The sequence below is a fragment of the Typopeltis vanoorti genome, chromosome 8, assembly GCF_054136105.1.
Source record: "Typopeltis vanoorti isolate ZY-2024b chromosome 8, IOZ_Tvanoo_1.0, whole genome shotgun sequence".
Lineage (NCBI taxonomy): Eukaryota > Metazoa > Arthropoda > Arachnida > Uropygi > Thelyphonidae > Typopeltis > Typopeltis vanoorti.
In genome coordinates this window covers 72,880,970-73,002,865 of record NC_143556.1, presented here as the reverse complement: position 1 = coordinate 73,002,865, position 121,896 = coordinate 72,880,970, and the positions used below count along the sequence as shown (strand labels likewise).

General features: G+C 35.4%; 1 protein-coding gene across 1 annotated transcript; it reads left to right on the top strand.

Annotated features, from left to right (window-relative positions):
• The first annotated feature begins 495 nt into the window (after positions 1-495).
• On the top strand, positions 496-57,747 carry LOC150104098 (PHD finger protein 19-like). The gene is made up of 4 exons (XM_090396399.1): positions 496-578; positions 14,804-14,977; positions 30,093-30,213; positions 57,202-57,747. The coding sequence occupies exons 1-4, from the start codon at positions 496-498 to the stop codon at positions 57,745-57,747; spliced, it is 924 nt and encodes a 307-aa protein (XP_090252525.1).
• The last annotated feature ends 64,149 nt before the right edge of the window (positions 57,748-121,896 follow it).

Below are 121,896 nucleotides of genomic sequence, written 5' to 3'. Positions count from 1 at the left end.
TGCCTTAGATAAGAGGGAAAAATTTGACACTGAATACTAAATAATGCAGCTGATATTTTTGTTTTTCAGATGTGATTTTATCAATAATTATTAACGTATAATTTTGCAAAATAGCATTAAAATGTTATTTACATTAATGAACCTAAGTGTGGTAACTTAGCATTATCTTTAACTTTCCAATACATAATATAATAGTAAAATAATGTTACATCTAATTCAATTTAAGTTAATAAATGGAATTAAATTAGGGAAACCGAATCTTTAAGTCAGAAAAATTAGTGAGTTATACATCACTTCTTTTTTACTAACCTTGCAAAAGAAGGCCCATGAAGATTCACAGGCCTTGTTTTGTGGATTAGTATTTTGTCTCTTCAGTGATGGATCACAGGTGCATTAAAAAATGTGTTATCATTATCCTTATAGCATCATTCCATTTAAGATCATGTCCAGAGCTGAGGATTAAAAGCTTTAATTGGGCCTTTGTCTGTAAGGTTGATGGATCTTTGTACAGATGAAGTTATGAATAGAGCAACATTATGTAGAAATATACTTATTTCTGATAGCTGGGACATCATAAAGTAAAATATGGAAGATGAACTCCTTTCCAAGCAGATGCCTTTCATTCTTGGCAATATTCATGGCAATCAGGTGTAGGTTTTATTTTAATTACGGTTGTAATTTTATTTGTTAAGTGAAATCAATAAATAGGGTTATATGTTATTTGGTTATATTACAAAATCTTCTGAAGAGTACATGTAATGTCCAGAATACAGTTCATTAAAAGAAAGAGTACACTGCTTTTAGAACAAAAGAAAAGAAAATTAAATTTTGTCATGGAAAGTGTCGATGTTTCTGGCATATGTGGATGGTAGAAATTGTGCTTAGAGAGTGGATTTACAAGGGAAAACTCAAGTAGTGTACTATGTATGCTATTCTGCTAAAATTGTGTATGATAAAATGTGATATCACTTAGTTTTTTCTTCCTTTTTTTAAATAAAATATGTCGCCATAATTTTTTAAAAATGAATGTTGTCGCCATGTGACTATGAAAGAAAGGACGTAGTTTTTCTGTCTTCAATATGTAGACACATATCATAGATTCATTATAGTTTGTTTCTTAAAAAAAAGAAAAACAATCTTGATTGTTAAAATCCAAATAATGAATATAAATAGATATATTGTATGAAATAAAAAAAAAACTTTATTGCAAATTTTTGGCCATGCATGGGCAACTTTAGTGCTAGCAGAATACAGAGACATAATAACATACAAAATAGAATATTTTAAGTTAAATATAGACAAAACAGTTGATGTGACATATGGTAATACACATAAAGAACTTTGTTTGAAATACCATTCGAGTCCAATATAAATTAGAGAAAAGGTAATTATATACAAATATACATACATATTTATATGCAGTGAGTTACACGATATCCAACTCTATTTCCAGAATTGGATTGTTAGGATGGGGCAAGAAGTTGGTGATATATAGATAATCAGTGAGATGCGAATAACAAACAGTGAAAAAAAAAATCTGTTTCACACATTTTCAGTGTTAGGTAAGGATCCAGTATTTAGATAATTAGTAAAATTGTAAAATATCACACTTGTCTGATATTTGTTAGGGAGTATGATATTTGAGTAACTACTATAACTGCATAAAGGACATACAATGATTGTTTTTTTTGTATGATAAGTCAGGGTTTGAAAGATTGGATGTCATTAACTCATAAAATAGGGGGGGGTCCCAGTAATTTTGGGTGTATATTAAAATTATTTCCACAATAACTGAAAAGTTTGCATCTGTCTTTTCTGTTTAAATTTGGTTGGCAAGAGTAACCTCATTGCAAAGAAAGTATTTTATGGAGGACTTTTATTTTGCTTCTCTGAAATCTATAATTGGAAGAAATTCATTTTTTCCCCCTATGTTAAGTCATGCCATTCATTCTCCCATCAAAACATTGTATACCTCTACTGCATTAGTGTTGTGGTTGGGCAAAGGTCCAGATAATCTGGAAAGCCTGATATTATTGGTCTCTATCAAGCATATTATTTTTTTGCCAATTTTAAGCCACTTTAGGCTTTCACTAAGTAAGTCAGTGGTCTCACACTGAGTGGTGAAAATCATCTACCACAAAATGACAATCATGCTAAAGTGGAATTTAAACACCACGAAACATTATTATTATTAACTGGTAATTAGTTTACGGAATTAACAATGCATATAAAGTATATTAATTAAAGGTAACTTTAATGAATAACTTCTATATTTCGGCGATGTCATGTTGCCGTCTTCAGGAACATAAAGATATGGTATGTGCACGCAGGCACTAACAAAAGCAAACGAGGAAGAAAGCAAGCAACTAATATTGTTCCTAAAGTCCTAATGGTGCCCTCTGGCGGGCTAAATTGGTTGTCTTGGCAGTTGGGCTGAAGTTCTCATAATGTAAGTCTCCCAAATTTGGGATAGTTTCATGCACCCAAATTTGTTGAAGTTAGGAACGTTTTTTTAGAGCTGCAGATGATTCCTTGAATAATCTTTCGTATTTAAACTTGCTGCGGTGTATTATTTTTGTTTTCTTCCAACGAATTCTATGGTGGGTATCTAAGGCATGGTCTGCCAGCCCAGAGCGGCTGTACGGGTGAAACTGGATGTAGTCTTGGTGTTCTGAAATCCTGATATTTCTTGTTCTGCCTGTTTGGCCAAAGTAGGACAATTTGCAGCTGCAAGGGACCTGGTATACACCAGGTAGGTCTAGGGAAAGTGGTTGGTCTTTGGTAGAGCGGATAAGGGATGCCAACTTTTTATATGGGTCTGTAACAGGAAGTAAGGTCATATTTTTTGAGGATATTGGTTATTTTCTCAGAGGTGCCCTGGATGTAGGGGATGGTGATTGATTTGGTGTGATCTTTCTTGTGGAGGGGAGGGGGGTTGTGGTTTACTGGTTTTAGTATTTTTTGGGGTTATAGCCATTGGCTAAGAAAGTGTTGAGAATGTGGTTTAGTTCAGTAGTTAGGGCGGGCCTTTTCATCTGAGCAGATTAATTTTGCCCTGTTATATAACCCCATATTGTTGTGAGGGGAGGGGGATTGCTGGTGAATGTATCTGCCAGTATGGGTGGGTTTTCTGTAAACAGAGAAAACCAAAAATCCATCAAGCTGGTGGGTGATTAAAGTGTCTAGGAACGGGAGGGTGTTGTTTTCCTCTTTTTCTAAGGTGAACTGGACTCTGGGGTGTTGGTTGTTTAAGTGTGTTAGGAAGGATTGGAGTGAGTCTGAGCCATGTGGCCAAATAGCATCCACATGGCTCAGACTCAAAAAAAACACATCATCCACGTAACGAAGCCAAATAGTGGGTTTTTGTGGGGCGGAGTTTAAGGCTTTCTCTTCAAAGGTCTCCATAAAGAAATTGGCCAAGGAAAGTTTGGTTTTCGTTTCGTTTGGCAAGGAAAGTTCTACAAACAGATAGAGGGGACAGCCATGGGTTCACCACTTTCCCCACTCTTGGCCAATTTCTTTATGGAGACCTTTGAAGAGAAAGCCTTAAACTCCGCCCCACAAAAACCCACTATTTGGCTTCGTTACGTGGATGATGTGTTTGCTATTTGGCCACATGGCTCAGACTCACTCCAATCCTTTCTAACACACTTAAACAACCAACACCCCAGAGTCCAGTTCACCTTAGAAAAAGAGGAAAACAACACCCTCCCCTTCCTAGACACTTTAATCACCAGCCAGCTTGATGGATCTTTGGTTTTCTCTGTTTACAGAAAACCCACCCATACTGGCAGATACATTCACCAGCAATCCCCCCCCCTCACAACAATATGGGGTTATAAAAACACTATATAACAGGGCAAAATTAATCTGCTCAGATGAAAAGGCCCTAACTACTGAACTAAACCACATCCTCAACACTTTCTTAGCCAATGGCTATAACCCCAAAAAAATCCAAAAAATACTAAAACCAGTAAACCACAACCCCCCCCCCCTCCACAAGAGAGATTACACCAAATCTATCACCATCCCCTACATCCAGGGCACCTCTGAGAAAATAACCAATATCCTCAAAAAATATGACCTTACTTCCTGTTACAGACCCATATAAAAAGTTGGCATCCCTTATCCGCTCTACCAAAGACAACCACTTCCCCTAGACCTATCTGGTGTATACCAGGTCCCTTGCAGCTGCAAATTGTCCTACTTTGGCCATACAGGCAGAACAACAAATATCAGGATTTCAGAACACCAAGACTACATCCAGTTTCACCAGTACAGCCGCTCTGGGCTGGCAGACCATGCCTTAGATACCCACCATAGAATTTGTTGGAAGAAAACAAAAATAATATACTGCAGCAAGTTTAAATACGAAAGATTATTCAAGGAATCATCAGCAGCTCTAAAAAACGTTCCTAACCTCAACAAATTTGGGTGCATGAAACTATCCCAAATTTGGGAGACTTACATTATGAGAACTTCAGCCCAACTGCCAAGACAACCAAATTAGCCCACCAGAGGGCACCATTAGGACTTTAGGAACAATATTAGTTGCTTGCTTTCTTCCTCATTTGCTTTTGTTAGTGCCTGCGTGCACATACCATATCTTTATGTTCCTGAAGATGGCAACGTGACGTTGCCGAAATATAGAAGTTATTCATTAAAGTTACCTTTAATTAATATACTTTATATGCATTGTTAATTCCGTAAACTAATTACCAGTTATGTATGACCAACGTATAAGCCTTGCTACTAGAATTATTATTATTATTCAGGCCTCCATGGAGTCAAAAGACTGATCGTGGGAGGTCCTTCCTAAGAAACACAAAGTCTATCAAGACCCATCAAGGGGGGTCCCCCCCCTGAGAAACACAAAGTCTATCATACCACTCATTGACCGTTCTCGCTCTCACCACTCCATCAGGCAATGCATTCCATAGTTAAGAAAGTAAAGACATTGTCTATAGGTAACAAGGCATACTGATACTTGACTTGCTAGATTTATAGTATAGTAAGTATCTACCTACCTTTTATTATTAATTTATATTCATTCCACTTGAAAGATTGTAAACCTTTTATGACTGGGACTCACAATGAGGAAACCATGTAGGGTGGGTGATCTTCCATCAGATGAAGAAATTCATCTATCATCTAAAGACATTCATAGACATTCATGCCCATAGCAGTATTTAAACTTATGGTTTGATTAAAGAAACTCAAGAAATTCATGGCTTGCTATTTGGAAAGTGAATTCTAACATTGGCTGGGTGGCTTGTTTGTTATGCAAGCCCCCCCCCCCCTTGTTTTTTTTTTTTTATTAGGGAACCAGAATGAAAAGGAAAAAAAAAAAAAAAAGTAGTTACTGGAAGGAACAACTTTATACTCATCAGAATTGAAGATACTGATACCGATTACACTGATAGTGTAAGAAGTTGTAGAACTATTAAAGAAGTTATTTACAGAAACATACTGTTATTTTTATAAAGAAATTACAACACAGAAAATATTAATTAGAATAATTTAATTAATATTTCAAATATTTAGACAAAGCCAAATTGCCATCGTTGGTAAACAATGAACAAACTGATATGTGCATGCAAGCACTATGGGAAGGCAGCAACAAAGGGTGGGCTTAAAGTCCTAACTAGTGTCCTCCAGTGAGCTGGATTGGATATTCTTTACCATTGGTCTCATGTTCTAAGAATGAGTACTTCCCGAATTTGAGGTTTGGATGGTTTCTTAATACTGTGGAGATTCCATGAGAAGTTTCTCATATTTATATTTGCTATGGTGGAATAAAGTGACTTTTTTTCTAGCATATCCAGTAGTGGGTGTTGTCGAAAGTTTGGTCTACAAGTCCTGAGTGGACATAGTGGTGGAACTGGATGTAATCCTTGTGCTTAGCAATTCTGATGTTGGCTGTCATCCCTGTTTGGCCATAGTAGGGATGACAGCCAAACAGCAGGGTACCTGATAAAAACTTGGCAGCTCCAGGAACTCTGGTTGATCTTTGATGAGCAAATAATGGATGTTAATTACTTATATAGTCTGTAAATGTTACAAGGTTTTTTTTATTTTTTTTATTTACATCTTCATCAGCTGTTGCTCTTCCCAGTTTTTCTGTTGTTAGCAAACAAACGGATATTTCTCCTTAAACTATTGTCTAGGTTATTGATATACAAATTAAATAACAGCTCATGTACAGAGCCCAGCAGTACTCCATAGTTACCTGCCTTCTCCTTGATTCAGTTCCTTCATATTCTACTCCTTGATGTCTATCCGTCTCTATTTGCTCCAACTTATATAACAGACTTCCATGTATCCTGTTGAATGCCTTTGCAAAAGTCGAGCATTATCATTGTATGGCTATTTCATTTTTTCAACTCAGTTGTCACTATGTTATAGAAAAAGTGAGTAAATTACTGAGGCAAGACTTGTCCCCTCACAAAACTATGCTGCCCCAGTGTAGTGTTATAACTCTGTTCACCCATTTCTGAATTCTGTCTTTTACTAACTTTCTAATAAATATTCTTGTTCTTGAAGTTTCCTTTATACAGTGAAACATTTTGCTCTCTTTCCATTTGTCCTACTCTGCTCCTATTCCTTTTTGCAAATCTTCTGATATCATTAACAAACCCTTCCATCTCCATCCTGTTCATTCCTTCTGTCCTCTCCAAAATTGTTAAATCACTTGCATCTTCCATCAACCAAGCCTCACTAATTTTATTATCTTTTTTGACCAAGTGAACTAATCAGTGCCAAAAAACACCTGTCCCTTATTCCAGATGCTTCTGGCATTAATACGAGTATATAAACTGCGGAATTCCCTTTGATCCTCAAACTTGCAGAGCTACATTCAGCATCCTTTCATTATTTTCCCACCTTACTCGCCTTGAAAATGCTTGCAGACACATTTGCCTTCATCCTGCCCCTAGTTTCAAATAGACTATATGTACTTCTGAACTATCATTGAACAACACTTTCTGCAGGCAGCTAACTCCATATTCATTCAAATGCAAACCATCAGCACAAATATATGCCTTAGGTCCATTGAGCTCACTCTCTACAACCACAAACTGCACATTATTCCTTCTCAATTCACCTCTATTATTCCATGGTAGCAGATTCACAGTGTTGATTCTCTCACTCTTCTTATTCTCTTGTACCAGGAACTGTCTCACATCTTCTTAAATCTACACTTGTCACCTGCCAAAATAATAATAATCTGTTTCACCTTCTCTGCATTCTAACAGACTTGCTAACACCCTAAAAATTTGCTCCAGGGAAACACAGTTTTGAACTGTCTTCAAGCACTCTTCTTATCTTGGCATTTCCATATAGAACTGTAGGAAAATTTTTCTTGTAGGGGAGACCTACACAACATCAGATATGGAAATGAATTCCAAATCTGTAGAAATATTCTGAGAAAATTTGGAGAAAAATGCAGTGCTAATAATAATAATGATAATTGCCTATTTAATCCAATAATAAAGAGACCAAAGATGAAAGATTTTTCAGGCCTTCAATAAAATAAATGGAACAGTGGTATCCAGATGATGAAATTTATTGCTCACATAAGGACAATCACAGACATTCATGCCCATGGTGGGATTTGAACCCACAGCCTGTTTGGGTGGAGAGTACATTCGCTAACCACTTGGCTAACCAGGCTGTATAGAAACAGTTTGGAATGGTAGGCTGTTCCAAAAAAACACAATTATCAGACAAAATTACACTGGCCCAAGGCCAGTGTATTTTGTCTAATAATTGCATGTGTTCTTCTGGCCAGTATGACTATTTTTCAGGATGAAAAACCCAAGTTTTCTGGAAGACCATAAGAACACAACTGTTTGTGTTCTTATGGTCTTTGAAGAAAATTGCACATTAAAATACCTATAGAAGAGACCCAGGCAAAACAGAATACAGGAAAACCTCGCTTAATGCGATTAATCAATCCTTGAGTTAGTGTGTGCTAAGTGAAATCGCATTAAGCGAATACAATAAACAATGGTGGTAATTATAATTCATCCATCAGTTAACGTAATTTTGGGAAAAAAATTACCGTATAAGTTATACTAGAGGATAAAATCATTAAAGTTAATAAAAATCAATTGTTTAAAATTTTATTTAACGTCTAAACATTTGATTGAGTTGAATCGTACTCAATTTTTGTGTCTTGTCATGCAATTTGCGATAGCTTTATCAAGATTTCAGCGGATTTCGAAGCTTCGTTCCATATGAAGATCAGCATTAAACAAAATTTCCTTAGTAGGCTATGTGATTGAAAATTAGCTCAAGTGTTTTGCAGTTATCTTCTTAGTCGTAACATTCTTTTCTTGTTAGCACTCCTTATCATCTTCTTCTTCATGTGCACGCTGTCCTTCTAGTTGAAGGACAAAAGTTGAAGGACAAAACAGTTGAAGTTGAAGGACAAAACAGTTAAGCGATACTCGCTTAACTGTTTTGAATGGGAATCGAGCAAGTTTTTTACATCTTAATTATCCAGTTCATTAAATCCAAGTTCGTTTCCAATTATGATGATTTCTTCAATAATGTTAGATTTAGATTTTGCGCACGATAAACTAACATAGGCTTGAGTTTAAAGCCTATGCATTGCCCCCTAATAAAAGCTTAAAAATAAAAATAAAAGGCGTTCTTTAGATACTTTGTATCCTGGTTGAGATGCTTCAGTTTTAGCTAGGAAAGTTTTTGTTGGCATATGCTTCCAAAAGAGACCAATGTCATCCACGTTGAATATTTGCCAATCGCCATAATCACCCTCCTGAATTATCCTTTGCAATTCTTCAGGAAACTTGGCAGCAGAATCTTTATCAGCACTAGCAGATTTCCCAGTTATTCTTATGTTATGCAGTCCTGCTCGATTTTTAAAACGGTCAAACCATCCTAAACTCCCAGTAAAGCTTTCATATTCCTCTTGAAATTTGGTCTCTTTCAGTGAGGTAAAAATATTGAGAGCTTTTGCCTGAATATTCCCTATACTAAGAGGTATTCTTTTTTGGTTATAATCCTCAATCCAGAGTGATAGAAGATGCTCCATCTCGATCATTAAATGACTTCTATTTCAGGTGATCTGCATGCTTAAAGAACAAGTAGCAACTTTCCTTGTTCTTTGTATTCTTTGCTCTTATTTAATATAGTTCAAACTGTAGACATGCTGTATCCCAGGTCTCACACAGTCATTGTATTACTAGCTCACTTTCATGTCTCTTAATGACTTCCAGCTTTTTCGCTCACTGCAGATGGACGAGAAAAAATTTCACGTAACATAAAAAAATTGCGTTAGCTGATTAATCATTCACTTAAAGCGGGAAACAGTATCATTTCACTCAATCGTGCTAACTGATTATTGCATATCGAACTTGCGTTAAGCGAGATTTTCCTGTATATATGAACAAGAGAGAGTGTGGTTGGAGGAACTGTAAAATGTGATCTGTAAAATGTGAACACTATATCAAAATGCAAAATGTGAGAAGAGAGAGAGAATCATCAGTTAATCAAGATTGCTCTCTTCTGGATAGTGTCAGTTTTTGTCCCCCCCCCCCCCCCCCAAAAAAAAAAAAAAAAAATCTGTGTCAATATTCCAAGGTTGAATGGATTTGAAATTTATGCATTTTTAGCAGTTGTACAGGTGAGAAGTAGTATCTTGAACAGAAAAGTACACTTAAAGAAATTATAACTAAGATGTTTATACCAGGAAAGAAGAGAAATCTGATCATGTTTGGAGAAGGAATGAGTGAAGCGAGATTTTTCATATAAGAAATAAACAGGACACTGTTTTGGTATCATAGAAGTTCTTCCCCACTAAAAAATAGCAAGATCACAATTTAAGGTATTTTGTATGGAAGATCTTAAGGCTTTTAATGCTTGTGCACTGCAATGGTTGTCATGTGAAGAAATGAGACAAGTTCATTTATGAACTTGTCTCATTTCTCCAGGGCTTTGCACTCTTCAGAGAAGAGTGCAGAGCCCTGGGATAGACCAGCACTCATGGGGAAATCTGAGAAAAGAGAGCCATCAACCATGACATGTAGTGAATAACCAGAAAAGTCACTAACTACATGTCGTAGTTGATGGTCTGTGTTTTACTCTTTAGGTCACTAAATGGTGGAAGATAGACCAATAAAATGTTAGTTCTTGTTGAGTAGGCTTCTTGCTGGACTTGATCAGTTGCCCTAGAAATGTCAAGAGCAGCCACATGAGTTTCTCCAAGCCCTTCCTTGGCATTTTGTCTAAAGGTGATGGCTATGAGATGTGTGATTTTCTATGTTATTTTTGAGATAATGCAAGATCAACTGGACTACAGTTTGTGGGCTGACAAACTCTTTTGGAATGGGCTGAATATAGGCTAATTTCCATACTTTAGGGTAGATGTTAGTTGAATGTGAAAGATTGAAAGGTGTGTGTGTGGGGGGGGGGGTGGTAGAATGAGTGTGATTTCTGGATACAGATGTATTCTATTTTATTTATTTATTTATGGCTAAGCTAAGCTCTTCAGGATTTTTCCGATGTAAGACTATAAAGGCATGCAGTGAACAGTTCTTCTTTGTGTTGGTCATCATTCCAAGAATTGGAAGAGAGAGAGAGAGAGATGTCTTGTGTTACTTACCAAAGCACCATCTAGATATGAGAGAAGTGGAAACATTGATAGGCAAAGCTGTGCTAAGTTGCTTTTTTGAAAGACCAGAAGGCTTAGCTGCCATTTGAACAGAAATCTTTCTGTTCACATGGCAACTAAGTTTAATTTAGTCCTTTCAACATCAGATTTTAAAACTGTTGTAAGCTGCAGCATAGGCTGAGTGTGAAGCTGGAGTTTTGTTCACAAATCATTTGTGATATGTTGAATTTTTTCTTGGATAGTCATTGCACACATCTTAGAGAACCAAGGCATGGATAATGGATGGGAATAGGGAATAAAGGCCCTTATTCCAGTAAGAATTATTTCTGTTATGCAGTGCGAACAAGTGTTTAGATGAGGGGAACAGTAATCGGATCATGGAAAGGATGAGTGGAAGTTTGCAGAAGTCATCCCATTTATTACCTTTGTAATGCTGAAGAAATATGACTGGGTAAGGGTTGCATAATATTATGAACTGAGGTACCAAGAGGAGAATTGACAACTACCACTCAACTACCAAACCCAAACGAACTAAATTATAAATAGATGTTATATAAAATATAACTAACTTATATTTTGCTGGTTATGAAGTTAGGAATAATGTCCAGCACCTAAGCCCGTCGATTTGACTGATATCCATCACTTATTTAGAAAGCAAGCTTGTCAAGAAAGGATCAAGGGTTGTTAGCAGGGTGGTGAGGATTATTTAGTATTTTGGTGGGTGGATGGACTCTCTTGTGTTAGTTTTTTGCAAATAGCTCAACATCCCTATCAGCTCGATCAGTGGACTTGTAGAGGGGAAGCCGTTTTGATTTGTGAAACCAGTATGAATTGGCCCTAAAGGAGATGACCTAGCTGTTTGGGAAATTCTACTGTCGAAAATGAAGATTTAGATCAGGTAATCAGAGTGATTAGAGTTCCTATCAAATTTGGAGAGTGATAGAGAGAGAGAGCAGGTCTTTATGTAGAATATACTTTCCATTGATATCTTCTGATATTGATTATATCAGAAGATTGATTATATCAGAAATAATATGAACTATATAATTATAGTTCATATTATTTTATTTATTAGACTGTGAAAAACTATCAGAAAAAAATATTAATTTGTTTTAGCTTTAATTCTTTTTGTAATAATTTATCTTTGGAACAAAGAGTGTGAGCGTAGTTGATTAATGTTTCATAATACTTAGTGGGGGGGGGGGGTGGGGGGGGGGGGGGGTGGGGGGGGGGGGGGGTGGGGGGGGGGGGGGGTGGGGGGGGGGGGGGGTGGGGGGGGGGGGGGGTGGGGGGGGGGGGGGGTGGGGGGGGGGGGGGGTGGGGGGGGGGGGGGGTGGGGGGGGGGGGGGGTGGGGGGGGGGGGGGGTGGGGGGGGGGGGGGGTGGGGGGGGGGGGGGGTGGGGGGGGGGGGGGGTGGGGGGGGGGGGGGGTGGGGGGGGGGGGGGGTGGGGGGGGGGGGGGGTGGGGGGGGGGGGGGGTGGGGGGGGGGGGGGGTGGGGGGGGGGGGGGGTGGGGGGGGGGGGGGGTGGGGGGGGGGGGGGGTGGGGGGGGGGGGGGGTGGGGGGGGGGGGGGGTGGGGGGGGGGGGGGGTGGGGGGGGGGGGGGGTGGGGGGGGGGGGGGGTGGGGGGGGGGGGGGGTGGGGGGGGGGGGGGGTGGGGGGGGGGGGGGGTGGGGGGGGGGGGGGGTGGGGGGGATCAGAAACTACCTTAGTCAGTTGCCTCTGGACCCTTTCCAACGTTTCTTTGTCTTTTTGAAAACCAGGTGATCAAATCTGTGCACAATAGTTCATATGTGGCCTAATCAAGGCCTTATACAATGGAACAAGAATTTCCTTACTTCTGCAAGTCAGTGTCCTCAACATCATTCCCAGAATTGTGTTGTCCTTACAATTTTGACAATGTATCCTTAAATTTTAGATCCTCATCCACCAACACCTGCAAGATCTCTTATTTCGTCTACCTTCAACAACATATTCCCACCAAGTGTAAATTCTACATCCCATCTAAGTTTCCCAAATTTTAAAACCTCACATTTTGCAACATTGAACTGGCATCCCCACTCTCGTGCCCACTCACTCAATCCATTCAAGTTCTTGTAAGGCCAGAACATCTGCTCTACTCCTCATAGTTCATCCCAACTTTTCATCATCTGCAAACAACTGAATATCCCCATCTAAATCTTCTCTAATATCATTAACATACAGGTTAAACAGCAATGGCCCTAAAACAGATCCCTGAGACACACCATTAGTGACATTCCTATTCTGGGATATTGATCCCCCCCCCCATATACAACTTGCTGATACCTATCAGATAGCCAATCTCCAATCAAATGCACTAGTCTATATTAAACAAATATGTCAAGTCAGATGCCAACTCCCTGGCACATTCCTTCCAAATATGTGGTGATATATTATCAAGTCCCACAGCCTTAGTAACATCAAGTTTGCTCACTTCTCCATATACATCTTACTTACAGTCAGTCTCTCCTCCTTATCATCAACTGCTTTCAGACTTTCCATGATGTCACATTCATAAGAATGAAAGACCTTTATGAACTGCTCATTCAATCATTCAATATCTCAACTATATCCACTGCAGCAATTGTTCTTATACCATTTTCTCCAATCAATGTCATCCTTCATTAATTTTTTTTTTTTTTTTGCTGGCTACATTTCAAAAGAACTCCCTAGGATTCTTTGTGGCTTCATTTGCTAACTGCCACTCATACTGTACTTTTGCTACCCTTACCAACCAAGTCACCCTCCTTGCCTGTTCTTTGTAATCCTCATGGAATTGATTATTACCACTCCTCTTATGTTGCCTCCATAATGCCTTTTCTCTCTCTGTATCATTTGCTTCATCTCTTCATTCATCCATTTCACGCCCACCTTATTTAACCTTCTGATCCTTGGAGTACATATAGACATTGCTTCCTTCTACTAGATAGTTCTTGAATATCACCCAAGCAGCATTGATATCCTTTCCAGCCAACTCCTCATTCCATACTATGCCTGCGAGCTGTCTCCTGAGCTTCTCATAATCACCAGCTTTGTAGTTCCACATATACATTCTCCTCACAGAGATCCTCATACTGCTGTCAACCACCAAGGTAATCACTTCATGGTCACTCTCACCAGCTGGAAGGTGATTTGACACATGATTTATGGTAACATCCTCTGATGAGATGATCAAATCCAAGACCCTCAATCTGCATGTGCTCTCGGTTACATACTGCCTGTAGTTGTCCCTCGAAAACTTGAGAAACTCATTTTCTTTACTTCCAATTGCTATCTCATCATCCCAGTCTATATTGCCATAATTAAAATCACCCATAACGATCACCCCTTTTCTTATTTGCTTGGCTAACTTTCATTGGCTAATTTGATTTTTTATTTCATGGTCATTACCATCCACATTACCAGGTCTTATAACAACAACAAGCAAAGTTTTGTTCTATTCACATCTATCTCATGCCATACTGCCTGAAAATCACTTTCCTCTTGCATCTCTACCCTTTCTCATTTGCCTTGTTTCTTATACTTCTAGCATTTGTATTATGGACATAACCCTTTCTCTGTCATCAGTAGTACCCCCCCCCCTCTCTTTTTATCCTTTCTATCTTCACAAAACACATCAAGCCCTTCCATCTCTATTCCTGTCAGGATGTCATCCTCATCCAACCATTGTCTCACTTATTCCAACAATTTTTAGGTGAGACTCAATTAATGCAACCATTTCATTTGCTTTCTTTCTTACACTTCTAGCATTTATATACGAACATAACAGCTCATTCCTGGATCTATAACAGCTGATACCGCTTATTAGATGTGACTTCTCTATACTTAACTCAAGCCATTTCTTTTTCTTCTTATTCATCTTAGAACCTTCTTGAAATCCAACTGTTTTCTCTTGATCCCAGGTTATCCCATTCTACACATGCATTCACATCCTCTTGGAGCATCAACCTTCCTCGTGCTGTGTTCCCCCTGTCCACCCTGAGCCTCCCCATTTGCATATTTTGTTTTGAAAAGCTAGAAAAAAAAGTGTTCTGAGCTTTAGAAGATAAAAGTTTGTTTATTAGGATTATACAATTACAAGCAGATATCATTATGATAACACTTAAAATGGTGGTGTTTAGTAAAAAATAGTTTTCCTCCTATCTAGATTTAAATCTGGTAAAGAAGTTAAGAAGAAGACTACTATTTGGGGATTACGCTCCAGAGTTCCCCCACCTGTTCCAGCAGTTGTCCTTCCTGAAACTGGTCGTGTAACATCTGATGTATTAAGTAAGATCAAAGCAAAAAGAAGGAAATCGAAATCTGGTATCAAGGCTGATAGGTAAAGTTAAGTTGACTAAATTTTTTCCCTACCATATATGATGATTTAAGAGTAAATATGTCAATTAATAATACTAGAGTCTATGTGTGGCTGATTCAAAAAAAAAAGTTAGCAAACCTTTGCATTTAAATTAAACTAGTATTTCAGAAACAGTAATTCTCAATATAAGCCATAATCTTGATTTAAAGATCAAATAACCTGTTTTTGTCAACTTGAGGCCTCTAAAACAATCACCACACTTAATGATGTTCTCTTTCACATACATCTTGCTCCAGCAGAATTTGCACTTAAATGTTTATTAAACAATTTAGCTCATAATTCCCTATTTAAAGGTGCACCTTTAAACAAAATCACTAATTGAATTAGCAAAACAGCATTGTTGTTACCATCAGCTCAGCTAACACCATTTATTCCCTTATAGGGAGTAGGCAAGGTCATTTTAGCTGTATCTAACTTTTGGAGACTGAGCAGGCAGTTCAATCTGCCAGTAGCCAGTCAGAGATAGCTGGAAGACTATCACTAATTATAAGCACCATCCAGTGAAGAGATGACCGACAAGCATCACTATCTTGTGGTCCCTAACTTTAACATAATATGTTATTGTCTGATGGCATGAATTCTACAGTCAATTTTCTTGAGTTTCCAGGAACAAAAAAACCGAGTTTCCAGGAGAAAAAACTTGCCTGTGTCAGAGGTTGACTAACTCAGGAACCAGTCAAAGAAAGGCTTAGAAAAAAATTCCTCCAGGCAGCAACTAGAATTGAACCTAGTCCTATCATTGGCTGGCCAAAACTGAGGAAGAAAATGTCATTTCCACTGAGCTACCCAGGCCTTTGTTGTTGCTATGCTATAATTACTCACTGAGATTTCTGTTCAATTTCTGTTTATTTTAAATATCATGCAGTAATACCATTATCTTGATTAATATGACTATAAATCAAGTGCAGTAAAACACCCACCTGTAATAGATATTTTTATTATATGTAGCTGCTCTGAGTCAGTTCATTCACAGAATTTTCCCTCTATCAAGCTTCGTTAGATAAACTAAAACAAAACCTCATTACCAGTGCCAAAGAATGAACAAAGATGGACTGGCAGTTTGGGATTTAGTCAACAAAATTATATTCTTATTGGCTTGGACCACAATGTAAAGTAATGGTACAATATGACAGAATTTCATGCTGGCTGTGGTGTTGCCTGGTTAAACAAGGTGCCTATTATTCTTGTCAGGGAATCAGGGCAAACAGTGCAAAGTCAGCTACTGGAACAAATTCAGCAACACATCCCAACTCAACATTAGCAGAATTCAAGATTGGTATTGTCAATTAAGAAGCATCAATGGAAAAGAAATGGAACTTGCAGGACTTATTTGTGCCTATGGTCCCGCAGAAGGTTCTACTAAGGAAGAAGTGGAGGAATTTTGAGGCATTAGAGAAGGCATCTGATACAATTAAAAAGGAAAAGTCAGTCATTGTTGGAGACCTAAACAGCAAGTGTAGGAAATGATTCCGATTCATGTAGAAATGTTTGAGGAAAATTTGGAGAAAAGAGCAACGCTAATAATAATGGTAGGTGCCTGCTAGATTTCTGTTCAGGACATGGACTAGTTATTACTAATATCATGTTCCAGCATGAAAATGTGCACAAATTCACATGGAGAGAAGATGAAAGAAATAAGAAAATTCTCATTGACTGTGAACCAGTGGGAAAATACCCATCAATGTGAGTATTTTCTCCCTATTTAGTTTTGAGCATAATATTGAATTTCATATTCAAAAGAAGAGTGTGTAAGAAAGTTTTATAATGAATGAAAGTTGAGCAGCTTTCAGACGTGAACTGTAGACTCAAATACACAAACATCATTCAAGCATGATGTTTGTGTATTTGAAAAAAAAAAAAAAAAATGAAAGTTTGAGAGCGAGAACCAAACCTTGGAGATTCAGTGGCAAACCCTGAAGAAAATATTGATTAATTCAAACCAGAGGCCTATGTGATGAGGTTTTCTGTAATGATAGAAAAATCAGAACTCCATGGCGGACTCGGGAAGTTAGAGGCCTGTCATGGAAAAGAAGAAAGCATATCAAAAGTTCCTGGCAAGTAAGTCAGCTTGTGCTCTTAGGGAATATAGAGAAAAATGTAAGAGAGCTATGTGAAAGTAGCTAAACAAAAGTCATGGAAGACAGGTAAGAATATAGAAAATGTATATCAGGAAGGGGACAAAATATTCTGGGAGTGATTGAAAAAGCTCAGAAATGCAGGAAAGAATACCATAAAAGGAATCAGAGATGATAAAGGTGACATGAAAACTGATTATAAAGACATTCTAGATGTCTGGAGTACTTTGAAAGATTGCTAAATGAAACATGCAATGTCAGCATGGCAGTAGTAGAAAACTATCAACTGGAATGCAGTCTGGAATATATATCCATATTTGAAGTAGAAAAGCCATGAAAAATCTGAATGTGGAAAGTCAGCTGGAATATATGAAATCCAACCAGAAATGTCCAAATATGGAAGTATAAAAGTTTTACAGTTGCTGTAAAACTTTTATACAATTCAATATAATTCAGATGGCCTGGTCAGAGAGTGGAATTCCAGTTGATGGGAATAGAGCTCTTATAGTATCCACTGTAAAAAAGGGAAATAAAACAATTTGAGAATTACAGAGGTATTTCCCTACCGAGTGTTCCTAGTAAGATTTATGCAAGTATTCTTGAGAAATGGCTAAGAGAAAGTTTGTGAAAAACAAGCTGGATTCAGGTCAAATAAAGGTTGTCAGGGTCAGATTTTCACTTTAAGACAAATAGTTGAGAAATCTTGGGAATATAACAAAGATTCGTGTTTAATTTTTTTTTTTTTTTTTTTTTTTTTTTTTTTTGTCTTTTTAGATTTGGAAAAAGCATATGACAAGGTGCCAAGAGTAAAGCTCTTCAGAACATTACAGTTATATGGTGTAAATGTGACATTGTTTGATATAAATCAAGCAATAATATCGATAACAACAGTTAGAATTAAAGGTGGTACAGAAAGATGGTTCGAAATTAAATCAGGTGTGTGACAAGAGTTCATATTATCTCCACTGTCATTCATTATTTATATGGATCACATTATGAAAAAAAAGTTGTATTATATCTGATATCAAAACTGGAGATGTTAATCTTACTCTTTACTTTACTGCAGATGATATTATACTTCTGAATAAATCAGGTACAAATCTTCAAGATTCCATGACTAAATTGAATAACTGTTGTAATAAATTTGGTTGAAAATCAGCACTAAAAAGACAAACATAATGAAAATAGACAGAAGGATTGAAAATGTCAACTGTATCCTGAATGGTGAATCTATAGAATAAATAAAACATTTCAGCTGTTTAGTGCAATTTTTGGTGAAGATGGCAAATTTAATATGCAAATAGAAAACAGAATTAGTGAAGCTGGTATAGTAGGAAGTCAATTGAATAAATTTATATGGAATAAGAGAGAAATTTGTCGAAATACTAAATTAACTGTATACAAGACAGTGTTCAAACCAATTGTAACTTATGATTCTGACAGCTGGATTAGAAATACATGATCAAAGACTGGAGACCACAGATATGAGAGTTCTGAGAAATATTAGTTGACTGAACAGATGGCATCAATGGCAGTATTATATTAAAAATGGGGATATTAGGAAAGAACTTGTCATTGTTAGCATTCAGGAATGTGTTAGCAGAGCTAGTCTCAAATGTTATGGTCACTTAAACAAATGGGAGAGGAACAAGTGTCCTTTGCCAGATTGGTAGGAAAAAGATCCAGAAGAAAACCAAGATGTAGGTGATTGATACAATAAAAATGCCTTAGAAGACAGAAATATAAGATCTGATAATGTTAGTCTTGACAGATAACAGATTAATTTGGAGGAAAATTGTTGATGAGAGGGTGGTAATGGTGTTACATTTTCATATGATACTATCATATTATCCTGTAAACCCCCCCCCCCAGTGCATATCAAGAGTTTGGTGGTGATAATATTAAAAAAAATTCTAAAAGTGATTATGAAAACATTTTTGATAATTTATTTTAAAAAAGTTTAGTATCAAATTTATGGGATGATATGAAAAGGTTGCAGGTACATGCAAATAAGAAGTGTGAGAAAATGGGGGTTGAGTCTGTTGCTATTGTATGACAGAGGCAAGGTGAGACAGAGCTGTGATTGCGAACGAGTCAGTGCACAGATTGTGCACAAGGAATGTGAGGAGTTAGTGGGTATGTGGAATGAGTTTGATGAAAGAGTTGCATTTGAATGGATATGGTGGTCAGGAGTCTTGAGAAAGTGTTGTTCAGAAGTACTGAGTCAGGGAAACTAGAATGTTTGGGGGCAGGGACACAGGTGTGCATGAGTTCAAGCAACCTAGAGGTTAGTAAGTGGGAGAATGATTGTATGATGCTGAATGTAGCTCCCTAGGTTCTTAACTTTGGTGAACTAAGCAACACAAGGTGTAAGGGTGGTTGTAGGATCAAGGGAGTATTGCAGTTTATGTATACTAATGCCAGAAGTATTTGGAGTAAGGGCGAGGAGTTTTTAACAATGGTTAGCTCCTCTTAGCCAAAAGTTATAGGTATTAATGAGACTTGGTTGACCAAGGATGATATAGTCATGGGAACAGGATGGGGAAACGAGTTTGAGTCAGCTTTCAGCAGTGCCATGGCATAAGAATTTTGAGGTGAGAGGTGGTGGTGCAGGGATGTTTGAAGAAAGCAGTATCAGACTGTAGACTGTATATGATTAAGCAGGAGTTTCAGGCAGAGAAAACGTTGTGGGGAAATATAAAGAAAAAGGGGATCAGCATGCCCATGTTCAATATAAGGGATAGGCAAGAAGGTTAACTGTATGGTAAGGAAGGCCAAAGCTAATTATGAGGGAAAGCTAGCTGACGAGGTCAAAAGAAATCCTCGAGTTCTTTTGCTATGTGGCAAGTAAAAGAAGGAATGACTATGGAAAGATCACTTTAAAAAGTACTGAATGAGCAAGTAACAGAAGCAAACAAATAGTTCAATTATGGAGTGATAATTTTGCAAAGGTGTACCATCTAGGTGGTGTTGCAATGCATGATCTGATGTGGCATTGACTGATGGAATAATAGAGGCTGAAGAAATGGAGGTGATTAGAATATACAGTCCTCAATGCAAACATGGCCATGGGATTAGATGGCATATTGGCCCATATATTATGAGAATGTGCAAGGGAATTATCAGCTTCTCTGACCAAGCTGTTTAATTTAAGCAGCTTGGTACTAGAAAGGTGCTGATAGAATGGAAATAGTGCAAAAATAGTCTCAATGCATAAAGGAGGCTCTAAGAAAGAAGTAGCGAATTCCACAGAATTCCACCTCTGTTGCATAAATTGAGGCAAATAGGGGTGGATGTGAATCTGGTGATTTGGATTAGAGGGCAGCTGATGGACAGATATCAAAGAGTGGTTTATGGAGGAGTTGAGTCCAGGAGAAGGCAGGCGACTAGTGGTAAACCACAGAGCTTAGTACTCGGTTGTCTGTTGTTTAATTTGCTATTTGCTGATGATACAAAAATGCAAAAACTGGGAGTGATAGTAAATGACAGTGATGTAGAGATCCTGCAGATGAATTAAATAGACTAGCAGTATGGGCAAAGGTAAATGGCTGCCCGTTTAATGTAGCCAGTTGTAAAGTGATACACTTTGATGGAACTGAACTGCAGGAAGCTGATGAGGCCAGGGACTTGGAGGTGATTGGGCACCAGAGTTGATGTTGAGAGGGATATTTCAAAGGTAGCTTAAACAGCACATCAGATTACATGGTTGTTGAAGAAAACACTAAGAAACAGGGATAGAGAAATTATTGTTCCCCTTTATAAGGGCTTTAATAAGGCCGTATCTGGACTACTGTATGCAGATCTGATGACATGGATTTCATGGTGATGAAGAAGTGGTGTAGAGGACCCAGAGGTGAGTGATAAAGATTGTAGCAGTTCTATGGAATGCTCCATATGATAATAGATTGAAGGTCTGTGGTCTTCAAAAACTAGCTAATAGGAAAAAAAAAAAAGAGGAGACATGATAGAAGTATATAAGCTATTAAAGGGGTTTTTATAGGATTTTCACCAAAGATTTTTTTTTTTTTTTCAGTATGTGGTAGGAACAGAAAGAATGAAGGATCATCCATGGAAATTGTGTACAGGTATGGTTAGCAAGGGTGTTAGGACTAGATTATTTGCTTGGATGGTGGTGAATGGATGGAATGGGTTGTCAGAGGTGGTGGTTAGTCCATCAGTGAATGAGTTTAAGGAGAGGTATGATAGGTATTGTGTGAATAATAGATCTCTCGCAATGATCCTTCTGACTCCATGGAGATACCTGCATCATCATAATAAGAATAACAATAAAATCATGATTTTTAGATGTGTTTAAACAGGTAATTCCTAGACCAAATAATTTTGTAGAAATTTGGTATCCTTACAAAAATTTATTGAGCCTAATTAGCTCAGTTGTTGCTTCAAAAGCAAAGCAACAAAATGTGACATTATTATATATTTCAAAAAGTAATTCTGCTGCATGGCATTTAGTACAATTTGAGATTTTGGATGTGTACTAGAACATTTCCACATAATTCAGTTTTGCTTTTTATTGACGAAATGATTGAGACTGATAAGAATTCAGTGGTTAGATGAAATTAAAATCTAGCATTTAGGCTTGCCATTAAAAATTGAAATTGAAATGATTGCAAGTCATTTCAGTTTTAGTTTTAGTCAGACCATTTATAGTTGCAAAATTAGGCAAAACAAAAATGGGATGAACTTTGTGACACTCTCAGGATTTTCATTAAAATTTATTCAGTCATTTCAATTTTTTATATGAGTATGATCATTTTACTGCAAAATTAGGCAAAACGAAATTATGTCTATCAAGTAGATGTTGTGATAATGAATGGTATCACTTAGAAGAATGCTATTACAAAGTGCATCATTTTATGGTTGCCTAGTCATTTCTTAACTTTTTTTTTTATGAAAGTTTAAGGTGGCCAAATAGTGACTCCTGTATTTCTAAGCTTCTTTTCCTTGGTCTGATTACTGTTTCTGCTCTTCCTATCCAAATATCTTCTCCAACCATGTAACTTTACTGGAATGAGGGTCTTCGTTTTCCACTCCACTTCCAGCTACTGACTTTCTTCAAGCCATGGTTCTCTAAAAAAAATGTGCCTTTGTTGTCCAAGATAAAAATTCAACATGTATTCAGTGGCTCTAGTCCAAAACTCCAGCTTCTCCCTCAGCCTACAATATGACCTGAAACAAATAGAACAAAATCATCAAAGCCAGTGCAGCTTTGTAAGGGGTGAGGGAGTCAGAGTGTAATAAGCTTGCCTCCTACTCAAATGGCAGTCATGCCTTCTGTTCCCTCACTGTGGTTTCGGCATAACTTCTGTTCCTCTTTGTTTATATTTGTCTCACATCCTAATAATACTTTTCTTAATTTTGGGCCCATACATGAGAGGTTATTTGGTCAACCAATCTCTTGTGTATGGTACTAATAGCACATTAGTACTGTGTATAGGAAGAGGTTTGGAAAAGGTGGAACTTGTTCATGTTAGATTTGAAGGCCTGTGCATTATATTCCTTGGGAAACACATGGGAGGAGGAGGCTGTTCCAGAGTAACAGCAGCAGGAATGAAGGAGGAAGAGAAACTTGTTCTCTGAGTATGAAGTTGGACTGTGAAGGGATGCACTTGTTTCAATGACTTTGGTAGAGAGAAAGAGAATTATTGATGCTAGTTTTGATGAATATTTATCATGGAAATATTTATAGAAGATGCATGCAGTAAATGCCTGTGTGAGAGTAGTTGGAGTGAGTTGGTAAGAGATGAATCATTTATCAGTCCGATTGCTCTCTTCTGTATTGCGTCAAGTATTTTTAGGGAGCTCATGGGGAGGGCCAGCACCCTAGATGTCTGAGCAGTACTCAATGGATGGGCAAATTTGTAATTTGTATAGGTTTAATAAAAGTAATGCTTTAAGTGAAAGAAGAATCCTAAATTTTTTGGATGCCAAGGAGGCAGTGGTTGTAATGTGTTTATGCCAGGAGAGGCTTGATGTCGAGGTAATTCCAAGATGAGAAACCTCATCTTGCCTAGGGATTTGGGTGTTGTCAAAGGTTAGGCTTGGAGAATATTGATTTTTTTTGTGGGAAATAAGGCAGAACTGTGTTTTCACACATTGAAATTGACAAGGTTATCTGAGCCCCATCGAAGAGTGGTTTGAATATCAGAATTTAGGTTTTCAGTAGTTATTGCTTTGAAGGTTGTGGTTGTTTGTTTAGTGCAAGGTTTTGTCACGTGAGAAGGAGGAATGTAGTGTACTGTCATCTGCAAAACCGTGTATCAGATTGATGTCAACTGGAGCAGGTCATTGATATATAGAAGAAAGAGTGCCCCAACATTAGTTACATAGTCAGAAGATAAGGAACCATCCATTATCACACATAATGTGTGTCCAGTGAGAAAACTAGCAACCCAGTTGCAAAAGTCACAGGAAAGACCAAATGATGGGAGCTTACTTAATAGACCTTTATGATAGACCTTTGTCAGAAGCCTGGAGATCTTGAGTGCAACCATTTGGGATTCACCAAATCTTTCCATTGCACTTATCCAAAGATCGGTGACATAGGTGAGCAGATCCCCTGTTGAACAGCACTGGCAGAATCCATACTGACTATCGTTTATTAGTTAAGTATTTTCAAGTAGAGTAAGAGGTTGGGTATTCATTGTTTTCTCTCCATTACTTTGAAGAGAACTGAAGTGGGAGAGATTGGGTGGTATGGTAAAGATTTGTCACCCTTTTTGGGAATAGATGGTACATGGGCTAATTTCCACAGTGTAGGGTAGATGCCATTGGAGTAAGAAAGCATATAGAGGCAACATAGAATAGCTCTGGAGTGCATATCTTCAGGACAACTGGAGGAATGCTCTCTGGGCCACTTTGGCAACATCACCTAAAGATAAGGCAAACTCTTGTATAGATGATGGACTGATCGCAGCATGCATCCTCTGATCTTCCAGGAAAGATTAGAAAACATCGGAAAAATCCTCAGTGAAAATAATAATAATTTTCCTCTTCTTGGTATTATCTCTCCAGTTGTGCTAAAACTTGTGCTCCAAAATTTACACCCATTCTCTATTGCCTATATACACTGCCATACTCATCTGACAATTGCCTAACAGCACATAAGTAAGCCATGAGCTTTCCTTAAGGTCAACTATCAAACTTATGTCCCATTGCCCTCATCTCAGTACTCTCAAAAATTATGGGGAGGGTCATGGGTCATCAACAAGCAGCTTCTTCACTACCTTGAAGATTTATCAGTTAATTAGTATTCACTAACACGGATTCTGCCATTTTCATTCTACAGCAGATCTCTTACCAACCTTATCCTCCTTTAGACATATTCTATAGCAATATTTGGAGAAACTCTTATGGGTCACCCTTGATATTTCCATGGCATTTGATCTTGTGTAGCATCAAAGTCTTCTTACCAAGCTACCACTTGTGGCCTTCCTCTTGCTCTTTGTGATTGGATTTATTAGTTTCCTTGCTGGTTGTTCATTGCACATCATGATAACTGGCTTCCTCTCATCAGATTCCTTTATCAATGTTGGAGTACTAAGGATTCCATCCTCTTGTCCATGCTCTTCCTCCTATACCTCGGTGATCTTCTCTCTCACTCTAACCTCAAATCCCATTCATATTTTACCGATGACATCACTCTGCATTCCTGCTCTTCATTCAAGATGTCTTATAGTGCTTTAATGATTCAAGCTTCAACATCTTCCATAACAAATGTCTTAATCACTGATCCCCTTACCATTCTCAAGTGACGTGAAGATAATCTAGTGAATTTTGATGATATCATTATTATTAATTAAATATCAGTTAACATGTGAAAAATAAGTCTTATTTGCTTACCATTCATTCTTTTGACACTGAATACAGAGTTCTTTAAAGTAAAATTAGGATTCTGCACTCATAGATTCCAGTTTCATTATCTGCTTCTTGAAACTGATGAAACTCTATCACACTCTCGGAATCTCAGTTGTTCCGATTGCATATATGTCTCAAAAGTTTGGGGAGTAATCACAATTAATTATTCATAGTTTTTTTGCAATGATTTATGTAACCATGCATTTGAATTTCAAAATACTAGCCATTGTTTTTGAAGTTTTGTAAACACATGCTATGTGACTCATGTCAGTTTTGAATGTTGTCAACTGCTATCTTTTCTTCTTTCCTTAATGATGTCCATATAATAAGGAAGAATTCTACAGGAGTTAATAAATTCTGTAATTTTTTTACAAGTTCTGACTGCTATTTAATTTATAAATGTCTGCTATACACTTCCTTAAAACTTCTGATTACTAATTTCATTGTTTTAAATGCAGTCTTCTTATTATTATCATCTGACCTCCATGGAGTCAGAGACTCATTGTAGGGGGTACACACTATCCTACACAAGGCTCATCCAACCGTGTCTTAAACTGATTATATGTGTCTACATTCACAGTACACTCAGGCAATGCATTCCTCTCACCAACCACTTCATGTAAAAGAACCTTCTGCTCACACCCTCCTTATACAATTTCCAGGGATGGCCTCTTGTTCTACACCCCACCTCCCATTCTATGAAAAATCTCTTCCATGTCGATCTGATAACAACCCCTGACTAACTTATGTGTCTCAATCATACCTCCTCTCCTCCTGCTATTCATGAGGCTTTTCAATTTACATTCTCTCAACCTTTCCTCATGCACATTCCAAATTTGTGAATTTTCTCTGGACCCTTTCTAACATATCCTCATCACCATGAAAAGCCAGTGACCAAATCTGTGCACAATAATCCACATGAGGCCTGATCAAGGCCCTTATGCAGTAGCATCATAACCTTTTTATTTATTTCTGCATGTCACGGTCCTTTGCATCATTGCCATTATCTGATGTGGCATCTTCACAGCTTGTGCAATGTGGCCCCAGAATTTCAGGTCCTTGTCCATCACCACTCCCAGATCTCTCATCTTCTCTGCATACTTTGTATCCCATCGTTACTTACCAAATTTCAACACCTTACACTTTGCAATATTGAACTGATAGTTGCACTTACCTGTCCATTCATGCAATCTATTCAAGTCCTCCTGGAAGACCATAACATCTCCTTGACTCTGCACGGCTTTCCCCAGTTTGCATCATCTACAAACAGCTGCATATCACCAGTTAAACCCATCCTAATATCATATTAATGATATTAGGATGAAAGCATTTGACAAAGTAAAAAGATATACAGTCATACCCCGAAGTTATGTGGTAAGTGGGACCAACAAAAAGCACGCAAGTCGAATTCGCATAACTCTGGTATAATTTTGCATACAAACATGCAAAATATTAGTTAATTGGGACCAAAGGTTTACAAAAACACCTATATTTTTTAAGAAATATAATCATAATTGTAGTTTTTCGTACATAAAAAAAAAAGTTATTTCGATGTCAATGGTTTCATAACATCTAATAGATTCATCTGACGGCATAATGTCTTTTTCTTGTCACGCAAAATTTCTTCATAGCAAGCTAATGATTTTTTTATTCCTTACCTTGTGACTACAATTCGTTCCTCGTTAGAATCTATGTCCTCCAAAATCTGTAAACCTTTCTTTTATGATTGTTCTTACTGTGGATTCCTGTAGATCAAACTTCTTTGCTAGCTCACAAATTTTCATTCTGCTTTCAAAATCCTTAATAATGTTGAATTTTGTTTCCAAAGTCAATGTTTTTCTTTTCTTGCTAGCTGTAGAAGAATCGGACTTGCTTCCTTTGGACGATATTATTATTTTTTATGTGATGAAATAAAACTAAAACAATAGCATTTTGTGGACAAACTCCATTAGAAGCAAAATAGTTATTAATAAAAAAATAATAGAATAGATAAATACTTTCAGTTATCTTGGATGTGAAATATCATATGAAGGAGAAAAAAATTAATAAAATTAAAAACTTCAAAATTTTAACAGATTATAGGCCTGATAAATAGAACACTCAACCCAAATATAGTACAAAAAGAAACATGCTTGAAAATACTTTAGCAGTGCCCACATTATTATATGGCAGTGAAATTTGGGCAATAAACAAACAAGATAAACAAAGAATAAAAACAAGTGAAATGAGATTTATCAGAAGAACTGCAAAATACACATTATTAGATCAAAAAAGGAATGAAGACATTTTAAAAGAACTAAAAACAAAATCAATAAAAGAAAAACTAAACAATTATAAACAAAAATGGATTGAACATGTAAACCAAATGGCCAACACCTGACATCCTAAACAAATACTAAAATATAAGCCAATTGGAAAGAGAAGGCAGAGTAGATCTCAAAAATAGATCTCTCTCTTGGATCTTCTGATGTCTGAGGACTCGTGACCTTCCTGATAATGCTTCGCTATTTCTTTCTCTCCCGTGCCTCTCTTATTACTTGTTCTAGTTTAAGTTCAGTGATTCTTGATATTTGGTTAATCCACCTGTTGGGGGGTTTTCCTCTTTTTCTTTTCCCACCCAGTTTACCTTGGATGATTACTTTTTCTAGGCAGTTGCCTTCCCTTCTACATATGTGTCCAAAATATTGCAGTATTCTCTTTTCAATTATGTTTATCAGTCTTGTTTGGATATTCAGTTCTTCTAGAATACTTTTGTTTGTTCTCTTTTCTGTCTAAGACACTCTTAACAATCTTCTCCAGCACCAGAGCTCGAATGCCCCAGTTCTTCTTCTGTCATCTTTTGTCATAGTCCAAGACTCAGAAGCATAGAGAAAGATTGAAAAAAACTAAGGTTTCTACAAGCTTAATTTTTGTCTTTTTGGAGATGTGCCTGTCTTTCCATATCTTGGTTAAATCAGTCATTGCTTTTTTAGCTAGTGCAATTCTTCTTCTTATCTCTTTTTAACATCTCTTTTTTTTTTTATTATCATCACTCCAAAGTAGTTGAAATGGTTGATAATTTCAATTCCTTCTACATCTATCTCTTCCTCATTGTTTAAAATTATTATTTTCGTTTTATCTTGATTTATTCTTAAACCGTGGCTTAGTCTTTCCTATTCTAATTGATTCAGGATGGGTTTTAATTGATTGTTCGGCCATCTAATTTAATGCCTTCATTCCACTCTATTGACCAAAAAGGATATCCATCCAATATCCATTTTTGTATCCACAAAAAAGGATATTGGATGGATAATGAGACCGGAACAGACCAATATGGTCTATCCCTTAATTAGTGTTATGATAATGATGATTGAACAGCATTGGTCCCAAAACTGACCTCTGCAATATACCACTAATGGCCTTTCTCTTTCAGGATACTGCACCCCCATAAACAACTTTCTGATACCTGTCTGACAGCCAGTCACTGATCCGACTCAGAAGTCTGTTATCCAATCCCATCCTTTTCAAGTTAGGTTGTTGTGTGGCAATTTATCAACAGCTTTTGCAAAATCTAAGTACACTGCTGTACATGCATCTCCCTTGTACAAGCATTTGTTGCCTTGTTATAGTGCATAAGTAAGTTAGTAAAACATGATCTTCCTTTAACAAACCCATGCTGACAATCACAGAGGAATACTGCTGTTATCAACCATTTCTGTATCCTACTTCTCACCAATCTGTCTAGTACCTTCACCACAGCTCCAGATATTCAGATTAGCCTATAATTTGTAGCCACAGCCTTATGACTTCCTTTATGCTGTGGAACCTGTGTGGTTGTAAGACTTATTAAACAGGCATGCCGATGTTGCTGCCAGTTCCCTGGAACATTCCCTTAAGATGTATGGTGGTGATATGTCATCAAATTCTTTCACCTTATTGACATCAAGGTTATTTATTTCCTCAAATACCTCCTGCTTGCTCACAATTAAGCCATCCTCTGCTTTGGCTTCTACACTTAAGTTTCTTATGATTTCACCCTGATGAGGATGAAACACCATTATTTGATCACTGAATACCTCAACAATGTCATCTGCAGCAGTTCCCATTCTGTCTTTTTCATCCATTAACATCATCCTACCATTATTACTCAGAAGAAAGATCCTACTTCATTCCCTCTTATTTTTGATAATGTTCCAATTTCCAGTCAAGATTAGTTTTCTCTTCTGCATAAACATATTACATCCATAGCATCCTCAGTTGACCTCCAAAAAACTTGATATTCTTTTTTCTCAAAACATTACTCTTCTGCTCTACTTCTAATACTTTATAAATCCCAGATCCATCCAACTTTAGATATGTTTTCACATTTGGAGTCCAAAACCTCCTTAAGAAGTCTTGATTAATGTAGAAGAGAGTAATCTGCCTAGTAGACGATCTATCTCTCTCACTCACAATTCCCAGTAGTCATTTACTCATAGGTGCTCTGTATCTTCATTTTGCTTTTTTAAATGTAGGTACTTTCATAGGCTTTGCTCCACTGTCCATCACCATTCCTCCACTTCAAGCTTATTGAATCAACTTCTTATCTTCTTCCTTCATTCCATCTACCTCTGTTTTTTTAGAGCAGTTAATGAATACAACTCCCAGCTTTTCAAGAAACATATTATTAGATTCTTTCTTTCTCCTTAACATTTTGCCCACACATGGCACTTCTGTGTTATAGGTTTTCTTGGCCTCTCATGTGTGTCTGTGTGGGCTTAATATACATACATACATACATACATACATATATATATATACACACACACATACATGAGCCAAAACATTTTGATACCAACCCAATAGCATGTTGACTTCTTTTAGCTCAGGTAACCACATCACCCATCTTGGTCTGAGTTATAATTTCCTATTTTCTGCCTTTCAGTATCAAGTCATAAAGTCATGTAGTGTGTTAAATAAATGATTGTTTTCTAGTGATATTACTAAAAAAAAGTTAAGAACTCATTTCAGAATTATTATCTTAGGTATTCATTTTTTAATTTCAATAAATTTTGCATATGATATCATATATTGTAACAAAATAAAAAAATAAGTTGTAAGATAAATTAATTGTTTAGATTTCTAAATATTTTGTAATTTCTGTTTAGCATCCCAATTCCTTTAAAAAGGAAAAAACTCAAGAGTAAAGCACCATCAGATATAATCAAAAGAGAGAGGGAGAATCAGAGAGGAAAAATCATTAAAATATCTGAGGATTCCATTAAGAAAGTACGGTGCTTTTTCAGTTATTACAAAGTACTTATTTGAGTAGAATAGCTGCTAAAATGTATATAATAAACTTTGACAGATATTCTAATAATTCTTTAATGCTGATTTTATGTAAATGTGTGAATAAAGATTATTTTATTCTTTTACAGTGGTTGGTTTCCAAGAAATACATGTTGAATAGGTTAATAGTTAATTACCAGTTTGTATATTTTTTAATATAAATAGAACATAAGAATCACTCTTTTATCATCATCTTTTGGTAATATGCTTCAGGAATATATAAATTATAGTAATTCTGTAGATATCTCCATCCATCCATCTGTTCATTGGACATCAACAGATTCTATATGGTAATATCACTAGTGATGTTTGGTGATATGCCACACCAGTCTTTGCCATGTGGTCATGTTGTATGCTTTTCTGGAGGCTTCCAGAGTAATAGAAGGCAAAGTTCAACTTTTTTTGAACTTTGCCATCTGTTACTGTTCTGGGAAGTCCTCCTTCCATCCTTTCAATGTGTCCAAAGTATTTCAGCTTTCTTCTGTCAGTATTCTTGGAGCCTTATTCTTGCACCCATCCATTTGTCTGCTTTTCAATGTATGATATTCTCAACAACTTTCTGTAACATACTCATCTCAAAAGCAGCTATCCTTTTCCTGTCAGACATCTTTAGGTTCCAAGTCACATCTATAAGTCACTGTTAGAAAAACAGCTGCATCCAAAATCCTCAGCTTTAGACAAGTCTCTGACTTGTTTTAACCATTCCTAATCTTCTTCTGATGTCTTCTGAACAGCAATTCTTCACATTAATAACGGATCACAGATACTCAAACTTGCTGACTTCCCCAATTCTTTCTCCATTAAGGTACGCTTGTTTCTCAGGAGCTTTCCTGTCTGTATTTCCTTTGAGAACAATTATCTTTGTCTTGCTAGGATTGAGCTGAAGTCCTCTGTACTTACTGATCTCATTAACTTTGTCAAGAATTTTTCCTAGTTCTTCCTTGTCATTACAAAGGAGTACTGTATCATTAGCATACCTCAGATTACTGATCAATCTACCACCTATCCTAATTCCTGTCTTGAGCTCATCCAGTGCTACACATGTCCTCAGCATAGATGCTAAACAAGTGAGGATAAAATAAACATCCTTGCCTAACTCCCTTTCCAACCTGAAGCCAATCAGTTAATCCAACACCTGTTCTTACCATGACTTCTTACTCCCTGTACAAGTTAGCTATCAGCCTAGTAGTGAGTTGAGGAAAAGCCATTATTTTCATTACTTCCCATAGCTTCACATGCTAAACGCAGTTCAATGCTTTAGAGTAGTGTATGAAACATGTCACCATAGGAAGTCTAAATTCTTTATATTTTTCTATGGTCTGTCTATGGAAAGGATCTGATCTCTGGTACCCTTACCTTTCCTAAAACCTGCTTGTTTCTCAGGCATCTTTGCCTCAACTTCAGCCTCAATCCTATTTAAAATGATCTTTAATAAAATCTTGCTTGCATGAGATATTAAACTAATACAGTAGTTCTATAGTTCTTGCAATCCTTCATATCTCACTTCTTATGTAGTAGTATGAAACTGATTCTTTCACTCTCTAGACCATGATCCTGTATCCCATAACCTTGACATATGTGGATTTTGATTTTTTTTTTTTTTAATTTTCTAAAAAATAAGATTTCATTACTCGGCTCCTTTCCACCTTTATTTATTTATTTATTTTTAATGTGCCAGGTATTCAGTATGATCAGGTCTTATATTTTAGCTTTCTAAGGTACTCTTGACTTGATCTGTCTACCTGATTAATCTACGATCCGCTGTCTGCAGACTAGTGGAGCATGTGTGTGGCAGATTGAAAATAAATACAAGATTTGAATTCATGGCAGCTGTTCTGATATTTTCTTAACTAAGAATATACTTTAAATGCAAAAATGTTACATTACATGAAATTTAAAAAAAATTATATTAAAATATGTTAATTAAATACTTGCTTTTTATTTTACGAAATTCATGGATAGGTTAGTCTGCTCATTGAATATTAATATCAAGTTCTTTTCTGATATTTTTATTTGTGATATTCCCACAATGAGTCTTGACCCACAGTGAGACTCTATGGAAGTTAGGAATAATAATAATATGGGTATACTACTGTTTGCATCTATTCCCTTTCATTAACTTTCCTCATAATTCTCATACCTGTGGTCTCCTGTCTTTAATGTATCTCCATCTCCACAGTCAAAATTCATTCTTCAAAATGGGTTTGAAATGCTTGAACATTGTTGCCAATCAGGTGCATTCCTACTTGCGATAATTTATTCATTTGGTAAGTTTTTTAAATGGTAATCCCCCCCCCCACTTTCTCCCCCCACAAGGTTTTTCATCCTGTAGTATATTAGTAATATGGATGGGTTTGAAAGGTGAGGATAAAAAAAAACTTGGTTTCCTTTAAATAATGACACAGTATTTTGTAACATTAATTTTTAATTGTTTAAATTATCATGTATGCTAGTGTACAAAGTGACTGGGCATATAAGATGGCTCCAAAAGTTTCTTTTTAAAATGATTTATTTTATGCTATACTTGGTATATAAGACCACATATTTTTCACTCACTGCTGACAGCTTCTTACATATTACTTTTACTTTATTAAGTAAAAGTAATATATAAATATCACAGCAGATATTTTTTTTCTTTACTGTAATTTATGAACATCTTCCTGTATGTATATATGTATATATATATATATATATATATATATTCATTTTTCTAAATTAACTGACTTAAACCCGAGAATTATAACACAATGACATTTATTTGAAAAAACGCAACATGTTTCGTCAAGAATGACTTCTTCAGGCGATAAGAACATAGAAAGATAATAAAAGACACTTAAATTAACATTGACACACTCTAAAGCTATACAATTATAAAGCCATAATATTCGACTGTAAATTACAGTTATTATGAGCTTGAACTACAGTCCGAGTTAAAGTTCTCTTGTTGTACACCTGTGCGTGTGTAGAATCACGCGATCTCCAGTATCTAATAGTAGAGTTGAAAGAGTCTGCCAAATTATAGCTAAGATTATTATTCAAATGAAAAGGGTCTAAGGTGATTTCCCTTGACTCGACAATGCAGCGCTCTATTTCATCATGGCTGATGTGTAGGTTTGAAGTCAATGTCCAATTTATATATATATATATATATGTGTGTGTGTATATATATATATATATATATATATATATATGTGTGTGTGTATATATATATATATATATATATATATTTATGTATATATTCTGATATATATATATATATATTTATGTATATATTCTGATATATATATATATATATTCTGATATATATATATATATATCAAACAGTTTTACCAATTTCATATATTGTAATTCATATAATCATGCCAGAAAGATTTCATTAGAATTTTAATGAAAAACAAACAAAAAATTACATGCTTACCCTGCAGAATACATTTGTTAAATACAAGTATTTATATATAAAATATTTAGTATATTAACATGATAATTCACATAATGTAAAAGCAAAATACTGATTACTTTAAAAACAGTTTACAATATGCTTTATTAATATATTTTAATAAAATGTTTCTTATTTAAGACAACATGCATTAAAAACCTTCACTTTGAATCTGAAACCATGACTATGACTTCTTCATTCTCATCCTTCCACAATATTTCCTCTTCTGTACTATTGTTAGACAATGTTTTCCATTGCCACGTTCAAAGTTTCAGATTTTATACCTAGAGTATAAGATGATCCCTTGTTTCAGCAATTATTTTCTTTTTAACTTCATATATAGCGTGTTTCCCAATGTGGACAAAATATTCAAATTGCTCATTCAAATATTCAAATTCAGGGAGCAATTTGAATATTTTGAGTGGCAATTAGAAAATGATGTTGCAATCGTCACCTCAACACTGATATAGTCAAAAAAATCACCATTGTTAATGATAAATTATCGATGTTGCAACCCAGACTTTCTGAGAAAAAAAGCTGACAACACTAGTACAGCAGTCAGCATATGAGTGTGTTAAGGTTAGATCATAGCATCTGTCACTTCTGAAAAGTAAACAGTGCTAGTTTAACTTTGTGCAGTTTTGTTGTAGAAACAAGGCAAGTTTGTTTAATTTTTTTATATATTGTCAATGTTTTTTATGCTAGCAGACGTTTTTTTATGTAACATTTTTACATGTTAGTTTTCTGGTTACCCAAAAGTTGCACTACTATCAATTGAAATAAAATGAACACCTTTGCCACAATTGTATTAGGTTCGTTTGAGAGTTGAAAACATAAACATGAGATATTATCTCATATTTCGTTGTTTCTTTTTCTCTGCAGATGAAACTTTTGTAAGAATAAGCCTTGGTTTTTTTGTTACATTGTGTTGGGATCCTAAGCAAGGCTTTGTTGAACTTTCTTAAAACAATTATGATCAATGTATGACATTTTTGTTTGTTTCCAAACTACTTGATGGCTTGTGGTAGTTCTGTGGGATGCCAAGCCTGATTTATGCTGTCTTCTTTTTTTGATGTCTTTTATGTTTTCTGGCATGCGGATCTCCCCTGATCTTCCTGTCTGAACTACATAGCAGATGTCACAAGAGCAATGAATCTCATAAATGCCTGGTGTTTCCATGGGATGATGTGGAGGTTTTGGTGGATGTAAGAATCTGGAAATTTTATGCAAAGGTAAAAAAAAAACACCTTGATGCTGTGCTCATGGAACATTGTAGCCACTTCGTATGTAAGGTAGCATGATTGCATTCTTAAAATCTTGTTTAAGTAAAGGAACTGCAGGAGGTGTCTTTGGAATTTTGTTGTCTTGGGTTCATAACTATTGAGTGTGAGGTTATGTCTCAGGTAGTGTAGTCTTCATTCCTTTTAATTGATGTGCTGGATATATTGTATGCTCTGTCTTGTAATGTTTTAATCATGCCTATCTTTTGTAATGGATGATAGCGTGAAGTGGCATTTAAAATTTTTCCTGTTATCATAGGTTATCTGCATACCGAAAAGGATAATCTTTTTACTTCTTATTAATTTATTTCAACAAGGATATCAAGGAACTGTAATTTTTTGTGATTTTCCAGTTCAAGAGTGAATTTTATATTGGGATGCAAGCTATTCAGATAATCTTTGAAAATAATTAACTCATACCTTGTTCCTGACCAAATAACAAATATATTGTCAATGTAATGTAACCATATTGGTTTCTTCTGATAGTTTTTGATTGCATTTGTTTTGAAATTTTCCATAAACAGGTTGCCTTAAGCTGGAGAAGGGGTGGAACCCATGGCAAGACCTCATTTTTGTTCCCAATATTTATCCTGAAATAAGGACAAAAAGTGTCTTCCATGCAGTGTTTGAATAGTCTTACTGTCCTGGTGGGGAAAGGTTTACAAGTAACTATAAAATAACACATATGCCACTGTAGATAACTTTTAAATATGTAAATATTTCATCTTACATATCATAAGACAGGGGTGTTCAACCCGTCGATCGTGAATAACTGGTCGATCGGGAGCGATTTTTGGTCGATCTCTTGTGTATTCCTCTGTACTTACATATTTAATTAAAACTGAAAACATAATATTTTATTTATCATTATTTTGTATTATTTTTAATTTGCTGTAAGTGTATTGCTATTGTTTATTTATTTTTTGTTGAAATTGTGAAATCAGTAATTTTCTTATAAGTCCGGGTAAATGAATTAATTTGGATCAGTGGAAGTCGATCAGCGAGCCGAGTGAATACGATTATAAGCAAAGTGTAAAAACTCGATTGTAGCGTAAATATTAAATATTCCAAAGCACATTACATCGATTTTTTACTTAGGTCAAGTCCCATGTGAATATTGTAAAAAAATAAACTTTGTTTATCTCGGTATAATTTGTATTGGGTGTTTTTGTAAATAACTCTTTTGAAGCTAACTGTATATACTGCTTTAATAAGAATATGTTAGAGTGTTAAAAACAAAGGCAATGTTTTTGTCGCCGAAGCTGTACATGGTGGCATTAGAAAGATTTTTATTGAAACTTGTATGTATGAGAAAGGCTTGCAGGCTCTAAGTGTAAGCATCTCCGAAGTCAATCAGAAAGAGTTCAAACAACTTTACGATGGCCGGCAACTTACAATCAAAAGAAAGTGGAGGAAAACAAAAGGCGTACCTAACTTGAAACTTAAGATGAAAGACTCATAATGATTCTTTGGGGGTTGCCAAACTTCATGCGAGGGCTCAGAGGAGGCCTAATAAAAAGGGACTGAAGCAAGTAGAAGGGTCCCAGTTCCAGAATTACTTTCAAAGAGGAGGCCACCCAGTCCAGAGTCGCCGTCAGAGAGACTGCATGGATCCACGTTGCTTGAGAGAGGAGTTTCCCACTTCCAGAAAGGAGCGTCTTGGTTCGAGACGTCACTAGAGGGGAGACTACTTCTAGGCCTCAGACAAGGTTTCAAATTGCCAAAGGAAGAGTTCCAATTGCCGGAGAAAAGTTTCCAGACCTAGTTAATGTCAGACATTCACCAGTATGTTGCGTTTTCATTACAATTTGATGAATCAAACAACTTCACTGATATTGCTCAGTTAATGATATTTATTCGCATGGTATTTCAAGATTATTCAAATAAAGAAGAACTTTTGAAAATTATACCATTATTGGGAAGAACTAGGGGAGAAGACATTTTTTCGCATTTGATGAATTTGTGAAACAACACAAACTTCCACTTTTTAAGCTGTCTATTACTACTGATGGTGCTCCTGCAATGATAGGTAATGAATCAGGCTTCATTTCATTATGTAAAAACGATGAAAAAAATCCAGATTTTTTAATGTACCACTGTATTATTCACCAACAAGTACTGTGTAGTAAAAGATTAAACACAAAAGGTGTTTTCGATTGTAAATTCTGTTCGAGGAAAAGCCCTGCAATGGCGTTTATTTAAATTACAGGCAGATGATGATAAATTACAGATGATGAACATTATTGTACAACTTCTGTTGTGCAATAATGTTCGCTGACTCAGAAGAAGTCAATTTTTAGAAAGATTTCTTGTATTAATTAACGATATAAAAATTTTCTTGATGAAAAAGGAGATATTTATCCACAATTGAGTGATAAAAGATTGTTGTTACACTTATCATTTTTAGTAGATCTCTGTACGAAATTAAGCAATTTAAATTTAGAGTTACAAGGTACAGATAAAAATTTAATTGACATGTTAAGTTCAATAAAAACTTTCCAACAATACTTACTTTTATTAAAGAAAATATAAATGACCACGAATTTAGACATCTCCCATATTTATTAAAATTTTTTGAACAAAATCAAGAAATGCTTCACTATGATTTAAAAGAATTTATTCGTGAAATAGAATTAGTTGAGGAAGAAATAAATTCAAGATTTAAAGATTTTAATAAAACAGAAATGATTGTATCTTTTATCAATAATCCATTTCAAGAAAACTTGAAACATCACAGAAATTTCAAATGAAATTAGTGGGCTGTTTGATATAAACCAAGCTGAAGTAGAACTTGAGATAATAAACATTCAGAATAGTTTACATTTAAAATCAATAAGCAATGAAGTCATTTGGAAGTATGCACATGAAAAATTCCCAATATTAACTAATATTGCACAAAAAATTCTGTTGTGTTTCGGATCGACATACTTGTCAGAATCCACTTTTTCAAATATGACCGTCATAAAAAATCAATTAAGAAACCAAATTACAAATGATCATTTGGATGATTGTCTGCGATTGGCCACTTCTTCATATCAACTTGACTATGAAAATATTGTGAGGTCCAAACAATGCCAAATTTCACATTAACTTTTTTTTTTTTTTTTTAATCAACTAGCATTTTTTGTAACTTTTGAGTTTGTAATCAATCTGTTGTTTTTTCTAACTTTGGTTTTCCAAAATAGAGAAATAAATATTTTATTCCAATATTTTTTTTTTTTGTATTAAAATAATTAAAAGTGATAAATAAATTTTTTTTAGTTGTTTATTTGTGCGTAATCAGATATCAGGTTGGGGAACGTGATCTATATAAGAGAGTAAATTGCCGAATAACTTATATATAAGAGAGTAGATTGCCAAATAACTTTTTATAAAAAAGTAGCTCGCGTAGTAAAAAAGGTTGAATACCACTGTCATAAGACATCTTATGTGCAAATATCAAACAACAATAGGAACTAAATTTTAAAAAAAACTTAGCACCCATACTTAAATTGGAATTCCTCTATGTATACAGTCACATATTAATGGATTAAACCTAATTAGGCTGTAAATGAAATTAAATTGTTACAGATAAATTTATTGTATACACTTGAGGATAACAATTTTCCAGACTTTTGGAATAGTGAGAAAGTCGTTCTGATTAAGATTAGGTCTGTGATGTAAGGCTTGACGTAAGGATTAACAAAATGTTAATCACAGGATGCAATGGCAAAACACTAAACTATTACATAGATCCATATATATAAATGTTCATGTTTATATATATAGATCTATGTAATAGTTTAGTGTTTTGCAATTGCATCCTGTGATTAACATTTTCAATTCCATGTTGTGCAAGGCCAGATTTGTGAGGTTTGATGAGTCAGATATGGTCTTTGATGTTCAGCAATACATTTAATTATAGATCTTCCTGTTTGTCCATAGTACGTTAAGTTACAAGAACACGGTACTTCGTATACACCAGTTACCATCATTGGTGTAAGTTTGTCTTTTGGAGAAGGTAACAAGTTGTGAATTTGGTTGATGGGTTTATAGGCAACAAGTTGTATTTTTTTTCATCATTTTTGCCGAACTTTCAGAGATGCCTTTAATATATGGTATAGGAGTCCTGTGAGCTTCTTCTCTGGGTTGAGCTGCAGGAGAGTGGTTAATTATTTCTTATGTAATTTTTGAATTATATCCATTTAGTAGAGCTGCTTCTTTGATACCTTCCATTTCCTGGTCTAGAAATTCTTCAGAGGTATACGAACCTTGTGTGCTATGGATACTAGAGATTTTATGATGCCATATTTTTGAGATGGATGGTCAGCTGATGTGTTATGGATATAATGACCTGGTAGACCGAAGTGGAAATTGAACTATCTTGTTTGCATTCGATATATACATCAAGAAAGGAAATACTTTTTGATGATTCTTTTTCTAGTGTGAACTTGATGTAAGGATGTAGGTTGTTGATATATTTTAGAAATGAGTCAAATTCTTGTTCTGTGTGACTCCAAGGTTTGCTGCACTTATTTCACAATTATGAAATTAAATAGGAACAAGGAAATTACTATATCCAAGCAAGACAGACTGGTTAATGATTTTGTTGTTTCTGGATGATGTATATGAAGCATGGTGATAAAAAAAGCAACATATCTTTATGCAGTGAATATATTGCCTCTGAATTATACCCTATGCAGCATGCCCCAAAGGGATATTGTATTATTTATTCGCAATTTTAAAAATTGTGCATTTTTGAAAATTATGGAGACAACTACCTTGTTTGAATAAAAACTTTAGTTCAATATAACTGAAATCTACATTCGACGTTTTGACCTTTATGTCAAGGTCATCTTCTGGAGCATACAACTATACACAGAAAACAAGCTACACTACAATCAAACTGGTTTGTTAAAGACACTGACCAACCGCTACAACAATTGTTGGCCTGACCTCTGGTGGGAAAAAAAAAATTATACATCAACGCTAGAGTCCTATTATTAGTGTTATCTGTTGGTTGTAGAAATACATTGGGCACAACAACAAGTATCTATCTATATACATATATTAACATCATGTACATTCCAGCAGTTGTATGGAATGGTTTCTAATACTAGCTGAAGATTGGCTAGAGTCCTGACTTATGCTGGATCTTATATATTAGGTAGGCTGAATGTGTGCCATCCAGATCCTTGGAATTTTCATCCCATCTTTGTTGTTGATATTTGGGTGGTTTATCAGGATTTCGCAGGCTTCCTTAAATTTCCTTTCCTACCAGGTTTTTGTGCAGTGTAAAGAGCAGATGCTTTTCCAGTTGATTTGGTGTAAGGTGTTGAGTGCGTGGTCTGAGAGGCCTGCTTCACTATAATGGTTATATTTAATGTGCATAATGTGTTCTTTCTTGCGTATAGGGATTGTCCGTCCTGTTTCACCAATGTACGGTAAGTTACAGGTGCAGCGGATGCAATAGACTCCAGGATGTGCTAATGGGAGGAGAGGATCCTTAGAGGAGATGAAAATGGTTTTAAGTTTAGTTGGTGGTTTAAAGGTGGCATTGAGGTTTTATGTTGTAGGATTCTGTTGATTTTTTCCGATAACCCTTTAATGTATGGAATGGCTATGGTTTTACTGTAATCTAGATTCGTTTTTGTTGTTGTTTTATGGAGTATTTTATTAATAGTATTTTTGTTATAGCCATTATTTATGAATGTGTCGCTGATGATTTTTAGTTCTTGTTTCAGGGCTTGCTGGTTAGAGCAAATTGTTGTAGCTCTGTTTTTAAGGGTGTTAATGACTCCATATTTTTGTGATGGGTGGTGGTATGAATTAGCATGTATGTATTGGCCAGTGTGTGTCGGTTTTCGGTAGACCATGAAAGATAGACTGCCTGAAGGAAGACGTGTGTCTAGGAACAGGAGCGAATTTTGGCTTTCGATTTCGATGGTAAATTGTATGTGTTCGTGTTGTTTGTTCAGATGGCTAAAAGATGTGTTTAGCGTTTGTCTCCTGTGCGGCCAGATCATGAACACGTTGTCAACGTATCTAAGCCAGACTGTCGGTCTTAGCGTGGCAGAATCAAGAGCCCTTTGCTCAAAGGTTTCCATGTAGAAGTTAGCGATTGTGGGGGGGGGGGGATAGTAGTGAGCCCATGGCTATACTTTCTTTTTGTAGGTAAAATTTGTTTTGCCATACAAAGTAACCAGACTGTAGTACGTAGGCAAAGAGGGCTGTAATGTCGGGCGGAAATTTGTTCTGTAGTAGGAGAATTGTGTCATTGATGGGAACATTAGTGAAAAGGGCAGAAATGTCGAAACTGACTAATAAGTCGTCTTTGTTGAGTGTTATGTTTTTAATTTTGTTTATAAAGTGTTGTGTGTTTTTTATGTAGGAGGGGGAATGACCTACCAACTCCTTGAGTGTTGCCACTAATTTCTTGGCTAAGTGGTAATTGGGACTGTCTATTCCTTCCACGATTGGTCAAAGGGGCACATTTTGTTTGTGTATTTTCGGGACCCCATATATTCTGGGGGGGGCGTAGTGAGGTTTGAGTTTTTTAACTGTGTCTGGTGGCCAAGAAGTGACGGACTTGAGTAGTTTCTCTGTTTTATCCTTTATTCTTTTTGTTGGGTTATAATTTACCATTTTATATGTGTTGTTATCAGCTACTAGTTGATTCATTTGAAGTACGTATGTTGGCCTGTCAAGGACAACAGTGGCATTGCCTTTATCCGCTTTCATTATTATTATGTTTTGTTTGGCTTTTAATGACTTAATTGCTGCTAATTCTGTTTTTGTGTTTTTTACCACTTTCAAAAATGCATTCGGATTACCGTGTAAGCTTAAAAGAAAGGATTTAAAAATTGTGTTTCCTCATTTGTTTTATGTGTCCATTATCTTTCGTTGGGCAGCATTACATTGCTGGCTGGTGTGATTCCTAATTTTTTTTTTTTCCACAAGTATCCTACTCATCAGCTTCCTTTATTGGGATACCACATCCCCGTAACTTACTGGCTCCTATCATCAATCCAACCCCATCCTGTTTAAATGCTTTAACAAAATCCAGATAAATTACTAGATAAGTATCTTCTCTATCCAATACATCAGCCATACTATTATAAAATGTAATCAAGTTATCCAAGCAAGGCCTTAAAACAAACTCATGCTGCTTTCTTGAAAGATTTCCATTCTCATTAATCCAGGTCTGTAACCAGCCACTAACCTTTACCACTGTACTTGACACATGCACACGCACGCACACGCACGCACGCACACACACACACACACACACACACACACACACACACACACACACACACACACACACACACACACACACACACACACACACACACACACACAGAGGGAGAGAGAGAGTCTTATGGTTAGATATCATTGACTTGAATTCTCCCTTGTGCAGTTGTACTATTTTTCCCTCTTTTCACTCTTCTGTGACCATTACTTTTTGCCAGACTCTTGTAGAACAACCAGGTCACTTCCAGCTCTTTTGCATACCTATAAGCACATCAATGCCAAAATTAAAGATACCAAGAAATTATATACTTGGTTTAATCCTTTATCCAAGTGTGAACAAAGTTTGCGCCTGAAGTATTTTCACGACTGGGGTAACTCCTATTTAGAAGCTAATGACTTTACATCAATTGCTTTAGTATCCCATAATGCAAAACATTTATCCTCGAGAAAATGTATAATTCTATGCATTATGCGAAGGGTTACTACCTAGTCTGGTTTTGACCTTTATTGATGTCTCATCAGTGGGAGCCAGATCCAGAGGTGATACTAAGGTTGAAGTAATGCAGAAGTCATATTTTCATATACGGGTAGTCAAAAGGTGTCACAACTTATTATTAAAATACTATTAGAGATAGTTGTTGGAAGTTTTTCCACTTGGTTATGTTATAAATTAAAGATACCAAGAAATTATATACTTGATTTAATCCTTTATCCAGTGTAAGCAAACAAAGTTGGCACCTGAAGTATTTTCAGGACTGGGGCAACTCATATATAGAAACTAATGACTTCACATCAATTGCATCAATCACATCAATTATGCCTTTGCATATTGCATGACATTATGCGAAGGATCACTGAAATACTCCAGTGATCACTGTCCTGAAAATACTTCAGGCGCCAACTTTGTTTGCTCACAACTGAATAAATGATTAAACCAAGTATATAATTTCTTGGTATCTTTAATTTATAGTATAACCAAGTGGAAAAACTTCCAACAACATCATTGCCATGTCTGGAAGTGCAGGTGAGGACTCAGACAGAAGTTTATTGACATCTTTTTTGAAGAGTGCAAGTTGTAGTTGCTTGGAAATACTTCTTCTGGAATAGGTAGATGGAATAGAGAGGAAAAGCAGGTTCAGTGTTTGCAGTTGGACTGTAATAGGGTGCTGGGCAGCTGCTACCCTTGTATTAACAGGTGTGACAGAAAGTGGAGGAGTGATGATGACCAGTTCAGTGAAGTACTTGTAGAATAGACACAGAGCTGAAACATTGCATCTATGAGATAGAGGTTGAAGTGAGTCTGTAAGAGAAGGATTATCTATGAACTGAATTGCTCTCCTCTGAACTGCAAAAATTTTTACAGAAGTTTTAGGTGTTTCATCCCAAACATGTGAACAATATTCTGAGCATGGGCAGATTTAGGATTTGTATATAGTTAAGAGTTGGTTGGTTTCTCTCATTCAGAATGTAAAATAACATTTTGAATGAGAGAAAATGCCTAGTTTTGCAGATTCTGAGAAAAATTATTGATGTGATATGTTTGTGCTAGGAGAGACAGTGTTTTAAATGTTAGCCCAAACAGAAAGATCTAATCTTGTCTGGTGATTTGTATATTACTGAGGATAAGGGAATGTGAACTGAGATCTCTTTTGTGAGAGAAGGGGCAAAACTGTGTTTTGGTGACATTGAATGTGACCCGTTTGTCGTCCTCTCCCTTCATAACTGAAATCAGTTTGACAGCCAAATGGAATTTTTTTTCTAATACTTATGAAGACAGATGTCACAAAAGGTCTAGCAAAGGCAAATGTCAGAAACTCCCCCCCCCCCCAACCTGTTTGGTGCAGCAGTGAATACAGACAACATTTTTGTAAGAATGGCATCCATATGTTTTATAGTTGGATTTGAGCACTTGTACAAAATCAAATCAGAGTGTTTTAAAGTCTGTGAGATTCACTTTGATGTTTTCTGTTTCACCCAAAAATTGCTGGGCACAATGCACTAAATTGATTTAATGACCCACTAATGGAGACCCATAGTTTGAAAAATTGAAATGGAGGATAACATGAGGATTCAACCTTTTGGTATCAGAGTTATCTTGGCTTGCACTATTCAAAAACATGAGCTTTGTCCAGATTACATGAGCTTTTGATTACGGTTTCATTGGCCTAACAGCTATTTCAAATTGTTGGCACTTCAACAATTACAACTATGACTGACGAGGAGTTGTGAAAAATGCAACTCTCTGATGTAGGATTGCTGTGGTATTAACTCTTTAACTGCTACAGTCAAGTTAACTCGAGCATGGAAAAAAATGACGCCCTCAAGTGGACACCCTTTACAGATTATGTAAATTTTATAAAACACTATTATTGCCATTTTTGTGAGTGAACAAGTGTATATCAAGAATGTATCATGCTGTCCGGACCTCTTACTTGTAAGAATTTTATTTATAATTTTTTTTGCAAAATTAATTTAGCACATGGGACAATGTCAATACAATATAAAGTCAGCAGTTAAAGGGTTAAAGATGGTTTTATGCCTTTTTAAGATTTCAGCCTAGTCTCTGATAAGAACTGGCAGTGTGAAACAGCTGTCAGGCTAGTGAAACCTTAATCAAAAGCATTAATAAAAAGCAAATGTACAGTCCTGATATGAGCTCTTGTCTTTGCAGTGCAAGTCAAGGCTACTCTAATATTGAAGGTTGTATTCTCATAAGTTCTCTAATTAGTTCCAAAACATTTTAATTGTTGATTCAATTACTTGGTATACCAGTGCTTTTTTTCTGGTGGTACACAACGGTATGCAGTACCGGCACCTTTTTTCTTAAGTTTTTAAAAATTTGCAATTTATTGACAGCAAAATGTATTATAAATAAAACTGAAAATTCAATTCGTTAACACAGTACCATCTACGAATTGAATTTTCAGTTTTGATTACTCGTAAGTTGGTACCTGCTTTCCTCTATGCAACTGGAAACAGGAAGTTGTGTTCACTTCCGAATTCACCAACAAAATTCACTCTGCAACAGGCAGGTGTTCACGTGAATTTTGAATTAATCTAAGTTAAATCAGTGCAATCATTGTTCAAAATGTGTAAAATGAGTAGTTACTTTATGCCAATGAGTAAAAAAAGGAAGACTGAAGAAGCAGAAATTGTTTAATCTACTTGTGTCCCTATAAAACAGAAAACTTGCACCGAAAATACACTTCTTGAAGAGGATCACGAAACCAAGACCGAAGATCCACGTGGTCAAGAGGATGCAGATTCTGATAATGATTGGCCCGAATGTTGGACACTTTTGCAGAAAAATTACTTCTGCGAGAGAAAGAGTGACTGTATGTCAAGAATAAAATGTTGGGCTGTAAAGTGTGTCATGATGTTGGAAGTCTTGCCGTCTATAAGCACATGGGAACGAAAATTTCAGTGGAGTGGGCAAATGGTAAAATCAGTCATTTTGGAGAATCTCGCAAACAACAATTAATGTCATTAAGAAAAAAGATTTACGATTATAAGGAGGGTGTAGTGCACAAAGCGTGCCAACAAAGCGAGATGACGAGGGTATATCGGAGGATGTGTTAAAAGTGTGGAAGTTGCTGTAATAACATCTTCATGATGAGTACCGGCATCTTTTTTTTCCAGAAAAAAAGCACTGGGCTATACAATAATTCTGTTTCTGTGGCAGTAAGTTGGATAAGGGACTAGAAAGCATGACTACTCTGGATGGCATGCAAGCTTACTAAATAGTTTCAAAAGTTTTGGATGTACTAATAATTGCAGCTGTTTCAAGTTTTAATGTAGACTGAATAAAAAAAAAAAGTAGATTTTGATGAAAGCTGTGATATTTTTCATTCTTCCCTTGAATAGTTATGCCACACTTCTTATAATATTACCACTGTAGTGTATTAGCTGTAGTATGCAACAGTAAGCAAGAAAACAAACTGCTTAGATTGGCAGGCAGTATAAGTAGAGTGATATGGGCAAGTTTCAAAATGGGAAATTGGGCACTGACTTATTTGTGCCTATACTCTGAAAGAAAGTCACTAGAAGAGAGAGAAAGTGTGTGTGTGTTAACATTTATTTCAAAAAAGAAGGAAAAGCTGATCCTTATTGGATCTAAACCACAAAGCAAGAAATTAATACTAGACAGATTTCTAGTATTTTGATTCAATCAGTAGACCAAAAACAAAATTCTCAATTATTGTGGCATACTGTTGAAAATAATCAAAGCAGTAGCAGAATTGTGGAGAGATTACTGAGAGCTTAGCTTTATTTCCACTGGAGTTCTTCAGGGAAACTCTTTGACATCATATCTTTTTATTATTACTCTTGATTATGTACTCACAGGAAATGGGTACGGAATAACTCTTGAAGATTTTCAGTAGGATAAACCCACATAAGTAGTTTCTGTTTTGTGGATGATGCTGTACTGATTGACTCTAACATTCAGACTGTTCAAAACCACTTAGATAATTTATGTAAACATGCAGCACTGATTGGGTTAGTAGTCAACAGCAGTAAAACTAAAGAACAGAACTAGATATACATATTGAAAAATGTTTTGAAAAAATTTGGTCAGAAAAGAGCAGTTGACAATAATGGTAAGTACATGCTAGATTTCAGCTCAGGACATGGACTAATCATTACTAATACCACTTTGCCACATAAAGATGTGCACAAACTCACATGAAGAGAAGATAGATACAAGTGATGTCTTATTGATGGTGTTGTTGATAGTGATGTATTCACATTGATTCAGAGGCGAGGGACTATAGAATGAAATATACAAATATTATTCAAAAAATAATTTTGAAAACAGGATCCACATCTTGGAGTTTCTGTGGCAGACTCTGAATAAAATGTTGAGTCAACCTGGAAGGCTTGTGGTGAAGTTGTAAGGATAGAAAAATCCAAACTTCAAACTTGATGGTGGACTCAAGAAGTGAAAGAGGCAATCTTGGAAAAAGAAGAAATCCTGATAGGTCAGTCAGCAAGTGCACTGAGAGAATAAAGGATAACAATGCACAAAGCTATGGTGTTATGTTATCACCCTGCTGAAGTGGATTCAGCAGGGTGATAACTGATTGGACTGAGGGAAAGAACTCTTCCAAATTTCTACATTCCTGCCCCTCTTTTTCTCTCACTGACACACACACACACAAACATGGACCATCCTCATCCTGTTGTTCTTGTGATCTTGTCTTTCTGATTATTTTCTGTCTCTCTGGGAAATCAAACTGAGTAAGGACTATTCATCTGTTCTCCTGGTTACACGAACAGTCCAGTTCCACTTTAATTGTTTGGATTTTTAAATAATGTCCATAATTCTTGTGGATTTTTGTGTTTATTCCCGAAATACTTTTCTCCACTGCTTATTGGCATGCTCTTAGTTTTTTGTAAAGACCAAGTTTGGGTACCATAGGTCAATGTGAACATTATAATGGAATCTAATAGCTTCCTTTTAAGAGAAATGTGCAGATCACCCTTCTTCCATGAGCCCAATAATCTCCAGTAATTTTTCCATGCTTTGGTTACTCTAGTATGCATTTAGTGTTGATTCTATCTATGAAGATAGGAATGTTTGGCCTATTAGTCATGATTTGAATTATTTTTAAATTTAAGTCCAACTAGTTTGCTTGCAGTTATTCAGTTCATATATATCGGATCTTTTGAGAAGATGCAATATCATCAGCAATGTCAGGATTGCTTAGTTTCTTTCCAAAGATACTATAAAGAAAAAAATACTTTTTGGTCCAGTAATATTTTCTATGTTCAATTGTTCAAATGTAGCTGAAAAAGTCACCTTTTTCAAAATATTTTTATTAATTAGGAAGTAATCAGTAAAAATGTTTTAATGTGACTTGTAAATAGCTTGGATCAGTTTGATATATATATATATATATATATATATATATATATATATATATATATATAACATTTACACCTTGTTCCAGCAGAGCATCTATAAATAGCAAGGGCTATGGAGTTAAATACTTTATTATATCAATAAATATTTTTATTGATATATACATTTTTATATCAATAAAAATGATGCATAGAGGCTTCTGATATTCATTATCTTTTTCAATAATTTGATTTATTACATTCAAGTGATCTGTTTGCAGGAAAAACTTTTCCTAAATCTTGCTTTCTTAAAGGGATAATTTGCTTGCAGTTGGCCCAAGATTCCATTTTGAATAACTGATGAACAGTATATAGTTATGAGAAATGACTGATTGGTCTACAGCTGTTTATGTAAATCACATATCAACAGCAGTAGACCAGTCATTTCTTATGTAAAATGATTTTTTCTTATAAGTATTATCTTTGATTTTAGCCACTCGTCTGAGTTTATCTTTTTTTTTTTTTTATGTATCTTTCGCCCACAAAAGTTTTTCTTGTAAACTAATAGTACATTTGTACCATGGGTGAGATATTGGAAGTTTTTTCCTACTTGGTTAGACTATAATAAATTTAGTTTAATTCCTTTATCCAAGTGTAAGCAAACAAAGTTTGCACCTGAAATATCTTCAGGACTGAGGCAACTCATGGTAAAGGTGGGCCAAGCTCTCATCACTCCTTGTCTCAGTATATCCCATAATGCAAAGCACATCTCCTTGCAGACATGTATAATGCTATACATTAAGGGAAGCCACTACCCAGGTCTTGTCACCCCTCGTTTCGTCTCTTCAGTGGGCGCCAGACCCAGAAGTGGTGATACTAAGGCAGAAGCAATGGAGAAGTCATATTTATATACGAGTTGCCAAAAGGTGTACTACCTTATTATTAAATTACTCTGGATTTAGAGAAAGATGTTGGAAGTTTTTTCTCACTTGGTTAGACTATAATAAATTTAGTTTAATCCTCTATCCAAGTGTAAGCAAACAAAGTTTTGCACCTGAAATATCTTCAGGACTGAGGCAACTCATGGTAAAGGTGGACCAAGCTCTCATCACCAAGCTCTTACCATGAGTTGCCTCAATCCTGAAGATATTTCAGGTGCAAACTTTGTTTGCTTACACTTGGATAAAGGATTAAACTACATTTATTATAGTCTAACCAAGTGGGAAAAAACATCCAACATCTTTCTCTAAATCCAGAGTAATTTAATAATAAGATGGTACATCTTTTGGCAACTCGTATAAGTAAATATGACTTTTCCCATTGCTTCTGCCTTAGTATCACTACTTCTGGGTCTGGCTCTCACTGACGAGACCTCAATAAAGGTTGAAACCGGTCTGGGTAATGGACCTTCCCTTAACATAGCATTATACATGTCCGCAAGAAGATGTGCTTTGCATTATAGGAGATACTGAGACAAGGGGTGATGAGAGCTTGGTCCACCTTTACCTCAAGTTGCCTCAGTCCTGAAGATATTTCAGGCGCTAACGTTATTCGCTTACACTTGGATAAAGGATTAAACTAAATTTATCATGAGTGAGATAAGGATTTTTTTTTTTTTTTACTATTTATTAATTTTATATATATATATATATATATTTTTTAAGTTTTTTTTTTTTTTAAATTTATTTTACATAGTCTAGAAATCCTACTCTAGATTCCAAACATGGAACTTTTTTAAGCCACCCCAGGCCTCCAATGAGCTGGGTGATGGCCTAAAAACAGTCACAAATATTCATGCACACAATGGGATTTGACCTACAGCCTGTTAATTGGAAAGCAGATATGTTAACTATTCAGCCAACAAGGAGGCTGTACCGAGTCCGGTTTATTCATAATGGCATTACTGTAGCATTGGACCTGAATAGATAAGAGTTCTTCTAGTAGAAATTTTATCAGAAATCAGCAGTACAAAAATTGGGAAAGCCACATGAGATTAAATATGGAAAAACTCTTGATGAAATTGGGATAAATGTTGAACTGTTCAAAGCCAGGTAAATGTGACTAAACAAAAGTAATGGGAAAACTTGGGTTAGAATATAAACTATAAATATAATGAAGGCAAGGCATTCTGTAGGCTTAAGACATGTCGTTGTTACAGAAAGTAAATTAGATTTGACAAGAAATTGGTTTCATCCTTCTTTTATTTAAGTGGGAACAAACAAAGTTATAAAAAGTATTTCACATGCAAACTTTTTGAAACACTTTCTACAGTTCTCTTTAATCCATAGTATTGTAATAATATGCTGATACACAATTCTGTTACTTGATGACAGAAATATTTCAGTGTACTTTATAGTTGGATATAAAATCAGGTATAAAACAAGGTGCATGCTATCACACTGATTGCATTATGAAGGAAAGAACATTAAACTTGATATCAAAACAATTGATATTACATATATCTCCTATAGATATACTCTCCTATATATATATATATGTGTGTGTGTGCGTGTGTGTGTGTCTTTTTAAATAATCCATTACATGTCTTTAGCTTATAGGACTTTAACTAAATTAAATAACTGCCATTAAAGATAAACATATGAAATCAGGCAAGAACCTGAAAACATCATTTCCATCCTCAATGAAGAACTTATAGAACAAGAAAAAGTTTAATGAAGTGAAGATAGAAAATTAGATATGGACGTAGGTAATAGAATAATTGAACTGGTTTGATGGGGAAATGAATAAGAAATAGGAAATAAGAAAAAAATTAGTCAAAATGTTAAACTAGTCAGTGTATGAAACAATCTTCAAACAAGTTTTAATTGTGGTTCTGAAAAAAACTGAGTTAGAAATAAACCAATTGATAAAAGGCTAAAAACCACAGATATGGAAGTTCTTTGAAAAATTAGGGTAGTATACTGGTGGCATCATTAGCATTCAAGAATGTATAATCACAGCTAGCCTTGAATGGGGAGGGAAAAGTTAGCAAAACAAGGATGCTAAGATGGTAGGAAAAGATCCAGAAGAAAATCATAATCTATGTTGATTGATGCATTCAGTAGGGCCTTAATTGATCATTGTAAGATTTTACAATATTGAAGACCTAACAAGAAACAAACTAATTTAGAAGAAAACTGTTGATAGTAAATTGGTACTATAAACTTAATTATGTATTTTCATAATATCCAGTACACTTTGGTACTATAAACTTAATTATGTATTTTCATAATTAAGTTTGAGCCTGTGTAGCTCAGTGGATGTGGCGTTTGCACACCATCGCGCTAGGCCGCACGAAGGAAGTCTTGGTTTCGAGTCTAGTCGGCGACTAGAGGAAATTTTTCTAAGCCTTTTTGAAGGATGAAGAGATGTTGGAAAGGGTCCAAAGGCGACTGACTAAGGTAGTTTCTGACCTCTGGAATGTCGAGTATGAGGAAAGATTGAAAAGATGTAATTTGCAGAGACTAGTGGAGAGAAGGAAGAGGGGAGATATGATAGAGACCTACAAGTTGGTAAGGGGTTGCTATAGGATCAATGGTGGAGAAGTTCTACAGCGAATAGTGGGAGATCAGGGGAGAACCAGAGGTCATCCCTGGAAACTGTATAAAGAGGGTGTGAGTAGGGGAGTGAGAGGCAGGTTTTTTTCGTGCAGAGTTGTGAATGATTGGAATGCCTTGCCTGAGAGTGTGGTGTCTGCAGGGAGTTTGAATGTGTTTAAGACCCGGTATGATGAGATGTGTGTGAGATAAAAGGACCTCCTAGATGAGTCTTTGACTCCATGAGGTCTTGTTTAATAATAATAATAATAATAATAATAATATCCAGTACACTTTTTGAGGAACACCTGTAAGGAAGTAATGGTGATAATAATTATTTAATATACCCTAGTTTGTATAGGTATTATTTCTGGGAAATTCTCATGTTACTCCTCTAAAAATAAACTATTATTTTTTATGGCTGTATAGACTATTTTCGTTTAGGAGTGCCCCTTTTTTACAATGTCATTGGCTTTTTACTCAAATCTTAGGGCGTTACATGATGTGTTATAAAACTGATATATGAAGAATAATATAGGAGGAAATACGGACATACCCTTTTGGATGTTGTTGGCTGTCTCCTTATTCCTGTATGCATTCATCTGCTGTTAAGGGGTAGGCGGGAAGTGGGGGGGAAAGCAATGTGGGGTAATTATTTGAAATTTTTTTTGAAAAAACCCAGATTTTTTATATATGTATACCCATCCTTATTATTAAGGGTGGGGTAGAGAGCACTTTTTGGGGGGGGGGTGAGAGAAGGATCTGAAAATAGAAAGCTATTTTTTGGGGAAGAGGAAGGATTGATGAGAAAAAGTCATGGGTGGTTTCATTTTTTATTTTTCAGAAATTCAGACCACCTGTTCTAAATTTCTTAAAGCAAGAAAAAGAAAGCAGATGGTTTTCCACACTTTCTGTAAACTATCTGAAAAAACAATAACTCAGATTAAAATTAAGTTCTAGACTACACAGCCTTCTAGACTGTGTAGTCTAGAAGGCTGTGTAGTCTGTGTAGACTTCTAGACTACACAGCCATAATATTTTTTATGGCTGTGTAGTCTACTTTTGTTTAGGAGTGCACCTTTTTTACAATGTTCATTGGCTTTTTACTCAAATCTTAGGGCTCCCACCCCTGACCTTTTCCCATCAATTCTTCCTCTTCCTCAAAAAATACTTTTCTATTTTCAGACCCTTCTTCCCACCCTTAATAATTTAATACATATATAAAAAATCCGTTTTTTTTTCGAAAACTTTTTCAAATAATTTCCCCACATTTCTTTACCCCCACTCCTTCCCCCTTTAATAGCTTAACAGCAGATGAATGTATGTTGCCGGGATAAGGAGACATCCAAAAAGGTATGTCTGTATTTCCTCCTATATTATTCTTCATATATTAGTTTTATAACACATCATGTCATGTAAGATTTGAGTAAAAAGCCAATGACATTGTAAAAAAGGGGCACTCCTAAACGAAAGTAGACTATGCAGCCATAAAAAATAATACCCTAGTTAGAACTTGATTTTAATCTCAGTTATTGTTTCAGGCAGATAGTTTACAGAAAGTGTGGAAAACCAACTGCTTTCTTTTTCTTCTTCTTGCTGTAAGACATTTAGGGCAAATGGTCTGAGTTTCTGAAAAAAAAAAATGTTTTTCAGGCAGTCTACCTATCCCTTCTATTTCTTATTCTACCAACTAACTTCTGCAATCCACATATCTTCAATCTGTCCTCATAGGGAACATTTCACAGGCCACTCACTATCTTGGTCATTGCCTCTGAATCCTCTCCACTGCTTCCTAATCCCCAAGAAATCCACAGGACCAGAGTTGAGCACAGTAATCTAGATATGGGCGTATTAAGGTCTTATAAAGAGGAATTACAACTTCCTTATCTCTACTTGTTAATGTGTTCTTCAATAGCCAAATAATCTTATGGGCTACCTTAGCAATATATCCTCTAAACTCTCTCTCTCTCTCTCTCTACCACCATCCCTAAATCAGTCACTAGCTTCATCTATTTCCTGGAGTACAGCGCCATCAATGTGATACACAGCTTGTAATTTATGTATCCAAAATGCGTAGCTTTACATTTCTTGACATTAAACTGATACCCATTAACTTTTGCCCATACTGACATTCTATTTAAATCATTGTGCAAGCTCTCCACATCACCTTGATTAACTATTACTCCACCTAATTTTGCATCATAAGCGAACAACTGAATATTTCCTTTCAGGTTATTTCCTGTATCATTTATGTACAAATTAAACAGCAATGGTCCCAGCACTGAACCTTGTGGCACACCATTAGTCACCTATTTTTGTCGTGATTCTGCTCCTCCATATACCACTTTTTGATATCTGTCCAGCAGCCATCCTCTTATCCACTTAACCAATGACATATCCATCCCTATTTCTTCTAATATGTGTAACAGTAGTCCATGTGGTATTCCATCAAATGCCTTTGCAAAATCCAGCATAATCATCTCGTAAGCCATTTCCTTTATCCAACTCAGCTGTTACTCTATTATAAAAAGTTAGTAAATTACTAAGGCATGCCCGACCTTTCACAAAGCCATGTTGATCCTCATACAATATGTCATTTTTATCTATCCATTCTTGAATTCTCTTTTTTACCAATTTTTCTAGTACTTTTACCACCACGTCTGAGGTACTGATTAGTCTGTAATTTGTTAGTCATAGAACCTCCCTTATGCAAAGGAAAATAAATTCGCCCTCTTTCTACTCCCTTGGAACTCTTTATCTGCTTTAGTATTCTCATGATTATCATCACTCATTAAGATTAATCTTCCATAGTCATTCTTATTCTTACTTGCCACATGATGAAAGAACTCTTTGAGATTTCCTTTTGCCTTATTGGCTAAATTCTTCTCATAATCTGATTTTGCCTTCCTTGCCATGCTGGTCACCTTTCTCTTTATATACATACCCTCCACATCATTTCCTTTTTCTGTAGCTCTTGCTTAATGATATTACTCATCGATCTAACTCCTATCTGATTAACCCTCCTTACCCTAGGTATACAATTTAATACTGCTTCTAGATGACCATTAATTATATCCCATGCACTACTAACATCCTTACCCTGCAGTGTTTTATGCCATGGTACAGATTTAAGCTTCTTTCTAAGCATGTCATAATCACCTGCCTTATAGTTCCACAAATACCCCTTCTTGATTGAATATTTGTCATGTTTTACAATCTCCCAAGTCAAGACTGCATGGTCAATTTCACCAATTAGAGGCAATGTTGTCACCTTGGTTAGGGATAGCTCTTCTGATCCTACAACCAAGTAATACTCTTCCAGCATTAGTCCCCTCTGTCACATTCTGCCTTAAGTAATTATCTCTCAGCAGGTGTATAAATTCTATTTCCTTTCTGCCATGTGGTCTTATTCCTTCCAGTCTATATCTCCATAGTTGAAGTCTCCTGTAATAATCACTTGACCTGTACTCATTGCGCTAATTTGGCAATGCACGTCTTCTAGATCATCTGTGTAACTCCCTGGCCTATAGCAACAACACTGTATATTTTGTCTTATTGATCTTAATCTCACACCAGATTGCTTCAAATGAACAGCCACCCTCCTGCCTGTCTTCTATTCTTTTTGATTGCAATTCATCAGCAGTACTCCCCCCCCCATCCTATCTTCTCTGTCTTCCCTGCAAATACTAAACCCTTCATATTCAGTCCCTGTAACTATATAATCTGCTTTTAGCCAAGTCTCACTAATGCCTATAACTTTTGGCGAAGTTGCAGTAACCAATACCAAAAAAAACTCCTCTCTCTTGTACTTGATACTTCTGGCATTAGTATATAGAAACTGCAACATCCCTTTAGTTGTCTGCAACTTAACTTTATTTTCTGAATTGATTACCCTATTCAATATTTTTGCTTGAGAAACTAGATTTGTTACTTGGTCATTCTCACACTCACTTGCTTCCACCCTAATTGCTTAAGTTTCCCTGAATTTGCACTTCAGCATGCTCAGTGAACAAAGCTCTTTCTCTCTCTCTTTCTAGACACCTAACATCAAAATCATTCAGATTCAGGCCATCCGCATTGTACAAATCTTTTTTCCATCAACCAGAGACCACAGATCCGCAAATTCTACATCATTCCTTTTGCCCAATCTACATTGTATAATTGGCTATCAATGCTCATCCCCTCAGTTTGCCTCTATCATAGTGTGGTAAGCGACTTACAATGTTCACCTTCTCGCTCTTCATTTTTGCCTCTTCTAACAACTTCTCAACATCCTCCCTCATAGAATACTTTTTGCCTCTCAAATCATTGGTATCAACCAATACAATCACATCCTTCAACTTACCTTTTTGTATCCGGATGGCGTGGCTAATGTCGCAATTTTTGCTCTTTGGAAGCACAATTTTGTCATACTTTCTTTAAGTACTCCTGATTATTGACTCTCTATACATAATTTTCTCCTTAACTTGTTTTTCCATTTTGGTTCGGTCATCTTTATTATTCTTTCAGATCATCTGCTTTTTTTTTCTTTCTTTTTTTTTCAGGTCTGCTTAATACAGCTGCTTCTGCATTTTTTCAATTTCGCGCTTTGTCCTATGAATGATAACATTTAAGTACGCTATTTCTTTATTGATATTCATTTCGTTTTGCTCTATTTCCATGGCCGCACGTTTGACATTATTAACATCATTTTCCATCTTACTGTCGGTATTTATTGCATTCTTGTCACCTAACAGACACTCACTTTTAAAACACTTAATACATACTCTCTCTCTCTAGTTTCAATTTACTTCCACATATTCTTTAATTTTCTCAATTCATACATTTCGCATACACCGCCCTGAATAATATCCTGCAAATTCAAATCGACGGACATGTGGGCTTTGTCACCATTGTTCAAAGGGTTAGTGCCATGCCAACAGTATCACAATAAAAGTGTTATTAATATACTAATACTCTAAAAATCTGAAAATTTACACTAATACACTACAGTACTCTAATTTTCTGCTGAAAAAACACAACAAAACAGATAAAAATCGCTAATTTCACATGAACGCTAAATTGCATGACCACTCACAATATGAAACTGAAACCCTGGAGAAAAAAAAATCCTTGCATGACTGGATGGAGAGAACAAGGGGGATCACCACTGGAGGTTGTACAAAGGTGTAGTTAGCAAGTACATGAAGACTAAATGTTTCATGTGGCAAGTAGTCAATGGATGGAATAGGTTACCAGAGGTGGTCATGAGTACTTTGTCAGAGAATGAGTGTAAGAAAGAATTGTGATAGGCAGTGTGGTCCCTCGAGATGAATCTTCAGACTTCTTGGAGATGCCCATCTAATAAATAATAACGATAATCTAAAGTTTCTGTAAATAATTCATCCACATTGCTATATGTGCAGTGGTTTCATAGTAAAGAAGAGATAGCAAGAATATATCATTTTTGAAATTGGTGTAATAACAGGTTTAAGCATATTAAGTTATTTGAATTCTAGCTCTGTTTAACAGTTCTTTAGATTTGTAAGCCTGTGCTAGTGATTAAATATATAATAATTTAGTGAGAAAAAAAATGATCCTATTTTTCCTTTTCTGTATTTAGCATGAAAGATATAGTCAGAAGCCTGAAGATTGTGATATGTTGCAGTTTTCTCAGCGGGCACTAATACCTAATGAGATTACAGATAGTGAGGACACATCTTCTTCTCATGGGACGCTAGATTCAATCATTCCACCACCATCTAATTTTGAAGGACTAAATCACCCATTTTGGGACATCGGTAGAACAGCCCATTTGGAAAACCAAATTTTAAGTAAAAGAACCATCAGAAAAAGAAGAAATGAAGCAATTCAATGTCATCAGAAGCACCAAATCAGCAACATCACTTCTTCACTGCTAATGGACAGGTTTGTAACTGAAAAAAATATTGAAAGTGAGAATACCTCAGAAAATATTGTGAAAACACCTACAATTGAAACTGTTGGAACAAGTAAACTTTCTCTTTGTGATTTACGGACTTCAGTGAACACATATTTTGGTGCTGCTGACCGAATAGCTAGCGGTGAAAAGTTTAACGTGTTAGCTAGGAGGGTATCTGTTGATAGTACTGTACAGTATCTTATTGAATGGGGAGGAACTGATACCTAAGGTCTTCCTTTTATTATTATTATTATTTTACTCCCTTCCCTCCTGCTCTTCTTTTGTATTGCCCTTGTTGGTGCTAAAGTTGCAGATCAAATGTTTGTTTATTCGTGTGTGTGTGTGTATGAGAGAGAGAGAATTTCTATTAGAAGAATAGATAGTGAACGGTATACTGTATTTATGCAGAGTATTAAAGTTTATTTTAGTCCAATTTAATTGGATTGTGGTATGGAAGGAGGAGGATTGAGAATTTTGGTAGTGTACTTTAATATTCATAAATTGAGGGTATAATAGATCCATTATATCAAAGAATATTCTGCAGAGTACATATCATATGTAAGACAGAAATTTTCATAAACAGCTCATACCATAATTATTAAAAATTCAAAGTACTTAAGATTTATAAGTTCTGCTTTACATTTTTGTTTGATGTTTAAATGTGAATATCTTTCAGCATAGTAATTAAGTTATACTTGTTTTAAAAGAAATAAAAAAAAAGCATAGTGATATAACTCTTAGACTCTTAAGCAGTATTACTTTGAATCTTATATTTTGAATGTACAAAAGAGATGCAACTTTCTCTTACTGAAGGCTGATTTTTAGAATTAATTTTTTTTTTAAATGCAGTGATTGTATTCATATCACTAATAGAAATAAATTAGTAACATAGTAAAAGAAAATTAATTTACATATCAAATTTTGTATATTTATTTTAAAATGTTTTTATAATAGAAATATTTCGTGGAAGTACTTAAACTATATTTTCATAATTCTAAATCTCAGTGCTGCATTCCTTTTTTTTTTTTGTTTATATTCAGTAAATTTATGCTATCCTATTTATTTAATATAAAATGTAAACTTTTATATTAAAATATTTTTATAATTAAAAACTGAAATCAACAAGAATAAATCAAAATCTCTTGAATTCTGTTATTCCAAGTGCAATAAGGATTTTGTTTTTAGATGAGATATATCAACTGAAATTACTTTATTTTCAAACTTAAAGTGAAATTTAAGATTTTATAGATTAATTCTATTTAGTAAACTTTTACTCCAGAACTATTAGTTATTAGTATTATGTCCATTTTCAAATTAGAAAAATGAAATTCTGTAGCCAGTTCTTATCTTATGAAATAATACTCAGCGCCTAACAAAATGTACTGCTTTTGTATAACTTAATTTTTTTCATTACTTTATACTTTATATGCAGTAAACTTCATAAAAAAACCTGCAGTGGTATTGATACTAAAGAATATGGAGTATTCCATAGAAAGGATGGCATATTCAGCACTCACAGAAACTGTTTCACCATTAATTGCTTAAGCATTCAAAAATGGTTTGGTGCAAAATATTTTAATGATTCCCAAAACTACTGCTATAAATCAAAAATAGACTAATTTCCTAAAATAAAGAAAACTTTTTAATCTCTGCTCGTAAATTTAGTACAGGCATACTCCAGTCATACGACATGTTAAGTTCCAGACCATCATTATATAGTGAATCACTGCCTTTTTTTTTTTTTTTTCAACTTGTATGTAATGGTTTAATAACATTTTTAAGAGTCATATATGTACATAAATTATGGTAAATAAATCATTTATTTATGTAAGATATACAAACAAAAAGGCTATTCTGAATATCTGGGCTTAAGGAAACAAGCCAACCAGTTTTGTCATCAGTCAACAATATTAAGAATTTTACTATTTCTGCAATAAACTTGTCACATTTACCGATAAATAGCATTAACTTGTGTAGCACTTTACACTTTTCACTTCACTAAAAAACCTTATCTTTGTTTTTAACAACTGTAACAACATTATTGTGAGGCAATTTTAGTCTGTGGTCTATCTTGGTGTTCAGTGCACCAACATCACTAAATTTAATCATTTTAATCTTGGCATGTAATGTAATAAGTTTATCCATCTTCTTTTCAGTGGAAGCAAAAGCACCCTTACTTTGAATTTTATCTTCCATTATTAACAACAATAAAATAAATCAATAGTTATGAATAATTTATAATTTACAGCAAAAGATCAAAACACGGAGAGATGTAGTGAGGAATGACATCATAAACAGAAAATTCACAAAAATTGTGAATTAGTTGATTCACAGGAACTTGTGCCACTAAAAACCATTGTATGAGTGAATGCTGCATCATATAAAAGGGCATCATTCATAATTGAAAAGTGTCGTATTAGTAGATTGTCATGAAGCAAAGTGTCATAAGGCAGGGTATTCCTGTACTGTGATTTTTTATTCTGTGTTGCATGGTACAATGTCGAAAATTAAGTTGCACTTTCTTATGTATGATATATTTACTTATTTACTCTCAGAAACTTTCTAGTTAGCATTTTAGCAATCTTTTCAAAGTTTTTTTTTTCTGTTCTTTATTTTGTTACTGTTACTTTTTTTTTAAGACTTTCAAATAATTGCTTTATAATTCGGTCAAAAGATCTGCTTTTAGCAGTGCATTATAGTATATAAAATAAATTATTTAAAAAAGATTTATGCATGTTAATTTTTTTAGCTTAGATCTTTCTAATTAAAGTCTAACATATTCTAGTCATATAAGGACTGCAGTAATTTCCTTACCGCATCTATTATATACAATTTGCTATTGATGTTTTTTATGTATAGAATAAAAACATTCCAATGTGATATTTGATATAAACCAAAAATAATTAGATGCAACCTATTGTTATGTGAGAAAGCACTTGATGCATTCACATGGAAAATGAAATCTTTTGGTAACATTAAAAGGTAAACGAATTAAGTTTTCATATATTTGAAAATGGGAAATCTTTGTCATAATGCATGTAAGAATCTCAGAAAAAAACTAGCAAAGCTTTTTTAGGAGGATGGGAGACTACTAAAAATGGTAATGTGGATATATTACTATTACATGCTCTATTGTTTAAAAAAAAAAAAAAACTTGTCTCCCTTACAAAAATCTAGATATAACACAATCTAACGCAGTATTTTATAAGTAGTTTCCAATCCTTTTTTTTTTTTTTTTTTTAATTGTTGGTATGTTGTTTGCGAGCTCTCACATTTCACTCTTCTGATACTCCTAATTGCATCAGCCCACCTATATCTGGCTTTTCTCTGGATCTTTTCATGCCATCTTTGTTTCAAACACTGGTTTTGCTAATCTTTTTCACCTTCCTGTTTTCTACATTTTTCTATTCTAACTGTTGCTTTGCAAATTATGTGTAATACGTTCCATTTCCCCTTCCCACCCTAATAATGCTGACCATAAATGATATTTGACCTGAAATTCTGAAATATGGTTGTATAAAAGTTTTTCTTATGCCTCCAAAAGCCCAAATCGAGGTTGGATCACCTAGATTTATTGCCCCCAATTTGTCAATCCCGGACCTTACTTCTCCAGTTTGGACATTGCGATATGATGTTATTATCTTGACTAATGGTATCTGTTCATCTTGTTTTTTGGTTTCCTCTTTTTCTTTTATCAAGGATTTTACTATTTATAGTCTTCTTAAGAAAACTGTAATTTTCCATATGAAAAACATGTCCTGTCCACTGCAACTTTTTGAACTTGATTATACTAGATATTATAGGCTCTTTATAGAGTTGATATAACTCATGATTGTATCTGATCCTCCAGAGACCATTATCATTCAATAGGACAAATATTTTTCTAATGTTTTTCTCTTGAAAGCTGAAATCAAATTCCCTACCCCTTGCCATATATATCCAGCTTTCACATCTGTAGGTAACAATTAGATAAATTACTGATTTCTATGTATTTGTACTTTAGTCTTCCAATGGATATCTTTTGAACTGAAAAAGTTGTACATTCCCCACAAAACTTTTATAATTCAGAAGGCTGGATCACAAAGTTGAATCCCAGATGATTCCAGTAGAGTTGTTATTATACCAAGTTCTAAAAAATTAATCTACATTGTAGGTTAATATCCCCCCCCCCCACACACACACAGCGACATGGATGTTTGCAAGTTTTTAGATGGTAGACGATTTTTGTGATCTGGTGGGAGAGCATCACCCTGTTTTATTAGAGGCCTAAAGTGGCCTGAAAACGTGCCATGCTTGCTTTCATAAACATCATATAACATGCAGCCTTGGTTAGCATATCTTATCTCCAACCAACAGTTTGTTGGTTCAGATCCCACTGTGGATATCTTTAGGTGGGAGATGAAGTTCAGTGTGAGACCACCTACCCACTTGTTTGAAGCTCGAAGTCTTGAGAAAGTTTTGTATTTGGTCTCCAGAGCATGGTTCCAGATTTAGTAAAATAAATAAATATATATAAAATTAATTGAAAAGAAAAAATCTTTAGCCTATCCATGATGCCAGGGTACTATAAATTTGCAACCTTTCTTGGGTTGAAAGTCAGATAAAAAAAAAAGGGAGGTATTTTAAATACTATTCTGCATATAAACAGAACTTGTGGCAGTCCTCTTTCTCCAGTATTAGTAAACTTTTATATAGAAACCTTTGAGAAGAGAGCCTTATATGAAAACCTGTTTCAAACTTAATATACTGAAGAGATATATCAATAATTTGGAGTCATGGACAATAATCTTTCTTTGATTTTCTTGACCACCTCAACAACCAACATCCTAACCTTAGGCTGTTCACTTGGGAACTGAAGTTTGAATTCATGGTTTGTTTCTTTCTTGGATTTAAAACTAACTAAAGGGTCTGGAAAAGTGAATATGTCTTCTGCAAATTAATAGATACCTCCATGCTTCTTCATGCCATTACAGAGCCCAAAAATTAGTTGTTATTTCAACACTATGAACAGCATCTTACCGTCTCATTAATGATGAGGAAGAGTTAGCTTAAGAACTTCAATCTAACAAACATCTTTTTATAGAATAGCTATAAAAAATGCATTATCTCTAGACTCATGAGCCAACAGAATACAATCAGTACTTTGATTTGTTAAAACTAGATACAGTCCCCTGAAATATCCAATAATTTATTGCCTGTGGTATTACTGCAAGATCTCATATTATGGATGCACAAAGAAGTATGTTAAACAACACATTGAAGAGCATAGTAGAGACATAGAATACCATAAAAGCAAGACCAGCTCTGTTGTGATTATCTTTGCATGATGCCTCAACAGAAGGACATCAGGTTTTATGGAATGAGTTGGAAATATTGTTCTGTTGTTATGACAAGACTGAGAGAATAATTTGGGAATCCATGGAGATATTATTAGGTTCTGTACCCTTGAATATAAACCCTAGAATTAGTTTGAATGTTTCTTATCTATGGTCAATCAGATAAGCAAACCAAGAGCATGTGAATGTACTCAGATATGCAACAAGAGCATGCGAACTTACACAACAATGGGCACAGGCTCACACCTAATTTCATTTATTTGGAATCCAACATAATACTGTATTTGTTGTCACCATGTAATCTTTTACTGTTTGTAGTTTGCCTCTTGATATTTTGTATCTTTCACACCTTGAAGAAGTTCCATATAATTTGGACGAAACTGGTCATAGTAAATAAATAGAAGTTGTTTTGTGTTAAACTTGCTCTCTGGTTTTAGGTTATTTAAACATTTCTCTATATGTATTGACAAAGTTTACATAATGCAAATATATATATATATATATATATATATATATATATATATATATATATATATATATATTATTTGTACTATGTATGTATATATATATTCCACCCATCGAAGGTTGGAAACTTGTTACATTTAGTACCAAGGGTGGGATCTGGAAACCCTGCTTTAGAGGCAGTGGTACATTCTCAATCTATTTCTTGCTTTGAATAAGCATAATAAGCACTGGACATGATAAAATAGGCTATTATTAAAGACATTCACAAACATCCATGCTTGTGGGTAGGATTTGAACCCACAGCCTGTTGATTACAAAGCAGTAATACTATCCACTGCAAACCAGACTGGCAATATACATACATATGTGTTAACAACAGTAATAACAATCCTGTCTTACAATAGATTTAACATCACACCATCTCCCTGTACATTTTTCATTTCTAATGCCAATTTGCAAGTTATGTGTAAGTAAGTTTTTAATGAAGAATAAATAGAAATCCTTTTAATATTCCCATGATTTCTCAGCTCTTTGTCATTAGGTAAAAATCTACTCTTGGTATTCCCTACTTGGTCTAAATTGCTCATTCTTCACCAGTTTTTCTCAGACATTTTTTAAAACTTTCTCAAATGTGTTTGAACACAAGAAATTCCTCTGCGATCCTTGCATTGATTTTATTTCACTTTTTATAAATTGGTGTCATGAAAGCTCTATTCCACTTGTTTGGGATTTTTGTGAACCAGCCTTCTGAATTATGTAAGGAAACTACTATCATCAGAAACTACTACAGAACTTTTATATCACATTATTTTTTTCCATTTTAGATTGAATATTATTTAGCTGCCTTTCTACATTTCTGCTAGCTTTTTTCAAGCTCAAGTTTTGATATGTAGTACTGGTTGTATTTTACCTAGATATTTCCTATTGGTCTGTCATTTGCTACCTCATTTAATCGTTTTTCAAAACATTTTTTTTAAATATGAAACTACTCTCTCTCTTATTCATATGTTGAGGGCTGTTAAAACCTTATACTACATTAGTGCTGTGTATGTGTGTGTGTGCACATATATTACTTCATATATCCAGAATATCCTTATCTGGTATTTTTATATCATTTTTATGATCTTTGATTCTTTTTATAACACTTTCCTCCATTTCTATATTTTTTCCCTCCAAAACCTTTTTTTCTTTGCTTTTGTCAACATATTTTTTACTCATTACTTAGCTTTCCTGCATTTTTCTCTATATGCTTTAAGTGCACATGCTGATGTCTTACTGGCCAAAAACGTTTTGTGTAATTTCTCCTTTTCATGGACTACTTCTTTATTTTCCTATGTCCATGAAATTCTTATATTTTTTCTGTATTTGTACCATCTGCATGACATGCTTTTCTGGATGAGTCAGTCATTCTTCCTTGAGTTTGTGACACTGTCTCTAAGGCTTAGTTCATGTTTTAAAACTCATTTTTTACTGGTAATATTTTTAAATTTAAGTTGATGGTTTGTTCAACTTTGATTTTTTTAAGAACTTTTAGAACACATAATTTATTTTCAGTTGGATATTTGTTTTTATTCTTTTCAGTGCTAGGTAGTTGTGGTGATTGCTTTCTATTTCAGAACATATGTGCTGTTGTATCATGGAGCATTCAAAAGATACCACTGAATCAGTTATGTTAAAAATAACATAATTGATAAGGCTTGTCTTGTTTTGTACATATTATTTCTTGTGAATTTATAAAAATTTAGTAAAACTTGTAAGTTAAAAGAAGTTTTTAAAAGTTTGTGTGTGTGATAAACTATACTGTTAAGTTCAGGAAGTGTATAATGTAAACAGATGTAAACTTTTTTGAAAATCTTTATTCTTATGAAAAGGATCAGATAGAAGGAAGGATATCTCCATGAAAAATAAATTTTAAACTCAATTTGAAAGTAAAGTTAGGCATTATCAGGCATACATAATATTGTATAGGCTTAATGTTGTCAGTGGATTAGCTTTTCATTGACAATTATGATTTGGTGACTTCTAGACATATGAGAAGGCGTTATTGGATGCATAACTGTCATGTGATGCAATGTTTATACAATTTATGTATGATAATAATAATAGAGGTTTCCAGACATTTAATTAGGTGAATTTTATGTAGTCACATAAAATCCCCCCCCCCCCCAAAAAAATTAAGTTTCAGTTAAATATTATAGTGTAAAATGGGAAATAGCATAAAAGTTTTAACCGTTTACTTAGTTAATATTTTCTTTTAACTCAAAAGACAAACACTGCTTGTGATATATATTGTTTTCTCTTGTTTCCACTTGTTTGTGTGCAAGTGCAGAGAACAAGAAAAATATCTGAACAGAAAGATAATAAAAACATGCATTTGCATGTATATCACCTCCACACATATACCACAAATACTCATGCACACACAATTTGTAATTGTGTTTTATGTTATTCAAAAATTTATCAATGCATTATGAAACCTGTTCTGGCTGAATTCAAGAGTTGCAGATTTTTCTATATATATAGAAAAATTTTGAATAGAATTTTGATAAGATTCATGAATAAGTTTTTAATGGATGCCACAAGAAAAATTGAAGAGTTGCAGTGAAACAGGAACCAAAATCAAAATGTAATTAATCATATTTATTTCTGTGTTTCTTAAGTTTAGTGATCAGGAATGACTTTTATGTGATATATTATTATTGAATCCTGATATATTGGCTACTGACAGCATGAGACCTAACAAGCTGAAATTTCATCCCAAACATTTTGATATTAAAGAAAAATCCCATGGATTTTTGCAGTGAAAACTCATTTGCCCCTGTAAGGTATTTATTTGAAAACTACTACAATTCCATTGACTTATTTTCTAGCATTGTATATAACAGCCAAAATAGTCACATAAAGTTTTTTTTCCCCAAGAAAAAATGAAGTTTCAGTTAAATATTATGAAACAGCCCACCAAATGCTCTAATTATTAATTTAGAAAATTTAATTCAAAAAATTTTATTTTTATATTAAAATATTCACATTTTAAGTATGAGTTTAAAATATAATAATTTTATAATTATAAAATTAGGTAATTTTACTCAGTTTCAGTTGCACACAGTAGAGAAAACTAGAAATCTTTATTTTAGAGATAAAACCATTACTCAGTGAGATAATGATAGTAAGGACAAATAGATCCTATATGCAATGTTATGAATGAATACCCAAAAGAATGTGAGCAGGACTAGTCTCTTTTCATTCCTTCCTCTTCTCAATTATTATTCTCTTTCGCTCCAGCAGCCAAATGTTCACGAAGGTCGTACACTGGTGTCGCACCTTATTCAATCCATTAAATATGCTTTGTTAATGTAATTGACTGCTTTGCATCAAGCAGGGGTTTCTTCATAGCAAAATAATTTCATGTAATGTTTTAATTTATTCTAATGTTGTAGGTGGATTGAACATTGGGATTCCAACTTTCTCATATTCTCTAATATTTACAATTTATTGAAAATCATAGCTGCTGCATTAAAATATGAATTAAAGTAGTAGTTCCAATTCTTACCATTATTCTTTGATGCATGTAAATTCAGTTTATTTGATGCACATAAAATTTCATTATAGTTTGCAGTATTTCTCTTGTTGTTTTTGTTACGCATCTTTTTTTGAAAACCATTTGACCAAAATATTGCTAGATATGGGACCAAAATAATTACTCTCCCTTCTCTACACTTTACAGCTGTAAACAGAGTATGCCTGTCTGTTGGAACTACAGTTGCAAAGTGCAATTTGGTATATCTTTCTTATTTCTTGATTGAAATTCACATATAATATGTAGTTCCAAATTCACTGTAGAGATGTAATATCTGTATGGATTCAGTTTATATTGAATCCATATTGCTTATATGCCAGTAATGATATTGAATCTGTGTAATCAGTTCAGAATAAATAAACATTTACATATTGTTTTTGATGTTACTAAAAAAACAAATGCATATTTGCCAATGAAATCAAAGAATTTGTACAGACAGGTTTTTTATGTGACTCCCACCCACAAAAGGTTGAAACCATATTACATTAGTACTGTGGGTAGACTAAGGATTTTTTTCCATATTTTTTTTTTAATTTTATATTTTTGTATTTTTATTTATTTTTATATAAACATGGATTTTTTACCAATCCACTTCAGGCCTCCAGTAAGTAGGACAGTAGTCTCACACCAGGCATTGAAATTCATTTCCTCCTTGAACATAATCATAAACATCCATGCCCATTGCAGAATTTGAACCTGCAGCCTGTTGGTTGGAGAGTGTATATGCTAACTTGGCCCATCAGGCTGACATTAGTTAGTTAGTGCTGAATGGCCCATTAAACATTGTTAATGTTCATCTTTTTTTTCTAAGCCCTTTTTATAATAATGTTTGATTATAGGCCTCCCTCATTAGTTTCCATCTTTCTTTTTCTAAGGCTTCCCAATGTTAACATTTTCCAGCTATCTCCAACTTCTTTCGTGTGGATACCACTGGGTGATTGTCCTTGTCCTACACTTAGTTTTCCTCATTCTGTCATATTTGTTTGGCTATTGGGCATATCTCTGATCATACTGGTTGAAAAGTTTGACTCTAGTTTTTGATTTTACTTTACTGCACAGGAAATATTTCAGTTTGCCAAAAGTCATCCAGCCTAGCTGAATTCTTTTTACTTCTTCATAAATGCTTCTTTTCCTAATATAAACGTTCTTCCCAGGTGTACTCTGTGCTATTTGGTTTTTTATCTGGTTTCCTTTGATATGTCATGTCATTGTCATCTTCCTTATACCCTCTTTTACCTTGTGGTGTCGAGGGTCCATTGATCATCGGACCTCACTCCGTTTACAGGATAAGGTGGTCAGCCTTATGCCCCAGTGTATCCTATGGCCTGTAGTGTTGAGTTCTCAAGGCCAGTTTGCCTGCTTTGCAGGATGAAAAACCCCAGAATAAACTGGGGAAAAACCCTGCTGTCCACGCCCAAGACTGGCTAACTTGGCTATGGCTGAGGAAGATCCTTCAGCTCCTCACGTCACCGACGGGAATCGAACCTAGGACACTCCTTCCTCAGGCATATGGTTGCGAAGCGCATAGCCACTAGGCTAACCGCGCGGACTTCCTTTGATATTGGTCATTATTTTATTAGTTTTTTTTCATGGTTCATATATAATACTACTTGATTCGATACAGTATTTAACTCATTCATATTTAAGTCATTAGTTTTTTACCATTGACATTAATAACTTTGTCACTCCAGTCTAGTATCAATTAAAGGCATATTCTAATAATATATCGATTAATTTGGTGAAATAGTATCTCTTTGGCATACTCCTTTATTTATTTGGAATGGGCTGCTGTATTATAAGGATACTGACAGTTGCTTGTTCATATATTTTGTTTATTAGCTGTATATAATTTTGGGTTACTCTATGTTTCTTCACTTCTTTTAGGATTACTTATTTTTCAACTGAATCAAAGGCTTTTTTATAATCTATAAAACCAGAGTATAATGGTAAGTTGTATTCTCTCTATTTTTCTCTTAGTTGATCCAATGTCACCTACACTACAGATGGTCAGTTACAGTAAATTTTTTTCTGAATGTTCATTAGGCTGAGCTTCATCTAATAATCTGCCAATTCTTTTTATAAACAGTTCATTTACTTCTGATTGCAAGCCTTTAGATCTATATATATATATATATATATAATTTTCTTTATTGTTCTTATTACCCTTTTTTGAACAAGGGTATAGCATTGTTCCAGCTGTTTGGTATATCTTTCACTTTTAGGCATCTATTAAATATATATATGTATTTTTTTTAACAGTTCTCTTGATGCTTTAATCATTTCTATTATAATTCCATCTTCTCCTGGCATTTTATCATTTTTCATATCCTTCAGTTGCTTGTTCACTTTTGAAATTTTGCATTTCTGGAATACTTTCTTCTTCTTGTTCTTCTGGCATATGTAATAGTGTTTTCAACAGTGCTTGTGCTGTTACACAATTCTGAAAAATACCATCTATGGTTTATTTTCATCTTCTATACTAGAAGAAGAAAATTTGTTCTATTTTCATCTTCTAGTATTATATTATTTCTTTTCTTTTTTCTGTTGTGAGATTGTTTTATAGCACTTTCATATTTTTGTTATCAATTATTTCTTGTATCATTTAATCATCTTTAATATTTTTTCTGATTGTTTTATTTATTTCTTCTGTTCTACTGCATTTCTTTTTCCTCCTCCAAATATTTGTCTTCTTTCCTCCAATAGATTTTTTGTTTTATCTGAGGGGATTTTATCTTGAACCCTTTTATCTTCTGGAATCTTATGTGTCATTTCTATAATAATATAATTAGATTAAGATTTTCCTGCATATTTATTGTAGATTTCTGTTTTCATTCATGTTATTTCTCTGATTGTATATACAGTATATATATATATATATGTTTATAATTATTAACTGACTTAAATACTGAGGGAAAAAATTAAAATTAGAGATTTAATAAGGTTTCACTACTAGTTTCATTGGAAATGCTGACTTTGTCAGGTGAATAGAGTAACATGGAGAAAACAACATCTTAAAAATATATTGTACTTTAACAAACACAGAGTTTAGAACAAGTAGTAGTTGTGTGTGAAATTGAGTCCGAGCATTAGTTCTGGCGTGAAGCACTGTGCATGCGAATGATATCATGAGTACGGCAAAACTGAATTGCAGCGCTATGTGAATCGGGCAGGCTGTAACTGAGATTGCTGTTTAGATGGGAAGGTTGAGAGCTGTTTCTTTGGATTCCAAGATACATCTTTCTAATTCACTGGAGCATTTATGGATGTTTGAAGTTAAGTTCCAGTCTATTTGATGTTGTTGCCTGAAGGACGTCTGACTGGATAGAACACTAGCACGAACTCTGTTATAAGAAATGTCACATTGGTGTTCTTCTAGGCGGAGAGAGATGGACTTTTCTGTCTGGCCATAATATGGTTTACCCGCAACTGCAAATGATTTTGTATACTCCTGGGAACTGAAGAATATATATATATGTGTGTGTGTGTGTGTGTATTTTTTTTTTTTTCAGTTTCTTCTTGATGTAATTTTTTGTTGGTTGCTGGTGTATCATTACTTAACTTTACATATTTCATTTGATTCTCTCTTTCATCTTCTAACTTTTTTTTTCTTCTGTCATTATTCATGTTATTAAGGAAATTAAAAAAAGTGGCTTTAATTTTCAGTTATGGTTTCCGTTAAGCAAATAATAGTATTTGATCAAAACTGGAAGGTGTGTTTGGTAGTGAGGGTGGGGAATGGATATCAACCATCAAAGCTTTCAGATGTTAATTTGCAATTATATCAATCACTCTTATCTTTCTTGTATTTCTTCTGTTTGAAAGTGCATTTTGAAAATCAGATGATAACACCTGGTGGTTATTATTTCATGGCAAGATTCACAAAAATAAACAAAAAAAAAAAAAAAAATCTTTCCAGCACATTTAAAAATGAACACATTGAGTAATGTCTCAGTATTGAATAGTAATAATAATATTAGTAAACTTTATCAATTTAGAAAGCTCAATTTATAAGAGTTAAAATTGTTTTACCATTAAAATAGAAGTATGTTTAATAGAGCTTAGATTCATCATTCAAATCTAAATTTAATAGAGTAGTTAAATAATTTAATTACTTATTATGAAATTTATGTATTACAATTTTTAATAAATCTGATATACAAATTGTAAGGTTAATTTATGTGCTGAAGAACTATACATAACATTACTTAGAAACATTCATAAAAGAATTAGAAATAACTTTTCATATGTTCTAATTCAGCTTAAAAGACTAAATAATGTACTGTGATTCCTGCTTTTGCTTAATTTTCAGACTTTTTTTTTTTTTTTCAAGAGAAGAAAATAAACATTAATATCATTATATATGAAGACATGGTTAAAATCAGAAACATATTTTAAACTAATTTTCCAATTAAAAATCTCACAATTCTCTCTCTCTTTATCTCTCACTCACTCACTCACTCACTCACTCACTCACACTCACACACACACACACACACACACACACACACACACACACACACACACACACACACACACACACACACACACACACACACACACACACACACACACACACACACACACTTTGAACAGTATCATATGCAGAGACAGTATACATGAGTTGAAATCTAACAGGCAGGTTTAATGACATACTTGGATATCACAAATTAAGCATAATTATGGGAAAGTGTTCTTACAGTAGGGCATGTTTGCTATATAAAATCTCAGGGAAAAAATCTAACTGTAAGTATATAGAATTGAAAAGATATTATATGCAATATAAGCTGAAAAAATTTGGCTTGACTTGGAACGCAGGACATACTGAAAAGTATAATATAAATAATTAAGATTACGTTGTATCATATTTTTTGATTATTTACTATATCATATATATAATAAATGGAACTTTCTATACCATATATATTATTAGTATTAACATATAACCTTGTAGAGTCAAAGGACTCATCATCGGAATATGTTATATGATAAACAGAATTTGGTTTATTTTTTTCTAGCATATGATAGTGAAAAATATTTACTTAAAAATACATATAATTTTTTCTAAAAATAGGATTTTCTATAATACATCTCTCTCTCTTTGCATATGGATATGCACTACAAGGCATGGTCCCACTATTTGGAACTTTGAGAATGATTGTTTCATAAATTTATTACAAAAGTAATCAAAAGGTTGGTTAAAATACTTTGTAGGTATTTCATTTTTTCCATAATTTTCATGTTCATTACAACATGAAGTTTATTTTAAATAATGTACCTTCATGTCCCTGCAAAGCCTCATATTATCAGTGCTATTGTTAATTAACTATAAACTAGTCTTTTAGTCCAACTAAGTTGTGAGAGTTGACTGTTTTTGCTACTTATTTTTATTTATTATTATTATTTTTTTTTTTGTTAGAATGATGAGCAAATAATGTAATTATTTTCTTCAGTTATATTGACAATATTCATCATATCAGCTGAAAACTTTTAAAATGAATGTCATGTAATACAATTTCATAAGTGTATGGCATGATTTAATTGTTTCATTTGACTTTTACCATGTTAGCTGTTTAAAAAAAAAAGAGAGAGGGGAGGGGGACTGATAAGGAAAAATAAGTTCATTAACATATGGCTGCAAAATTTCCAAACAAATAAAAATTTGTTTGGAAATGTAACTAAACAGTTATTTCATGTTTCATAGCTTTTTGTTAATGGGTAACTCATTTTCACTAATTATATTTATTTTCTTTATATTTGTTTGCTTGTTATTATTTTATGTGGGTATTAGTTTTTGCTGTTCATGTGACCTTCTTTTGCAAATATGTTGATATTATTTTAATACTACATCTGTGTAATGTAATACTGTCCTGTATTTTTTTTTTTTTATTAATCAAAAATATCTTTGTTATAACTCATGCTATCAACTGTTTTAGAATGCTTGTTGTGCCTTTTCTGGTACTAAAATATGTTATAAAAGTAACACTTCTTTTTGTAATGGTTGCTTGAATATTTTATTTTTTATATTTTTTAACAGATTAAGCACAATGTAAGTAAAATGATGTAAAATATAAAGTTTATTTTCTTCTGAAAATATTATAGTATATATAAAAATATATGTATATTGTTAAGCTAATATGTAAACTGTTGTTAATTTTATTAAATTTATATCTTGCACATGCTACTTGTTACTTTCTTCCATTACAGATTTCGGTATTAGTGATGTTAATACACGAGTATTTTAAATGAACTTTTTTTTTATTGCTTTAGAAAATGTTTAGTTTTTTTCATAGCTCTGAAACTGAATTTTTAATTAAGTGTAGCTTAAAACATAAAGTTTTCAAAATATTTAAATGAACATAATTTGGATGAAGTTTTTTGTTTTGTTGTTCTTTCATAAACATGAAATATTGCATAAATGCTTACTGAGTTTTGGATATAAACATTTACTTTTCCCTTATTTATTTATTTTTCTAATTTCTAAAAATTCATTATTCCTAATGCTTTTATATAATGCCAGTGTACTTTTCTCCTTGGTGATGTGCCACACAAGTCCTTGCCAGGTGGTCCTGTTGTATGCTTTTCTGGAGGCTTCAACTCTTGAAGACCAGTCACTCCAGATATACCATCCATACATCTCATTTAGAATCAACCACTTCCTCTTTTTCCCATGAACTTTACCTTCTATTACTATTTTGAGAAGTCCTCCTTCCATTCTTTCATTGTGTCGAAAGTATTTCAACTTTCTTCTGTCAAAAGGAGTCTTAAAATTGTACTGATTTTTCTTGCACCCATCCATTTGCCTGCCTTTCAGTGTATGAGATTCTCAACAGTCTCCTGTGACACCACATCTTAAAAGCAGCTATCCTTTTCCTATCAGAGTTCTTTAAGTTGCAAGTTTCACATTCATAAGTTGCTGTTTAAAAAAAGCAACTGCATCCAGAATCCTTAGCTTTGTTCTTGTGGAGATTGATCCATCCTTCCAGATTTTAGACAAGTCTTTGACTGTTGTTTTAGCATTCCTATTTTAGAGTGCAAAAAAAGAAGAGGCTCGCTATTACATTAAAGTTAAAACTTGGTGTGATTGAATGACATGAGCATGGAGATAACAACTCTAAAATAGGATGAGATATTGGAATACTTGAATCTTCTGTATGGAATATTTTAAAGTGCATTACTAAACAATGTGCTAAAACATGATGCTAAAATATTTCAAAAGGCAAAGATGTTTTCGGCAGTGTAAGCTTACCTTCATGAACAATATTTAGAATTTTTTTTGTTTTTATTTTGCATTCTATAACTACTCTGTGACTTTGTTAACAACAAATTTAAATTATAAGTATTTTTTTTTACCTTTACTGTAATATTTCCTTAATGAACACATAAAAACTTATGTTTAAAATGTTTCACTGCATATTTCTGTTAAGCTGGAATCAATTGCCATATTTTACATATAATTATAAGTTCGAATATTGCAAATTCGAATAATGCAATCACTTCATAGGATTCATTATCTGCACTAAATGAGACTATTTCTGCACTGTTGAAAGTTTATTTTGCACTTGGTTAGACTATAATAAATTTAGTTTAATCCTTTATCCAAGTGTGAGCAACTGAAAATATTTTTTGAAGATATTTGCACCTGAAAATATCTTCAGGACTGAGGTAAAGTATACAACGCCAGGCAACTCGTAGCAAACGTAGACCAAGCTAACACAACTACTATCTCAGTATCTCCCATAATGCAAAACACATCTCCTTGCGGATATGTATAATGTTATGCATTAAGGAAAGGGCCACTAACCAGACCAGTTTCGACCTTATGTATAGAGGAAGTGGGCTCTAAAAATTAGGCGATCCCGAAAAGATCGCCCATCTCAGCATTGTTCCACTCAGTAACAGGCTCACCCCGTCACCGAGAAGAACTTCTCAGCATTGGCTCTATCCAGTGGCAGGCTCACCCCTACCACCAAGCAGAGCCATAATCTCAGCAGTGGTCCCACTCAGAGACAGGCAAAAACCTATCCCCAAGCAGAGCCTCTCATAGCCAGTTTCCCACCGATTTCTACCTTTATTGAGTTCTCGTCAGTGGGAGCCAGGCCCAGAGGTGGAGATACCAAGGCAGAAGCAATGGAGAGGTCATCTTTACCTATAGGAGTTGCCAAAAGGTGTACCACCTTATTATTAAATTACTCTGGATTTAGAGAAAGATGTTGAAAGTTTATTTGGCACTTGGTTAGATTATAATAAATTTAGTTTAATCCTTTATCCAAGTGTGAGCAAACAAAGTTTGCGCCTGAAAATATCTGCAGGACTGAGGTAAGGTAGTACAACACCAGACAACTCATAGCAAAGGTGGATCAAGTTAACATCACTCCTATCTCAGTATCTCCCATAATGCAAAACACATCTCCTTGCGGATATGTATAATGTTATGCATTAAGGGAAGGGCCACTACCCAGACCAGTTTCGACCTTTATTGAGATCTCAAAACCGGTTCTCTTGTTTCTAAAATAAGAGAAAAATTTTCAAGGTTTTTGTTTTTTGAAATTAAGGCTTCTGTCCCACCCCATCACTTTCAAAGATCATATATTATCATGCTTTATAATAGTATTACAATTTTAAATTGTTCCCACTAATAACCAAGTATCATTGCTCGTCTGCAGTGACAAACTGGTTATGCTGTTGAAGATGCTATTTAGAAAATTTGGAAATTATTTAGCAGCTAAATAAACACATTTATTTATTTTGGTTTTTTGGTGTTGTAAAATTTACCATAAAACCTTAAATGAACTGTTCCTGTATACAATCAGTATTTGGAAAAAATATATCTCCTTGAAAAATGTGACATTAATGCCATTCTTAGCAATAAAATTATTTATTATTAGAAATATTTGCATTCTTCTGTTTTACAAATTAGTACAGTGGAACAAGTTATTTTACTAGGGTCCTTTCATGATATATGCTTATTGTCATGCTTACAGTATTAGATTTCAATTTTGATCAATTGAAGAAGTTAAATTGCAAGACTGGCTAACTTGGCTATGGCTGAGAAAGATCCTTAAGCTCCTCACGTCGTCGATGGGAATCAAACCTAGGACACTCCTTCTCCAGACATATGGTTGTGAAGTGCATAGCCACTAGGCTAACCGCACGGATTACACGGTAACAAGGATATTGCTATCACCAGAGTAGTGCAATCTTTATCTATTTTGGTGATAGCAATATCCTTGTTTATATCTATTTTGGTGATAGTAATATCATAAGCAAACAAAAAAATCTGTGCCATAGTATGCAGAATGATCTTACAGAATATGATAATAACATGAACAGTCTTCTATAAGATCATTCTGCATACTATGGCACAGAATTTTTTGTTTGCTTATGATTGGATATAGGATTAAACAAGAACTATTCACATTTACCCCAGTCACACTCCCAATGATTTGGCTGCATTATGTAGATGTGTCCTTTGCTATTTGGCAACACGGTCCAGCCACATTAGATACATTTTTAGTGCAGTTAAATAGATACATCCTAAAATTCACTTCACAATGGAAGGAATGAAATACATTGTTTATCCTTCCTACATACACTGCTCACATGCTTTTCAAATGGTTCATTATCTGTTTAAAGAAAGTCTACGTATGCTGAAAGATATTTGCATAAAACAATCATACCATCATCCAGCCCAACAGTGTGGTATCCTAAAAATACTAACACAAGAGAGCCAGAGCTATCTCTTCCACAGTACTGCTCTTATCACTGAACTCCTATCATTGCCACTTTTTTAGTCAATGGCTATAATTCCCAAAAAATAGATAAAATACTAAAATTTCTCAAAATAGATAAAATACTAAAATTTCTCAAAATAGATAAAATACTAAATGTTCTCCCTCAGCTTCCCTTTCCCTAATACGCAAGACTACAGCAAAACTGTTACTAGTACATATATTCAGGGCACATTTAAAAAGATATCTGGAGTGCTTACTAAATATATGCTCTGCACTACATTTAAATCATGTCTCAAACCAGCAAATCTCATCTGTTCACCTAAGGACAAACTCTCTCCCTCTCTCCTTTATCACATCCAAGAGTACATGAAGTACCTATACTTTTGTAACCTGGCTTGTTATTAATTGACAAGAAGATATGTTGATACACTGCCTCAGAGAACATAAGAAATACATTTGGCAATGTCATCATAGCAAATCAGAACTAGTAGCCCATGCCTTGGACACCCCTTCACACAGGGATTAAATGGGAAAAAATACCAAAGTGCTACTTACACAGGAGTCAGTACAAAGTTTTTTGGAATCAGCAGCAGTTTAAAAGACATTCCCCAAATCTCAGTAAATATAGCTCTGTCGATTTACCAGAAATCTAGTAGACGATTGTTTTAAGATCAAATTAATACACTGGCCAAAAGCTAAGGACAAACTACATTTTTACCTGTATATGAAAATAAATTTTCATAACTACAGTCAAATGTGGATATAAATTCATTGCCAACATACTAATAAATTATATTACATAAAAATGTGTTATAAATTTCATACAAATTAAATTTCAGTATGTTTTTGGCAAAAATTGCAAATTTCCTAAGGATGTAGTTAAGGAATTGATGTACAGTGCTTACAGAAAACTATCCAGAGAGACATTTCACTATGAAATATGTCCACCCCCAAACTGCGATACAGCTCTCAAAACATTGTACCATGCTTAACACCAAGTGATGCAGGACTTCTTGAGCAAGGATAAAGCCTTTTTATTTTTTGTTTTCTGGAGGGGAATTTTGAGCATGCCATGTGCCTCCCTATTTTGCATACCAAATGTGTTCTATGTGGTTGAGATCTAGGGAGCATGCCACTCGATTTGATTAATATCCTTGGTTTCCAGAAGCATCTCCACTGTTTGTGTATGATGTGGTATAGCATTGTTATTCATAAAAATGAATTCTTCGCCTATAGCACCACAGAACAATTGAATATGACATTGAAGAACTTCATTGCAATATTGTTCACCAGTCATAGTCATAGTCCCTTTTTCCAACATTCATAACTTGGTGCATCCATTAAGCATAATGCCTCCCTACACCATGACTCCAGCACTGCCATATCTATCCCTTTCAAGAACATTCTAGATGACACTTGATCTGGTGTGAAAGTGGTGCTGCTTACCATTGCAAGATCAAGCGTCATCTAGAATCGGAGGAAAAACTGAAACTACTTTCATCTTTAAAGAATACATTAGCCCATTGGTGTCTTGTCCAGTTTTTATGTGAAACATGCTCTACAATGAGCTGTGAATAAAGGGGGTGCAGACTACATTCTTTCAGGTGTATAGGTGTACTTGTTGCAGATGTCTTACCACAGTTTGTCGAGATATTCACATCCCTGTTCTTGAATGGAGCCAACTTGCATGCTGACCTGCCATGGTGTGTCGATTACGCTTTGCTGTTATAACCAAAAATCTGTCTTCATGCTCTATAATAGAGGAAGGCAGCTTCTTAGGAAACATCTGGAACACATTCCATGAGTTTGAAACACTCTCCAGAGCATGGGTACAACACTATGTGAGATTTCAAACTCTCTGGCAATATCCGTAATTCTGTGACTTTCTTTAAGCTTCCCAATAATTCTTCCCTGCATGAAATCATCTAGATGTCTAGATGATTTCATGGACATCCAAGTTTGCAACTTTATTCCTTCATGAAAAGCACTTCCTTTGAATGGAGTTAGCTTATCACAGCCTTTTGCCTTTTATTCTGTTGAGTGCTACCATGTGACCCCTTTGCGCGTTATTCAAAAATTTGAATATGTACCCGCTTTCAACTTGAAATCGTCAGTTATACAAATTGTCACAAGCTGATTCGTCTGAATTTCTGAATTTGTGGTTGTAATCTTCAGAAATAGTGTTCGTTCTAGGTTTTTGGACACCAGTGTACTTGTTACATCTCTCTCTCTCTCTCTCTCTCTCTCTCTATGCCAATTAGTACTTCGGTTCTCAGTGTTGTCTGTTACGATTTTAATCCTCCCCCCCCTTCCATTTACAAATTGTTGCTGTTTTCATACTATGATAATCTATTTGTGATCTGAAGAGGCTAGGTATAAAACCATTAGCATATCAGCTACTAAGTAAATAAATATATTACTTATTTTCTTATTATTATCCTGTGTTGTGAATTAAAACTATTTTTATTTATCCAATAATTCCATAATTGTTAGTTTGAGTGTCACAAACATTGCTCTTTTTTTTTTGATCATCTTGCATTCTTATTGTGAAGAAGTATACTGTAATAGTATATGAAACAAGAATTTGTAGCTGATAAAACAATTCTCTGTTTTAGTAGTTATGTGGTTTATCTACTATAATTCTCATGGGTGATATCTGTACCACAGAAGTTTCAGAAGTACATATACACATCTATGCAGGATAGCTCTAATTTTACACATATTAGTTTAATATACCTAAAAGTAGAGCTATCATGCATACTGTAAGGAACTGCACTATCTTGCTTTCACACACAAATGAATTTGAAGAATGAGTATTTTCTCTTAATGATGATAATTGATGGCGTTTCCTTCTTTTCAATGTTATTTCAACTCTGTTGTATATTTTCCAATTTTTGATCAAATTACACATTTTGTAGCTGGTAGGGATTTGATGAAAATGCTTATTTCGTGGTATGTTTTTTTATGAAACCTGAAACCAAAATGGTGGTGGAATTAATAGTAGTAGTATATAAAACTGCATAAAAGATCATTTTATTAGGTTTTTTTTTTTTTTTTTTTTTTTGCTGGGTTAGAAAACAATTAAATTTAAAGAAATTATATTCCTGATTTCATCCTTATATCACTCAAGCATAAGGGGAAAAAAAAGTTTTCACATGTGAAAAAAATCTTCACTTTCACTTGTAAAACTGCTGGCTAATTCTATACACAGCAATTCTAATTCTAATTTCACATCAGGTTTGTCTGTATTCCATAATGCATAGCACACTTCCTTCTCATATACACAGCCATGAGAATGTTGAGAATTCCTACTAGACCAGTTTTGGCCTTTTTTGAGGTCCTTATCAGCAGGATCTACACCTGGGGATATACTGAAAGCTATTTTGTTGGAAGAAATTATTTTTCTATATATTAGTAGCAAAGTAGCGTGTCAACACATTGACAGTAATCTGTATTACAGATAGTTGTAACTATTCCCCCCCCACGCACACTTGACTGGAAAGGATGTACATGACAAAGATACTACGTTCTTGTTTTCATCCTTGCTTTACAAAAGCATAATCATACAAGTATCTCATGAAATGTCTTTGTGACTAAGTTATGCTTTTCCGTAATGCATGCATAATGGTGATAGTCACTCTCTCTAGACTGATTTTCACCTTTATTGAGATCGCATTAGTGGGAACTGTAGTCAATGCATACATACTTGAGCCGGGAGTGATACAGAACGACCTAATGCAAGGTCAACTGCTCTGTGTACAAGTAGCCTTTTAAGATGAAATATCTTGAAAACAAGAATATAATTTTTGTCATATACTTTCATATACTATAATAAATTTAGTTTAATCCTTTATCCAAGTATAAGCAAACAAAGTTTGCACTTGAAGTATCTTCAGGACTGAGGCAACTTGTGGTAAAGGTGAACCAAGCGCTCATCACTACTTGTCTTAGTATCTCCCATAATGCAAATAAAGCACATCTCCTTGCAGACGTATAATGCTATGCATTAAGGGAAGGGCCACTACCCAGACCGGTTTCGACCTTTATTGAATGTTCGAGTGCAGGCCAAACTCAAAAAAACTCAGCTTTGTTCCTATCTATAACAGGCTCACCCTGCCGCTGAGAAGAGCTCTCAGTTGGCTCTGCCTGGTGGTGTAGTAGTAATATTACATATTATCAGATCAAATATGTTTATATATAAGTGACCATAAAATAACTTTCCCTCTTTGGAGGCATCTGTAGCTAATACCAATAAATGGAATGAGACCAAATTTTATATTGAGACTTTTGAAGGCATGGAGAGATAATTTCTGTGAAAAAAAGATTTAGTACCAAAAGTCGCGGATAGGGGAAATTTTGGCCCTGGCGCAGCCGAAAGTAGTCAAATATTTGCAGTAAATGTAGGTAAAAAGGATTATGTAAATTTTACTGTGTGTACATGACAGCAGAGCCACCAATTCCATTAAAAAGGGATTGGGAACGTTCATAGAGAACATAAAGCAGGCTGTTATGAACATCCAATCCGTCTCCTTTTGCTCAGCTGTATGCAATTTGTTGTACACAAGAAAGGTCAGCACATTGAAAATCGTGTATGTGGTCCAGGGGACCCTGATTCATTATTTCCTGTGAGTTCAATCACTACATTAATTTCTGTCTCTCTCGCAAGTTGTTGTTTTAGTTTAATTATTATTATTCTTATTATCATTATAATGTGCCACATAACCAGCTGGAATGAGTAACGTGGCTGTCGCTTACCCGTCGAAATGTTATTCCATTTTATCTGCCTTTAATGTTTTTGGCTCTGACAACGCCAAAATTTCTCCAATCGGAGACTTGGTACTAAATTTTTTTTTCACAGAAATCATCTCCCTTTGCCTTCAAAAGTCTCAATATAAAATTTGGTCTCATTCCGTTTATTGGTAGCTACAGATACCTCCAAAGAGGGGAAGTTATTTTATGGCCACCCTGTATTTATGAATTGAGCAAAACTGAGCATGATAAACTATATTGCGTTTCTACAACTTTACATTGCGAACAGAGCTTCACAGCGACCACGAATTCTGTTTTCTATAAATATTCTGTTATTGCAGTACTTAACTACTGAAATAATAGAACAGTTTATGGATTTTAAAGAATAATAGTTATTCAAGAATTGTGCAGTCTGATGGAACACAAAAATTCTAATAACAGCAGCAATGTGCAAAAGCGTAACAGACCATGCAATGCTTTGCTCAAAGTGATCAAAATTCTCTTCTCTCTCTCTCTTTTCTCTAATACCCAACCACTTATTGCATTGTATAAATTATCACAAATTCATCCCTTATTGCAGTTTCCTGTAAATTTGTGATGTAAAAAAAAAAAAAGAAAAAAGTCGTCCTACACCGTCATTTAATTATTTGATCGACTCTGATGTTCCTACTAAATTTTCCTTGTTTTTTCTGCCTAAAAGTGCGTCAGCTACTCTCGTATGAAATCAGTTGTGGGGGTTATCCTGGAAAGGCAGGATTTTTATTCCTCAAAAACCGGCAAACCTGCCCATGAGCACAGATTTACAGATATAGAACTCTTCAGGAAATGATAGTCTGCTCTGTATTTGCTGTTTACCATAGAGAAAATGACCCAGTTGATATAATCCTTATACTTGATATAATCCTTTCTGCATTAAAGTGTTATTCAAAACACTTTAATGTGGAAAAATATTATAAAAAAGAACGTGGTATTATCCACTGCAATGATATCTTGACAAGTAATCATTCTATATTTTCAATTTCTCTTTTATTAAATTTCATTTCCTTCCTTTCCTTTCCGTGTGGTGGTACAGTGAGTTCCTGCTATGGGAATGCACGGCACTATCTCACTCCCCCAAATTTTATCCAGGCTCCAGAACTGGCATAGGCTGACGAATCAGGACTATGGCTGGGTCAGTATTTCTGGCTGTAATCCGTGTGTGTTCATGGGACCCGTTTGCCTGCTTGCGGGATGAAAAACCCCAGATAAACTGGCGGGAAAAACCCTGCTGTCCATGCCCAAGACCGGCTAACTTGGCTATGGCAGAGGAAGATACTTGAGCTCCTCACGTCATTGGCGGGAATCGAGCCTAGGACACTCCTTCGCCAGGCATATAGTTGCGAAGTGCATAGCCACTAGGCTAACTGCGTGGACAATTTCGCTTTACTGAATAGCAATAATATTGCTGTGCAAGATTATAGATAGTAGGATGCTATTATTGTTATTAAAAGTCTCAAAATTCATTGAGAATGTTTGAACGTTTCAATACTATTGCAATTTCATTAAATTTTTTAATGTCAATAAAAATGATCAAATAACCATTAAATCTATTATCTTATTCGGTTAATTAGTATGGTTTCAGATCGGGTTTGAATACAAAAACCTTTGAATACCATTGCGATTTCATTAAACTTTAATGGGAATATATACAGAAATATATAAGGCAGATATTTTTCTAGACATCTCTAAAGGGTGCTCTTAGCACGTTACGATTAAAATTTAAAATTTTAATTTTAATAGAATTAAAATTTTTAAAACTATTGTTTTTTCCCATTGAATCTGTAGCAGCACTTGTTTGTCAGCACCAAGTATGCACATCTATAAAAGAATCCATAAAATGTAAAGACAGTTATCGGTAATATTCTAATGCTTTCACAATGAGTCAGTTGTTGCTACTTCATGTATTGTAACATCCTGTTGCGATTCTAATTTAATTTATCTCATAGATTTCAGGTATATTCTTTAACATGTCCATTCTCTTCCTTGTAACTCTTCTTCAAAACTATATTAGGCTACCAAATAAGAAAGCAACACCTCTTTACCTTATTCTTGAGATTTGAATATTTCAGGACTGAATTCTGCCAGTGGATAAGGCACTGCTCCTCCTCTAGCAGACTGGGACTTCGAATCCATCTAAAGGCATTGATGCTTGTTATTGTTTGTAAATGGTGAATACCATCGGCCAGGGTGAGACCACCAAGTCACATATATATAGAGGCTTGAAAAAAAGTGAAAAGTGGCATGAAAACATGAAAATATTCCATGTTGATTGGCAGAGCAGTTCTAGATTATGTAAAGAATTAACTAAAATACAAAAATAATAATTAGGCCTGTGTAACTCAGTGGAAGTGGTGCTTGCATCTTCTGCACTTGGTCGCTCGAAGTCAGACTTAAGTTCAAGTCTAGTCGCCGACTGGAGCAACTTTTTCTAAGCCTTTCTTCGACCGATTCCTGAATTAGTCGATCTCTAGCACAGGCAAGCGGTTTTTTTCTCCCGGAAACTCGGGTTTTTTGTCCAGTAAACTCAAGAAATTCGACCGTAGTACCCACATTATTTCAGACAGTAACATATATTGTTAGGGTTAGGTACCAAGAGATGGCAGCACTTGTTTGCCAGCCTCTTCATCGGTGGCTGCTATAATCAGTGATAGACATGGGCCAGCTATCTCTGATTGGCTACCGGTGGAGATTGAACTGCCCACTCAGTCTCCAAAAGCTAGATAGGGTATAAAGGCCTCGCCTACTCCCTATAAGGGAATAAAAGGCATTAGCTGATTATTATTATTATTATTACAAAAATAATAGATAACATAAATAAGAGAAGCCTCAGGGGCTCACTTTAGTGAGTACAGGCGTGGAAAACCCCAGGGTACCTGATGCTGGACCATGCCTTCATGTAACATACATCTGTTATATTATCTGTAGACTGGTCCCTCCCTTGCTTCTTTCTTTCTTCTCTTCTTGTTCCTTCCCCGAATGTTATTAGGGTATTCGAGGGGAAGCTTTCCTATTTTGCTGTAATTTCGTCTTGTGCTAACAGGACATTATCAAACACTGTAACATGACCAGGCCATCAAAAAATGTTCATACCGCATTGTCCGTTGCACAGGCTACCAAGGGACGCGTTCGGGTTTTAGGCAGAGGGACCCGTTCGAAAAATATGTTACAGTCTCCCTTAAACACCACTCCTCAGCACTGCTAGAGGAAACTCCATCAACAGGCCTGCTACCCGTTTGGGGAGGTGTTTAGGGGCTGCGCAAAGAAATGGTTCTGCAAAAGGACTGAAATGGCAAAGACAATGACTCCAGACTATGGCTTTAGGCAACTGGAACATCTCTCTGACAGGGAAAGAGTTGGAACTGGTCGAGGAAGCCAAGCGTTACTGGTTAGACTTAGTCAGGCTTTCTTCGACCAAGAGGAGAGGCTCTGGAACTGTCGACCTGGATAAGGGGTGGAAGCTCTACTACTCTGGTGTGAGCCTGACAATGTCTGCTCAGGTGGGTGTGGGGATACTCACAAGCCCCCAGGTGTCAGACTGCTGCTGAGTGGATCCCATTGTGGGGATGGGTATGTGTGTTAAGGCTTCAGATGAAAAACCATGATTTGGCTGTGGTGCAAGCCTGGGCACCTAATCTGCAGTCAGAATGCTCTGCCTTCCTAGAGGAAGTGGATGCTGCTTTTGACAGGGTGGCAGACATGGAATCAGTCCAGCTAATGGGTGACTTCAGTGCACATGTTGGAACAGATGACCATACAGGGAGGGATGTGGTTGGGAGGAACAGCGCTCCTGACCTTAAGGCGAATGGGTTGAAATTATTGGACTTCTGCTGTACTAACAGCTTGTCCATAACGAATACCTTCTTCCACCACCGAGAAGTCCATAAGTATACCTGGTACAGGGTTACACTAGTCCATAAGTATACCTGGTAGAGGGTTACACTAGAACAAAAGTCTCTGATTGACTTCTTTATAGTCTCAGCAGACCTATTTTCCTCAGTGTTGGACGTTTGTGTGAGAAGAGGGGCACTGTCAACTGACCACCACCTTGTTGTGTGCACTCTACAGCTTCAGAAACCAGATGTTACCATCAACGCTGGTAGGCCTAAGTAGCTATACCGCGTGAAATGGGAGGCATTGGACAATGTGGCTTTGAGGAAGAATTTTTGCAGATGACATTTCCTCCAGGTTCAAAGAGATTCCCAAGCATACTGCAGATTTTGAGGAGGAGTGGAAGCTGTTCAGAACAGCTCTCACTGCCTCTGCACTCTCATCCTGTGGGAGAAAGTGGCTTGGCGTTGCAACGGGCAGTGAGAAAAGGACACCTTGGTGGAACCAAGAAGTCGAAAAAACTGTCCACGCAAAAAACGAGTCCTACCTAACATGGCTTATGATCAGGTCACCTGAGATGCGTTTGCAGTATGCTGAGGCAGTAAAGACAGCAAAGCAAAAGGCTTGGGAACCCTTTGGAGAAAGATTAGACTCATCCTGTGAAAATGCAAACAAAGAAATCTGGCGGACCATCCGCCGCCTTCCAGGGAGGAAATCGTGCACAGCAAGGGCAATTAAGGCCTCTGATGATGCACTTTTAACAACCGAGAAGGATATCCTCCACAGATGGAGGGAATACTTTGCGAGCCTTATTAACCCGGGTGGCCCAGCAGTTGTGGACATCCAAGGGGTGCAGATCGGGGCAAGACTAGTCTCACAGCAGAAGAGGTCCATTTAGCAATAAAATCGCTAAAATCGGGCAAGGCTGCTGGCAATGATGAAATTCGGCCCAAAATGCTAAAAGACTTAAATCGAGACGGTGTTCTCTGGCTGACTCGAGTGTGTCAGGCTGCTTGGATATCTGGGCGAGTACCAAAGCAATGGCAGACAGGCATAATAATACCAGGCTTCAAGAAGGGAGACCAGAAGGATTGCAGTAACTATCGTGGCATCTCTCTGCTCAGCCTGCCTGGGAAAGTGTATGCTAGGTGCTTTGAAAGACGGTGCAGGAGCATAGTTGTGGGAAAGGTCCAGGAAGAACAATGTGGCTTTAGTCCTGATAGAAGCACAACTGACCAAATCTTCACTTTAAGGCAAGCCTTTGAGAAATCTTGGGAATATACCAAGAATGTCTACACATGTTTTGTGGACTTGGAGAAGGCATATGACTGGATTCCTCAGGATAAGCTTTGGCAAGTAGTACAGGAGTATGGAGTAGATGGTCAACTATTAGCTGCCATCAAGTCCCTGTATGAATGCCCAGAGTTTTGTGTCATGGTAAACAGCACAAAGTCTGAACCTTTCACAGTCTCTGTTGGCCTCTGGCAAGGGTGTGTTCTGTTACCCCTCCTTTTCATAATATTTATGGACTGGATTGATAGGCACAGCCAAGGCAATGAGGGTGTCAGAATTGGAAGATGTAGAATTGGACGTCTGCTTTTTTCAGATGACCTAGTTGTGCTTAGCTCTTCCACAGATGACCTCCAGTGGACCCTGGATAGGTTTGTAGCTGTTTGTGTAGATGCCGGAATGAAGATTAGTATGGCCAAAGCTGAAGCATTTGTGGTCCTAAGACAACTATCTCAGTGCACTCTAGATGTAAGTGGAGTCGCAATGAGGCAGTTGGAGAAGTTTAAATACCTTGGGTCCATATTCACGAATGATGGAAAATGGGACCTAGAGCTAGATACTCGAATTGGCTTAGAAAGCTCAATATTGCGGGAGCTTAGCCGTTCAGTAGTATTGAAGTGGGAGTTTACCCAGAAGGCAAAGCTGGCTGTCTTCAATACAGTCTATGTCCTCATCCTCACCTATGGTCATTAGAGTTGGGTAATGACCGAAAGAATGCGTACACGAATCCAAGCTGAAATGAGGTTCCTTCGAGGGGTGCGGGGCTTTTTCGCGATTTCTGCAGTTATTTATTTATTTGCTGGAAAATGAATCTTTTATTGTCACTTTCAATAGATAAAAAATATTAACAACCAATTTATTATTTTCAAAAATATTCCAAGCGTATGCAAGAATCCTGCTGCATTCATTTATGTAATGCACAAACTTCTAGAATTTGAGACCCCCTCAAATTCTAGAAGCTAATTTACCATTGAACAGTTATTAACCTTATTAAAATAACAAATCAGCTCAGCTATTGAATACTGCTCTCATATTTGGAAACACCCTAAGAGCTCCTTCAAAATGCTGACTTAATTCAGAGGACAATTAGATTTATAATCCATGGTTTACCATATCAATTCCTCCCTCATTTGCACAGGCGTTTTGGTTTCTGCAATATGGGTATTCTATAAATATTTCTTTGGCAAATGTTCATCTGAAATAGCACCAATAAGTTTCCCACTCAGTGCTAATCACGTTTGAAGACGTGCGGCTACGGCCCAACATCCCTTCACAGTACACCTTGAAACTCACAGAAAAAGTATATTTTCTTCCTCCTGCTTCATCTCTTCTACTGCTATATTGTGGAACAGTGATATGTTTCATGAGAGTACAATACACAGTCATTTTAAATCTAATGTAAATAAGTTTATTTTTTCCCAACCCAATACGTATCAACATATACTATACCTAACGTAGTATAGGTTAGTTAACCACCCTATTGTGTATTAGCGCAAGAGTAGAAACACTTAACCTACTGAACATCTGTGGGATGAACTGAAAGGTTGGGTGAAGCCATGGGACGTCTTCCCCACAATAGTCCAGTATGTATTTACAGATGTGTCAGAAGTACATGAATAATGGTCCAAAATTCCCATTGATTGCTACTGTACGCCCCGTAATATTGCTGCAGTCATTGGAGCGAAAGGAGTATTTGCATCATAAGATTGGCACCAAGCTGTTTGCTAATCACACCATGGTGTCTGTTGACTTCTTTCCATGCAGTCAATTATATATACAGTATATAAAGTAGTAGAAAAAAAAATTCTCTTCATGGTGACGATGGGTGGAAGATCGCCTTGATGGTAGTGGTTTAGTAGTAGTAGGAGGAGGAGAATTAAGTAGTGGAGATGATGATATGTGTTTAGGGAAGCAGAGCAGTGCCCTCTCGCGATGAGTCCGTGAACTCCCTGGAGGTGTAACTTAATTTTTTTTTTTATAGTTTATTATCTCTCAAATAATTACATGAATATATACTAATATTTAGGCAACAATGCATCTTTTTCTTGCAAAATGGTTCAGTAAGAATTATAATTACTCTTATTATCATTATCATTTGCAGAATTTTTCATTGACACAAGAGTAAAAATTGTGTATTATTACCATTAATAATAATCATAGTAATCGTGTTTATTATTAATGACTCACAAGTTAAACAATATTACTTATGTTGCAGTTTACATAATAATAATTTTTTTAAATTTAAATTGTAAATTAAATATATAATTTTAAACTTAAATATATAACTGAAGTATTACTATCACATTTTCTGTTTACTACTAGAATTCATTACAGAATGTTAAGTGAATAATGTTAGATAAATACTACTACTGGGATGTAACTCAACTGCACCCTCGAAGCTTTGTAATTAGCTTATCTGAGGGTGATAATGGTTATATATACATATATTTGTTATTGATTTGGTTGCTGTGTTGGAAGTAGGCAGATTTTTGGGAGGTCAAATGAATGATCTGAAAGGTCGGATCAAAGTGAAATTGCCGATATATCCTGTGTTATTGCATCTGTCTTGATGGTTCACGTTCTTTTTTTATTGTGTTCTTCTTTTTGAACTATTTAGGAGGCTTTTTTCTTCACAGTGGCAGCCTTTCTATGTCTTCTGTGCTTTTAATTTGTATCGGCTTTGAATTTTGTGACTTCCTTATGAATATCTTGGCATCTCTGGTCCACAAAATTGGTAATTTTTTTCCATTTTTGCCTTTCTTGTTTGGTACAACAGATTCTGGTTGAATGGTGTTAAATATTCGGATAGGAAGATTGGTGTATTGTCTTGCTGTGCGTTCAAGTCCTTGGCAACTGGTTTTTTCTGCCTGCTGGCTTTTATGAGATTGTCTCTTGTGGACTTGCTCTTAAGACGAATTATGACTGGTGCAGGTCGTGGGAAGCCTTGGTTTTTGCTTTTCCTAGGAATCCGATTTACGGTCTGAATGTCGTTAAGCTGTAGGGGGATATGAATTACATGGCCTAATTTTAAAACCACGTCTCTGAGGTTTTCTGTAGGTGCAGTTTCAGGAAGACCGTTTATGACAAGATCTTTTTTATGTTGTTGCTGATTTAAACGTTCGTTGTAGTTTTAGAGAATGAAGTTCTTGACGGAGTTCGGATGTCTCTTTCATCAAATTGTGTTGCCTGTCTTTTAGTGCGTTAATGCTCATTTTAATGTCTTTTACCGTTTGCAACACTTCTATAACTGCTAAATTATTATGTTTTACCAAATCTTCATATTCGCTAGAGTTTTTTGTTATTTGTTCGTTCTGTTTCTTAAAGAGTTCTTGCACAAGATCTACTAAGCTGGCTTTTATAGTCACTAGACCGTTTTCTATTAGTATACTTAAAGAGTTTAAATTATAGGACTCACCTGCGTTTTTTTGTCTGTTCAGTTCGTCATCTGATTTTGCCTCCAGTATAATCGGCTGCATCGTAGGTGGCTGCCTAACGTGCGTTTCTTTGTTCCTCATGCAGATTACACACTTCCATTCCTCACGTGTTACATCAGGTTCATATTTATGTTGCCCGGTTGTTTCTGAAAAGCTGGCACATTTTAAGTGTAGAATCCTACTGCATTTCGTACAAGTTATATTATTTCCGTTAGACGATATCTCCTCCAGGCATTTGATACACTTCATGACTCACCTTTCTTCCCTTAGGCAGTGAGGCGTGATTATAAAGATGGCGACGTCCTTTGTTCTTCGCTGGTTGTTGACCACGGTCCTCTCTGTTCCCTTTTCAACACTTCAAAATTTGGTTTCTTCTTAGCCGATCTCGTTGAATTTTATATCACTGTCTTCGGCGTGATAAGTAGGGTTACTTGGGAGCACTTTCAACTTAAAACAGGAGTTGGAACCACTTTAAAACTATACAAAACTATAAAAAAAAATAATAATGTCAATTATGATTTCTGAAACATACCCATAAGCATTTGACGAAAATGTGCTAAAAATTAATCAGTTATGAGGTACAAATCATAAGCCAAATATCTTAGCAGCGACTAGCTCGTGTATGACGTCATTCGTACTTCATATATTGCAATAAACACTTATGTCAGATCCAGGGCCGTTCTGTGGATTTGCGCCCGTCTGGGTGCAGAATATTTGTTTCTCCTTCCATTAAAAATTAAAAGATCCCGAAGTACAATAACACTTTACGTATCGTTTTATTATACTGCACATTAAGAGGAATGTATATTAAAATAAAGAAAAAACACAAATAGTAAAAACAGAAATCTTTCTCCAGAAGCAACTGTTAATGGTATTGTTAAAAAATACGTAGAGCTATTACCAAATTCGGAAATAAGTTTGAAAATAAGTTAACGTTGTTAACTTATTTTCAAATATAAATTGCAAAATATCTAAACATGTTATTTGCGGTTTTAAATAATCTTTAATAATATGTAATTTATCGCATAAATCTAGGGCATTTATATCAGTTTCTTTTCCAACAGCGGCACTTATCTCTGAGTTGACTTGAAAAGGATATAGTGTGATTCAATGTTCCACATTACAAACTTTGCTATTCTCTTTCTCTCTATCGGTATGGTCTGTGTCGTTGACTTCCGTGGTAAATATTTGTCTTACGTGAAATTGCTGTTCCTTACCAGCCGAGACTATGAAGCTTTTTATAAAAGATTCTGTATAAAAAAGATGACATGCTAATACTAATTCACAGAATTCTGCATAAAGCTGGCACATTAACCCGAATTCTTTCAAATCTGAACTCCTCATTGACAGTTTCCACATTGGACTGTCAGATTTCCTTTACTACTCTTCCGAGCATCTTTCAGTTCCTTGGTTTCGGCTTGCTAAATCTTGTATAAAGAGCTTCAGGGTTTCGGCTGACACCCACTCATTTCGGTCATGTGATAATACTGATTACAGTTGATTTTAGGTGACGCAGTCTTTTACCGGCGAGAATAGATAGGTTACTTGATGATAACGTCCTATCAGAATACGTCTTTACCATTCATAAGTTTTGTCCACGTTTCATTGATAGTGTAAAGTTGACTAGAGTTATATATACACACACACACACACACACACATACATACAGGTATCCCTTGCTTAACGCGGGATTTGATTAACGCGGCGAAATTAATTGCGACAATCCCTTTATATATGCGGCAAGAGTTTTAATTAACGTGCCTTTAAATTTACCAAAATTTCACCAAATACATCATTTCTCAAATTTTTCAAATAGTAGAAACAACAACGGGAGAAAATGCGATTACGCTCCAATAATTTTGGAAAAAGTTTAACATTAAACACGCAATTGAAACCTTTCATGACTCGGGGGGAGCAGGTGTCTTCTAGTCGCATGAGAGCTGTTTGGAAACAACTTTTGCCAAAATGCACTAATGACTTAGGTGGTTTTCAAATACTGTGAACAACGTAGTTGAAGAAATCGTTGCAGTTGGTAAAGACCTTGGTTTTGATGCAAAAGATGTTAATGAATTATTGGATTCAAATTCAAAAAGATTTCAGTGATAACAATCTTCTTGAAATTGAACAACAACGCGCATATGAAGACAACGAACAAATGAAATATGAATATTAGTTATTAATGAATAACTCTTCCAAAAGAGATAACAATCAAAGAACTGGATGGAATATTTCGCAGTTTAGAATCGCTTACTCTGCAAATAATGGATATGGATTCAGATGTTAATCAAAGAATACTTGTTTGCGGAGGTCTAGAGAGTCATTTTACTTTGTTATCCTAAACTTTATGCTGATAGGAAAAAAAAAAAACTAAAACTATTCAAACAACTTTTGATAACTTTTTTGATAAAAAATTGAAGTAAACTAATGTAGGTACTAGCATTTATTAAACATTTACTTTGCATTCATTTTTTATCTTTCCTAAAAGAGTACCATATAAAACCAATCATCATCATCATCATCATCATCAAATTCCTGCCATGTACCCTCAAGAGGGTGTACAGGATATGATAGTACTGCATGAAAAAAATTACATCATTACTAACTGCCTATCTACAATTTTCCTCCAAATCACTCTGTTACTTGTCAAGACTCCAATATTATCAGATCTTATACTTCTATCGTCTACTTTGTACCGTATCAATCCATCTATATCTTGGTCTTCCTCTGGGTCGTTTTGCTGCCAACCTGGCAGAGAACATTTGTTTTGCTAATCTTTCTTTGCCCATTCTGTTTAAGTGACCATACCATCTGAGATTAGCTCTGTTAACACATTCCTGGATGCTGACAATGTCAAGTTCTTTCCTAATATCCTCGTTTTTAATATGATATTGCCATTGATGCCATCTGTTCACGCCTCTAATCTTTCTCAGGACTCTCATATCTGCGGTTTCTAGTCTTTGGTCAAGTGTTTTACTTCTGACCCAGCTCTCAGATCCATAAGATAAAACTGGTTTGAACACTGTCTTGTATACAGCTAATTTAGTGTTCCGACTGATTTCTCTCTTATTCCATATGAATTTATTCAATTGACTTCCCACCATACCAGCTTTGCTGATTCTGTTGTCTATTTCTATATTTAATTTACCATCTTCACTAAAAATCGTGCCTAAGTAGCTAAAATGTTTTACTTGTTCCACAGGTTCTCCATTCACAACACACTTGACATTTTCAATGATTCTGCCTATTTTCATTGTCTTTGTCTTTTTATTGCTGATCTTCATACCATATCTATTACAACAGCTATTCAATTTAGTCAGAGAATCTTGCAGACTTCTAGCGGATTTATTTAGAAGTATAACATCGTCCGCATAAAGCAAAGAGCTGACATTAACATCTCCAATTTTGATATCATGTTTAATACCACTTTCCTTCATAATGTGATCCATATAGATAATGAATAACAGAGGGGGATAATGTACATCCTTGTCTCACACCAGATTTAACATTAAACCGTCTTCCTGTACTTCCTTCAATTCTAACTGCTGACTTACAACTCAAATAAAGACTAAGTATTGCTTGATATAATGCCCCATTGACACCATATACATGCAGCGTATTGAATAGCGTCTTTCTTGGCACCTTATCATATGCCTTTTCCAAATCAACAAAACTTAAATACAGATCTTTGTTATATTCCCATGCTTTCTCGACTATTTGTCGTAAAGTAAAGATCTGATTCTGACAGCCTCTGTTTGGCCTGAATCCAGCTTGTTCTTCACCAAGCTTTTCTTCCACAATTCTTCTCAACCGTTTCTCAAGTATACTTGCATAGATCTTGCCAGGAACACTCAGTAGGGAAATACCTCTGTAATTCTCACATTCAGTTTTATTTCCCTTTTTATATATGGGTACTATGAGAGCTCTACTCCAATCATCGGGAATTCGTCCCTCTGTCCAGGCTTTCTGAACTATGCAGTGCAGCCACTGTAAGACTCTTATACCACCATACTTCAGCATTTCTGGTCGAATATCATCTACTCCTGCTGCCTTTCCACATTTCAAGCCTTTGATGGCTTTTTCTACTTAAAGTATATGGATATGTATTCCTGCCTGCATGCCTGGTCAGTGCTTTTTACCACTGTGCTGTTGTCACTGCTTGTTTCATTTAGCAGTTTTTCAAAGTAATTACTCCATACTTCAAGGATATCTTTTTCTCCCGTTTTCATGTCACCTTTATCATCTCTAACTCCTTTTACAGCTTCCTAAGCTTCTTCAACAACCTCCAGAATATTTTGCCACTTTCTTGATATTATTTTCTATATTCTTGCCAAAGCCCACCCATGACTTTTGTTTAGCTAGTTTTAAACAGTATTTAGCATTCTTGCATTTGTCTCTGTATTCTCTAAGGGCACAAGCTGACTTATTTGACAGGAACTTTTGATATGCTTCCTTCTTTTCCTTCACTGCCTCTTTTTCTTCCTGTGTCCACCAGGGAGTTCTGATTTTTTTATCCTCGCAGACAACCTCACCACATGCCTCTCTGGCAGAATCAATCAATGTTTTCTTCAGAGTTTGCCACTGAATCTCCAAAGTTTGATTCCTGTTCTCAAACTCTTTCATTTTTTCTTCACATAATCTTTGTGTATTTTTGTTTACAGTTCACATCTGAGAGCTGCTCAACTTTTGTTCGCTTTAAAACTTTCTTACATGTTATTCTTTTAAATATGAAATTCAATTTTATCCTGCTCAAGACTAAATAGTGATCACTTCCAATTTTAAATCCTCTGTACACTCTGGTGTCCTGCACCAGGGAGAAAACATCACTATCAACAATAACATAGTCAATGAGATTTTTCTTATTCCTTGCCTCTTCTCTCCATGTGAATTTGTGCACATTTTTATGTTGGAACATGGTGTTATTAATAACCAGTCCATGTCCTGAGCAGAAATCCAACAGGTATTTGCCATTATTATTAGCTTTGCTCTTTTCTCCAAATTTTTCCGAAATATTTTTGTATGGCTCTCAGTCATTTCCTACTCTGCTATTTAGATCCCCAACAAGGATCAACTTTTCCTTTTTCATTGTGTCAGTTTCTTTTTCTAAAGCCTTAAAAAAATTCCTCCACTTCTACCTTAGTAGAACCTTCTGTGGAACCATAGGCACAAATAAGTCTCATTGTCCAGTTCCCCATTCTCATATTTGCCCACATTACTCTACTTGAGACAGACTGCCATTCAAGAAGATTAGCCTCGTATTTTGTGTTGAATACTATGGCTACTCCTTCTTTTCCTTGATTGTCATTGCCTGAATATAACATTCTGTATTTATTGGTCAGAAAGATCTCACCAGTTTTTGGCTTTTTTGTTTCAGTCACCTCTATTATGTTGATCTGGTTCTTATATAATTCCTTACCTAGCGCCATTTCTTTGCCATTCGGGCTTCTTATGTTGATAGTACCGATCTTTAACTCCTGTGATGTTGAGTTGGGGTGTGTTTTCAAATTTGTTCCAGTGGCTGACTTTTCGCTGTTCGCCCTAGTTCCTTGGCGAAATCAACGGGGGCCTTATTTAACCGGGGGAGCCCCAGCCGGCATGAAATTTTGTCATGTCGTACCATCATTTTTTATTTTAGTTTAACCAATACAATTTAGCCGACCAAATACAATTTGGTCGGCTAAATTGTATTTGGTTAAATACAATTTAGCCCCCCCCCCCTCTGGGTGCGCCACTGAGAGTAAAATAATATACTTGATTGCTAGTTAACCGAAAAAATACACAGAATGAACAGAGAACTTGAAAGATCAGTATTCTATCTTATATGCCTACTCTCTTAAAGGAATGTCAAATTTACAATCATATATTATGAGCTCCAAGAGAGAACAGTGGCAATCCAGTTGACAAAGGCGCAGAAAATAAACCATCACATGAATTGGAATAAAACGGATTTTAAAAAAATTTCTCCAATTCGAATATGAATTGGAATATCTTTATAAGGAATCGACCTTCATATAAACTAAGAGTTTCTCCAAAGCCGTTGTAATAATGCTTTTGGGACAAATTTTAAGACGTAAAGAAATTCTATTAGCAGAAGATTTTCTAACAAAGAGATTTATTGCTGCCCTTTTAATCTCTTTACTGTCCAAAACCAAAGTATCTTGTACGATGTGTGTAGAATAATAGTAGATGTACCTAGATTATTATTATTATTTTTACTAGCTAGACTTCTAGCATCTTAGATTATTGCAGCAGATGAAGGATATGAGAAGCAAGAGATCAGTTTTAAAGAAGACATTTCAGATATTTTATTGTTATCATTTTATCACTTTTGTTAGTGCAGAATCTTGTATATTAAACGAACATTTTAAAATTGGCAACTTTTCGTCTAAAATCACTCATCTTTCCCCTTATTTGTGGCGACTAGACGGGCTAATTGTTTTTAATTTTTAATCTTCCACACGAGACAAAGCAATAACAATATAACTATGTGGCCTAGTTCATTAAAAAAATGGATGCTACGAATCGTCCGTACTACGTTCCGCATGAATATTATGTTTATGCTGAAAAGCATAAAGTACATGAAACTATGCAGGTGAGCTCTAGTTATTAGTTGTCATTTTAGTAAGTTATATGTTAAAAATATCTATCGAATAAACTAAATAAATGTAAAAAAAATATTGAAACGTTTAATTTATGGAGTTCATAGCTTAATCAAATCGTTTGTGAATTAAATTCGTTTATTCTTATGAATATTACCTTGCTGAAGTCGTTTTGATAAAGTAATTATGGGCATTTGATACTTATTGTAAAATGTTGATATTTCCTTTTATAACGACTCTCGGTTACGCAGTACTTTATCTAGAATTATTAAGAGATATTGGCTTGTTGATTTGTTTGTTTTTTTGGCACAGTACACTGCTCTCGGTTTGTTTGGTTCTAATAATTTTTCTAACAACATCCTTGAAGCTTAAGAAGAAAAGCCAAACGGCTATTTTTCTGGCGAAGTTGATAAATTAAGGGGATAAAAATCCCTTATTATTTTTCAGCCAGTAAGCGAAACTCTAAGATCGAGAACTACGATCTAAGCGTTCTTAATCCTTGAAGCTTATTTTAAGTTTATATGTGGGTGATATTGAATAGTTTTGTGATTTTAATTTTCAATTGACGATAAATTTGTAATGTTTAACTAGTAAGGTTTTTGGTATGGTCATATGCTTTTTTATGGAATAGAAAGTATGAACAGATTGAGAATGATAGCGAATGAAAAGGATTGACATAGGTCGGAAAGTGACGTGTGATAAGAAGGAAGACAGTAGAATATGAAAAAAAAAAAAAGATTGGTATAGTACATACACCCTCTGTCCGAAAAGAAACTGAACTTTTCTAAATTAGAAGAAACTAGTGGCGCTACCTATTGTATCTTTTTGTTGTCGAAAGCGGCAACCTTCATTAGTGTTGTGTCAACTGTATGACATTTGTTTCATTAGAAGCCGAGTTATACTGCCAAGAGTGGCAGTGTGTTTTGACGAAAGGTCGGAAAATGAGTTTCAAACAGAGAGCTGCGATTGACTTTTGTGTTAAACTTGGTAAACGTGTTACCGAAATGCACCAAATGTTTCAAAAAGCATACGGTGATAAATGCTTATCCCGTAGTCAAGTTTACGAGGGGTTTAAGCGATTTCAAAGCGGTCGTGAGACGCTTTAGGACGACGAAAAGCCGGACCGTCCAAAAACTGGACTGAGCGAAGTTAACATACAAAAAGTGCGCGATTTTATCAAAGAAAACCCGAAATGGTTCGTGAGATTGATTGAAGATGAATTGGGTATTTCAAAATCAACTGCGCACATTTTGACCGAGAGTTTGGACCTTCGTAAATTGAATTCGCGATTTGTTCCCCACAAGTTGGCGACGACCAAAAATGTATCGAATTGAACACTTCAAAGACCTCATTAAAACCGCTCGTAAGGACTCAAACTTCCTTGAAACGATCGTTACTGGTCACTAAACGTGGTGTTTTGAGTATGAGCCCCGAAACAAAGTGCTGAGTATTGACCACCAGAAAAGGGGCATCCGAAAAAAAGTCGCTTGGGGAAGTCAGAAGTAAAGACAATGCTGATTTGTTTCTACGATTCCAAGGGCATTATCCACAAAGAATTCGTGCCGCCTGGCCAAACGGTTTTGAAGCGAGTGATAGCGAAAAGTCGTCCCGTACAGCATGAATATTGTGACGACCGACCGTTTATCAAAAGACACTGTCATTCTTGGCACTATAACTCGGCTTCTAATGAAACAAATGTCACAAACAGTTGCACAACACTAATGAAGGTTGACGCATTCGATAACAAAACGATACAACAGGTGGCGCCACTAGTTTCTCCTATTTTCGAAAAGTTCGGTTTCTTTTTGGACAGTAGGGTGCATAGCAGCAAGGTAAGCAAAATCCTAAGGAAGAGATAATTGTTGCTAAGGTTAGTAGTAGGGCGAAGAAGAATTATTGTTACTAAGGAGAGTATCAAGGTGAACAAAGTAGAAGATGTAGCAGAAATATTTAATGACAGTGTTGTTAGCTTATTTCATTGTAGTGGAAATATGTTGGGCATAATGATGGAAGAAGATATAGCACGAAAGTAGAATAATATGAAGTGTACTATATTCAAACTTGTCAATACAAAGATAGGAGATTACATGAGGTGGCCCGCACACCTTTTAAAAGAATGCTCTGAGGAGTTAACTTTACTTTTGATTTGGTTTTGTAATGAAAGTCTATCAGCTGGAAAGATCCTGGAGAATAGAAAGAGGGTAAGTTAGCACATTGAGTATGAAGGTAACTGAAAAGAACAATTTATTTGTGTTGTAGACTAGTAGTAGACCAGTCATTTCTGACCAGATCAAGATCAAGATAAGATAAGGATTTGTGACGTGATTGGATGTTGAGATGACGACGTCATTGTGGGCGTGATGTCATGAGATTGGAATGTTGGGAATTTCCCTGGGGGCATATGTGTCAGTGACGTGAGTTGTGTTTTAGTTCGCGTATGGAATTATGGGTGATGGTAGAGATAAGGATTCGTGTTGTGATTGTAGGTGCACTTCTGACTAGATCAAGATCAAGATAACATAAGCTATCGTGACGAGAATGTTTGTTGTTATGAGATGTAGATAAGTGACGTCATTTGTTAGTTGTAAATAAGTGACGTTGTTTTGAATGGAAAGGGAGATATATTAGTGTATAAGCAATCGTGTCGTGATTAGTGGGACAATTCTGACCAGATCAAGATCAAGATAAGGAATCGTGACGTGAATGTTTGTTATTATAGAGTTTGGAATTTCGCTGGGGCCCTCGTCTGTCAGGGACATCACGTGGTCTGTTTGGTTCGCTTAATGCATTGTGGGTGTTATTTAGAGAGAAGAATCGTGACGGTATGTGTTTGGAAATTTCTGTGGAACATATGTCTCTCTGGGATATCACATGGTGTTTTGGTTTGGCTATGAAATTGTGGGCGATGTTTTTGAGATAAGATATCTTGGAATTTTCCCAGGGTGACACACATCCGTCATTGTCATCATGTTTTGTCTTTGGTTGTTTATTGAATGCTGTACTAATTTTCCAATACTTTGGGGCATTTCTTTCCTACTAAAGGGTGGGAATTCTTAGAGTAGAGTAGAGTCGTGATGGCGAACGTGTTTTGGATTTTCTGAATAATTTAATTATATGCTAATGTCACTCAAACATACAGTTTTTTGTTCTTCTAGAGATGGCTATACTAATTTTCCAATACATTTTGGGGAGGGTGGTAATTCTTAGAGTAGAGTCGTGATGGCGGCAGTGTTTCCAGCTTTTCTGAATAATTTAATTATATGCTGATGTCCCTCAAACATACTTTTTTTTGCTCCGAAGTTATCGCTAACAGTTGGAGGTGTCATCACTAAAAGATTATTGGCAAATGACAACCTCTTTTTCAAATTTACGTTTTCTTGTTTACAAATGTTTGGGTATTGGTGTTTTTTTAGTCTATCGTGAAGAGAAAAACTAAATGGCATTTTGAAAAAATAAATTCAAAATAAACGAGACCGAAAGGGTTACAATAACTTTTTTGTATGTAGTCTAGAAATTCTAATGATAATTTAAATTTACTTACAGACTTTCCAGAATGATTCTTCTTAATGCAAAGAGATATTCCAAAATAATTGAAATTTTATCCACACCACATCACAAAAATACAATCTTGAAAGAACGAAATTTCTGTAATAACCTGAAAAACTATTTGACTTTTGTTCCTTAGATTTTCTGTCCATTTGGTACACCGTTAATTCCTTAGAATTGTGTCATACTATGTTTTTATTCCCAATGTGGTGGAGTGTAACCTCAAACTGTCTTATGCTGACTAATATATCCGCCAGCAATCGGTAATTGTATCTACTTGTGAACTTTTCTGACTGGGAGGGATTGGAATTCTCCTGGTCTTACTTGAGGGTTTGATAATACTGTACTTCCCACACGACATTCTAAGCATCATCTTTTTCATGACTCATATACTCCCTTTGATGTTTTGCGTGGTATTATCAGTTCGGGGAAGTACGACTGTTTTTCTAGTGTAAAATTCTTATGACACATATCCTAAAATTATTCATTCCTGATTAAGGATTTTATACAGTCATTGTTTTCAAGTAGATGGCTTGTTTGTTTGATTATATTTTGTGTAGCTAGGCAACTGTAATTTATTTCAAATGAATATTAGCTCTGTCATCTCTCTTATCCGGTCCCCAATTTTGTTGTATGTAGGTGAGTAATCGTGTGTTTAGGTTGGAACTCTTCGTTCCCGTGGGAAATTATTGCTGTAGTAAATTAATGCTTACATTTATATTTTTTAAGCAAATATTGACTATCAATTTTACCTGCCATTCCTTGTGCTCTTAATCTATTTCTGTAACTGAAATTTATTTATTTTATTTTATTTTTCTTTAGTATTAGTAATTTTAAGTAATGGATATGCGACAAACAAGGTTTTGCACTTGCCATAGAGTTTTCTTTTAGAAATTTCTTTTGGCAGCACAACAAATAAATAATTATTTCAAATGACTATTAGCTCTGTAATATATACTTTGTTAATTTTATGTTACCTTTTATTTGACTGTAATATTGTTAACAAATTGAATTTACTGAATCTAACATACAGAAATTAAATAAAGTGAAAAAGACAGTATTTTTTTCTTTCTTATTCTTCTGCTTTAACATTTGCGCTGATGTTCATAGTGCCACTGGCTCTTACGTGTAATTCATGTGATTTTAATCCATGTGACATTTCAAAACAAGTTGAACTATAGTTTTTAAATAGTTCAATTATGTAAACCTCATATCTGTTAATTCCTATTAATTGTTGTCCTCTCAGCCTGACATTTATTTCACAGTAGGGATATATATATATATATATTGCACAGTATATATATATATATATATATATATATATATATATATATATATATATATATATATATATATATATATATATATATATATATATATATATATATATATATATATGATATATATATAAATTCATGTGATACATGAATTACACGTAAACGCCAGTGGCAAATCATACAGTATGAACATCAGAGCAAATGTTAAAGCAGAAGAATAAGAAAAAAAATACTGCCTTTTTCACTTTATTTAATGTCTGGATATTAGATTCAGTAAATTCAATTTGTTAATAATATTACAGTCAAATAAAAGGTAACATAAAATTAACAAAGTATATATTACAGAGCTAATATTCATTTGAAATAATAAGAAATAAATATTTATTTGTTGTGCTGGCAAAAGAAATTTCTAAAAGAAAACGCTATGGCGAGTTCAAAACCTTGTTTGTCGTATATCCATTACTTAAAATTACTAATGCTAAAGAAGAAGAAAAAATAAAATAAATAAATTTCATTTACAGAAATAGGTTAAGAGCACAAGGAATCGCAGGTAAAATTAATAGTCAATATTGGTTTAAAAAAAGAAATGTAAGCATTAATTTACTACAGCAATAATTTCCCACGGGAACAAAGAGTTCCAACCTAAGCACACGATTACTCACCTACATACAACAAAATTGGGGACCGGATAAGAGAGATTAGCTAATATTCATTTGAAATAAATTCCAGTTTTCTAGCTACACAAAATGTAATCAAACAAACAAGCCATCTACTTGAAAACAATAATTGTATAGAATCCTTAATCAGGTATGAATAATTTTGCAATATGTGTCATAAGAATTTTACACTAGAAAAACAGTCGTACTTCCCCCGAACTGATAATACCACGCAAAATATCAAAGGGAGTATATGAGTCATGAAAAAGATGATGCTTGGAATGTCGTGTGGGAAGTACAGTATTATCAAACCCTCAAGTAAAACCAGGAGAATTCCAATCCCTCCCAGTCAGAAAAGTTCACAAGTAGATACAACAATTACCGATTGCTGGCGGATATATTAGTCAGCATAAGACAGTTTGAGGTTACACTCCACCACCTTGGGAATAAAAACATAGTATGACCCAATGCTAAGGAATTAACGGTGTACCAAATGGACAGAAAATCTAAGGAACAAAAGTCAAATTGTTTTTCAGGTTATTACAGAAATTTCGTTCTTTCAAGATTGTGTTTTTGTGTGTTGTGGTGTGGATAACAATTGAGCTATTTTGGAAGATTTATTTGCATTACGAAGAATCATTCTGGAAAGTCTGTAAGTAAATTTAAAGTATCATTAGAATTTCTAGACTACATACAAAAAAGTTATTGTAACCCTTTCGGTCTCGTTTATTTTTAATTTATTTTTTTTAAATGCCATTTAGTTTTTCTCTTCACGATAAACTAAAAAAAACAGCAATACCCAAATATTTGTAAACAAGATAACATAAATTTGAAAAAGCGGTTGTCATTTGCCAATAATATTTTAGTGATGTCACCTCCAACTGTTAGCGATAACTTCAGAGCAAAAAAAAAAGTTTGTTTGAGGGACACCAGCATATAATTAAATTATTCAGAAAAGCCTAAACACAGCCGCCATCTGGAATCTACCCTAAGAATTCCCACCATTTAACATGGAAGAAATACCCCAAAATGTATTGGAAAATTAGTACAGCCATCTATAGAAAAAAAAAGTGTATGTTTTAGTGACATCAGCATATAATTAAATTATTCAGAAAAGATAGAAACACTGCCGCCATCACAAGTATCCTCTAAGAATTCCCACCCTTTAACAGGAAAGAAATACCCCAAAATGTATTGGAAAATTAGTACAGCCATCTATCGAAGAAAAAAACTGTATGTTTGAGTGACATTAGCATATAATTAAATTATTCAGAAAATCCAAAACACGTTCGCCATCACGACTCTACTCTACTCTAAGAATTCCCACCCTTTAGTAGGAAAGAAATGCCCCAAAATGTATTGGAAAATTAGTACAGCATTCAATAAACAACCAAAGACAAAACATGATGACAATGACGGATGTGTGTCACCCTGGGAAAATTCCAAGATATCTTATCTCAAAAACATCGCCCACAATTTCATAGCCAAACCAAAACACCATGTGATATCCCAGAGAGACATATGTTCCACAGAAATTTCCAAACACATACCGTCACGATTCTTCTCTCTAAATAACACCCACAATGCAATAAGCGAATAAAACACACCACGTGATGTCCCTGACAGAAGAGGGCCCCAGCGAAATTACAAACTCTATAACAACAAAAATTCCCACCACGATTCCTTATCTTATCTTGATCTTGATCTGGTCAGAATTGTCCCACCAATCACGACACGATTGCTTATACACTAATATATCACCCTTTCCATTCAAAACAACAATGTCACTTATTTACAACTAACAAATGACTCCACTTATTTACAAATAACAAATGACATCACTTATCTTCATCTGATAACAACAAACATTCACGTCATGATTCCTTATCTTATTATTATTATTATTATTGTTCGTGACACTTCCAAGGAGTCAGAAGACTCATCGCGGGAGGACACCTACAACTGTCTCAACCACTACACCGAACCTCTGCTACGAATCATCTCCATGAATGCCATCTACCGCCCACCTCCACCACTACCACAAGTAGTATTTTTTGTCTGTAAATTGCGTGTGTTCTGAAGGGCCGATTTGTCTGTATACGGGATGAAAAACCCGAGTTTCTGTTAGAAAAAACCCTGCTACCTCCATATGAGATCGGCTAACTCACCTTCGATTGAAATCATCCAGATAAAGATTCCTCCCGTCACGGCGAGAATCGAACTTAGGCCTGTTCCAATCGAAGGGCACAATGTACCATTGTTCTTCCAATTGCGCTACGGAGGCGCTTCTTGATCTCGATCTGGTCAAACGTTTCCCACCAATCACGACATAATTCCTTATCCATTAATATATCTTCCTTTCCATTCAAAACAATACGTCACTTATATACAACTGATAAATGACGTCACTTATTTACGACTAATAAATGACGTCACTTATCTACATCTCATAATAACAAAAATTCACGTCACGATTCCTTATGTTATCTTGATCTTGATCTGCTCAGAAGTGCACCACTAATCACAACACGAATCCTTATCTCTACCATCACCCATAATTCCATACGCGATCTAAAAGACAAGAACTCACATCACTGACACATATGCCCCCAGGGAAATTCCAAACATTCCAGTCTCATGACGTCGTGCCCACAATGACGTTATCATCTCAACAGCTGATCACGTCACGATTCCTTATCTTATCTTGATCTTGATCTTGTTAGAAGTGACCGGTCTACTACTTAGACTTTTGAAATTACTCTATAATTATTCTTAATAGTGTAGTTCGATTTTATTCTAAATGTCATTTATGCTGCATTGTTTTTATTTCTTGTAGTATCTCCTTGAAAGAGTAATCGTCAGCAGACCTGAAGACCCACTGCAGTTCATTTATGAATTATTGAAGAGCGGGTATCACGGTGGTATGCTTATTTTTCAAGCCGTCGAATTTCACTCGGAAGCTTTTAAGATTAATAATAATAATAATGAGATAGCTCCATGGAGTCAGGAACTCATCGAAGGAGGCCACATACTTTCTGCACCAGCTACCATATCTGTTCTTGAATTCACACTAATTGCACACACCACACCAAATGGCAATCGATTCCGATCATGCACCACTTTTACTTATTCCTCTTCACTCAATTGGGAGTATAAGACCTCAATTTAGGATTACTTTCTGGTCACATTTTTTTGTTGTCCTAATTTCCAAAGCGGGGTACATTTTTACGAGGATGGGTTGCCAGCCCTTCACTCAACTCTCACTTATTTACCCGAGTTTTGAACCATGTGACATAGTCACATCATGATTGGCTTACGCGTCACTAAAGAAGAGTAAATCTATCTCACACTCTCTTCCGGACGGCATTCATTCTTAACTTCCAAGGATGTCCTCGTGTCCTTTCTCCACCCTACATATAATAAAAAATTCCATCTACTGAAATCCTGCCTTACCTCTTCAGAAGTTTGTAAGTCTCAATCATATCACCCCTCTTTCTCCTGTTGACTAGTGTCTACAGTCTTCAAACTCTCACTCGGTCTTCAAGATTAGTATTCCAGAATCCTAATATCATTTTTAACACTCTTCTTTGTACACTCTCCAATATATCAGAATCACACCGGAAACCAGGAGACCAGACATGCACACAATAGTCCAAGTGAGGTCTTATCAAGGCTTTATAAAGAGGCAAAACGACTTCCTTTTCTTTACATTTGAAAGTTCGTTTCAACATTGTAATTATCTTTTGAGTTGAATTTGTAATCTTTGCTATATTGCCCTTGAACATCAACTTCTTCAACTGCTAAATCTCCAAGATCCCTAGCCTGATCCGTTTCTTCTAGAATAATCCTACCAATACGACATTGGATATCTAATCACACCAAATTGCATAACTTTACATTTACTAAAATTGAACTGACAGCAATTTTCAAATGCCCACAATTCCAGTCTATTCAAATCATTCTGCAAGTACTGCATATCATCAGCATTATTGATTACCCTATCTATCTTTGCATCATCAGCAAATAGCTGTTTTTCCCAATGTCAATAATGTACAGATTGAATAGCAATGAACCGAGGACTGATCCTTGTCGCACATCACTGATTACCCTCGGTCAGCCACTGGTTACCTGTCAGTCAGCCATCCTCTTATATATTTGATTCTTATTTAATTTAATGTTAAAGCAATCCGTAATCCTGAAACTATTAAACCATAAAGCTTTCTATTATTTTTTAATACAGAAGGATTAGTATATAATAAAATTGTTACTATGTTTGTTGAAGTCCATTTTCATACTGTAATTTTGTTTTCTAATAAGAAAACAGAACCTGTAATGAAAATATTGAGTCGCTGCTCTAGTGTATCTTTTTTTAAGTAGGACATGAGACGAATAAAAAAAAAGCGCTTTTCAGATATCTACAGCAGTTTTCGACAAAAAACAAACTAACTGTAATTTGCATGAACTTATGAGAAAATGTGTGGTTTTTAAGCAGTTCGTGGGAGAATTGATTAAACATATCCGGGACAAATGTTTTTAAACAAATTAATTAATTATCGTATGATGATCCAGCGGCCATCAGTCCCGAATGGATAGTACGGCACCATCTTATAAAACCAAGATGAAGTTACTGGTTATAATGTATATTTTTGTCTTCAGTTGCGTGTGTTCTCCTGGCCGGTTTGCCTTGCACGTAAATCCATAAGTTACATTTTGGTTAGCTCCTTCCGGTAACGATACTCCTCCAATAATGATCTTTCTCGTTTTTCAGTTCATCTCTGTGGGTCTCTTTGAGAATGTCCTATCGTATTAACTTGTATACCGCGACATTTTGAAATAATTTTCAAAATTCGGTAGCACGGTTACCAGGACATCGCGATATTTGCCATTAGTTTGGAAAGATCTGGAATCCTGTTACGCTGTAATTTGGAATTTTAACTGAAGTAATTACTACTGATGGGTACAGCGTATTGTTTGCTATTGCATATGCTCTTTTGGCCAGGTTTTCCCGTTTTGTGGGATGAATCCTATCTATGATCTGAAGAATCATTATACCCTCTTCTCATCTGAAGGTTAGCTGACCAGTCTCATAAGGAGATGAAGAGTTTTACTAATCTTCTTGGCTTCCCGTGTTAGGCAATTGTTTGCCTGTAACGTTTTCAAGGGTTTAAAAAGTCTTCTACCCATCTCCTGGAGTGTCTTCCTCTTGATCGGTGTGACTTCGGTTTATATTTCCATGCAATATTTGGCCATCTGTCCTCATTCATTCTTTCTATGTGGTTTATCCAGTTCTTTCTATAGTTTGTGATGTCTTCTGTTATGTTAATTATGGATAACTGCTTCCTTATTTCTTCATTTCTTATCTTGTCTATTCTTTTATAGCCTACGAGTGGTCTTAGGAACTTCATTTCTTCAGCTTCCACTTGTCTTTTATCTCGTTCTTTCCAAGTCTATGTTTCACTGCCATATTTCAAAATAGGTTTGGCTATTATTTTATATAGTTTTATTTGGATTGTTCTAGACATCTGTTTACTGAAGTGTCTATTCAAAGTTCCAATGACTGCTAGGAATTTTTGCTTTTTATATGTAATGTCAGTTTCTATATTGGGGCTTATGTAATTTCCTAGATACTTTAATTTGTTCACTTGTTCTATTACTTTTTTTGTGGATGACTAGTTTGCATCTTTTAGTTTCTTTACCTTGAAATGCTGGTGATTTCGTTTTATTTATTGAGATCTTCATGTCATACTGTTCTATTGTTTTGTTCAATACGTGTAGATTTTTCTCTAATTGGTCTTAATTTTCAGTAAACATACAAAATTAGCATACAAAAGGCTGGTTAATTCTTTATTTCCTATGATTTTGTTTTTTCTCCATTTTCTTGAAATTTTTTCCATCTATATATATATATTGTTATTAGGATTGACTCGGGATGTATACATTTAGAAAATTAATATTTAACTGACTAGAACTCGAGAAAGTATAACAAAAAACTTTAATAAATCACGACAAGTTTCATTGGTGTCCCGACTTCTTCAGGTGAGTAAGAAATACCACAAAACTTATAAAACTAACAAGGTAAAAAAAAACATGTTAAATATTAATTTTATAATATTTAACATGGACTTTCCAGCTTAATAAAAAGAAGAAGAATAGTAACAGTCATATTTGAATAGGTGACCGCGTGCTATTGTTAGCATAAGTTGAATGTGAGTGACAGCTAATTTTAGAGCGCCAGTACTGGATTACTGCGCTATGGGAATCAGGCAAATTGTAGCTCAGATTACTGTTCATGTGTGAAGGGTCCAGAACTATTTCTTTGGATTCTATAATTCGTCTTTCAAATTCATCCTTACATATATATAAATTGGTTGTGCGATCCCAATCAACTTGGTGTTGACGTTCTTCGAGGTTAGAGTTGGCGGAGAAAAGAACATGATATTATAAGCACTAAACGTGCTTATAATATCCACCGCAAGGCTAAGCTTGATTTATTAAATGAAGGAATCGCAGATACCAAGTCCACGTTCGCTTCTTTTTTCTTTAGAAAATAACTTAAGTTCATTTTTAGATAACAGGTCCTGGATTTATATTAAAAACATGAGCTCTCTCCGTGCTTCTAGATTGCAACACTCCAACAAATTAATTCTTATCAGAACATTCAACCAACTTAAACAGGAGCAAACTTGCCAACCCCATATCAATTCACAAAATTTTAAAAATGTTGTGATTAATAAATCCTCACACACACTTTCTCCTGCAAAACTTAGTGTGCTCTCAAAAGGTCTTAACTTCGTTCCTTCTCCGACCTCCATTCCTAAAGAACTCTTTCTTACAAAAGTTGAAAAGGCGGCTGCGCAGTTAACAAACAAACTGCGAATTTACTTAGGATCGATGCCATCTTCACTATAAACAACAGTTGTCGTCCTACAGATAATCTATCTCCGACAGAAAGAAAAGCAATCCGCCTGCTTCGTAGCAACAATGATATTATTATCTTACCTGCTGATAAAGGGAACGCAACTGTAATCTTAGACAAATCTGACTATCGTTCAAAGATTAACAACTTATTAAGTTCTGATACCTATTCTATTCTAGAAAGTGATCCCACAAGAGAACTTCATAACCGTACAAACAGTCTTCTGAAATCTACATCTGAACTTCCCAGACACACAAGACTATCTCTCCGGCCTCTCTACCCTCCTCATTCGTCGTTTGTACGGCCTGCCTAAGATCCACAAGGCTGACACTCCTTTAAGACCTATTGTGGAAGGTATTGACTCACCTACTTACAATCTGTCTAAATATCTTGCAGCTTCTTTAAAACATCTAGTTGGCAATTCCTCCTCCGTCATCAAAAACTCTGCAGATTTCATCTCAAAAATACATACATACATTCATACATACATACATACATACATCTTCAAGGCCCACCTTTCCTAATTGGGTTGTGCGGGCAACAGCTGCAAGAGGAACTTCCAATGGTCACGATCCTCTGCCACCAAGCTCAGGTGTTCTGGTGGGATTCCCAAACGTGTCCACCCAAGGTTTTGGATATAATCTATCCAGCGAGTCCTTGGCCTTCCACGTGGCCTCCCACTCTCTGGCTTGGCAAAGAGGGCCTGCTGAGGGAGCCTCTCTTGTGCCATTCTGACTGTGTTCTCGCAACACGGAGAAGCAGCAGTTGAGTATTGAGGGTTTCCCGAATTGCAGAGCTTCTGACTGCAATTCGGTCAGCCCCGCAACCTCTCGAAAGAACCTCATTTCAGCCGCTTGGATTCGTGTCCGCATTTTTTCGGTCATTACCCAACTCTCATGACCATAGGTGAGGATGGGGACATAGACTGTATTGAAGACAGCCAGGTTTACCTTCTGGCTTAACTCCCGCTTCAATACTACTGAACGGCCAAACTTCTGCAATATTGAGCTTGCTAAGCCAGTTCGAGTATCTAGCTCTACGTCCCACTTTCATCATTCGTGAATATGGTATTTAAGCTTCTCCAACTGCCTCATTGGGACTCCACGTACATGTAGAGTGCACTGGGATAGTTGTCTTGAGACCACAAATGTTTCAGTTTTGGCCACACTGATCTTCATTCCGGCGTCTGCACAAACAGCTACAAACCTATCCAAGGTCCGCTGGAGGTCATCTGTGGAAGAGCTAAGCAGAACTAGATCATCTGCAAAAAGCAGACGTCCAATGCTACATCTTCCAATTCTGACACCCTCACTGCCTTGGTTGTGCCTATCAATCCAGTCCATAAATATTATGAAAAGGAGGGGTAACAGAACACACCCTTGGCGGAGGCCAACGGAGACTGTGAAAGGTTCAGACTTTGTGCTGTTTACCCTGACACAAAACTCCGGGCATTCATAGAGGGACTTGATGGCAGCTAATAGTTTGCCATCCACTCCATACTCCTGTACAACTTGCCAAAGCTTATTCCTAGGAACCCGGTCATATGCCTTCTCCAAGTCCACAAAAACATGTAGACATTTTTGGCATATTCACAAGATTTCCCAAAGACTTGCCTTAAAATGAAGATTCCTGGAACTTTGACTCAACTATGCTCCTGCACCGTCTTCCCAAGCACCTAGCATACACTTTTGCAGGCAGGCTGAGCTGAGAGATGCCTCTATAGTTACTGCAATCCTTCTGGTCTCCCTTCTTGAAGACTGGTATTATTATGCCTGTCTGCCATTGCTTTGGTGCTCGCCCAGATATCCAAGCATCCTGACACACTCGAGTCATCCAGAGAACACCATCTCGATTTAAGGCTTTTAGCATTTCGGGCCGATTTTCATCATCGCCAGCAGCCTTTCCCGATTTTAGCGATTTTATTGCTAAATGGACCTTTTCTGCTGTGAGCCTAGTCATTGCCCCGCTCTGCATCTCTTTGATGTCCACAACTGCTGGGCCACCCGGGTTAAGAAGGCTCAAAGTATTCCCTCCATCTGTGGAGGATATCCTCGGTTGTTAAAAGTGCACCATGAGTGGCTTTAGTTGCCTTGCTGTACACGATTTCCTCCCTCGAAGGTGGCGGATGGTCTGCCAGAATACTTTGTTCGCATTTGCATAGGATAAGTCTAATCTTTCTTTAAAGGATTCCCAAGCCTTCTGCTTTGCTATCTTTACTGCCTCAGCAGCAGCTTTTTGTGCCTCAGCATACCTCAAACGCATCTCAGGTGACCTGATCATAAGCCATATTAGGTAGGACTCCTTTTATGCCTGGACAGTTTTTTGGACTTCTTGGTTCCTCCAAGGTGACCTTTTCTCACTGCCTGTTGCAACGCAGAGCGGCTTTCTGCCACAGCATGAGAGTGCAGTGACAGCTGTTTTGAACAGCTTCCACTCCTCCTCAACATCTGCAGTATGCTTGGGAATCTCTTTGAACCTGGAGGAAATGTCATCTGCAAAATTCTTCCTCACAGCCACATTTTCCAATGCCTCCCATTCCACGCGGTATAGCTGCTTAGGCCTATCAGCGTTGATGGTAGCATCTGGTTTCTGAAGACGTAGAGTGCACACAACAAGGTGGTGGTTAGTTGACAGTTCTGCCCCTCTGCTCACACGGACGTTCAACACTGAGGAAAATAGGTCTGCTGAGACTATAAAGAAGTCAATCAGAGACCTTTTGTATTGTATCCCTATACCAGGTATACTTATGGACTTCTCGGTGGTGGAAGAAGGTATTCATTATTGACAAGCTGTTAGTACAGCAGAAGTTCGAGAATTTCAACCCATTCGCGTAAAGGTCAGGGGCGCCGTTCCTCCCAACCACACCCCTCCATGTCTGGTTATCTGTTCCAACATGTGCATTGAAGTCACCCGTTAGCAGAACTGATTCCATGTCTGTCAAAAGCAGCATCCACTTGCTCTAGGAAGGCAGAGTATTCTAACTCCAGATTAGGTGCAAATCATTGTTTTGTTCTGAAGCCTTAGCACACATACCCTTCCCCCCCAATGGGATTCACTCAGCAACACAATCTGACAGTTGGGGGCTTGTGAGTATCTCCAAACACGCCTGAGCAGACATTGTCGGGCTCACACCAGAGTAGTAGAACTTCCACCCCTTATCCAGGTCGACAGTTCCAGAGCCTCTCCTCTTGGTCAAAGAAAACCCGACTAAGTCTAGCCGGTAGCGCTTGGCTTTCTTGACCAGTTCCAACTCCTTCCCTGTCAGAGAGATGTTCCAGTTGCCTGAAGACGTAGTTTGGTGCCATTTCTGTCCTTTTGCAGAACCATTTCTTTGCGCTGTCCTTAACCACCTCCCCAAACGGGTAGCGGGCTCATCTCAAAAATAAAAAATTTAAATCTCAGAGATGAGAGAATGGTGAGTTTTGACATCGTGTCTCTTTTTACGAATGTACCTACAGATGAAGTTCTGATTCTTCTTAAGGAAAAGGTTTCTAAATCCCCAGTCTTTGCTAACATTTTTTACAAGATTTTGAAGAGAGAGCTATTTCTATAGCTACTTTAAAACCTAAACTGTGGTTACGTTACATTGATGACGTCTTCCTTATCTGGGAACTCGGTTTAGAGGAACTACAAAACTTCCTAAACCATTTAAATAATCAACATCAGAACATTAAATTCACATCAGAACTAAAGATTAACGGCGTTCTCCCCTTCTTGGATCTAAAGATCAGTAGATTACCTGACTGTCTTAAATTTTCAATTTTTCGAAAAACCACCCACCCTAATAGATATTTTCATGGCTCTTCTCATCACTTCCCTCCTCAAAAACTTGGCATCATCTCCACTCTTGCCCATCGTGCAAGATGTCTTACTTCTACAGAAGAAGACCTTCAAACAGAACTCAACTTCTTGAAAAACACCTTCTTAAATAATGGATATCATCTCGTAACATCACTAAACGTTTGAGACCACGCCAACAGCCTCGACGAGAAGATGAATCCAACCCTATCAGTCACATACAGTTACCATTTATTAGCTCTCTTACCCCAAAACTACTAGGATTATGAAGAAATTCAACATAAAGACCGACTATACAACTCTTCCAAAACTTCGTTCTTTTCTGAGTCGACCAAAACCAAAACACAACCAACTGCATTTCCCTGGTGTTTATAAAGTTATGTGCGACTGTGGTCGACCTTATTTTGGCCAGACAGATAAATCTATTTCGCTAGTCTTGAGGAACGTAGACGTGACATCTACAGTAGAACACGAGCGAGCGCCCTTTCCAGTCATGTTCTTTTCTCCGCCACTCTAACCTTGAAGAACGTCAACACCAAGTTGATTGGGATCGCACAACCAATTTATATATATGCAAGGATGAATTTGAAAGACAAATTATAGAATCCAAAGAAATAGTTCTGGACCCTTCACACATGAATAATAATCAGCTACAATTTGCCTGATTCCTATAGAGCAGTAATCCAGTACTGCGCTCTAAAATTATCTGTCACACACATTCAGCTCATGCTAACAATAGCACGCGGTCACCTGTTCAAATATGATAAATATGACTATTACTATTCTTCTTCTTTTTATTAAGCTGGAAAGTCGATTTTTTTTTTTTTTTACCTTGTTAGTTTTATAAGTTTTGTGTTATTTCTTACTCACCTGAAGAAGTCGGGACACCAATGAAACTAGTCGTGATTTATTAAAGTTTTTTGTTATACTTTCTTGGGTTCTAGTCAGTAAAATATTAATTTTATAAATAAATATATATATTTATATATTGAAGCGTATTGGTGATAATCCACTTTCCTGAATGAGACCTGTATTGGTTCCATTATATTTGCTATTGCTTTGGTGGTTTGAGGTGCAGCTTTCAGTTCATACAGTATATTGATTACTTTTTTCCTGTTGATTTGATCATATGCTTTCTGATAATCTAAGGAAGGCCATATATGTTGGCAGATTAAATTCTATTCTTTTTTATATAATTTGTTTGAGTGTAAATGAGGGATCTGTGCAGGATCTTCCTTTACTAAAGCCGCATTGTTTTTCTCCAATAATTTCCTCTGCCCGTGCTATTAATTTACTTTTAATTATATCTAGATATATATTTTATATATATTTTATAGCATGTATTTAATAAGGATATTCCTGTGTAGTTTCCGCAATCTTTTCTGTTTCCTTTTTTGAATATGTTTATGACTATTGCTGTCTTCCATTCTTGTGGGATGTTTGCGTTTTCCCATATTCTGTTCAGAAATCTAATTAATCGTAATTGAAATTTTTGTATTCTTGTATTGTTTCTATTTCTCTAGTTTGGGATCTTAATAGTGCTGATTAATAAATGGTGGTCTGAGTCAATATTGCATCCTCTGTATACTCTGCAGTTTCTTACCAATTTCTTTAGTTTTTCACCCACTATTATATAGTCAATGATGCTTTCGTATCCTCTGGCTTTCCATATATATTTATGTATATCTGTATGCTTAAAGAAGCTGTTGGTGATTTTCAAACTATTATAGGCAGGATCAAATTCCCTGAGTTCTCTTCCATTGTTATTTATGGTGTTTTCTCCTTGATTACCTATTAAATGTTTAAATGGATTTGATCCAATTCTAGGATTGAAAAGGTCTTAAATGATTAAGTAATCTTGTTTATTTGTGTTCTGAATTATGTTTTGGAAGTTTTTATAGAAATCTTCTGTTTCAGATTTTTTTCCCTTCTTCAGGTGCATATATTCCTATGATTGTAATTAATTTCTTATTTAATTTAAGTCTAGCCGTTATTATTCTTTCAGAGATTTTACTCTTACAAGCTAATTTGTTTTCTTTCCTCGTTAAAAACAGTTAATAGGCATAAGTGTTACCAAGAAGTAAGTGTATAAATAACTTTAAAAACTGCTTTAATATATATTAAATACAGCTATATATTAATATATTAATACAGGTCTAATCATATCCTTCATGGTCCTTTCAGCTTGGAGAAGGGAAGTCGCTATAGACAAGAAACGAAGAACATAATTTGTTTATTCAAGAAACACAAAATATGAACTAGTAGAAAAGAAAGAAAATACACAGTAACGGTAAAACAAAATAACCCCGTTTGTTGGAATAAGTTTAGTGTTTCTGAACTTTGTTTTTAAGGGATATGCAAATATTAGAAGATGTGCCCAGATGATTATCAGTAATTTTGAGGACACAGAAGAGAATTGAGATGTGCACGTCAGCTGAATCCATAAGATGCCAGTACGTTACGTTTATTAATGACATGTGCATTTTCAGGCTGCCGGGTTGTTTTTATTGGAAGAATTTCGAGTTTCTGGATAGAACTGGGACTTGAAACGAGGTTTTTTCTCCTTAGAATCGCGCATCGTTTTTGCCAGTTGTGTTACGGCAGCATCTGGGAAAAAACGAGAAAGAAGAGAGTTAGTGCGGCAAACTATTTACTTTGTCAGTTTATTATTATTATTCGATTTTTTTCTAAGTTCATTGTTCATTTTATTCTCTTTTATATTTTTTTATCATATATTGATATGTATATTTTAATACGTAAAGAAAACAGAAATCATTCAAAACACCTTTCAGCTCTGCAGGTCTTTGTTCTTGGTCCTCCCATATCAGATCGTAAATTGTTATGCTCGACGTTGTGTGTATCTCTTCACACCGTTCATCTCACATGCAATTCCTTAATGTCAACTTCTCAAACTGATCTCCAGAAGAAGATAAGAGGCTGCTCTACTGTGCGAGAGGTAACTCATTTATTTTTGTCATTTTAAATGTATAAACCAATGGTTCAAAAATCTTTAAGTACCAAAAGATACATTCTTAATGGTCCTTCAGATTTCTTTGTTACACCGTTTATTATTATTATTATTATTATTATTATTATTATTATTATTATTATTATTATTATTATTATTATTATTTGGGATTAATTTGAAATTTTATTGGTCAATTTATTTTCTTTAATTATAATGGAAGTCTAATAATAATAATAAAATTATGATATAAAGTATATTATCATGATCGATAAATTTTATAAATAATCCAAAAATATTACTTATGTATTAAGCTCGTTTTATACAAAAGCTTGTATGGATGGTCAATTCAATATCATTTTTGAGCCATTTCTTGATTGTTTATTAAACTTTCAAAGAATTGAAAAACCTAAAGCAAGACATTAGTATTCTATTTGGGAGATTAGTAAAACTGGCAATTATGCATTTGTATCAAATGGCATGTATCTGCAATTCCTGACTATAAAATTTTGACTTTTCTTTTTGCTTGTAAATATCGCCATTGCATTACCATAGAAAATGTTTATGAATGTTCAACTGATATTTTTCGTAACATTAAAAAAAAATTCCTCTCCACTTTTAGATTTGCGCTTTTATTATGTTTTCAATATATGCAGTTTCTTTTTCGAATCCGAAGTTGATCCGCAAAAATGTACGGGGATTAATGACACGGTATCTGTAATGCTTTATTTTCTCATTTTTATTTTTGATTAGATACGCTGCTTAACGCGCAGCAGTAGTACTTAAAGTCTCTAAAGCAGTTTTATCACTTTTAAAACAAACTTGATGCAAATGTTTTGATACTTTCCATATTCGATTTCGAAAATCCAAGAAAATACCATCGAGTAATTTTAGCTTGGAGCATTCACAACACTAAACTGGCGATATTAAGACTCACGCATAATAAGGCAACCCAGCAATACTAGATGGCGGCAGAAGTAGTGCTTCTAGCTTCTTCCTTTTGTGGTCTGACTGGAAAGTTTTGGGCAGCACAATGTTGTGAATTCACATGTTCAAAAATGTGGTTCAACATATGTGATAGACAAAGAAAACGACTTATCCATATCAATAATTAATAACAAGCTCGTGACACATTTTCTCGATTAAGGGTCTAGGAGTTTTAGCAATTCGCTGGTTTATATGCCATCATCATAATGGCATCTATCTAAAAATTACCTTCGAAAGTAGTTTGCTGTATTGCACCGTTGGTAATAAAGCTTCTCATTTCGGGATGTCTTGTTTCGTCGAATGATTTATGAGGGTCATTTCAAAAGTTTTACACGCTGTTGATAAACTGAAGTACAGTACAGTACAGTATGTTAAAAAAAAAGGTTATAATATGAAAGAGGATTACAATGGCGTGTAAACATACTTTAACAAAATTCATTTACAGACTCTTATTTGTAATCGTCGTTCCGTCTTATCACTGCTGTGCAGCGTTAGTTGTCTTGTATTCCTGTCACAATCCTTGTCAGTGGTAGTGAAACGTATCCCACGGAGTGCTCTTTCAACTTAGGAAACACATAGAAGTTTAGAGAATTCATAAATTTTCTAACCTTCTATCTGGGACGTATTCGGAGAATTCAGGGTCGTATGGGAACGAGGAAGTCATCTATACCTTTTAAGGGTACAGGCTGGCCAGCATTAGTAATGAAGAATTTATGGAGACAAAAACACATCTGTCTGAGTAATTACTTTTCTTATAATCAAGAAATAACACGACGTTTCGATCTCTATATGGAGGTTGTCGTCATCAGGAAAACTACAAGCTACATGGCACTAGCTACATGGCATAACATCACAAGCTACATGGCACTACACAAAAGTAAGTAGGATCATCTTACTTTTGTGTCTTCCGCATATTCATGTTTTCCTTATGATGACCTCCATACAGAGGTCGAAACGTCGAGTGTTATTTTCTTAATTATAAGTAAAGCAATTACTCCAATACTGTGTTTTTGTCTCCATAAATTCTTCACTATCATCATCATCATCAACAACAACAACCATGGGCCCAATGTCCATAGGTGTCTGATGCTATCTTGATATGGTCCTTCCATTGCATTCTATTTGTGCAAGATGACTCAGTTTGTGTATAGAGTTTCCACACCATTTGACAATGTCATCGCCCCATTCTCAGTTTGGTCTTCCTTTTTTGTTCTTTCCTTCAATCATCCCAAACAGCAGCATTTTTATTTTCCTCTCATCGTTCATTCGACATATATGACCAAAGAGATATAGCTTCCTTTTGATTATTTTCTGGATCAGGTTTTAGTTTGGTTGTATTCGCCTGTAGATTTCCACATTGTTCACTTTCTGTATCCAGATTATTCTCAAGATCTTTCTATAGCACTTCCTCTCAAATGCTAATATCCTCCGTTCAGATTCTCTCAGGAGTACCCAGACCTCACATCCATAGGGCATGCTGCTGAAGATACAGGTTTCTACAATGTGCAGTTTAGTTGGCATATTTATAGCTCGGCTCATCCATATTTTGTCCATGGCTTTCAGAATAGTTGTTGCTCTGGTTATTCTAATTTTTACCTTTTTTTTAGGGTCCACGTCATGCGTCATGTGGCATCCAAGATATGTGAAGTGTTCCACATTTTCCAGTTGAAATCTGTCTATCGTAACTCTGTTCAGTAACTCCTGTTGTCCGAATATCATTGTTTTAGTTTTTTCAAAGTTGACATTTAGTCCATATCTTTTTCCTTCTGTGTTTAGTGTTTGCAATGTCTGTTCCAGCCTTGCTGCTTCTTCTTCAATCAGGACGATGTCATCTGCAAAGCAAAGGTAGTTTATTCTCATCCCAGTTATTGAAATGCCTCCACTTCTTCTTTAATCTTATCTAGTATTCTTCCCAGATGTGTGATGAAGATGATTGGTGACATTGGGTCTCCTTGTCTTGTTCCTTGACTAGTGGCAAACCAATCTCCAGTCTCACCTGCTATTCTGATTTTTGCTTGTGCTTGGCTCTTTATATCTTTCAGCAGATGGATCAATTTCTTGTCCACACCATAGGATTTCAAGACAGCCCATGTTATATTTTGGTCAATATTATCGAATGCTTTTTTGGAAGTCCATGAAACAGCAGTATATCTTTTTTGTTCTTTCTTAGAGCTTTCTCTGCTATTAGTCTTAGTGCGAGTATTTGTTGCACTGTACTTCGATCTTTTCGAAATCCGGCATGCTCATCAGGAAGATGTGCCTCCATATGATCCTCCAGGTGTTCTGTTAGTATTTTCATCAGCACTTTGCCAAGATGCAATAGTTCTGTAATTCGTGCATTCTAAAACACTGTCTTTCTTATGAAGAACCGATTTTTTTCCACTCTTCGGGGCATACCCTGATCTCCATATTTCATTACGTAGCTTATGTATTTCTTTTACAACTGATTCTCCCCCATATTTTAGTATCTCGCCTATTATGTTGTCATCTCCAGAACTCTTCTTGTTCTTGAGATGTTTTAAGCCTTATTCACTTCTTCTTCCAAGATGTTCTTTTCAAAGATCTGTGCTGGTTGAGAGATTGCTTTTAGTTCTTTGATTGCTTCTGTTGCAGTATTATTTAGTTGATTTTTATATAGTTTGCTGCAATTTGTCCATCTGCGTATGATTTCTGTCTTGTCCATCAATGCTTTACCATCTTCATCTTTGACTTCTACTGATCTTGTTTGCCACTTCCTATTGACATTTCTTATAACTTTGTAGACCTCTCTAGTTTTGTGTTCTCCATAGTACTGTTGAATGTCTTTGCACAGGTCCTCCAACCATTTGGTTTTATCAGTTCTTGCTGCTTTCTGTACTTTGCATTTTTGATGGTATAACTCATCTGCTGCCTCTGAATTATCTCTTTTAAGTTTCAGTTCTCTTTTCTCTATTACCAATTTTAGGGTTTCCTGAGTTATCCATTTCTTGTTGATCTTTTCTCTTTCAGGAATTACTTCCTGTACTGCTTTTTTAGCACTGTAGTCAGTCGTTCTGCTCCTGTATTTATATTTTGTTTTTCACTCGGGGGGGGGGTCTTAAACTTAGTTTCCAATATGAATATTTTATGTTGTAATGGTTCCAACAATATGACTGTTCCAACTATGTTGGAATTTTGTTAAACTTATTCTTACGTCTTTAAATTCCGTTTTTCTTCATTAGTTGTTGATTGATGCTCATCTGAATATAAAGAAATGTATATTATACTGCGCCACCCTATATTCAGAATAGTCTAAATAATATAGAAGAATCAATCATCAACTATATTTATATTATCACTTTATTTTCAGGCCAAGGTTGTTAATAGCATTTAAGGCTTCTGCAAAGGTATGATTATTTTTATGAGCGGTGCAATGAAAGAAAATCAGGCAAAAACCAAGTTTTAACTCAATAAAAGAAAACATTTAATGTGGAATGGTACAACATAAACATACAAGTATAACAATCTGCTAAAAGTTATCCAATTAAAATTTACAAGAATTCATATTCAGATATTAGTAACTTCTAGGTTAGGTTTGTGGATTGAGACTAATGTTGACATTTCTTAATTCTAAAGCTTTAGTATTTCTTTTACCTCTATCCAATTGGATGAATCATACCATAAATATATTAGCTCAGTTTAAAGTATTCAGAATAATTACAATCCATTAACTATCAAACATTCATTTCTTGGTTCTTTATGCTCAGTCAATCAAGTTGAGATTGACTGAGCATAAAGTTCTTAAACGTTCATTAGTTCTTAAAAGTTTAAGCTTCCAAATGTTACAACTACTCTTATGACAGGCTACACTATATTCTTTCTCAGTCAGCTAACACTTAATAGAACAACATAACGCTTATTGTTTCGAAGGGAAAGTACTTCTGTACATCTAACATCCGCCCATTGATTGACATAACACCACAGCTAGGGTCAAAATATATCCGACGGAATTAGCTGATATTGCTTCACAAGTCATAGACAGGACAACTCTTACCGGGTTACGCTTTCTAAGCATCGAATTCGCATAGGCACATTTGAATTTCTTATTGACTTTTACTTCATGGTAACACAATTTAAAAGAAATCTCCCAGTATAATAACTGAATTATAGACACAGAAATACACAAGTCTTGTTGCACTTGGTTTAAGTTATTTACTGATTCCTTATTTTCTTCTATGTATTAACTTTAGTTCTGCACTATTCTTCCACTAAACATTAGTAAATTATTGTAGTATCAGAACTCCTATAGAGGTAATTCAAAATGCCTATTAATTCCTTGTCCTTTCCTAGACGATTCTTGGCACATATCAACTCCCCTTCTGCCACTCACTTCTGATCTCTATGCTGTTTCCAGAGCTTCTCTCCTTACGTTTTGTTTTCCAATCAACTACGCTCTGCATTTCACGCCAAAATCCGGTTTTAACCCGTTCATCTTATAACAACTGGCTTTTCTCTTTATACACAGTAGCTCACACTCTCAGCACGAGCTAACTAAAACAAATTCCGTTTCTCCATTAGTAGCCAATCAAATCCCATCAGTAGAATTCCATAAACTTACCTTTACTTATAGAAATAACAAATATATATATATATCACGGTTCACATAAGGTACATTTAAATTTATATACACACAGTTTCTTATAATAAATTTTACAGAATAAAGTAACTTTCAACTTTATTGGCTTAAAGGGTGAAGCAGATGCTTTTCATATTCTCTGCTGTCTGATGAGGAAAACTGTGAGAGGAAAAATATTAATGAGCCTGTTGCTCGTCCTGATTGGGCCTGAGGATTAATCATTGAGGTTGCAGTTTAAAATAGCTTTTGGTCTTTTGTACTTGGTGTAATCTTTTGCGTCGTAATTTGCTGCTAGTTCAATTAGATTATTAGGATGTACAGATGCTATTGAAAAGAACTTAGTTGCTATAGTCTGCATGAAGGTAGAAATATAGGGGACTTCTGTGTTCCGGTGAAGTTGCATAGTGCGTATGAACCATGGTGCGTTCAGTATTATTCTGAGACATTTATTCTTCACACGTTGTAGTTTGAGGATATTAGTATTAGCAGTATGACACCAAGCCAGCGAAGCAAAGATGAGTATAGGACGAATCATCAATTTATATATAAGTAGTTTGATTGCTCAATTTGCTGTTTCTCTTTATTAGAGGATA

Coding starts and splice junctions, on each gene's coding strand:
- LOC150104098 (XM_090396399.1), top strand. CDS start 496: ATGGATCTTTGTACAGATGAAGTTATGAATAGAGCAACATTATGTAGA. Junction 579..14,803: donor GATAGCTGGGACATCATAAA/GTAAAATATGGA, acceptor CCTCCTATCTAG/ATTTAAATCTGGTAAAGAAG. Junction 14,978..30,092: donor TCTGGTATCAAGGCTGATAG/GTAAAGTTAAGT, acceptor ATTTCTGTTTAG/CATCCCAATTCCTTTAAAAA.